Raw genomic sequence first — 137,663 nt, 5'->3', positions numbered from 1 at the left:
TATAATCTTGACATATCAACATATATATGTCCATTAATGTAAAAGTTGGGGCATTTTGTAGGTTGTGGGAATCATTATCATTTTGGAACGGGGGGGGGGGGGCGATTAGTGACTATAGTACTTGATTCCCATATTTGCTTGTGTCTATCTAATGATGAAAAAGGTGGTACCTAATCATACTTTGAACAAGAGCTGAGAGACAGAGCTAAGTTAAGTTACCCACTCCTTAAGTACACAGAGCCAGCTGGTTGAATTACCCTTGGCCTATTGTAATGGAGACCACAAAAGCCTTTTCCAATCTCAGATGTTAAATAGCAGTGTAGACATAAAACTGGAAAGAGTTTTCTCTGTTGGACTTCTGGACCTATCATATCACCTGAGATAAAATGTGGACTCTTTCCAGTACACCTAACAAATATTCCGCTGAAGCTGTTCCTTGTGCAAACACAGCATTATTGTGTGATTTTTCCATGTACTGGCAACAGCAGTGATATTTTTGGTGAGGAGCTTGGTACGTTAGCACAGCAAGTCAAGTACTTTCCAGCAGGGGCTGGTAAACCAATGGAACAGCAAAACTTGAAAATAAATATGCATCAGCTTTGTAGTGAAGATCAGATCTTCCTTGTAGTATCCAACTTTCCAGCAATGGACATCCCTCTGGCAAGACATTAGCAAGACTCACTCGCAAATTTGATTGACACCAGTTTAAAATTTGAGGGGGCTAAAAGCTGCAAATTGATCAAGGGATTGTACCTGATCATTTGCAGCATGTTTAGGCTAAAGAGGTGCTGGAAAGTACACAAGATAACCATTTGGCTTGACCCAGAGACAACACTACTGCTTAAACAACCAACGCCTTTGGCATGTACCACCCAACTGTTTGTTCTCAATCAACTTACAGAGGCTACCAATGCAGCTTTCCATAATCAAATGACGTTGAAGTTATCACAAAATCACACACAGGAATGGGCAGTGGTTATTTTGTGCTCTGATTGTGGAACCATCATATCAGCAGAGATATCGACTGGACTTGGTCCAGCTCCACAAACGTTCCATATTTTAATGTTCCTTTGGTAAATATGGCATTTTTATATAAATATATACAGTGCATTAGAGAAATACTTCATTACCCATTTCTATCTCAAGTGATACTGACAAGACAAGCACCATGAAGTTCTTGGTGAGGACAATAAGCTTTATTATTAAACCAAGTCTTCCCAGTAGAAAGCTGTTAAAAGAATAACTTTCCTACATTTTCTTCTTTCAGATTGTAGCTGCCCTGCTGGGAGTTTCTCTGACTCTGTCTCTCGCAAATGATGTAAGTAAATATTTACCTGCATTTTATTGCATGAGTAAGAGGCTTCCACAAAATATTGGTCTACAGGAATGCAAGTCTTTAAAATACATGAGAAGGAAAAAGGAAATTATTATTTTGTAGACTTAATTATAGGACCAAGGCACTGTAGGACTCCTATAACCATACAATCTGTATCATTAGATGCTTAAATTGTGGCAGATTAATTGGGACAAGGGTGTTCTTTTGTGGGGATACTTACAGTACATTGCTGAAATGCATTGGCACCATAAAATTTGATCAGAATGTGAAGATTCCTTGAGGACCATCCTTGGGGATGGGGGACCGGTGCAGTAGCCTTTGGCACTATTTTGAACGGTAAATCCAATTGGCCATTATCCTTCTGTACATATTCTGGTAACAACAACATTAAACTTAATTGGTCCTATTTCCCCTAATGCCGTCCTGAATGTATTGTTTTATGGCTAGTTCTGGGACTGGTTTTTGGGTAGAGAGGGACATTTGCTCTGAGCCCCCAATAGGGAATTAGTAGGAAAAGAACACAAACCTGCAGACCTGACATAAAAAGTGGACATCTGATTGGCTGCTATGGAGTGATAGACCTGGAGCAAACTTTAAAACATGACATTATGATCAAATTTCACAATCCCATCATTTTGTAAAATGGTTTCTCTGTCTTGTTTTACTTTTCTTTATGTTTTTATTTCTTCTATGAATGTTTTTCAGAACATCAACATCAATAACTCTGGAAATGATGGAGGCAGTGTTTCTCAGAATGTCAATATCAACAATGCAAACAACATAGCCACCATTAACAATCTAAATGGATGGAATTCTTGGGATTCCATTTGTGATTATGGCAGAGTAAGTAGAGTTCTGGACATACTTGCATCTTTACATGTATTTGTTTCCAAATGCATTGCCAACACATGGTATGCAGTGCTTTATAGTCTTTCACTGCCTCAGTGGAACTTGCACTGTAAGAGGAAGAACATAGAAGAACATAGAAACTCCTTGCAAATGGTGCCGAAGCTGTAATGAAATACAGATGAAATGAGATACATATCTGCAAACAAGCAGTGCTACCCACTGAGCCAACATGCTGCCCATAGTTACTATTTTAGGCTTCAATGATTGTAAATTTTTCCAGTGGTTGTCACTGGACTCATATCATGTCTTATATGCAGCACAAATTAGCATGTATTGCCATACTACTGCAGCCTTTACAAACACAAAAAGACCTAAGTTTCCCAGCAAACTTGTTAATTTCTGACCTTATCTCTGGTTCCTAGTCAGTCCCGCTCCCAAAAAAATGACATCACTTCCGGGTTGCAGCAATGTTCGGCGGGTGAGGGTAGGGTTTGGGAAGCACTTCTTTAGATGTTTGGGTATGGAGAGACATCATAGTCAATGTGGGTGTGCAGGTCTGGGTTAGATTGCAGATACATGGGTGCGGCTTGGGTGCAAGTCTACAAAAACAGACCTGTGCTATGTTTTATTTTTTTAACTAAGAGCATCAATCTTGGTTTCATTTCTACATTTATTTTTTCCTATTGTTTAGATAGAGATGGTGCGGCCTTGAAAGTTATTTCAACCCTCCTTAATCTAACAATTTAGACTACAGCAGATTTGCATAGACGTAGATGCCAATGAATGTTATACATTCCTTAATATCCTACATTAGACAATTATATGCAACAGGCCTACCAAGGTAAATCATATGGTTAGACTTAACATGCCCTTATTGCAAAAGTAGAACGTTATAAAGACTTGAACCAAAACTTAATGCAGAGTATAAATAAAACCCTATGAGTCAGATACTTCAACAATCCATTCTCTTCTCTTACAGGGATTTGCAGCAACTCGCCTGTTTCAAAAGAAAATATGTGTGGTCACCAAAATCAACAAGGATTCCTTCCCCAGCCTGACCCAGCTGAGTGCTATTGGCAAGGATAAAAAGGTAAGTAATGAAATTCAACAGTTTTTTTTATTGTTGCTGAGTGCATTAGCAATAACAACTCAATTAAATGGAACGATAATCTCAATCCCAATATCAGATCTTAATTCCTTTTGGGGTCTATTAATTCATAAAATTACATATTAAAAAATATTTTGTTCATTTGCTTTGGCTTTTCATCACAACCACACAATAGTTAGAGCCATATGTTGTAGTTTGCTACAATATTACACATGGGCAGAATTAGCACTCAGTAATCTAACACATTAAAAAATGGAAAGGGAATGGAAAGTACTAGGAAAACACTCCACAATTCTAGCACAATAACATCCGAACCACTTTTTTCCAACATTTTTTCCCTAAACATTGTGTACACATATAAACACAACATGATCCTATCCCTTCTATTTCTTCTAGAGGCCATCCACCACCAACCTGAGGACCTATACAGTCAACCAGAAAGCCATTGACAACATTGGGGAATATGGGCAGCACATTGAATCTCTATGCAAAGGACTCCCAACGTACACTGGTCAGGAGATGCCAGGTGAGTAAACTTCATTCATAATTCTCCCAGTAGAGAGAAGAAAAGTTGTATAGCTTTGTATGAGCTTTAAAAGATAGAAAGATAGACTTACCAATCAAAGTTTAGCACCAGTTATTCAAAACTGGGTAGTCAGTGTATTCCATGTGGGTCAACTTAAATCATTTTCTTTCATTCCTCCTGTAATATTTTTAGAATGTTACTTTGAATAAACAAATATGGGTAAAACTATACAATAAAGCAGTAAATAAAGGAGTGCAGATCTGCAATAACATGTTGTAATTCCTAAATACATGTATCAGCACCAAAAAGCTGTACAGGTATTGGACCCATTATCTGGAAACGCATTATCTGGAAAGTTCCAAATTATAGAAAGGCCATCTCCCATAGACTCCATTTTAATCAAATAATTCACATTTTTAAAAATGATTTCCCTTTTCTCTGTAATAATAAAACAGTACCTTGTACTTGATCCCAACTAAGATATAATTACCCCTTATTGGGGGCAGAACAGCCCTATTGGGTTTATTTAATGGTTAAATGATTCCCTTTTCTCTGTAATAATAAAACAGTACCTGTACTTGATCCCAACTAAGATATAATTACCCCTTATTGGGGCAGAACAGCCCTATTGGGTTTATTTAATGGTTAAATGATTCCCTTTTCTCTGTAATAATAAAACAGTACCTGTACTTGATCCCAACTAAGATATAATTAATCCTTATTGGATGCAAAACAATCCTATTGGGTTTATTTAATGTTTGAATAATTGTTTTAGTAGACTTAAGCTAAGAAATCTGAATTACGGATAGACCCCTTATCCGGAAAACTCCAGATCCCGAGCATTCTGGATAATGGGTCCCATACCTTTATATGCCTTTTTCTGCAGCAAATTTTGTTGCCTGTTTCGCAAAAAAATCTGCCACTTGGGAAGCGTGAAAATTCACTGTGAATCCATGCCTAGCGAATTATTTCACCCATCACTATTACTGATAGATAATGATATAGTATTGCTTCTTTACTAAAATCCTATATGTATGGACATTATATTTTTACAGTTATGGAGGAAGGCTTTGCCCTATGCCACACATCCAGCATCATCACAATTTTGGGGATTAGTTTCTGTTTTTAAACGAAGGAGACCACTTCATGGTCAGACAACATCTTCTCTGGAATCTCCTTTATGTGGATCCCTCCTCTCTCATGCTTAATAAAAAAGACTTGTTCATTACAAACATGTTTTGTCTCTTTTTCTTTTTAAAAAACAACTAAGAGAAGAGTTAATAAGATATGGGAAGGCAGTAAAGTGTCATTTGGCCAGTTTACAATAATGTTTAAATTGAAGAGGCATTTTTGAAGCTGACAGACCAGACAGGGCTAATTTAGAATATAAGGTGCAAAAGTGCAAAATGACAGCCAAGGTGCACTTTGGAGGTGCACACATAAGAAAGCTAAAATATAGTCTGTTCAGAGATGTCCCATGTTGTTTGTGCCTATGCTAATAGAAAAGAGAGACCCCCCCCCAAAGATGACCTCATTAAGGATCATTAAGGATCACAGTAGTTATCGTGGCTGCTCAGGGGTCCTAGGCACTGGCTGTACGGAGTTTGTATGTTCTCCCCGTGTTGGTGTGGGTTTCCCCTAGGGAGGCATTGAAAACAGGATTTGGTTTGGGATTCGTCCAAGATTCATCCTTTTTCAGCAAGATCAGATTTAACCGAATTCACATTCCCTAGCCAAACCGAATCCAAATCCTTAAAATCACATGACTTTTCATCACATAAACACAGAAGTTGAAAATGTTTCGCTGCACGCTACACACTCCGTTCCCTTTAACCCCTTCATAACCTAATTTGTACATGCAAATTAGAATTTGGATTTGGTTCAGTATTCAGCCAAATCTTTCATGAAGGATTTGGGGTTTGGCCGGATCCCAAAAACTATGCATTTGGTGCATTCTTAGTTTCCTCAGGGTGCAGTATCTCTTTCATGTTCCATAAACATATTAATGTTAATTTACTTTTGATGAAATTGGCCCCAGTGTGCATGTTGTATGAATGTGATATGGAAATTATACTGTAAAGTAATATATCAGTAGAGCTACAGAAATGCAAGATAATGATAATTATTTGCCATTTTGCTTGGACCACTTCTTATACTGCATACACAATTAAGAGTCCCTGTGGCTTGGCCTATAGGTTTCAAGCCTCACCAATGCTCAGGTATTGGACTGGGGGGAGGGCAAATTAACCATTTCTAGAAAGAGAAGATATCCATCAGACAAACTCTAGGCAGTTTGTGGTGTGAGAAAACAATATGGGTTGAATTAGGCAGATACAGTCCTTAAGAAAATAAGTAATGGGGCAGGGGAACAATATTATAACATAGAGACAATGTGAATTACAAATGTTCACACTTGGGTATACATTTAGAAAATGACTGTAAATCTAAACAGCAGCTTATTCTTTCTTTGATTTGTATGTTATGTATTCTATATATTAAGCAGTAGAGGGCAGTGGGTGGAAAGATATTACAATGTAATTAAATTATGCACATCATTTTTTAACTTTACATAAAGCCATGTAGATCCAAACATGCCCTTTTGTGAATAAAGGCAAAGGTGGTTCTATTGACTTTTCCCATTGATTTTCAACTCTTTGGATACTTACCCTCTGGGTCAGAATGTGACTTATCTACTTGTGAGTCACAAACTAACTGTTTTACTAGAAGTAGTACACAGGTGCCTATGGAGGTAGATAAGAATGAGGGCTAACATTGCAGCTAGTAAAGAATAATCTGCATGGGGACTCCCTGTAAGTACTCACCTTTTATTATCTCATTTACTGCAGTTCCCCCCCTATATAAACAATAGAGCAGCCAGTACTGTAATAATACTGAAGTATTGACACAAAGAAATTTCCAAATACTGTATATACTCGAGTATAAGCCTAGTTTTTCAGCACCAAAAATGTGCTGAAAGAGTCACCCTCGGCTTATACTCAAGTCGGGTGCCATGGGTCCCTCTAGACTAGCACCCTCTCTCCTTTGTGTGCAAATTAGGCCACCTGCAACCAGACCCTCCAGTGCCCTGGCCTAGGCTCCCACTAGCAATACTTATTTCCCCTTACATCCCTCCGGGACTGGGCCTGCTGCCAGTTTGCCAGTTTGCATGTGCAATGAGCGTGGGGTAGTACTCATATTGTTTTTGTTGACCCTATTCTCCGTCTACAGAGCTAGTTTACTGTTTTTCTTTGAAATAAATATTGAAAAACAAATACCCCACTGATGCCTCAATTTATGTAATTGTATTGGTATTTATTTTGATTATTAAAACTTAGCAGTAGCTGCTGCATTTCCCACCCTAGGCTTATACTTGAGTCAATAAGTTTTTCCAGTTTTCTTAGGTAAAATTAGGTACCTCGGCTTATATTTGGATCGGCTTATACTCGAGTATATACGGTATTCAGAAAAATATTCAAATGCAGGATGGGGGGGGGGGGGATGAGTTGAAAGAGCAGAAATTAGAAAATGAAAACATTGAAAGGTTCTTCATGTGTAGGTTGGTAGAGAGATGGATAGTGGGTATAATAGAGCAAGATGGAGACAGTAGGGCAACATGAGTATTAAGGGAAGTTATGCAGTACTTTGACCAGTTCTTCCTTTATATGTTCATGCAACTACTCTGTAACTACTAATATCTTTATAGTTTATAGTAGGGGGCACATTATTCCCCAAATTTTGTTGCCCAAACTATGGCCTTTCAGTTATTTTAGTGGTACAATGCCTGGAGTTGTCAACAAAAGTTGAAGGGTCAAATGATGGACTACTGTATATACATAGTAGAGTGTTTTTCCCCCACTATAACAATTAAACATAGCCCTGGTACAGGTTCTTATATGTCCTTATGCCTAATAAATTATTGCTGAATAACAGAACTATCTGATGGACAATAGTGCCTGTAGGTTCATAATGTATGAGCCTTTACCTGTTGATTCCTGGATGGTTCCTTGGATACAATTCGTGCTGCTTGCCCGTAAGGAATTAGGATTTCTCGCCCCTGCACGAGTGGACTGTAACCTCTGGAATTCATTTTAGAGAGGGTTAAACTTCACCCCATCAGGATATTCTTGCAAAAGAGTATATGAATGATTGTTACTGGTCACATTTAATGGGCAATCTTGAAAAGTACCACCACGTGGGGTCAGAAATGCTTTGACATGATAGGAAAGGTTATGAGTCACCCAAAGGGCAACTCCAAAGTGTTTACAAAGCAAGTATTATAGCCAATATTGCTTAGGTTCTCCAGCTTTCCTAACATCCATCTGTGTTTAATTGCAGCTGGAATTGTATTTATTTAAAAATAAAGGGAAATCAACAAATAACATTATTCCTTTAAACACCCTGAAGAGAGAAGAATCTCATCCCATAATTTGGATGCAGTCTGCTGGAAAGACCAAGAGGTTTCTACATCTTGGATAACCCAACTCAGTATGTTCTTGGCACACAATCACTCAGTTACTACATCCCAAATAAATATAACCAGGTTAGTGCATGTCCCAAGCGACATGGTTCCAAAGGCTACTCGGTCTGTATATATACAGTTTTTAGGCAAAATTGTCAAAAGATATAATTTCATTGAAAAATCTTATATAACTTAGTGACTTGTCTATTAATGTAGCTGTATCACTAGGCCATCCCAGGGTAAGCAATCACTTTGCTGGAAAGTTACCCATGCCAATCATGTTTGTTTATTTATGGCATAATGGATCACTTGGACAAGGCTCCATCTACTGAATTGTATCTGCATGGAGACCAAAGAGTATGTACAAAGTAATAACGGTTGCTATTGTGACCAAATATAATGGTGAAAGCTATTAATCCCCAAGCCAATCATGGGGAAATCCTCCCAATGTGAAAATTAAATGCTTTGGATTTATCCAAAATTAAGGAATACATTTCTAAACACAAAACAAACTCTCTGGTTGGGTTCCCTGCGGGGGCCTCTGTAGGATGAATGATAGCAATTTTATCTCTAAGTGAATTATTATTCCTGTTATATGAAGAGGGCTTTCACGTTATATTCAGATTTTATCTGCATAAGTGTAATGAATCACCTCCCCATGGCTTTCCAAAGAAACTATACCTCCATACATGAATAATACGGCCCAGATGTAGTATTGCATTTTATATTATCATAAATCTGAAACCTATTACTTGTGACCGATGAGCTCAGATATTTCAAGACACAGGAAATCTGATAGTAAGTTTTTGGATTAAACCCAAATATGTAGCAACCATATAATAACCACTACTTCCTGGGCCAAACTTTGGTGCTGCACCACCTAAATGAGTGGCTCGGAGCTTTGGGCTAGAGGCCAAGCCTGGTAGTCAGTTAGGGACAGATCTGGGCAGAATGCCTATTTGTTCTTCTACATACACATCTTGGAGGTCAATTACAGTTATATTTGGGAAGAGCATCAACACTGAAGAAATTCTTGGCTGATTCAGCAATGCTTTCGTATGTTTGTTACCTTGTAATGAACAATCAATAGAACAAGTTCGCAGTAGCTCATTAAACCATAGCAACCTGCTGAAAACTGATTAAAGCTACTGACTGGTTACTAGAAGTTATCACACTGGAGTTGATTGAGAATTATTTATGGTAAGCCAATTATGGTCAATTAAAATGGATGTAAAGCTCATTTCACACATTTATAGTACCCACTATTCATGTCATTTCTGCATTGGATGAAAATGAAGGGGCTAAAGCAAATCAGAGTTTTGGAGTTCTGGAGGAATGGGATCATTAATTACAATTGTTTATATTATATCAAGTGCTCATTATAGTATACAGTTGTGTCTATAATTCCTACAATTACATAACTTGGCTTTTACGTGTGCATAATAGTCTTTTAAACAGAGAAGCTGCCCCCTATTGATTCCACCAGTATTACCAAGAGTATAATCCCCCCCCTGTATTCTGTAGGCTATTGGATTCCAAGTGGAGCATAGAGCAAAGAAAGTAAAGAGAAGACTGAGTAAAGAAAAGCTTCTCCATGACTGACTAAGAAATCACTCCACCCTCTTGGCATAGAGTCGGGTATAAGATGTAAATGAATAAATGTTTGTTACCTTATCAGTGTAGAGAGTTATGTTGCAGTTGAAATTGCATCAAAGCACCAGTAAATAAAGAGAAGCAACTGCCTGCCACCCATGTCTCAGTAGTGTCCTGCTGATGGCTATACCTTTGGGCACTTTTTCAGAACATGTCATATACAGGATTATACACGGAGGAAGAGCAGGAAGTTTATTCTATATGCAAGTATTAAACACAACTGGAATAGCAGGGCTAATGTTTCCTTACTGTTTTCTCTTATTATTGTCTTCTGTGCTATGTTTATAGTTTCTTTGCTGTTCTGTGAGCTTTGGTTTGTGTGTAATGAATGTATTCCCTTTTGTTTGGGCTTATTTTAATCTTTTATTGCGCAAGCACTATTGCCTGGAAGACTGCGGTTTGGTTGGACCGTGTCATTTTAAATAATGAATAAACAAAGGGATTCCCAGGAAGGAATCAGTGTGTTTCTCTGAAGCTTCTGTGGGATCTTTAAATGAATGAAAAACTGTTTTTATGTGGATTATCTGCCTAATTAGTTAAATTCTTACCAGGATTTGTGGTCTCTGGTTTGAAACCTCAAATGAACTTTAAGTTAAACATTGTGCAGGAAGTTCTGTCAGTAACATAAGTGTTGCATGATTCTAAGGGTTAAGAAGCATTAAAAAAAACACAAATGGTGGGACTATATGAGGTAGGAACCAAAACCTTGTACTTCTTGAACAGCAGTAAGCATCTGGTGTCAGGATAGGGTTCCACCTTCCGACTGGTGCAAGTCTGGAGAGGGGGGCAGGCGGTGACATCACAGGGTAGGGTGACGTTGAGGGTGGGGACAAGGTTATCATGGCTGCATCAGGCTACTAGAGTCCTGCCCAGCCTCCCTAATTTTGAAAACCGGGCAGGCAGTTTTGACCTTCAGAAAGCCTGCCTGTCCGGGTCAAAACCGGGCAGGTAGCAACCATATGTTAGGATGAGTATTTATGGGCTTGTTAGTGCCACTCAAAGCATTATGGGGTTTTACATGTATGTTAATCCCAGCAGCTGTTTCAGAAATTTACTTATTTGAGATGCAGGTGGGTTTTTCCTTTGGAATTTGAGTAACATGGGATCTGAAATTCTTGGTGGTAAGTCTCTGGCATATGCCCGGCTGGGCCTGCTTGGTGGGACAAGTGAAGCGAGGGTGGGGATGGGGTAAACGGAGTACAAAAAAAGAACTAGATTTGCTACAGTTACAATGGGTTGTAAGGGTGGGTTGACTGGTCCACAGCTACTTCACCACAAAGAGGTTTGCTGTTTTGAGTAAAGATAGGGGAGGGCATCTCTGGCATGGCATGTCTAGAGCAAACTGGCGATAAACATCTCTTCTTGGAGTCACCAGAATTGTATGACTATGTTCTGTTCCATGTGGTAGAACAAATAGACAGATTGTTGGGGGGGCCTTGGTACCACTGAAAAAAGGGTAAGGGGGGGTCGTCCTAAGAAAAAGACTGAAGAGAGGTATATTAAACATGCAACATTCTGTATTCGGAAATTCATGGAAAACGGTGTAAGAAGAATGGGTTTTAGAGAACCAACCTGAATTTACTGTTGGCTATGTATTGATTTCTAGGTATGTACCAAAGCTAAATGATTGTATTAAATGTTTGTTCAGGAATGCAGAAGCGTGACTGGTGAAATGGCTGAGCTTAGATAAATGGCACTGGATGAGCAATATGATACCACTGGTATTGATGAAGCATGGTTGAATGTCACATGACTGGAAGGAAATACTGATGGCTGCAGGTTAGGTTATAAGGGTAAAGAGAAAAATGAGGGTGTTTTAAGTGTGATTTGAAGCCCACGAATTAGTGGAATGTGGGCATTGGGCTTAAGGCCGATGTGCAGAAGACAAAGATACAGGGAAATTCCCTTGAAGCATTAGATACAGACAAAAATAGCAGTGCTTGGTCTCAATCAGCATTTATCTCAATCAGCATTTAAATGGGTCCCAACATTGGTCACCACTTCTAGGAACCTTCATTGATTTACTGCCACTAAGTTTGGAATTCCTAACCAGCTGAATGAGGATTCAGTGACCACTGGCGGGTAAATATCCACCTATGTAGTTTACAAAGGGATGAAGCACACCAAATTGTCAGCCATGCCTTTCAACACATTTATTTGCAGAAAATAAGTGTCACAAGCTTTCGGGGGTTTCCCCTTTCTTCAGGTGCAAAGGGGGTAACTCCTGAAAGCATGTGCCACTTATTTTCTGCAAATAAATGTGTTGAAAGGCATGGCTGACAATTTGTTGTGCTTCTTCCCTTTGCAAAGTACATGGAGTGGCTTGGGAGTGGCCGGGGAATTGAACGCCATTTGGAGATACATGAGAAGAATTTTTATATTGTTAAATATCTACCCATGCATCATTAAATATAAACAAATCCTCCCAATGACCCTATATGTAGGGCAGGCAGTCTGCTACAGGGAGAATCTGGGGACTTTTAAAAGCAAAGAAACGTAGATCATATGGTCTGAGGGAGGAATGTAATATAAACTGATAAATGAATCTCAAGAGCTTAATCAACCCCATACTGTTAAACTTATAAAAAGCAAAGTCAATTGGAAGCATACCCATTGTAAAACCCTGAACTAGAACCAAAGTGGAAGATTTAAAAAGCAGATAAACGTAAAATATTAAAACCACAATTTAACATGCACTTAGTTATTTTTTAGGAACAGCAGATGTTTATACATTTTGGACCGCAACCAGTCACCCGTATTGTTCACTATAAACATCAACAGAAGTCCTGTTGCTATTATACACGTCAGCTAATTTACTTGAAATTATATGTAGTGAAGCAGTTGATATTGGATCTGCTATACTGGGGCTCATTTACAAATACAAGCGCAACTGTACAATGTTATTAGCAAACATACATGCTCCTTGGCAACTTGGCACCCTATGAGCCTGCTCTGGTCAATTGCATGCAATCGCTCGAATGGAATCCTGGTCCTTCTGACAATCCCAGGGTTCCCTAAGTGGCTTGTTCCCATACTTGCAACTGACTAGCTCCATGTGAATGGGACACTAGTACCTTTTGGTTTGGTTTAAGAGACCCTACTACGGACATGTGTCAAAGCCACACTAATTTGTTCTGTACTGTACTTGGTTACTTTGTGGGGCCCACAATGACACTGGAGTTCTGCAGTGTAGGTAAAGAACATTGAGACGTGCATCTGAAAATGATACTTTGCGCTGTGTCTGTAAATAAATTTTACTGGAGGTCATTTCTGATCTTGCATAACTACCCCTCTATGGTATCTATATCTATATCAGGGATCCTCAACCTTTTATACCCATGAGTCACATTTAAATGGAAAAAGTGTTGGGGAACAACACAAGCATGGAAAAAGTTCCTGGGGGTGCAAATAAGAGCTATAATTGGCTATTTGGTAGCCCCTATGTGGCCCTTGGAAGGCTCTGTTTGGCTTTACACTGGGTTTTATGCAACCAAAACTTGTCCCCAAGCCAGAAATTCAAAAATAAGTACCTGCTTTGAGGCCACTGGGAGCAACATCCAAGGGGTTGGGGAGCAACATGTTGCTCTTGTTGGGGATCACTGCTCTATGGGCAGAGGTCTGGGGCCTAATTATTTGGCATGGTTCCTTCATTCTAAGTAATGCCTAAACAATGTAAGGTGGGTCACCCAGAAACAAGGGGACCACAATATCTTGTTATTGCAACTATGGGATTCCTTATCCAGAATCCTATTATCCAGAAAGCTCCAAATTACATGAAAGCCATGTTAAGCAAATTATTCAAATTTTTTAAAATTATTTGTTTTAACTGTACCTTGTATTTGGCGGTAACTAAGCTGCATGAATCCATGCAGCGGGGGATCCATATTGTTATGATGAGGGTGATTAGACAGAATAAATGGACCTGAAAATAATATTATGATATAGCTGCATACTACCATCATACACTAATATACAGACATTATGGGTCAGTTTTTCACCATCAGTTGGTTTTCGTATGTATTCGTTTGTACAGGTGGTAGGCAGAATAATAGAAATCCAGCAACTATACAATGTAGAACCAGAATTAATGCATTTATTGTATGTGTAAAGTGGATTTGTAACAGAAAAATGGCAGAATTGTCTAGACTGCACAGATTAATGTCCATTGGTGCCCATTTGCCTTACAAGATACACGCAAGTTCAATGGCTGTGTGGGGTGCAGACAGGTGCAATGTTTAGGGGTAAACCGTAGCCTCCCTTGGTCAACACCAAATGAAGAGAATTTATAGATTTGGCAGATAAGGTTTTTCAAGCCTTCCATCTACTATCTCTGGAAGCTATTTAACTCAGGGGTTGATGTTCCCATTATTCTTCGACCCAAGAATACCATCCACAAAATGGTATGAATGTATTCCTGGGTCGGACACAAATATATTACCGGTACTTAATAATTCGTTTTTTCAGGGTTTCTAAAACCACAAAATGAGCATGTTGATAAATCTGCCGCTATGACCCATGAAATCTAAGACCATTTGGTGAAACCTTGCAAACAGGGAAACAAATATAAATTATAATTGTATAGTGTTTTGCATATCAGTAAAATGTGTAGAATTTCTGTAAAAACTTGCAGTCACACTGCCCCCCGACCCCAATTTATTTTTATTTAAAAAAAAAAAAGCCAGGAAGTGGTTGATAAATGATAAAGTGCTAGGATCTAACAGGGAATAACAGCCTATGCAGGAGATCCCTTTGCAAATCAATGGATATTATAATATAACAGGCAAGCAATATGTGTTGATTTGACAAATAGGTTTATTGCTTTAAAATAATTTTTTTCTACAAAATGATAAAATCATAAATCATATCAATACATAATGTAGAACAAAATGAGATAACAAATAACTTATTTATGGGACCAGTTTAGCCAGGCACAGCTACAGAGCGGTTTCTTTACTTTCTGGGCCGTTCCTCCCTAACATCATTTTTCTTAATGATTCCTCCATTCTCTTTAATCAAACCCTGACTCTGTGTGTGCACTTTCCACCCAGGTGCTGTTGACATTTCGTACACAATTCCTACTGGAATGAGAAAAATTGAGTTAAGAGTCATGAAATTGGGAACAATAAACCAATCCTGTTTTGCAAATACGTAGCATACAGTAGCAGAATATTTCTTATCTCCGGGCCTGCGTCCTTATCTTCTGGCTGAAACATATAAATGAGCACAGCAAGATGCCATAGTCCAGATTCCTCCAGCTCCTCTTGGTTTAATATCAGCAAGTATGGCTTCAATGGTAAGTACTTTGCATTCTGACCTTCCCTCGTGGGGTTCTAGATATAAATGTGCCACTCATGTGATAGCATAAGCCTAAGAGAGGAATAATAGGGGGAAGGACCTGAAAAGATGTATTGCAAAAACTGCTGGCATTGCTCCAACATCTCTGCAAGTAAAGATATTGCCCAAGGCCCAATTGAATCCCTTGATATAATGGTGTAGCCCATGTTCTTTCTTGCTTGGGGGGTGCAACTGCGCTGAGTCCATTAATAATACCATTCATTGTGTGATTTTGACCTGGAGAAGGTCAACAGAAGAAACCTGAACCTTCTGGATCTCATCCTTATCTTTTTTAAAAAATTCTGTATATATAACCAAGTGTAAATGTCATTTTCTCAATATGTTAAATAAAAGATATGCAAAATAAATCTGTTTTTCTTGCAGATTCTACTTGTGGCTTTTTTGGGAATTTTCGTTACTACTCTGCGTGCAGACGAGGTAAGAGGCTATTATCAATTTACTTTGACAACTTTACTTTTGGCCCTTTCAAAACAAGAAGCTTTCATATAAAATGTATTACTATTTTAAAGAAGCACTAAATATATTCGGTTGGGTTTTAATATATCAGACAGACCTCTAGCTGCCGACCTGACCTCAGGAGCCACCAGCTGGGCCATAGATCATAATATTTTTAGGGCCACAAACCCTGGGTAATTTAATCTGCTTTCCATACATATAAATAAACATTGAATGCATAAACATGTATAATAAATAAATAAAAATATTTCTTATTAAGTTTTTGAGAAAGGCTGTGGATACGGCCGAAACATTAGATTGACGTGGATTCACAATAAAGGTATATTTTATTTATTCACTAAGTCCTGTGAGTCTGGCATCTGTTCTATTTTTGTATTATTAAGTTTTAATATATCAGATAAACCTCTAGTTTCAAACCTAAACCACAGGAGCCACCAGTAGGCCTATTGATCATAATACTTTTTAGGGTCACAAACTGTGGTTAATTCAGTCTGTATTCTATACATATACTTAAGCACTGAGTACATAAACATTATTGCTATATAAAAAAGATACCTGTTGATAATCTTCAATACTTCATTTGTACAATTCCTAGTCGAAGAAAAAACTTAAACCATTGGGCAGAAAAGTCTAAAATTTCAATGGCACTAACATAGCAATAATATATAACAAACATATTCAGGGATGGCTTGGCCCATGGATTTAGTCAGCATTATGTTGACCTCTGTGGTGGTTTCTGTGGTTGATCATCCAATATCAAAAAGCCACCAAAGTCAGTCAATGAGGTCCTTCTTAAATTCCATCACCAAGACATAAAATAAATGTGTGTGAGTTTAGCAATACATGGAAAAGACAAACGAAGGAACAGATTTCTAAGCGCTGATCTTTTGCTTGCAGGCATACCAGTACTACGAAAGAGGCTGCAATGGGGAGACCGTGTACCACACTGTTAATATCAATGAGCAGGTCAAGGTTGTAGTGTTCAATATTTACTCGGGAAAGCAGATGTCTAACGCAGTCTTTGATTATAGGCAGGTAAGTGCATTCTTAAAAAGTTTAAAATCAAATGAACATATTAGTGTGAGTAAAATATCAACAACAATTAGAGGTTCTGATGAAGCAAGATATGGTACATCACATTTAATGTAAACATGTGAACTGCTTTATGCTCCTTTGTCAGTTATGACTTGTAATTAGAGATGTAGTGAACTGTTCGCCGGCGAACTAATTCGTGCGAACATCGGGTGTTCGCTAGTTCGCAAGTTTGCGACCTTTCCGCGTATGTTCGCAATTTGGGTTCGCGTGGCGTTTTTCCGCTGTGTTTTTCTCGGCCTAAAAACGCCACACAAGCCACACATGGCGTTTTTCAGCAAATCCCGTTTCCATGGTGCTAATAGTGCGAAATAGCAAAAAATGCCGCGTATTTCCGCTAGGTCTGCCAGCTGCCTTTGCGGTTTTACGCAACGCTGTGTCAACAAAGTATTTTTCAGAGAAATTTTTGCCCTTGATCCCCCTCCTGCATGCCACTGTCTAGGTCGTGGCACCCTTTAAACAACTTTAAAATCAGTTTTCTGGCCAGAAATGGCTTTTCTAGGTTTTAAAGTTCGCCTTCCCATTGAAGTCTATGGGGTTCGCAAAGTTTTTTTTGAGGTTCGCTACATCCCTACTTGTAATGAGCCTATTGAAACAGATAAATCAGTCAGATTAAAGTACCTGTATAAGGTCTCAACAACGGATTCATATATGTGTAACCTTCTTATGATGTTAGGGGAACCCTGATTAAATGATGGACTGTCATTTGATTAAATATCAATTAGTATAACTTGGAAAATACAGACTAAATGATCTAATCTAATGTGTTTAATCTGTAATAATGGGAAAATACTTTGCTTATATGTGATATGCCCACTTGAGGTATGAAAAAATAAAAATGCAGAATTTCTGTTCTATAGATTCTAATAGAGGTTAACTTGTAGTTTGTTATATAATGCTCTATTCTTAGCTTTTCAATTGGTCTTCATTTTTTATTTTCTATAGTTTTTGAATTATGTGCCTTCTTTTTTGACTCTCTTTATTATTTTTTATTGTTATCCTCCTATTTAGACCCTTATCTATTCATATAGCTGTCTTTCTTTTAAACCACTGCTGATTGCTAGGGTAAATTGGATCCTAGCCACCAGATAGCTGCTGAAATTCCAAACTGGAGAGCTGCTCAACAAAAAGCCCAATAAGTCAAAAAACCCAAATAATATCAAATGAAGACCAGTAGTCTCAGAATAGCATTCTCTACATCATAATAAAAGTTTTAAACATGAATAACCCCTTTTAACAGAAAATCTGTGATAAATTTTATTTTCCTAGAATATAATTGCCTACCACATGCCATACAGAGGGATCTGCATTGTCGCACATATGGATATTGCCACCTTTCCTGGTCTTGGGATATTTCAGAGGTTCATCCAAAACAACAGGGTAACTATTTGCTTGCATGTGTATTTACTTATTCAGCAACTGATTGGCTGTATATGTATAAATACATACACAATACCACAATGTGTGTGCAGCACTTTGCTGGGCGTCAATCCCTTCCCAGGGGCAGAGTCTATACAAAAGAAAGCAGCCACCTTCAGTAACACAAAAGTCACTGGTATTGAAATTGATAAACACAGCATAAAAACATGTGACATTTTAGGACTCCTGTCCCTTTATCAAACATGATGTACACAATTTTCATTACATGCACTTTATACCCACAAGTCCCCTTGTCCCCACCTGTTACTCCACCCATTACTGTAACAAAACATCATATTAAAGATATACAATAAAATCCAATCACATGGCCAAACAAAGCTGTATACATTATAATCACAATTCATTCCCCAGGGTTTCAGTATCTCTTGAGCATCAATCCAATATGCTTCACAAAAAATAAACCTCTCTATTACTACTAGGATAGATTCTATTATTGACAATCCCAATTGGGAGGCATTATGCCCTGTTGGCTTAAATTATATGGAACTGGCAATTTCCCTACCTTATTTCTAACTATGAAATAATGCTGGAAGATAAGAGCCCTGATTGGCTGTATTGCCTCTGCTATGTACATTAGTGCACAAGGAGATTTAATGTAATTGACTGCATAATTTATAAAACATGTATGTAACCTCTTATCTTATATATTTTACCCAAATGTTGGTGGCTAAATGTGGGGCCTTTTTATAATATTGCCAAACATGGGTACATTCCCTTTTTTTGATGCCAGTGTTGTCTGAGTTTCTCTTTATGTAGATCCAATATCTACTTTTACTAACATGCCACATATATTTTTTGGTCTCGTAAATGATGGCATGGGGGGCTGTTGACGTTCTGCTACTTGTGGATATCCATGATAAAACTCCCCAATGCCTGTTAAAAATATGTAAAATTCCCTTCATATAAGGATGGTAAGTATGAATGGAGAGAATCCTGGGTTCCTTTTCTGTATCTCTTTATCTTTCAATAAATCTTGTCTATTTATTTCCCTCACCTTCTGCATCTCAACATCCAGCTCCTGTTTTGGGAATCCTTTTGCTACAAATGTATTATATAAATGTATAAATACATATATACATGGCAAAAGAGAAACAAACCAGCATGGGTGATGGCAGAAATTTGGGTAAATGAGAAAACAGCATGATTGAAAGATCAAAAAAATATATTTATTGGTGATCAACGATTTCTCAAGGACAAACAACAAGCAGACAATGAAATAGACTACTCCACATAGCCCCTAGTGGTAACATTAGAGCCAAAACAGAAATAATATCCATAGTTACCAATAAGAAAACTCCAGTAGAACACAATCTCACATGCACAGGTACACTTCATTGTTCATATCAAGTAAAGAAAATTCCAAAATGAAATACAAAATGTTATGGTCATCAAAAAAATCACTTAATATGGGGAAAGAATTGTGGACAGAGAAGCATTTTTTTAAAGTGATGGAATCCATTAAACAGAATTCAAGATATCTGAAATGTTCCCAAATTGTGCGTAATAACATAAGGAAAATATAAATATTGATCCTACTTCCAAAGATAATGTTCTGGTTTTATCTGCCTACAGGAGAGGAAGGAGGACATATCCAGGCTTCTCAAACACTATGAAGTCACCAACCAACAGGTTACGGACCTATCCCAGTTTGGAAGTGCGGTTCAAGGGTTATGCTGGGGAATCCCCACCTACTGGGCTCGTGAAGACCCCAGTAAGTATATATGTATTACTAAGTCTATTTGATTACATGTCTAAGTCGACCAAGTGGAGCTTTTATAAGCATGACCTTTGTCATCATCAATAACGCTTTTCAATTATTAAGTAGTTTGTATTTAGTGTGTGCTCTCTGGCTTATCCATAGGCAGTACAGCAACATTCCAGTGTATTGAGCCTGGATGAGCTCAGTTTTGCTCCATTACCATTGCGTGCTGTGTCCCATCTGTATGCAATCCATTAACTTTTCCAAATGTTTGAGTCTCCTGTATCTGGTGCAAAATTTGGCACCAATTTGATAGAAAAGATTGTTGAATTTTGGGCAAATTTACTGTTGACCTTGGTCAGGTAAAAATACAATTTTTTGCTATAACCACTGAGTTAAACTTGATACTGCAGTTACATAGCTACTGGGACATGTACAAACAACCCCACAAGACATGTTAGTTTTTGTAATATTTCTGGGGGGCTAATATACTAACATACCTGTAGGTGTTAGGTAATATGAGGACCTACCAAGTCAATAATATATCTCTTAATCAAATGGATTTTTGCTTGAGAATTATGGCAGCTACTTCCTTGCCTTTGGCAGACTCCAGAGTTGTAAAGCAGGGATATCTCGAGAGGGCCTAAGGTGGCATTAAGAAGGAAGATATGTTGTAAGTGGAAGCAGGTTGTTTTGTAGAAAAATAAAAAACTCCCACTCTATTGCCAGCAGACCTGTTATATTGCATATGATATCTCTGATGAAAGCATTACCCAATGCAGAAGAGCTCTTAAAATGTTCAGCAACATTTACAAATCACTGATATGTATCAAATGATCAAACTTCTTGGATCTTTAACTGTCTCCTAAACTAATCAGCAGTCAATTAGAACCCTGTTGGAATTCATTAGGGATCCAAAATACAGATATCATGAAAGCTTTCCCTATTTCTATGGTATTGCATGTTTTCCAGATACCATGTTTCATTTCCTTGCACCATATTTACAGTATGTTCTTTCTTTCAGAGCCAAGAAGGGTGTTTGGAGCTGAAGGCTGCGCTGGCATTAAATTCCTCTTTATACATGTTGGACTGTGTGCAGGATTCCGTCTTTTCTAATACATTATGTCGGGCTTGTATTCATAGCATCATATTGGGAGTTACACTCTTCTTGTTTAATTTAGCCCACACCTACATAAAACATCAACACACTGGAGGCTTCTGTCCTATTTATTTGGTGTATTTACTAGCTAAATCATGTAGAACTGTTGAAGTAATAATACCGGGTTCTTGCTGCTGTATAAGGGCAACATCAGAAGAAGAAACAGTCACAAAGCCTAATGATAGACCTAAGCATTGTGGGAAAGAATAAGCAAGTTTATTAAGGGTTTCTCTTCTTTGAGGAATTGCTTGTTGGCCTATTGATTTACTAAACAATAAATATTCTGCTTTGCTTCTTATTCACCCTTGTGTTACTTTGATGGCTCCCATATGGTATGAATGACTTGTTTTGCACACATTTAATATTAACATCTTAGTCATTTCCTTTGTGTATGTAACAAATTAGGTACCAGTTCAGTTCTTTCATCAAGGTGTCCATTACCAGTACAGATTTATTTGGGTATTTATATATAGGGTATTTATATATATAGGGTATTTATATATACAAAACTCACTTTTGCCATAAATGTAAAGGTCTGACAGTCAGTGGCGTAACTAGATGTCACTGGGCCCCACAACAAATTCAATTTAGTGCCCCAAAACATTGGTAAGTTGACCTGTACTACCAAGGTATTTTGAAATTGCTCATTAATTAGGGACTTACTGGGCCCCCTACACTCCTGGGCCCCCCTGCAAGCACAGGGTCTGCTTCCTTTGTAGTTATACCCCTACAGACAAGGCTGAAGAGCATTCTCTATATTTTCAGTGCATTTAATGATGTTCCTTACTTTCATAATAGTGATTTATCTTATCTCTAGTGACACCCTGCCCTGTACCTTAGCAATGGAAAAATATAGAACTTGTACACTGGGAATCATTAAAATCATCAGCATTCACTTTTGCTCCTATAGACATCTTGCATTGTAACATGCTGTACTTAGTCCATACATACTTACAAACAGTATTTTAGGAGGGTCCCATGAAACTAATGGAAACTTTGAGGCTCTAAATCATTTAGATGAGTTCAGAGCTATTTAAGTTGAATGCGATGAATAAATAATGCATTTACTGGTGTATGTAAACATTGTTTACTATTATAGTTTAGACGGAGGAATTTCTTGCTTAAGTGCTTTATTTTTGTCCGCTCTTCGCTTTTCACCGTACAGTCATTTGGCCACATGTTAACTGCAGCAGTAAATGCTGTAGGTCTGAGTAGAAAGGCAAATGTATTCTCTAGTTCACTGCTGTCTGAGTTATCGGTATTCCAACACAATACATCAAAGGGGCCAGATCCAGTGAAAATAATAATGTCAGCTGTAGAAGCCTATAGAATCCAATTTCCCTGGAGAGCTGATGTACCCCCAGTTGGGCAGCCCTCTAGTTTATATTAGTATTATTGCTGATGGCATTAACTTGGCAGTTTAGCTAAGAGATAGGAGGATCACATTGCATGAGAATAAGAAGTTTAATTAATTACAAACAATTACATTTTTATAAAGGGACACTAGCATAACAAATGCATTGTTTTTTTTTTAAATAATTTAAATGTTTTACATAAGTTTAAAGAAAGTGCCAGTCAGGACATTCAGCAGAAGCTGTCTCAGCAAACTCCTGGAAGCTGCATGTAGCTTTAGATCCATCAAGAACAAGAAGACTTGAACTGTTGATTCACCAACAACACTGTCATAGTGGGCAATGAGTTGCTCACATAGCGTGCAAATGTGCACAGAAACACAAGAAAAAATATTCTGCTGGATTGTCAAGGAGCCTTTCAATGTAATACTTCTTGTCTCACAGCAGTGCACTACAGTTCCCAACTGGAGCAAAATGTGTCATGGAGCATCTTATATGGCACTAACCAAGGTCTGTTTTTGTTATTTTGCTCTTTTGAGCAAAACCATTAGGCTAGTATGTATTAACTAAAGTGTAAGGTGCTGTGCACTCCAGGATGTCTCTACCCACCATACAAATAAACATGTGTCTGGAATGGTGTCAAGGCCTTTATTAGGGTTTGGGGTCAGAACCAAGGAGGAAGCAGGGTTCTGAATGTCCAATACATTGTATCCAAGGGGTTAATCAAGTCACAGGTCAAATTCAGGCAAACGTTCATGGCGGGCAGCAAGCAGCATAGACTTTAGCAGGGCAGAGAGTCGAAATGGGTAGATCAAGTAGAAATAACAATATAGGCATTTAGGCACACACATGAGCTTTTTGAGAAAAGACCTATAATGGGGCATTGGACCCAGTTGCTAAGTGTCCCTGGGAAAATCCCACACCATCATAGTTAGATTACTGATGTTTTATACCCATTCATGACTCCAATCATTTTGTCACCATATTACAGTACATATATGGGGGAGTTGTAGGGAATTGCCGGGCAAGCTTTCAGCACCACCCAACCCACTAACTGTGACAGCCAAACAGTCGTACATTATATAGATTTATAGAGAGGGCTGAGATTAATAAAATCAAGAGCTAAAATGAGCAACAGATCCTGTTTTAAGCACATTGTGGTCTCACCCATCGTGTGTGTTTAATTCTGTTAATGACTAAAGCTTCATGAATAATATGATTTTCAGTGTGCTCTGGTGCATAAGCCTTAGAAAAGGGATACACCTTGATAAGGACAGAGATTAGACAAAGTCAATAGAAAATCCACATGGGAACATTCCAAATCACTGTGTAATTATCAACCACTTACCTTGCACTTTGCTTCATATTATTTTCAATAGCAATATTTAGTTATTTTCAGTAACTATTAGGCTTTGTAGCCTTATTATATTTTTCTTTTCCGTAAACAAAGTTTGAATCAGTGCGCAATACCATCATCCCTTTAAGTATATATATATATATATCTAAAAGAAGAAATAGAACGGCACTCACAGGAAATTTCAAACTGGAGACATCAAATGAAGTGAAAAAGTGAGGTCCTTTATTTAGTCCATTTTGGACCTCACTTTTTCACTTCATTTGATGTCTCCAGTTTGAAATTTCCTGTGAGTGCCGTTCTATTTCTTCTTATCTACACTTTGCTACTATGTTCAGGCACCCAGGTAGCGTCCTATACTTTTGGTGTGCAGCTTCTTAACCATCTGTATATATATATATATATATATATAGGCTTATTATTATGTGAAGGCCTGAGAATAACACTGAGACATTCAATTGCTATTTTTTTCATACTGAAATTTAAAAATGTAAGGGGAACAAGTTAGATTTAAATGGGGATTAAGGGTAAGAGATTTACTTGGTGAATTAAAGTTATGTAGCCCTTGTGACTTCTCCTATCCTGAGTTGAGAAGAACTGAGCATGCTCAGTAGCCAAGAGCCAAAGTAAATTTCTAAGGGAGGGGGCCAAGTGGGTTAGAGGAGGAGAAGGGATCCTAAGTGATTAAGGGGTTGCTGCAGCCTTAATATTAACCTTTAAACAACCAGGAAAAGGTACTTTTAAAATTATTAACACATTTATTTATTTTATTTATGATAAATAAAAATGTTGTTGATAAGTTTACTATGTGGACTGTCATTGCATATAAATAATTAACATTGTTTAGTCTCCCCAAACAAAAAAATCACCATCTGGCTATGGCAAGTGTTCAGTTGGGTTGAGGTCAGGGCTCTGTGCTGGCCAATCAGGTTCTTCCACTCCCATCCCAGCAAATTCATTCAGCAAAAGAACTAAAATGGGTCTAAATAAAGCTTTACTTCCATCTTACCTTTTAGGTGCTGTCCCTTATCCCATATGGTATGTATTGTTTTTTGGTATATGTGTGACCCACTGGGAAGGGAGAAAATACAATAATCAGGCAGCAAAGCAGAGCGTTAAAGAATTCATATGGTAGAAGAACTAGGTCTCGCTAGTACCAACTGCACCACTAAAATATTAGAAACTCATAATTCATATAGGAGCTTCAAGAATATGTGCCTCTATATGTAATAACAGGTACAAAATGTATACTAGGTTAGTAACCCACAGCAACCAGTCAGCAGACACTACTTACTGCTATAAGGTTTACAAGCAAACACCATGGTTACTAGACCTGGAGCTAATTTGCACCTATTACTACTTTACCTCCTATGGACATAAACATTTCCCAAAATCCCATTTACACTCAATTATATTTAAAAAAAAGATGTACAACATGTAATTCACATTTGATTGTGTGAGCCAGTGCCCCAACCTGCTCTACCTTTAATAACTGTTCTATTTTCTATAATCAAATACTCACTGTATATGCACATTCCACCCTTGCTCTGTTTGCATTTAGTTTCTTAAACAAACATTACTGTTGGGCTAAAAGTTTGTAAGACGAGAGTGATATAAAGGAAAACTATTAACCAAACCTATTTTGCAAACACGTATCACCCAGTGGCAGAGATTGGTGTAAAACAGTATTTCTTATCTCGGGGCTTGTGTTCTTATCTTTTGGAACATATAAATAAGGCAAAATCCCAGTACGCTCAGTATTTCCAGCCATGGGTGCGATGGTAAGTATATTCCCTTTTGGTCATTTGTTTTGTTTTTGTTGAATGTAAGGGGTCAGGGTATGAGCAGTGGTGGGCACAGCATATCTAGGCTGATAAAAAAGTGATACAAGTGGACCAGGTGAACAGAAAAAGCAAAAACCATAGATAGTTTGAGTTGGGCAGAAATGATGGTCCAAATACTTAAGAAAACACTGTATGAAACTGAATGCCTTTTGTATTCCACAGATCCTGCTTGTGGCCCTTCTGGGTGTTTTTATTCATCCTTTACTTGCAGATGAGGTAAGGTTGAGTCTTTTGCATCTCACACATTATTAGATTGTGAAAAAGCAGTGAAACTTAGGACCCTGTATACATATTTTTCCAGTTTTTCTTATTTCATGTCTGGTATATTTCTTTCTAAAAGTCAATAAAAGACACCCAGTATAAATAAAGCAACTGTAATAGAGTAGCCATGGGAATAATAGGCGTTTTGGCTTGATAAAAGTTTGCTGTCCATGTACCCACAATGATATCCCAGCTTTCTAGACCAGTGATCCCCAACCAGCGGCTTGTGAGCACCATATTGCTCTTCACCCCCTTTGATGTTGTGAATATGCGAAAAATCTGCGAATCGCATTTATTTTTAATTTTATTGGCTGCGGTTTTTTTTTGTTGCACACAACTTTTTATTTACACGACCATGCCTATTTTGCAGCGACCACACCTATTTTGCTGCAGCCATGACCATGTCCATTTTGATGCGACCACACCCTATTTCACACGCAGTGAATTTTTCCGCTGCAAATCTTGCTGGAGGTTTTGCGAAACAATTCGCCAATGGTAAAATGTAGAAATTCACTGCAAATCCATTCCTGGCAAAAAAATTCACACATCACTAGTTCCCATTTTTACATTTGGCTTGGAGGCAAGTTTTGGGAGCACAGAAATACAGTTTTACTCCAAGCAGAGCCTCCTGCAGGCCAGCAGTCCCCATGGGGCTACCAAAGTGCCAATTGCAGCCCTTATTTGGCATCACTAAAGAACCTTTTTGTGCTTGTGTGGCTCCAACACTTTATACATCTGAATGTAGCTCACAAGAAAAAAATGTTGGGGTTCCCTGCTCTACACCTTGCTCTCAACTCCCAGCACCAACACTACAGCTGAGGTTCAACAGGAGGCCATTTTGTTTGTAAAAACTACTTTGATTGCAACTGACAGTCTTATAAATCTGTCTATTGCAGTCATACCAATATGCCGAACAAGGATCCAATGGAGTAACTGTGTACCACACAGTTAACATTAACGAGCAGGTCAAGGTTGTCGTTTTTAACGTATACTCTGGCAAGCAGTCAGCAAATGCAGTCTTCGACTACAGCCAGGTAAGTGTCACCCCATCCCATGGCAAAGTACTACACACAGCTTGCAGCCCCCAACCTGTAATGATGAGGCCAATGCACCAACAAGCTGCATATTAAATGCATAAATTCTAAAAGTTTAATATTAAAATGGATGGCTAGTTGCTATTCTTCTTTCTACAGGTATGGGACCTGTTATCCAGACTGCTCGGGACAGTTCTGGATAAGGGGTCTTTCTGTAATTTTGATCATACTTTGTCTCAAAGAAAACATTTAAACATTTAATAAACCCAATAGGATTGTTTTGCCTCCAGTAAGGATTAATCTTAGTTGAGATAAAGTACTTTTTTACCATTACAGAGAAAAAGAAAATCATTTTTTGAAATTTGAATTTTGAATTTGGGAGACGGCCTTCCCGTAAATTGAATCTTTCTGGATAATGGGTTTCTGGATAAAGGATCCCATACTTGTATATGGTTAGGGTCAGTCATCATCCCTTGACTCTTAGGACATGGGCATGTGTCATAGTGGGCAGGGCTGTAGGCAGGGTTGTCCATAACCAGTGTTTGTTATTTTTACAGGATAATCCCAAAGTGCAGACCCCCCCATCCAAAAAACTGTGGCTTATCAAAACTGGGCAGGGGTTGGGTGGATCAGGGATGTGACTGTGTAACTAGTGAAATGATTGGCTAATTAGTATTATTGACTCTAATCAGTATTATTTACGCCCATGGGAGATTAGCATACAGAAATATACAGGTTACCCAGTTGGGTGAGGTTTGTTAAAAAGTGACCCATCAGCACATTTAGTCTTGTTTTGTTGGGGGTTGTGGGTTCCAAAAAATAGCTACTAAATGTAATAATGGCCATTAATGGTTACTGGGATGTCAATGCCACTTTATTATGTGAATGTCAAAATGTTTAAAGCAATATAATGACTGAGAAAATGTCTTGTTTCCTAGAACATAATCGCCTACCACATGCCTTACAGAGGGATCTGTGTCATCGCTCACATGGATATTGCCACCTTCCCGAGTCTGGGAATATTTAATAAGTTCATCCACACCAAGAGGGTAAATACCGCCAGTTACATGCTGTACATGATGTGCAGAAACTAGTTCTGTGTTATTGGTGTCTCTGTTACCCATAAGCCCAGCTGCTGCTAATATAATATACAGTACACCTCACTAACGCTGTACCTTTTAGATGGTGAAACTGGTCCTGTTTATAATATATAGACAGTTGCCTGCTAAAATCATGTCATTTTCCCACCATTCCAGGAGAGACAAAAGGAACTGAATAAGCTGCTAAAACACTATGAGATCAGCAACCAGCAAGTAGGAGATCTGTCCCAGTTTGGACGTGCTGTGGATGGACTATGCTGGGGAGTGCCAACTTACTGGGCTATTGAGAAATCTAGTAAGTATCGTAGATCTTACACCATTTTAGAAAATCTATCCTTTTTATATATGTTGGCCAACAATACTTTAGGTTAGACAAAAGGTTCTACGGGGATTATATAATAAATGGTTTTAAGTTTGCTACTTGTCTGGAAACCCATAGCAACCAATCAGCAAGTAGTATTTACTGGTCAGATGTTTAAAAAAAGACAGATATTATGTAACAGCAAAGCAGGGACAACCTTCTAGGTGTCTTGTACCATATAAATCTATACCAACATAGGTTTCTACTGTAGTGTTCTATATAAGTGTTCCGCAAGTGTTCAAAATATATCATAAAAGTGTTTTTTTCTTCCAGGGCCAAGAACCGGCTTTGGAGCTGATGGTTGTGCTGGAATACATTTCCTTTTCATACATGTTGGAATGTGTGCAGGTTTCCATCTTTTCTAATGCCTACAGCAAGACCATCATGACAAGGAGCAAATTTCCTGCAAGTACAGGCCACAGAATGTCAAAATCATATATTTTATTAACCGCACATTTAAACCAAAGATAAAAAATAACCTACAACATTTCTTTCTACTAAGGGACCCTGGGTAACTGAATATAAATCGAATGTGCTCTATGTTCTTATTACTATGTCTCCCTTATGGTCAGTCTGATCACATAGAGTAAAATAAACTTTGAGAATTGAAGAGGATTTTTTTGTTTGATTTTTCTTATAAACACTACCATGGCTGTGTATTAACTGAAACCAGTGACAGATTTAGGTTGCAGTCATCTGGTTATAGCGTTATAAGGTTTCAGTAAGAAGAACAGCCCCCATATAAAATAAAATGCACTTTGTCCAGTAGCAGTAACCCATAGCACAACCTATAACATGTTTGCTTTGAAACAGGTGACCAGTAAATGATACCTGCTGATTGGTTACTATAGGTTACTGCACCCTGGCAAATTTAGTATCTTTTTTTACATAACCCCCTAGGACTGTTATGGCCTTTTATGGCTTTCCTTAGCCTAGATCCAAATTAACCTAGAACTAAAGGGCTGATACACTAGGTAACAGGGTTTCTTGAACCCTGGTTTGTGGAATTTAGTGAAAGAAATAACAACAACTAAATAACAACAAATACTCAACAACTAGATTTGAACAGTTAGAAAGCAAAGCATCTGATTGGCTGCTATGAACAACATCACTGGGGGTGTTTTACTCCACTTTTTACACAGCATGATAAATATACCCCTTAGGGGTAAAGCAAAGTATCTGATTGGCTGCTATGAGCAACATCACCGGTAATGTTTTGCTCCACTTTTTACACAACATGATACATACACCCCATGTGTATGTCTGAAAATAGGCGATAGTATGTAAGGTAGTGTTAGAAAAGACATTTAAAGTAGTTGCAGAAAATGTGATATTTCCTATATAGTTGCTATTGCTCCATACACCTGGATAAAGCAAACAGCAGTACAGTTTTACTTTATGGCAGGAATTCTGCACTGGAAATCATCCCCTTAAGAGAGGGTCTTCAGCAGAAAACATACAGATTCTCTTGGAAGCCAATCTAACAAGGTGTGACTATCTATAGGTACACAGCAGGAAGGAGGGGGTCTTTTATGGAATGTGCCTTGCAAAACATCAACCCTGCCATAAACCAAAAAAGAACTGCAGTTTTTATGTTTGAGAGGAAGCAGAGACAGTTATGTGAGTTCCACACAAATACACTCACTCGTGTAGGCACAAAAATGACATCACATGACATAAGATTAAAGAAAATCATGTTTTCCCACCAATTCATTTATCCTCATAGCCCTATATATTATTTCAGACACATGTAGACGTTCTTTGCTTTGACAACAGTATACATTGAAGGGGTGTTTTAGCCTATGGGATATAGTACATGGTTGTAAATATTATGCCCAAAGCTCTTCCATATGTTTAGCAGATGCTTCTTAAGAATAAAAATCCTAAAGAAAGCTCTTATTTACATAATGTTTTACACAGGGGTTTTATTACTAGCGGCGGATTTTATAGGAAGGGTACATTTCTCAACATTTTACGTACCAGATTAACACTTTAGGGCCCATAAATGTCCCCAGTGTATTGGAAGACATCTCAGTGTTGGTGAGAAGATCAGTTATTAATGACATCTCAGCTTCTATGACTTGGAATGAAACCACAATTCATGATATACAGTATATACCAAATGTCCCAACCATCTCTAAAGACAGCCGCTTGCCTGTGATTGATTGGATAGATATCAGTGACTTAGGCCATGTAAATGGGTAATCAAATAGCATTAACTTACACAGTTAGTCTAGAAGAGGTATTGGACAATCTAGCTGTTATCTAATTGGAAAAGTTGCCAAGAATTTAATCGTTAGTCCTGCTATTTTATAGTGATATAACCTGGTAGGAGGGAGATCAAATGATTTCCCTACTGACCACAATTGTTAAATTTTTATTTATCCCACAGCCACAGTCCCTTCCCAGAGGCTATTATCCCTCTGCTACTATAGGCACCATCTCTCCCTACTATACCTGCTATCCCACAGCCACAGTCCCTTCCCAGAGGCTATTATCCCCCCACTGCTACTATAGGCACCATCTCTCCCTACTATACCTGTTATCCCACAGCCGCAGTCCCTTCCCAGAGGCTATTATCCCTCTGCTACTATAGGCACCATCTCTCCCTACTATACCTGCTATCCCACAGCCACAGTCCCTTCCCAGAGGCTATTATCCCCCCACTGCTACTATAGGCACCATCTCTCCCTACTATACCTGTTATCCCACAGCCACAGTCCCTTCCCAGAGGCTATTATCCCCCCACTGCTACTATAGGCACCATCTCTCCCTACTATACCTGCTATCCCACAGCCACAGTCCCTTCCCAGAGGCTATTATCCCACTGCTACTATAGGCACCATCTCTCCCTACTATACCTGCTATCCCACAGCCACAGTCCCTTCCCAGAGGCTATTATCCCACTGCTACTATAGGCACCATCTCTCCCTACTATACCTACGATCCCACAGCCACAGTCCCTTCCCAGAGGCTATTATCCCCCCACTGCTACTATAGGCATCATCTCTCCCTACTATACCTGCTATCCCACAGCCCCAGCCCCTTCCCAGAGGCTATTATCCCACTGCTATAGGCACCATCTCTCCCTACTATACCTACTATCCCACAGCCACAGTCCCTTCCCAGAGGCTATTATCCCCACTGCTACTATAGGCACCATCTCTCCCTTCTATACCTGCTATCCCACAGCCACAGTCCCTTCCCAGAGGCTATTATCCCACTGCTACTATAGGCACAATCTCTCCCTACTATACCTGCTATCCCACAGCCACAGTCCCTTCCCAGAGGCTATTATCCCCCCACTGCTACTATAGGCACCATCTCTCCCTACTATACCTGCTATCCCACAGCCACAGTCCCTTCTCAGAGGCCATTATCCCCCCACTGCTACTATAGGCACCATCTCTCACTACTATACCTGCTATCCCACAGCCACAGTCCCTTCCCAGAGGCTATTATCCCACTGCTACTATAGGCACAATCTCTCCCTACTATACCTGCTATCCCACAGCCACAGTCCCTTCCCAGAGGCTATTATCCCCCCACTGCTACTATAGGCACCATCTCTCCCTACTATACCTGCTATCCCACAGCCACAGTCCCTTCTCAGAGGCCATTATCCCCCCACTGCTACTATAGGCACCATCTCTCACTACTATACCTGCTATCCCACAGCCACAGTCCCTTCCCAGAGGCTATTATCCCACTGCTACTATAGGCACCATCTCTCCCTACTATACCTGCTATCCCACAGCCACAGTCCCTTCCCAGAGGCTATTATCCCCCCACTGCTACTATAGGCACCATCTCTCCCTACTATACCTGCTATCCCACAGCCACAGACCCTTCCCAGAGGCTATTATCCCCCCACTGCTACTATAGGCACCATGTCTCTCTACTATACCTGCTATCCCACAGCCACAGTCCCTTCCCAGAGGCTATTATTCCCCCTGCAATAAATATAAAGTATATGCTGTGCAGTCACTGAATAGCTGCCTGTGAATTATTCCCCACACGATTTTGCTACCTACAACTGCTGTTCTCTTTGGGCCACACTATATCCAATGGAATTACACCGACAGCTCTGGAATCCCCCATATAATTTTCTTATTAACTGGTTTACCTGTGTGTCTTTGTCTCCAAAGAACCTGCAAATGGCAACAGTGCATGCCAAACAGTCCCAGCTGTGCAGGAGATACCATAACCAGCCAACGGAAAGGTTTAGGTAAACATCAAATACAGCAGGGGTCTTCTTTTTATGAATGTCCATTGGTTGCAGAACTACAGGCCTCAGCATCCCACAGGTGCTAGAATGTGTAGCCCAGCATCAGCTGAACAGCTCAGGGCTTGGGAATATTACACATACCAGAGATTCCTGTGCCTTAGGGGACTGTGCAGCACAGCGTTAGCCAGCACACCACTAGCCCCGTGTCTCTGCCTCTTCCTGGCCATATCTGAGATTTATTGTGTTGTTTTTCTCAAATGAAAGTTTCCTGTCTCTGGAACTAAGCATTGCACTGCCACTATGCCTGGGCTGGAATTCATATATGCTTTGAAGTAGGGTGTTTAAAGGATAACGTCTGTGTTCCAGCCATGATGGATTAACCTCTACTTGACATTTGGACTTGCAACCTTTTAATACATATACTAAATAAGGGTGTTAGGTTCTTCTTTGCATATTTGCGATTCATCTGGTTTTGGATTTTTAGTCTAAAAAATACAATTTTCATATCATTTTGTTGAAATGATGAAATGTTGAAAAGCAAATGGTTTTAGCAGAACTGAATTAGAACCCATGAAGAGTCATTATTCAGCACGAGGAGTCATTATTTGTTCAAAATGTATGGATTGGGCTCATCTTTACTGCAGACATACATAGAATAATGGGAAAGCCTGATATACGAGCCTCTGGACTAGAACCCTAATGGGCCACTATCCCACTTATCCGACTGCACCTCTTGCTAGGAAGGAAAACAACTCATAAAATTCTCTAGCTGCAATACCTTTGAGTAAGCAATTCCTGCCCCTCCTCTCTAGGTGGTATTAAATCACTTAGCTTGTTCAGCTTTTATATACAGTATAGGGATAATTTATGACCACAGTTGCACACTTGCACAAAAAAACCCATTCATTAAAGGTTCTATTGTCAAAATGTGCTCCTTGCACAATGTATAGTTGCACTCGGTGCCACCAAATCCTTCCTGCCTCCCATTCCGAAACCAGTGCTGTTGCACGTACACAAAGGAACCTCCACATCTGGACCAAATAGTAATTCTTGGGTTCCCTGAGTGCTGTGTGTCAATGAGTACAGAAAACTTGCACCTAAAGCACACATCACTTGAATTCCCAATTGGACTCCGACACAATTGTGACAAAGTTCAAGCACACTTGTATTAATGTTCTACAGGTGCATCAGGCACAAAACAATTTCCTCACACAAAACATCCCATTGCAACCATAAGAACGCTGGAATTCTGGGATAAGGACTGCATTACTGGAAGAACGCGCCAATTGCAAAATTCTAACACTATCTTTTTGGCACACCCGTCTGAGGATTACCATAAAACGTAAACTTTATTAGAACCTATTAAAACCAATATCTGAATTTAAAATACCGAAGAGGAACAGAAAGGAAACAAATAGAGTTAAAAATTAACTAATCCAATGCCTTATTATACTAGATCAGGGCTTTGCTTAAGGTTAATACAAGTGGTTGGTTGTTAACAAAACTTTTGGATAATGTTTCCAAATGTCTGTGAGGACTGGCTGAATCAAAGGAGGATCGAACAGTATTGCAACTGTTACTGCAAATTGCAAAAAAAAATTGCAAAATTCTCACTGCACTTGCATTAGTAAATGACCCCTTATATGCTTGTTTGTTTGTTAGAATGCGTGGCTTTAATCAAATAACCTCCATAATGTTCAACATTTCCTTGGTGCTCTCCCAAAATTGCCTGTGTTCTGTAAAAATGGTTTTCCCCAATGTGCAGAGAGGAACTGGGGCAGCGAAATCAGAAACCCCATTAGAGAGTTGCTCAGGAAGCAGGGGGAAGAAGAAAAAGCCAGGACAGTCCAAGAGGTGAATAATTTCCTTTTGTACAGTTTGGGGCAGAGAACAGAGCACCAGGGTATCTTGTCAAGGATCTATGAACGTCTCTGGCACCCAGAATAACCATGGTTGAGCGATGCACCCCATGCTCTGCCTTCATCCCATGTGAGGAGTGAATGTGAGGAGGAAATGAGTAGAAGAGAAAAACAACTGAAGGATTTGTGAAGGGTGTGGGTAAATAAATGTAATGTGTAAAATATAGGGGTGAGGAAAATGGAATGTTTGGAGCTACAAACACATAGGAGCAACATATGCTGCCAGTAATACCATGAGGCCCTTCTGGAAATCTCTACATTAAAAATTACTAATCACATTTCTATTCAGTCCCATATCATGTAATTGGGGCAAAACTATCATGAGTCTTAACATATGCCCCATGACTGCAGAAACAAAAATGCCTGTAGTGGATCCCACATTATGGGAGGAGTAGTTCAGTAGCAAGAAAAGGGAAATGTACAGACTTAAATATCTAACTATAGCTAAATACCCTACTCTGTCCTTTATTGTTTTATTAACCTGCGGTCCCTACCAGGGACCCAGCCTTCCCAACCCTGTGTTAGAGCCTGCATTCTGCTCTCTCCCCACAAGATGTCAGGATTTATACTGTTATTTCTTTGTTGGGGGGGGAGTAAAAAAATAAAAACTTAGACAAAGCAAGTTTTTAGGAATAACTTTTCATCCCATTAAAGAGAGCACAGCAGTGGCTCCTTCCAGCGGCATGCTAATGTGATGCAAAACTCCCAACAACAAGAGAAAGAATGTGCAGAGTGGAACTGGGGCAGTGAAATCAGAAACCCCAGCAGAGAGTTGCTCAGGAAGCAGAGGAAAGAAGAAGAAGCCAGGACAGTCATAGAGGCGAATAATTCCCTTTGTACAGTTTGGGGCAGAGAATAGAGCACGGGGGTATCTTGTCAAGGATCTGTAAACATCTCCGGCACTTGGAATAACCATGGCTGAGCGGTGCACCCCATGCTCTGCCTTCATCCCATTGCTCCTCACATCATTGCTTTTCCTTTGTGATGCACAGAGCACTCCAGGACAAGGTGGCAGCCATTCGTGCTATGGAGGTTTTGACCTTTACTTTGTATTGGACAAGTAAGTGTGGATTTACCCTTTAATGCACTAATCCCTTTAACAGCTAATAATGCATTTGCCAGCTGGCTGCAATGCAAAAATCCAAATGCAAAAATTTGCAGTAGATAGTGATCTCTATATCCTATTTGCAAGTGGTTTATGAGAAGCTATCCATTAACTGCTTAGTAACACATACAAATAAATACAGCTGCTTATTTAAATCTCTGCAGCAGTTGTTTCCGTCCTACACATGGAAAATGTTTTCTTTGAAGCAGAAGCCCTAATTTTAATAGGCGAGCAGTGGGCCAGCTTAACCTTTTGAGTTCCAGACCAGTTAAATCAGCGAGAAGGCCATCGGCAGCCTAAGGCTGAATGATAGCAATCATGGAAAATGCGTGTCATTTTCATCTCTGTATCTGACACGTTGATATATGGTTTGCGCCTCTCAGATACTGGCTTCATGTCAGCATCTCTCACAGTTCGAAAGATTATTAGGACTAAGAATTTAGTTTAAACAGCGTTTAAGTAAAGTGGTTCATATGAGTTTAGGAGATGATGGAATGAAGGTCATTATCTCAGCCAGGCTATTACTTAATATTGCAACAGCTTTCTTCTTCTGCTGCGGTGCTCACTGTGCTTCTGAAAAAGTCATTTAAGGCAGTGAGGCTCAAGCCAACCCCCAGGGACCAACTAACAGCCCTGGATTTTATATCATCTTGAATAATGAAAGGTCTTTCTCCAACTCTATTACCCCCAACATCCCCTTTCCATAGGCATATCCATAGAGAATCGCCTGGGGTGAAACCTCTGCAGCCCCAAGTGAAGCTTTCTCTGTTGGTCTCATTATTTTAATTGTATATTAATATAATCTTATATATAGCACTGATGCATTTACAGAGGTCGCTCTTTATAACATTAGGGTTGGTTTTATCATGAAAGTGAAGCCACACAGACATGGGGAGAACATACAAGCCCTAGTTTGCTGCTTTTAAAAGGGTGATATTGGAAGGTGTCTGATTTCCATTTCATATTTCTTTAGATGTCTGATTTCCATCTCATATTTCATTAGAAGTTGTCTGTTTTTCATCTAATAGCTTGTCTTGCGGTATGCCATGGTATCCTTCATTCCATTGGCTATGGGGCTCCTGAGAATCAATTTGATTTAATGTACATTTATTTAACCAAATGCTGAGGGATACTATTGTAGTTCAGGAGCAACTGGAAGGAACACTTATATTAACCCAAGAATGTTGGGAATATGCCATCACCTTGAGTTGCCTTACCCAACACACACGCATAGACACTTAACAAGGAATGTGGTTATGGATCAGGGCAGCACTGAAGCTCCTTGCATATGTGGTTTTGTCAACCTTCATTGTAAATAAATAAACAGTATTTTGGTGGTGTCTGACCACGAAATGCAAGATCACCTCTACTTCAGTCCTTTCTATGATAGGTGTATGCTGTCTGATTGCACTCGGCACATAGCTCATGGCATGGAAAAAAATGGCTGAAGCAGCTGTTTTTCAGCTTCAGCTGAGTGTTAGCCGGGGCCTGCTGCTTCCCAGTATTGCAATGATTTGCCAGCTGTGCTCGTGGAGCATTTAACTGATTTTTTTTTCTCCCATAGCAGATTTAGCAGATACTTGAATATGCTCAGAGACTGCTAGTCTTCCTGTCTGGGACTCTTTTTGTCTCTGCTATTACCAACTTTGGCCGCCATAGAATAAGCATAAAGGGTGGTAAATTGGTTTTGGCAGCTTGTAGATTTAGAAAAAAATTACATTTTGTGCTTTGGCAAAATAGACACAAATATAAGACTTTTTACAGTGCCAATTTTATACAAGGAATACAGTATATGGCTTGCTCACTGATGGACACGACTAATGCCATGTAATGTATGGATGCGTCAGGGTCCCAGTAGAAATAAAAGGATATAGCTGGGTAAGCATGGGAGGGGAAGATCTGTTCTTTGTAATTGTGGGTTATACCAGGTTCAGAGGCATGGCAAACATGCATCTTTATGTACAGTGCCAGTCTTTATCTCATATACTTGGTGGTGAAGTCAGTTTTTTGCTGTTATATCATTGCTGATGCCATAAGCACTGACCTTTGTAGCCAGACCCTGAATCAGAGAGGCAAGCTAAAGTAGCTGGATGCCAACTGAAATAATATCACTATCATTGTTGTGCTTGCTTACATTCCTCCTTTTTCAATACAGAAGTGACACCTCTGTAGCAGATGTTTTCTCCTATGGGGATTCACTGTCACAGGTTGAACAGGAAATATAATAACTATATTCAGATGTACATAGGTGTAAGAGTAAAGTGATTGTCTTGCTGTCAATGTTGACTATTTGCTGCAGTACTCTGCCAACTGAATGTTGCTCCATCCTGATCAATATTTGAATGACTCTTCATAGATATTGACTGACAAAGGAGGTTCCCATACACTGCTAATTTCAATAATTTGCCAATTTAGTGGAGAAAATCAGAATCTACTACATGGTACTATACTACTGTATGCATGCATGAAGCCAACATTGTGAGTGTGTCCTGCCAATGAGGCTTCAGCTCTCCTTCTCACAGTGGCCCCTGGTTGGCCCTTTCATCATCAAATGATTAGTAATTTTATAGAACAGTAAAAACTGTAGTTTCTAGAATCAGCTGTTGAAAAAACTACATTTTACCTGGTATTTTCATGTTGTCCTATTCTGCCTCGTTCCAGCCTTTAACCTTAAATGTGCAGTGGTTTCCATTTTATTAGTTTTTTTTTTTAATTGTTTACCTTACCCTTACCTTTCCATCTTTCATTTTAAATTCCTACCTATTGGTAGAATCAGTGCCAAGCCAGGTGGGCACCCTAGGCAACCCTGACAGGGGAAGGTGAATTATCTATGGGCTGTTTGGGGGACAATGACCTGGACTAGGGGTGACAGAAGAGGTACATGCCTAGTGCCCCCCTCCCCCCCAATGTTGCATTCTAGGCTCATTACTTTATTGCTTACCCCTATGCACTTTAACCCATGGGTCACTGATGTTCTGTTGAACCAAAAGCCTGGTATTAGCAGTCAAAAAATGCAAATATCTCAGAGACATGTAATAATAGAAAATGAATGTAAATTTCCAAGAAAGTTTACATCAATTCTTTTTTTTTTTTACGGGATTAGATGACCTTTAAGCGATAGCAACTGGATACCTGTAGGAATATATGTTCCACAGTTACATTACATAAAAGACATGCACTGCATGTACTGACTGCTATCTTTGCAGTGGCTTTTTACCAATCAGTACTGCACACTCCCAATCACACATGCAGATATATAGCATAAAGGGAAAGGTTTTGCTAAACGAATATGCAGCCCCTTAATAAGTGACCCCAGGTGAGCCTGCCCTGACAGCACCTCAGAGCCAAATGTATTTTGGCAGGGAATACAGTTCTTTGTGTATCCTTTGGCTTGAACAAAAATACTTTTGGCACCTCAGTGAAACGCGTCGCAACAGCTGTTAACAGAAAAGACCGTACCTAACTCTACAAAGTATTCTGGTAATTTACAGAGAATGGATCCAAGATGTGAAATATAATCCTTTTCCAGTCCTGCTTATGTAGGTCCCTGTGCATTTGCTCATTGCTCCACACTGTTTTTGGAGGGCAACACACTGGTTTTAATGGGGCAGAGGAAAAAAAGTATTGTCTTGAATGGTTCCGTGTATCCGTGTGTGGTGGTACACTTATTAATTACTGGCAAGACCCCAAAGCGCAGATAATATTTAGCAGCTGGCTTCACAGATTTAAGTCTCAAATGTTTTTGAAGCCACTTATTGAATTAAATCCTGTGTGTTGACAAACTGCTATTGGCCGGGCTATATATTGGTGAGCATACTGTAAACTGTTGACTAATCAAGGAAGTTCAACTTAGTGCAAATATCAAGGAACAGCGACCCCAAGGCTTCTGGCATCTCTGGTGCTTAGAGAAATAATTATGGCACTTCAGCGAAACGCGTTGCTGCAGCTGTGATACCATGAATGCTTCTGCTGAATTTAAGTATTTATTTTATCCTTAGGTACAACTACTGTGTGCCACTATTTCACATAATTCCCTTAATCACTATGCCATCACCTAGAATTCTTGCTACACCCAAGAAATCCCTTTATTCTATTCCATATCTGGGCATTAATTGAAAAGATCAGCATAAACTGCCCTAATAAATGCCAGATGTGTATGCAAATGGGTGAGTGTATATATACATGCAGTAAGCTGTATATCTCAATGTAAGTGAATCAAACTGTAAATCAAAGGCAGGAATTCTCCTTGTTTCAGAGTTAAATCCATACAGTGATGAGGTCAGACCCTGGGAAGAGGCCAAGCCAAATACAGAATTATACCCCAGCTAATCACTGACATAAACCATTCAAGGCTTACTCCCGCCCTCTGACGTTAAGCACATCTCATCTGCTGCCCACTGGGCTTAGCAGTATTAAGTGGTCTCCACTGCAAGTTAACCTCTTAACTGCTGGATAAAAGAAGTCAACTAACAAAGCCAAAAGGAAACAGCCCTCCCTGCAATCTCTTTATCCCCCATCACTCCCACTTTAGGAATAGGGTTTACTGAATAGGTAACAACCATACCTGGAAAATGATCTGCTTTGCACACATATATTGACATTTACTGTATGTGTCAACATAAATACATTTTGTGTTGCACCCTTGGCTCAGTGTATGCCAGTTCAGAGACATTATTGGAATCAAATAGACAATGTGCCTGTATGTTACCCAACCACTCAGATTGTAAGCTCTACGGGGCAGGGACCTCCTTCCTACTGTGTCTCATACCACATGGCACTTATATACAGTATATATATACATATATGTATTTATTGTATTTATTTATTATATCACTCATCCTCCCTGTGTGTAATTTTGTATTCTGTAAGACTGTACAGCGCTGCGTACCCTTGTGGCGCTTTATAAATAAAGTTATACATACATACATACATACAATTACTATCTAGGACAGGAGAATGATCTTTTGAAATCATATGCATACTCAAAGCAAATAGGTAGCACACACTTAAATGCAGAATTCAACTATGGGTGCACATACACCAGGGTCATTTCACTCCTGGAACAATTTGTACTTGAATGGTTATAGGCAGCAATCCATTATATATTTAAAATCTATAACAACATAGGGTCCAAGCTATAACAATCTAGTGTCCAAAAATTCAAATTTACTTATTTGTTACATTTTGTGTCCATGTGTCATGCAATATGTCTGCAGTGTACAATTAAAAAGAATAAAACCCCATAAAAGAATAAAACACCATAATTTATCTAAAAACAGGAGATAAATCAAATTCATGTTCATACTTTTAGGAACAAGGTTCTCCAATTTGCAGATCCACCATGCTTCCCTGTATGGTAACTTTCCTATACTGTTCCCACCTCTTCTCAATTTTGGGACCATATCAATAATCTGAATTAATTGATGTATCACATGACCCTTTTCAACCAAATGCTTGGCTACAGGTTGATCCATTCTCTTACACTTAACCACTGATTTATGTTCCCTAATCCTATCTCTGGCCATTGAGTAACCAGTAAAAGTTACATAGTGAGTATCTACTAGCAAGAAGTTTAAAGCAACTGGATTTCCGCCTCCCACCCCAGTCGGTATCGTTTTAATCAAAAGTTGGCAGCCCTATTCACCATTCACCAGATGGAATGAAGTCCAGTTGCATTAGATTTATTTAATGAATGAGAATCCTCATAGCCTTACACAATAAGGTTACATAGTGTGCAAGGACAAGTTATATGGAGGTTTGGGTATCCATATTTAAATGAGAAGGAAAGGTAAACATTAAGTAAGCTTTATCAGAAAGGTCTATGTAAATACAGCCATAAGCACTCACAGAAACGCTGCACTGAGTCTTCTATCACTCAGATTGTAAGCTCTACGGGGCAGGGACCTCCTTCCTACTGTGTATCATACCACATGGCACTTATATATATATATATTTACTGTATTTATTTATTATATCACTTGTCCTCCCTGTGTGTAATTTTGTATTCTGTAAGACTGTACAGCGCTGCGTACCCTTGTGGCGCTTTATAAATAAAGTTATACATACATACATACATACATACATACAAAAGAAACACAGGATTTCTTGTCTCCTTTTTTGTGAACATGTTCTTCGGTACCAGACTTCCTCTCTTTTAGGGCTCCTTCAGGTTTGGGGCACAAGTCTGCTCAGTTCTCTCCTCTCTCCTCCTCCCATAAGAATGCATAAAAACTCACTCCCCCCTCCCTTAGGAATGTGTGATCTGAGCTTCCAACAGCTATACCTGCAGCAGGAAGCTACCAAGACCAAGCTAAAATGGCAGCTGCTTATCAGAGGGAGCTTCTAGGGCTCTTTACTCAGGTATGGTAAAGCTTTCTGCTGAATAAATATAGCATTCTAGGTGGCACTAATGTGGCAAATCTATTGGCAGGAAAAGGCCAAAAGGACTTTTCTTCTCCTTTAAATTCAAGAGAGACAATGTGCATGGTACACGATAAATTGTAGACAGTACTTGTTCTTTAAGAGGAGTACTCAGCTTGGGTTTACTTTTCCCAAGCCTAGAACTCCAAACTTGATGCTGTAACCATGTGAGGCAGACATTACCTTGATTTGAATATACAGCCTAAAGCTACAAGAATTTATTTTAATAGCAGTGACCTTCCACACCTCCCATGTCCCAAAGCTGGCTAAGAGTAGGCGGCTCCAGCTACTAACCCTGTGTTATTCATTTCCCTGATATTAGAAGCTTTTACCAGGTAAATGGTTAACAGTATATATTTTGAATAGAGCTTAATGGCGCATAGTGGCACATGGAGTTCAGACTTGGCTGAAGGAGTGCTGGTAGAGCATGAGATACATTGGACCCCTTTTGTCATGTGGGCCCTTGCTGTAATCGTGAAGGAAGGGTAAACACACAATGGTTCTTGCAACTATTGATTGACTATTGGTTTTCTGGATCTAACAAGATCACTGGTAGGACTGTTCAGAGGTGCAATCATCAGTTACTTCATAAATACTTCAAATAATATTGTTCGCTTAAGGATATTACACAGGCAACATCACAGAGGTAGTACATACTTATAGGTGAACTAGTCCCCAGCTCTAGAAGTGAAGCCTTATGTTCCTATACTAGCACATGACACCACAAGGTACTAACCCATCTGATCTTTTCATTTAAGCTTCTGGTATCTCTACTAACTACCCCTGTCTTTCACAAAGCAAGCTAGTACAGATATTTCTGGTTTCTGGAGCATGATTTCTCTTACTCAGGCCTATCTCCTCCTCCAGGAAGTGGGGTACAAAGAGACAGAGCACATGGTGACTTCTCCTTTTAAAACCTAGGGCAACGTGACACCCCTCGTCATCTACTGAACTACCAGGGAAACACTTTAACCTGAATAGGGAAACAGCTTCCCCTTCAAACTGTGAAACAGGACCAGTCCTTGACTGACTAAATCCTTATGGCAGGGATCCCCAACCTTTTTTACACACGCAGATGAAAGATGTGGAAAACCTTAGCCTTCCAAAAATGATTTGAGGCATCTGACCATAAGTTGGTATATAGCAGAAAAATGTAGATAAATTACAGATGACTATAATGCCTACGGAAGGTTTTAATATAGGTTTATACATGTTGTTGAATGGAGAAAAAGGTCATTTTCTATTTAAGCAGTAACACGGCAAGCTTCTGCTCTTATCCTACCCTATAATAACCAGTAGGCAGTTAGCTTTATGCACGTCTCAATCAGAATGATTAACAAGAGCATCGGATTAGTTACAGTCCTGAGGCATAACCATATGGCTAATTAGCAATAGATATATCATAGTTGTTCATGTTGGTATGAACCACCTGCCCTTGTGTAACTGTGTAACTGCTATAGACTATAGATTCTATATTTTTGCGTTCCATACCCCACTTTGGGGAAAATGCATAACCTAGAAACGCATGCTATTAGATGCAATGGCTTACAGCTACAGTGTTATGGGTTGTTATGTAACACTGGCTTATTTCATATGTTTTCCATAGCCTACAGCAAGTATTCCAGAAATATATCCAAATCTAAAAACCACCAAAGCAACTTTTAATCTATGAGGGAGTGTAGAAAGCCTGGATACAAATGCTTAGCATATCACGTTGATGAGGCAACACGTTTCATTAATAAATACAAGACTGAGGCCCTGGGTGTGACTGCAGAATAACAGCCAATGTAATTAATAGCCGATGGGGTCCACTGATGCAGGGCTCTTGGGAACAGCAGAGCTTGGCAATAAGCTCCCTATCTCAATGCTGAATTTAGATTAATAGGAGTCGTGATGCTTTATTATGCAATCTGACCTAAACTGCTAAATACATGCCACAGAAAATAAAAGTAACACAAGGAAACTGGCGAGAGAGTGCTCTTTTGCTTCCAGCTATGAATTCAGATGAGTAAGGAAAGAAAGCAGTGCAGTGGCTTTGAGCAGTCATCTTTATCCTGGGGCTCTCTATCTGCTGCTCAGCTAATATTCTCAGCTTCCCAGAGTTCAAACTCATTTTAGTGTTTTCAGCATTTACTAGGGATGCACCAAAACCATGGTTCAGGTCAGTACTTGTTGCAATTGCAAGTTGCAATTGCCCGGGGTCCATCATCGAACATTTCAACTGCTATAACTTTTGACTGAAGCATCCCATAGAAATAGCAGATCCCTCATTTTAAATAACTATTTATTTTAATCTTCTATTAGAACAAATTTTCTTATTAATTTTTTTTAATAAAATGGTATTTGTGATTATGGGTTAGTTGCTTGCAAAGCTGTTCTTCCAGAGCACCAGGGCCTGTCTTATTTAAGCTTGAGGGTAGTCAGTTTACAAATATCTTGGGGTAGCTGTTTGGGGCCCACCAATGAAATCTTTACTCTGGACCCACTGGTACCTTTAAACGGCTCTGAGTTTGTTTGAAACCTGTAATTTTTTATTTTAATTTTGTTCAGACAAAGTGAATCCAAACACCAAGTGGCAGACTTATCATAATGTGTGATTAGAGCTCCCCACAGAATTGAATTATTGATTAATATGTTTTCAGTTGGTCTTCATTTTTTCATGGTTTTCAAATGATTAGTCTTCCTTGTCTGCGCCTTTCTGGGTTGTAACTTAAATGCAATCTGTATGCAACTGGTTTTAACTTCCCATGTCTTCTTTTTTTATTATTTCTATTTTGTGTAACTGTCAGCCTTGGAATGTTGACTGCTATCTGGTTGGGTTTAATACCCTAGCAAGCAGGAAGTAATTTGGAATTTGAAATAAAAGATTGTCAGGCGACGATCCAAATAAAAAGAAAATCAAGAAAGAAAAAAGTATTGCAGTATTAATGAAGCCTCCAGACAGCATTTTTAATTGAATTATTGACAGAACAGGAAGGCAAATGATTCCATTGCCACAATTATAAAAATAAAGACCACCTAAAAAGTTGTTAAGGAAAGACCAATACAGTGGAACCTCAATTTTACATGCTCTGATTTTATTTGTGGTCCCACCACTATATAATGCATAGTGTATTTCCATGATTATACATTTTCCCAAATTTTACATCATTTTTTTTCTGGTTCCCTGGAAAACATAAAATGGTGGTTGCATTGTACATAAAACATTAGGGGGTTACATAATAAAAGGCATTACATTTGCCCAGGAGCTATAACCCATGGCTACCAATCAACAGGTGGCATTTACTGGACAGCTAATATCTAACTGTTTGCAAACTCAGTGCCATTAATTACATATGGTGGTTAAAGTTAACCCTTGATGGAGATCAGTATGTGCATCACTCAAATATGTGTCAGCAGTACCACAATACTCAATGAAGCAGCCAGTTGCTCTGAGCTTCTGACAGATGCCATAAATTATGTCTCAGGGGCTTGATTATCTTGGCCACCAAAAAAACCAAAGAGAAAAGGGTAGGTGAAACAGGGCCCCAGTGGATCATGTAATCACTGTATTGCCCCCATACACGTAACGATCCGCTCGCCTGGCGAGGTCGTCAAGCGAGCGGATCTTCTCCCGATATCCCCACCTACGGGTGGGCAATATTGGGGGAATTTAGGCTAATTATAGCTAATTCGGATAGTTCAAATTAGAACGATTGTTAAGGGAGCAAGTCGGGGACCGCATCAAGGAGCTGATGCGGTCCCCAATCCGACTAAATCTTTTAACCTGCCAGATCGATATCTGCTCAATTTCAAGCCAGATATTGGTCGGGCAGGCCAGCAATGGCTGCCCCTACACGGGCCGAATAGGGGCCGATATCGGCAGCTACCATCGGCCCGTGTATGGCCACCTTTAGAGTATGCTATTCTCTAGCTTCAGAGCATGGTTAGATGCCAAAGTATCCTTTGAGTTCTTATCATGCAATGTAGTGTCAAATTCATGTTAAACTGCTGTTTCCTTGAATGTGCTTAGGGCTTGTTTAGGGTAAGGCAGAATGGGAATTTGCCCTGGGCATTTTCTCCAGCACCTCTTGGGGGCAAAACATGCAGAATTAAAAGAAATATTGTATTATAAAACAATAGTGTAACAATTGTTTCGATGTTACGATATTGATTACGATGTAAACACACTACCATAGTCCATGGGAGCCTGTCAGGGTTGGACTGGGTTGGCAGGACACCGGAAGAAAATATGGTAGGCCCTGGCCCTCATGGGCCACACCTATCCAGGTTTGCCCCCACGCCCAGGGGCGAGGTTGGGAGAAAGGCCCTGGAGGTTGGAACAAGGGCCCTTGAAGGCGCAGCTCCAGTGAGCCTGTGATGCCCCAGTCTGATGAAACCTGTTACCTTAATAACATTGCTTTTGGACCTGGAAATGAATTAGAATTAAGATAAGAGTGGCCTAACGCATTTCGTGCCTATTAGGGCACTTACTCATAGGCTCTAATGGGGCCCCTGTAAACTCCAGAACCTACGCCTTTCTCCCTTGTTGTCATACCACTGCCCTACCTACCACTGCCCTACCATTCTATATAGATAGGAGGCAATATGAAGGCAGACATATTCTCTTGGGTCACAGTGTTTTTGATATACAGACAGACAGATAGAACAATCAGTGGATGGATATGGAGTGAGGGAGCTTGTCTGTACATTAAAACCTAATGTAAAGGATATATCTTTTACAGCAGATCTGGAAAATATTCACTGGATATTATAATCCTATTTCCATATTTCACACCATACTGAAATAATTACAGTGTCATGGTAACCAGATTCACGTCCATGTAAACCTCTGAGTGGGATTTTTTTCCCTTCTCATTTCTTTTGCATCTCCTGCAAATGCCTCCAGGAAGCTGGACGACTTGGAGCGTTGGAGGTGTGTTAGAAATTATCTGCGAGTCCAAACCAGCTGCTCAGGCAAGAAGCCAAACCATTTTGAGTGGATTGGCCCTGAGGATTTAACTGGGGATGAGCGGCTCCATTGCAAATACTGTATGCTATATAGGCAGAGGCAAAGGAAAATTCAATTGGGGTACAAATATGCCGTATTGGGTTTCCTGCTGGATACATCTGAGTAGACCCTGTAGAGCAGGGATGTCTCACTTGTGCTCCTACTGCTGCTGGGGGAGATATTGGAAATTATGGTTCACAGCATGTAGATGACCCCTGTTTGGGAAATACCATAACTGATCAATATACTGGGAGCCAAGCCATAGTTCAGAGCAGCTGGGGGAGCACAATTTTGACATCCTTTATGTACTGTAACATTATTTTATTTAACAAAATCCATCCAAACCACCTTTGCTCCATAAGGAAGCAGAACAAAAATCTGACTAAGACTTTCCAGTCAGTGTAGGGAAATCCATCATGACTCCAGATTCCTAATTTCTCTATATTTTCCCCAAAGGACTGTACATAGATGAGAACACAAACATCCTTTCAGTGCAGTTTATCTTTTATATTAAGATGAAAGTTTGTGGTTTTGTCGATTTATTTTGTGTTATATGTTTAGAACAGTATGACCAAACACAACCAGACTTCTTAGGGACCATCCTCTCATCCAGAAGGAGGAGGTCAACATCTGCATTTTGTTCACTAAAGATTAGTGATGAGCAAAAATGTTGTGCGACAAAAAAAATTGTCGCCCGCGACTATTCTTTTGTCGCGCGGCTATTGTTTCGTCGCACGCCTATTATTTCGTCGCCCGTGGCTATTATTCCTTTGCGCGGCTATTCTTTTTTGACGCCGGCGACAATTTTTGGACGTGCTGCGAATTTTTCCGTGGCAAATTTTTTCATCCATTTCGCAAAACAATACGCCAATGGCGAAATGCAGAAATTCGCCGCGAATCCATGCCTGGCGAAACATTTCGCCCATCACTACTAAAGATCTGTCTTCCCACCTACAAAGGCCCACCAACCTATCTGGCTTAAATATTTCAGCATTCTATTGAGCAAAGGTGGCCATTAATCAATTCAGTATACTGATCTAGCAGCTTATCAGCCCTTGTATGGGGGCCTCCAACGGTTTTCATACATAGGCAGAAAATTAGCCAGAAGTCGATCGGAGAGGTTTGATTTTCCATCGGGTCGAGGACCACATCAGCTCATTGTAGATGAGTGGATCTTATAACGTATAACTTCAGTCTCCTATCTGTTTATTTGCACCACATTATTGCCCTCTAGTTGCCCCCAAGCCCAGCAGTGTTGGGTACACTCCTACCTTTATGACAAAATATATTGGGGCATTCCATAGTAATGGAGCACTACTAAGGAGAGCAAATATTTTGCATTGCTTTTTAAATTAAAATTATATATTCTATTGATCTAAAAATATTATATCAAACTTCCAGGGCAACGCTGGGGACAATAAATGAATAATATATTCATCTCACATTTTTCTTGCTAAAGGACATTCTGGTAATTATTGCCAGAAGTTGTAACATGACTTTACTGAGACGCTGCTCTGTGCGGTGCTTTCTCTGTACTTGGAAATTAGAGCAGAGGAAAGTCAGCTATTCGTGAGGTCTTCTCAATGACCTGACCTGGACCTAGTTCTCTTACTCACTCCGACTATTAGATTGACTTCAGTTTGGTTTTTAACATTCCCAGCTGGTATTATAAACTTACCAACACTTTAGTGTAATTTATTTTAGGCACTTCAGTTATCATGACCCAGTTCACATATTTTGCTCAGAAATTAACCCAAGGGACCTTTCTCCAGTTCTGTAAAGCAGAAACATGGGAATTCTATACAAGTAACCTCATTCTAACACTGTGTCTGACTGTCCCTAGCCATATCTTTATTTCCCATCTACAGAGCTTAGCTGCTTAGGATCTGTCAACATTCTATAAAACAGTATGCCGTAAGATGTCTTGAGCAAGTTGTCCTTTGTATGAAGTCCAGATGCACATCACCAAGCTGCTCCGTTAAATGAGCAACATATGAGTGCTTTAAATATATACTTCCGACACTGTACATCAATCAGGGACTTTGATAATCCACAAACATGTAATCCTAACCACTTCAATGCAGGCCTACAATGAATTCCCTTGCAAGGCGGGCCAAGCTTGCCTCGCAGTAAAATAGTTAATCCATTTACTTTCCGGTGTTAAAGAAAAAGCAGCTCTGAAAAATGTAGACATTAACACTTCCTCCTGTGTGGTAGTGTACAGTAAAGGACATAAAGGGAAACGTATATGAAATATTAGCTAGTTAACTCAATTACTAATTTAATGCAGATCTATTGCTGTCATTCAGCACATCTGTGTGGCCATATGTACACAGAAAAGAAATCTAGGAAAGGGAATGATACTGCCGTCTGAGCCAAAGAGGACATTAGCCAGTGCTCCAATCTGGGAACATTATCAGATGCTACTCTATGAAATAATTTTACATGCAGCTTGATATTTTTTCTTGTTTTTCCCCTAAATGTGACTTTTTTATAATGGCTGAACCAGAAATGCCATCTAACACCATGTTATTAGGGTAGTAATAATCCAGGTTAGGTCTGGAGACAGGGTTGGCACCTTTCCATTGTCGGAAGCCCAAGAGGGGGGCAGGGGGGGTGATGTGATGTGGCAACTCTTAAGGCGGCTCTAAAGGCGGGGTTATGAAGTGTTGACTCTAAAGGCAACTCTAAAGGTGACCATACACACTTTTCCCGATATCCCCACCTACGGAATTAGAATGGCGAATATAGGTGCCTGTCGGTTCAGAGGCCGAGCTGATGCGGTTTCCTGATCCGACGAAAAATCACACCTGGCTGATAGTGCCCATACAGGGGCCGATAAGCTGCCGAAATGGTCTATGGAACCGATATTGGCAGCTAGAGTCGGCTTGTGTATGGCCACCTTAAAAGAGTCCTGGCCAGTTTCCCTAATTTGAAAAACCGGCAGGGAGTTTTGACCAGGACAGCCCTCATACAAAACCGGGCAGGTGGCAACCCTATCTGGAGGCCTAATTTCATGTTACTATTTAGTCAATTAGGTTTTACAGTCCAGGACTTGATAATTATCACCCTAATGACATGGGGTTAGTTGACATCTCTGGTTCAGCCATTTTAAAGGGGTCACATTTAAGCGTAAAAACAACATCAACGAGCAACTGAGCAGAGTTTTTCAGACTTCTTTGGTCCAAGTATTCCTTTCCAATGGTATCCAATACCCATTCCCAAGTTTCTCACTACTGGACTGTCTGCCATCCACTCTTTTGGGCCTCTTTAGGGTGCAGTTCCCCAGTTAGGAAACTCTTTCTTACAGAATCCACATCTTTAACTGGATATAAACTGTATGTTTCTATATAGAAATTACATGAAAAAAATGTTTCCAGGCAATTTAAGTCTATTATATAAAGTGCCTTTCAAGCTTGCAGTGTTCCATTTGTTGAAGCCAATAAAGAGGTCACAAATACTCCTACATTTATTTTTATTTTTCTTCAGGTATTCTAAATCTTCTGAATGAGCCAATAATATTCATATTTAACCGTTCTTGGCTGTAATTACTAGGCTTTGTGAAAATAATTCATACATATTATAAACGATTTTTCCTCCAGCAAGTGCAACTAATGGTTGGTTTTAGGAAGAGGTGAAGAGAGAGGCCTAACATTTGGCACCCCTCAGTGATTAAGCCTTTCCTTCTCTTTTAAAAACAAACATTTTATTGGTTGCTATGGGTTACTGCTCCTGGGCAAACTTGGTGCCTTTTATTACATACATCTTATGCTACACACCTTAGTAACAGCAGTATTGGAACTGGACAACAGACAGTTCATCTATTTAGTCCGCTTGGTTGTATTAAATGCTTTCCCAGCTGCTCTTGAGTTCCTTTACTGTGTCTCATATATTATGGTAGAAGGCTTTCCCATGGATGTTGGATTGATGTAGGACAGTTTTAAAGAAGTAATCAGGAACAGGGAGGGTTTCTATAAATAATGTGCACATAAAAATAATAATGTGGCATAAAAGAGCAAGTCTGCACATGGTTAAAGAAGAATAGATGAGATGGGAAGAAGATTAGGCAGGTTTGGAAATCCTACAAATTTAGGAGGTTTTACCACTGGGAACACAATCCTGGGAAAGTTTTGCCTGTGTTTTGAAAAACATTCAGAAAAACCTTTCTGTAAAACTGTTCTGAAATGATGGGACGTCTATTTGTGGTTTCAGATTTGAATAATTAGTCTGTACTGCATTCTACCCTTCTCAGTGACACGATTCTTTGCTTTCCTGGGTCAGTAGGATTTAAACAGGGTGAAATGAGGTGAAACTCAGGAAAAAAGTGAGCGGGAAACATAAAGGGGCTGATTTACTAATCCACAAATCTGAATGGGAAAAATTCGGATTGGAAATGAACATTTTGCGACTTGTTAGTATTTTTTGCGACTTTTTCGTTGCCATTACGACTTGCGCGAATTGTTGCGACTTTTTCGTAGCCGTTAAGATTTGTTCGTATATTGTCGCAACTTTTTCGTATTGAGCGCTCATAAACTGCGGGCAAAACTTTGCATGATTTTGGAAGCCTCCCATAGGACTCAATGGCACTCTGCGGCTCCAACCTGGCCCAAGGAAAGTCTCCCATGGGGCTCAATGGCACTCTGCAGCTCCAACCCGGCCCAAGGAAAGTCTCCCATAGGGCTCAATGGCACTCTGCAGCTCCAACCTGTCCCAAGGAAAGTCTCCCATAGGGCTCAATGGCACTCTGCAGCTCCAACCTGGCCCAAGGAAAGTCTCCCATAGGGCTCAATGGCACTCTGCAGCTCCAACCCGGCCCAAGGAAAGTCTCCCATAGGGCTCAATGGCACTCTGCAGCTCCAACCCGGCCCAAGGAAAGTCTCCCATAGGGCTCAATGGCACTCTGCAGCTCCAACCTGGCCCAAGGAAAGCCTCCCATAGGGCTCAATGGCACTCTGCAGCTCCAACCCGGCCCAAGGAAAGCCTCCCATAGGGCTCAATGGCACTCTGCAGCTCCAACCCGGCCCAAGGAAAGTCTCCCATAGGGCTCAATGGCACTCTGCAGCTCCAACCTGGCCCAAGGAAAGTCTCCCATAGGGCTCAATGGCACTCTGCAGCTCCAACCCGGCCCAAGGAAAGTCACGATACTGAAGCTTGAATGAATCCGAAACTTTCGTACTCGGCGCGATGGCTACGAAAAAGTTGCGAAATTCTCGCAAGTCGTAATGCTACGAAAAAGTCGCGACAATTTAAGAAAAAGTCGTAACGGCTACGAAAAAGTCGCGACAATTTACGAAAAAAACGCAAAATACCGATCATTATGTAAAAAACGCATTCGGACGCTTTTCGGACGTTCGTGTATTAGTAAATGTGCCCCAAAGGGTGTAAGTGGCTAGCATAGTATTGAGCATGCCTTACCTTATATTTATCAACATTAAATCTCATCAACACCAGTTCAGCAACATCCCTGCAGGGCTGACACATCTTGGATGAGTGCATTATTGCCACATGGTTTGGGGGATTTTCAGTTAAGCCATATGCCTCTTTTGACACCCTAATACATTTCAACAATGAAATGCAAGTAAAACAACCAAATACTGATTTTCTGGTTTTTACCTTTACAACTTTTTTGTAAGTGTTTTGTTGAACCAATGCCTGCTTGCTTTTTTGTAACATACATTACATGACATATCATTATGGTCTCTATTTCCCAAGTGTTTTATAACTTAAACATTTGTAATGTGTTTAGATTATAAGCTCTTCTGGGCAGGGCTCTCTTTACCTCTTGCATTGGTTTTGAATGTTTTGTTGTATATGTATGTTTTTCTTTGAATGTATATACCCACTTATGATAAAAATAATAATTAGGTTGTTAAAGATCACTAGATTCAATTTAGCACACATTCTGGTTTGGTTCTCCGCATTTTGCCATTGGCGAATAGTTTAGCGAAATGTTAGCAAAAATTTGACACGAAAAATTAGACGCGCATGAAAAAAATTTCTGTAGTTTTGCTAATCTTCCAGCTTATCGGGACAGATTCACTCATCACTATTAGGTGATAGCATGTTGCCATAGTGGGGGGCAAGCTGATTGTGTAATAAATGGCCTTGGTTCGAAAGACAACTCATTGGTTATTCTCATAAGGGGAGATTTATTAAGACATGAACGCTCCGAGCATATTTTTGTCGATTTTTCCGTGCTTGCGTGACTTTTTCGTACCCTTGCGAGAAAAATTCGGAAAGGTTCTGCCGCTGTTTACAATCGTTCAGTATGAAAATTTCGTGACTTCCGGATCGCCAATACGATATTATCGTGACTAATATGATTTTTTTCGTAAGCAATTACGTGATATTTGCGATCTTCAGAAATTATTGTATCCAATCCGAATTTTTCCCATTCGGTATTCGAACTCGTGTTTTAATGAATGGGCCCCATAGTCTGTGCAAAGAGATACCAAAAGCCTCTGCTAGCATAGAGGCTGCAATCTGGTATATGCTTAAATAAATAATAATGACTTTACAGTCATTTACTTGCAGCATTTTTAGAAAGATACATGTCCTTCTCTAGATGTAAAATTACACAGTGTTATCCTTGTAGATAAAGATATTTTAATCGATAGGAGTGTCTTTTGCTTTACTGCTGCTATTAATGATGGTAACAAACATGGAGGCAAACCTCTGTCAGTCTGTAGAGATGATTGGTAGACATAGAGGTAGATGAGAGACCCTATTTCTGCATAACAAAGGCAAATTCAAATATTTGCACACAAATTTATTCTCATAGTAAATGTAAGTGATGTGTTTCTAGGAAAATGATCCTTGTAAAAAATTCCTGATAGGAAATGAACTGAGGGCACTGAGGCAAGCTTGCATATGTAACAAATAAGTGCCCCACTGCTGAACAGAGCTGATCTATAAAACCATTTTATTCTCTTACCGGAAGAAGGTAATCTATGTTGAAACTTCCAGGCAGTCGGGAAGAACAGCGGGACACTACAGCCTTCAAAGTCAAACAGAAAGAAGTCAAATGTGCAAAGAACCAAAGATGAGCTTCTTATCTGGGCAAGTTTAAGTTGAGTGGATTGTACAGTTGGGGTTGGGAAGCTCCACCAATTGAAAAGTTACATACTGCAAAATAAATAAATACAAGGAGGAAGAGCGAAAGAAAACAACTTTGAAAGCCAGAAAAAAATGCTGAGTGAATGGAAGGTTCTGATGGGTGTGGCTAAGTAAATGAATTCAAGAACACTTGCTTTGGACAGATGGTTATCTTTAAAAGTACTGTAAAATAAGGATACAAATTCCATAAATATTTTCAAGCAGTTTAAAGGAGGTTTATAAGGAACATGTTTTAGTAGAGTTCTGCAAATGTCTCTTCAAAGTGTCCCCTATGTAGAAAAGGTATCTGACTAAGCGTCCTGTTTACTGTTTTGTGGGATTTCATATACTGGACACAATATTACACAGATTTCTGAGGGACATTAAGTGCTGTAAGATGCACAGAAAGGGCCCTAGGATTAATATAGATCTAAATAGGGTTGCAAATATAGAAACATATTTTACACTCCAAACTCGTAAACTCGTAAGTATACAAGCCCATATGGCCGTAAGTGTTTCATACTTGGCCATAGGCAGTAAGGATCCTTGAATACACACACAGGTTTTAAAAGCACTAATCCCACCTACCATAAAAGCTACCAATCAAAACCTCAATATATCAATGATGATATAACAAGAAGATGAGCCATCATTGATGGCATTGGTTTTGATTGGTCGTTTCTATGGTAGGTGGGATCAGTGCTTTTAAAACCTGTGTCTGTATTTAAGGATTTTGGGATGAAACACTTAAGGCAATATACTTGTGGGGTTTGTATATTTCTATAGGGAATTCTTGAACTCTTGGCTCATTGTGTATGTTTTTTGCAGGTTTGTTATCTGCATTTTTTACTAAATTTGCTGAAAAGGTGTGTTTTGCACAAAAAAGATCAATCATGTTGATACCATTCTAGATCCACAGACAGGGTGGCTATACGGGCCACAAAAAAGCACATTTATTAAGTAACATGGAGGCATTTTGCCTTGTGCTGTTACCCAGTGCAACCAATAAGCTTTGATTGGACTGGTGTTGTTTTGAATTCTGAAAACAAATATTATTATGAGTTACAGAATTGACCAAACCTTTCCCATGGATATTTAAAGGCCCCTCATGCCTCCATTTTCCCATTGTACTGTCTAAGGGCCATGTGTAATCAGTTGCTTTGTTTTCTCTACATACTGTAACAGTGTTGGTGATTCATGTAGCATTTTTGTAAGACTGTACAGCACTGCGTACCCTTGTGGCGCTTTATAAATAAAGTTATACATACATACATATATGTAACCCTGTGTAATAGCCCTGTAAAAGCTGCCATTGTTTTTTAAATTATTTTGCCTTGCTTATCTCTATCCATGGCACTGCTATTTTGTCATAATCCATGAAAAGATGCCAGAAGGCCCATCAAACCAAGGGCAAAGTCTGATGCATTTTGGGGGACATGACTAGTAAGACAAGGCTGTAATGAAAATCTTCCTAGTGGGAAACTATTTCCCCTATGCCTGATAGAAAAACACAACAACTATATGAATTTCTATTTATTGCCTATTAATGAACACAATTCTAAAAGAAAATTTGAGCAAAAATGATAGGACTTTGACTCAAGAAATCCTGGGTTAAGTTCCAGTGCAATTCTCCTTGTCCCTTACACACCCCAACTAAAGCCTTACTGTGTCCTAACCATTGTGTGGGTGGTGCTGCTAGCAATTAGTAGTTCTTTATAGGAAAAGGATGCTAAACTATAGCATGTGAGCTTTGCATGTGTGTGTGTTGCGTGACATACTGTAAGCTCCACTGGTGTAGGGGCCGATGTGAATGATAAACGCTCTCTGTAAAGCTCCACATAACAAATGTCAGCACTGTAAGAATAACGGATAACAAGTATAATCCATAATATTATTAATATACAGTATATTTAAACAAAATCAGCTTGGTTGCCATCACTTCCATTGTAGAATTGATTCCTCGCCGGAATTTACTGTCTTTTCTTCCATTTGCTCTGGCAGCGGGAGCAGGAGATCTGCTCAGTCAGCAGTTTGCAGCTGACAATATTTATGGCAATTCATTAAATCCACATGATGCATTTCAGCTAAACTTGGCCAGCAGAGCTGGAATAAACAGTGTACTGTTGAGGAAACAGAGGCCTGGGATTCATTGTCTAGCTGTGGTTCTGTGTCCTTAAAGGTTCTAATCTGTAAGGTCAGGCCGAGAGGGTGCTCTAGGTAAAGGGAAAACAAGGATATTGTTTTTATATGCAACTCTTTTGGTTTGGGTAAAGACCAAACATTTTAAGTACATGACGACAGATAGCAGTTGATATTGTACTTTTTTTCACCATTCTAGAATATGTTTTTTAGCAATGATTTAATCAAACAGGCAAGTCAGCAGGCCTGCGGTTCCCAATATTATGGCAGAGATCATCAAAGTGACTCCATGCGTGCTTACATGAATGATTTGATAGACATTTGGGAATATAGGAAGTTTTCTCATAAAATAGTAGCAATTTTAGCAACTGTGTTGGCTCCTTGAGTTGTGTTTTTATCAGCCAGACTTCTCAGTTTGTTGTTGGAAACTAGTCTTTAACATTCTGTGTAAGGGAATGGGATGAAAGTTCTCCCTGAGCCATATGTGCAGGCATATCTCCCATCCCATAAACCATTCTAAAATAAACAATATGCATGTATACCTCACATTACAGAGCAATATTTGCTATATATTGTAATAATGTCTATGATATCAGGTTAGTCAGATCTGCAGAGCAAAGACAAGAGATCCTCTGCACTCACCCATTATCAATATACATAGGGCATGAAGACATTCTGTGCATTAAGCTACCAAGAAATGCCCTCCTCTCCCCCAAAACAGGGATTGTTTGTCCATATATTGCAATATATTCAAGCTGACCAAGTACGTCAGTCACCCCTTGTCTGGCCAGTAATACACTAACTTTCATTTAGTTAAGTGATCCCCAACATTTTGCTCCCCAATTCCTTGGATGTTGTTCCCAGTGGCCTCAAAGCAGGTGCTTGTTTTTGAATTCTTGGCTTGGAGGCAACTTTTGGAGGCATAAAAACCAGATGAACTGCCAAACAGAGCCTCCTGCAGGCTGCCAGTCCACGTAGGGGATACTAAATAGCCAATAACAACGCTCATTTGTCACCCCCAGGAACATGTTTTATGCTTGTGTTGCTCCCCAAGTCTTTCTATATTTGAATGTGGCTCATGGGTAAAAAAAGTTTGTGGACCCCTGATCGGTTAATTAAGAATTCATTATATATTTTACACAGGACGAAGTTTTACCTGCAACTTCATTGCTTTCCAAGGTTAAGGGCCCTATCACACGGAGATGGGTGACTAATCTCCTCCAAATGCAATGTCGAGCCATGTGTCAAGAGACACATATGTTTTGCCAGAGGGAAGGCATTTGGAGAAGATTACTTGCCCGCGATAGAGGAGATTTGTTATGGGTGACTAATCTCCTTGTGTCTGAGCCCCCACTGGGATCACCTGACTGTAGCAGGAAAGGATAGGAGCTACAACATGGAGCCCCTGTATAAACTATAGCAAAAACGGGAAGTTGTGCTCAGCACTACATTGTTAACCATTAAAACCATATGCAATGAGGTTGTGACCGCAAAATTCATATAATCAAAGACAAGAGATTCTATGCACTCACCCATTATCAATATAAATAGGACATTATGGCGTTTTGTGCATTAAGCTACTATAATTGCCCTCGCCCTAAACAGGGATTGTCTGTCCATATACAGCAATATATTCACTGGCCAACTATGTCTAAGTGATCTGCAGAGCACAAATAATCCCTAGAAATAAACATAATGCACTCTTAGGAGCAGATTTATCAAATTTAGAAATATAGAAATCAGCCCACCACAGTACAATTCATTCATTCCTCTGGGGTTTTAAAGGGCAAATTTATCAATGGGTAAATGTTCAATATTTGATAAGTATGATTCTAAAACTCTCTAATAGAGAGCTGTGGATTTTTACTGTGGTGAGCATTGTCACATTGCTCCTTAGAGACCTAGAACTCCACCAAAAATGCATTTATAACTTCATTACCATAACAAACATTAATTGGAAATGAAGGAGGCTTCACTTGTTATGTATAATTTAATTTTTCTGTAAAAAACTATTCCCACAGAGATATGGGTGGATCCGAATAAGTACTCAGTTATGTAGTCTTAATTTTATGTGCATCAGATGCGCTGGTCCCAACATTTGTGCAACATTTGCGTAAATATTGTTCCCAGCCATTCCCACTTACAGCATGTAACACTGAGGGGTTGTATACTTGCTCATCCTCCTCCTCTTCTGCACTGAAATGTTATTGGCTTGAAGTGGAGATCAAGAAAAATGTTTAAGTTACAACCTATTCCTGTATGGAAGATATAAAACTGTTTACATCTATTTTGCCTGTCACTAAAATTACAATATCATGGACGATACTTCAAATGGGGAGACTTATTTTTATCTGGCTCAAGTTGGGGGTCAAAACCACTTTTGTAGATTCAAATGAGGATTCTACTAATTTTAGGAATTCTGTAATTGCGTTCTCATAAATAAATAAATAGTCCTAGATGGTTTCTTCAAGTATACACATTTTGGTGAGAAGATCCAGTATTCTATATTCACAGACTGGTGGAACGGCTGCTCTTGTGCCTTGTTCAATACTTTTTCTACCATCAATTATTTCCAGTGCCACAGGAAAGTTGACCTATGTGATATTTCTATCAATGCTATGCATTGCCACCATACCGTAGGGCAACGAATACTACAGAATGCGTGATATTTTCCATACAAACATTGTCAATGGTGGTAACTGGTTAAAGCACTTTGATACCATAACAGTACCATGAGAGACAATTTTTGATAAAAAAAGGTTTCCAGTGCAAAAATCTATAACACTCCAAAAATTCTTCATTCATATATCACCTAAAACATACCAGCCCCGCACTACTTGGCCTTACGCGTTTCATGCCCCTTTGGCACTTAATCATAGGCATAGACTATCTATGTTATACATTGGTGTGAGTTTGCAGTGGTTCCCTTTGATACTGGGGCCTTCGTTTGCACCCCTTTGTTTATACTTTGGAGCAAAAATATCCCTCAGCAATTCTTTCGTTTTGTACTAAAAACGTTTCCAGGACTTAATATTCTGTAAGTAACTATTATATTACTATGATGTTGGAGGTTTACGAGTGAACATATGTAGAGGCAGAATTTGGCATGTTGCATTTACATTTATTAATCATCAAGTAACTTTAAATAAATTCAGACGGCCAGATGTGGGCAAGACATTATTTCTCAAGCCATTCCTGTATATTATGTTATGAATTCAACAGGAGCCCTAAAGGACTATCAACAGTTCAGTTCCTGGAACCTCATGAAAACAAGATAACAAGATAAAAGTGTGCTTGTTAATACATACCTTCATTTAGGTAACCTAACCTTTAGGTGCCTGTGGAACTAAGAAACCGTGGTAATAGGAACAATGTGGAGAGGCTCACTGAATTAACATGGTGCTCCTAGGCGATAGCTGTGTTGCATGACTATAAAACTGTAATCATTCAACGTCTGGACAATATTTGAGTTACAGTATACTAACATACAATTTTGTGAATGTGTTTCCCCCAGATCTGGCAGCGTTCTCCACCACTGGAGTGAAATCTTTTACTTTGTTGAACATCTGGCTCAGAGATTCATTGGGTGTGTATACGGCTGTAATCAGCATTATATTGGGTTTAGGAAGGGTGTGAGAGAAGAGATGGAATATAGGGATTTATTTTATTGGCAAGTAGGGATGAACAGGCATGGGACCCAGTTAGAAAGCTACAGTGCTTGATGGTGGCAATGAAAGTGGTCTTACCATACTGATCATTTTTTTACTTGAGTGAGAACTTCCATATTATTTGACTCAGATTAGGTAGTCTGTGTCAGTTATACCAAGAATCACCCTTAATATGGAATATTTGGAACACATTGAATGTCCCTTATTTGTTGGTGTAACTAGATGTGCATCAGCCCCAGCATAGTCCCACAACAAAAATCCCACAAGTTTTTTAATTCCATCCCTTTTATGTGCCAATTTCCTTCAACCTCTAGTTGCAGAGCTTGATATGGGCTCATAGTAACATAATAGATGAGGTTGTAGAAGAAATGTGTCCATCAAGTTCAACCTTTTTGTCCTGCCTAACTATTAGTTGATCCAAAGGAAGCAGAAAAAAACTTATTGGGAAGCCTCTCCAATTCACCTCAGTTGGGAAAACCTCCTTTCGTATCCTAAAATAGAACCTCCTTTCTTCTTATTTGAATGGATGCCCATGTGTCTGCTGGAATAATGTGTAAGAGTATCAGAGCATTTATTGTATGGTCCCCTTGTATATTTAGACATCGTTATCATACACCCTTTAGCATCTCTTTTCCTGTATAAACAGACCAAACTTGACCACCCTATTCTCATTACCGAGGCCTTTGATTTCCCTTTAGACTCTCTTAATTTCATCAATACCCCTTTTAAGCACTGAAGGCCGAAACTGCATTGGATATTCTAGATGTGCCATTATGTCCAGATCCCCCTGGAAGGATGCTATATAGATAGAATTAATGGGTTGTCCTGGTTTTGTGCCATGGGTTTTTGTAGCAAATATTGATACATTGATTACAATGCAATGCCATAAGTCATTAATTAATAAATTGAATAAATATAGATCAAAGCACAGACATAAAGCTTGAAACTACATGAGAATTGGTTTTATATTGACACTGTTACACAATTAAAATACTTTATTTTTTTCATTTCAGTCCACAGCTTAGAATGTCTTTTATTGTCTTTTCAACAAGAGGATCCACATTAATGAGGTTGACAGAGGACAGGTAATTAGGTGATTTTGAAAGTAATTTGCAGGGGTTTTCTGTCATGTGATAACCTCGCCCCAGCCAGTATTTCTGTCGGACTGACAAATGGCTGACCATAGAGCAATTGTGTGAATATACATAGCCACACATCCCTTCCCCTACTATGATTAAACATTCTTAGAAGTAACTCAGACTTACCTTCTACAACCATCTCATTTGGCCCATCGCATCAGACTGACTCTTTGTACTCCCCCTGTTTTCTAAATACAGGTATGGGACCCATTATTCAGAATGCTCGGGACCAAGGGTATTCCAGATAATAATTCCAGAATAATATTCCAGATAATTTCCATAATTTGGGTCTCCATACCTTAAGTATACTAAAAAATCAATAAAATGTTAATTAAACCCAACATCATTCTTTTGTGTCCAAAAATGATTATTTATATCTTAGTTGGGATCAATTACAAGGTGCTGTTTTATTACTACAGAGAAAAAGAAAATTAGTTTTAAAATTCTGAATTATTTAATTAAAATGGGGTCTATGGGCAACGGGCTTTCCGTAATTTGGAGCTTTCTGGCTAACAGGTTTCCGGATAAGGGATCCCATACCTGTAGAAAGGAAAAACCTAATTAATAAATATAATATTCTGTTATACACAAATAAATTATAGGCAGGTATCCCATCATCTGAATACATTCAGCCAAATGATCATGGTGATTACAGCTGCCATATTACTTCCTATCTAGGTATCAGGGAGGTAGATAATGTAGGCAGAGGATCACTGTAGTCGTTGAATGAGAAACAGTAGATGGCTGTGTCCCAGAGGCAAAAAGAAAATAGAATTTAATTAGAAAAAGACTCACGGATCAGATGCAGAAGAGCAGTACTGGCACTTTAATTAAGAATAATGGGCCTGGGATATACATGCAGCTTATGCAGCTAATAGAAAAAGAAGAGCTTACACAGGCAAAATATATTATTTATTACCTTTTTTTCTTCCATATACTCACTGCTTTTATGCAACACTTATTTAAAATAAAAATAATGTCCTGCCACAAGTATGAGGAATCCAAGCTGAAGTTGGGCCCTACAAGGAGGTTTGCCCAGTGGCAGAAACTCTGTTACTCAACAGGCTGAGATGAACATGGGAAAACAGAAGATGCTGAGAGTTATTATATGTAGGAGTTATGATTTAGAGATGTCAGGACAAATCTAGAGAGATCCAACTTAAAGCCCTGCTCAGACATACCTTATCTGGCCAAATCCTCCAGTCATCCTATTACTAACAATGTAATAACAATATACACATGAGTATTGTTTTTAGTCTTACATCTTGTTATTCCCATGGCAGAGAGCAGATCAGACAGGGTCTAGAGGAGCTTCGCAAAGTCCTTCCCGGAGGAGACACTTACATGCATGAGGGCATCGAGAGGGTAAGTAACTGCTAAACTGCAAAAAAAACAAAAACTAAAACCTTAGTACATTGTTATAGATACAGCATGAAATATTTATTTTTGTTATTATATATCCTTATACAGTAGAACTCCGATTTTATGTTTCCCAGGGGGGCGGTGCAAAACAGAGTAAATTCCAGGAAATATAAAATCCAGGGGGGAACAAAATGCTGCTTGTGTGTATGAGCCTGTGAAAAAAATGGTGTCAATTCTGGGAAAATGCAAAATCCGGGTAAATAAAATCGGGGTTCTACTATATCTGTCTCTCCAGCTTGGTACTAGAACAACTACTATCAGCTTTAAGATTTTGCCGATAGAACAAGAAAAACAAATGTCTGATTGGTTGCTAGGGGTTCTGCAAAGGCATAAACCATTACCTATATTAGTAATTGATGGCTAGTGACCATATGTGAGAAAATGTATGATTTCCGCCTGTCCCTTTTCTCCTCCATTGTGGAATTTAAATAATTTTATATCATTACACGTCAAACACAGAAAAAATAATCATCAGATGTAATGCCTATAATATAACCTATATTACTGGGCTCATTTACAACTGCATTATTTCACACATTGGTACCTTCATTAAAGGTACTTGCATCCAAAGTCGCTACTTGCATTACTCTTCTAATACAGCCTGCATCTGACCCTAACCTGCCCATTCCTAGCTTGAAACCAGCTGGCCGAGCATGCCAGCCCTTGTTATATACCCACCCTTGTTATATACCCACCCTTGTCATATACCCACCCTTGTTATATACCCACCCTTGTTATATACCCACCCTTGTTATATACCCACCCCTCTCTGGGATCAATGGCGGGGAAGGGGCAGGCATGAGTATACAAATAAGCAATGGCCATCAGAAGGAGGTGGACAGAGTCCGCTGACATTAGTGGGGTGCAATACTACATCCCGCCTCTTCTTGAAGTGTGTCTATTGTGGGTAAAAAAAACCCACAGGGAATTGCTTCCAAAATTGCACTTTTCAAATTGCATTTGTAATCATAAATGAAAATAAAATAACCTTTAATTGGAATTATATTTAAACAGTGCTTCATTTCATTTACGACTCTCACCACAGCAGCCAGTAAAGTCAGAACAAAATCATAATGCTACTTAGTAGATAAGGGCCGTGCAGCCACATTAATGTGGTTTGCCTGCCTTTACTGGGAAGGTTTAGTATTTCATTTTGGAAGCAGTTCAAAGTGCAGACACTACTGAATGGATGGCTCTGGTATTGCTGTGCTTCTGTGGGGTTGGTTGCATTGCACATGATCCCTTACGGCAGAGAAAATCATCAGGTTCTTCTCAAGAACAAAAAGCCACTCAGCCACACTGACCAATGGCCCGCCGCTGTGTATAATTGTGTATAATTGTCAGCTAAACCTCAGAGCCATCTAATAACAACATCATTCCACATCAGGCCAAATACCCACTAATAATAATGCATTTATTTCTCACTCTCTTTTTCATTTTAGGCAAGTGAACAGATTTATCATGAAAGTATCAAAGGTAAAGTAGTCTGACAAGTTGTCCTTTTTACATTATAAGTAGCAACATGATAGCCATAGCTGCAATATGGAAGGGGTGTGTAATTATATTGCAGGTTGGTAAGACCTCATATATATTGATGTATAGTCCTGTGTGGGTCTAAAAATAGGAAAAAGGGGTTTAAATGAGTAAAACTTGCTATATATTTGGGCAACCCAAACCACTGCAGGAAGCGGTATTGATGCATCTGGCACACATGGTTTGTGTGTATCAGGTGATCAGTAAGAGCTGGCACATCTATATCTCTCTTCATTTCATATGCTTAACATAAATTTGTGCAGCGAATGTCCAGTATTAGACACAACTGTTGCAGCCCTGTGCCTCTTTCACTGCTACGCCCATCCAATCAAAATGAACAATGTAGCTACAGCTATACAGGGTAATAGCCTCCAATTTCCCAGCAAATTTGCAACAGTGGACAAACCATCTATTGTGTATATGCTGAATAATATAATTTATTACACAATCAAACAGAACAGCCATGATGCCATGAGTTACCATCTATGCTTATTAGTATCTCACATGACATACTGACACTTGGGTATTATGCAAAATAATTGCTTGGACTTATATGGGAGTTCCATGACCTGCCCCCTTGTGCATTATATATATAGTATATAATGATTTGGTATATTATTCCCTTTATTTATTAGAGGTGCCGAGTTGCTTCCTCTGCTTGAAATGCAATGGGGTTTTTTGCCTGCCTCTCTAGTATGCCATTAGAACAGGGTGCCCTCCTTTGCACTTTAAATTTAGCCACACTTGTTGTGCACTGATGTGCAATTGTGAAACCTCCTAGGAGACAGCACAAATAGTTGCACCAGATCCATATACAGAGCTCCCAGCAAAGCTGCAGAGAGAAGGGGCACGAGGGATGCTGCCAGCACTGCACACTGCACCCTTTTCCAGAATTTAACCTGGTTCAGGGTGCAAAAACAGCTCTAGAAGGACTGCATGGCACTCCAATGGCATTTTGTGCACTTAATGCTCCTGCTTTTGACCTTTGCTCATGGACTCTAAGGTGTTGAAGGTAATTGTTCTGGAATGTACATAAAGGTGAAGGTGTTAAATTATAGCAGGTAAAAATGTACCTACTTGTTTAATCATTTGCATTTGATGTGCCGCTGCACAATGCAAAGAATATGATCATGATTTAGAATGGAAAATTAAAACAGAAAAACATCTGTCACAAATATTTTCCTCAGCTGCTGCAATATGTTTAACTCTGCTGCCGTGCACTTTAAACAATGTGTCTATGACATACTTAATTGGGACCATAAAGGGAGATCTGCAAGAACTTAACATTCGCTAAATAGTTATTGCGTCAAAATCCTTGGAGCAATTACTAGAACTTTGCTTAGCACATTAATCCGAACTCATATATTCAATACAAATTTTGTTTCCTGACATGGTTTGGGCATTGATAACACTAAATAATACATGTTGTTTAGACAAAGTAAGTTATGTTTAACATAATAATTGCATTTGCTTATGTGCATGGGCAGAGGATTGTCTGGTGCAACCCTGTAATAGATATCTGTGATGGACATAGTATGGCTTTGTATCTGGATATTATCCGTAGTGTTTCATCTCTAGATAGATAAACAAGGGTTGGTTTTTAGTCCATCGCAAGCCTAAAAATATCTGTTTGTATATATAATACTTCTTCAAAGTTATCCAACATGTGGTTCTGCAAGGTCCAGCAATTGTTTAGAAAGGAAGATGACGTTGCACTTTCAAGGCTATCCTCTAGTTGGTTATACCAGCTTATTTAAAGGCCATGGAATGGTATCTGCATACAAGTATCTAGATCTTATTTGTTCTGCTTGCAGTGCTAGCTCCTGCCCAATAATAAAAAAATCTGAAATGAGAGTGGAATGATGATGGGGTTGGACCGGGACCTCAGAGTGCACTTGATATTGCAAGGGAGAAGCAGACTGAGAGCATAGCTCAGGTATCAGCCAAGAAGGAGGTAGAAACAGCCAAGAATTTACTGGAGTAACTTCTGCCAAGAAGCAAGAAAATACTCAGAAACCCCAACCAGCTCTCTGCTTAAACTAAAATTCATTTTATTAGCGCAAACAAACAATGCTGCACATATCTACGTTACCAAGAGATTTAGATTGCAAGCTCTGGCATCTTGGTTGCCAATAAAACCAGCTGTAGGTCAAGAAATCCCAGCTGCAACAGCTGAAATGTCACAGTGGTTAGTGAAGGTGTTGGGTTAGAGGAATGATGAGAGCCAATTAGGTACCTGTCAGAGACCTGCTTGCTGCATCGGGACACAAATACATATGCATTAGAAATAGCAAACATTTAGTAATCAAATGCAGGATATAGATGTCACAGCCAATTATATATCCCCAGGGTTGGACCTGCCAATTATTTAATCAGATTGCCCATGCATATAAACACAAACAAATAAAGATGTATAACTATGAAGATGTGTAACTATGAAGGCAGCATAGCAGCAGTGTGAAGAATAACCTCTAGGATGGATTGTATGTGTTGCCCTGGGCCAAACCAATATTTAAAGCGGGCCTATGTTCTACCTGGCACAAGTAGCTGTTCCATTCACAGACACAAGATCTGCACTGATCTTGGGAGAAATGACACCTGGCCAGGGATTTCTTTGGCATGGAATCCTAGTTACAGTATGTGCTAATTAACCACAGATGCCATTGCTGGGTTTTTATTACTAGAATACATTATTCATACCGAGCAAAGCATATGCTGCATTTTGTGTGGGCGTAATATATGCCCAGGAATAGAGGGGCAGAGGAATCAGTATTTTATATTTAAAGTCGCTGTTCATGAATATTACATTGTTGTAGGTTGTATTTTAAAGGTACTTGTCCTCCAGCAATGGCCTGAGCCTGTTAGAGGGTTTTCTATGTTAGGCATGCCCTTTTATAGAGGTCAGTGGTGCCAGGTGGGTTCCCAAATTTTGAAAGGGAGGAAATTACAGGATTCATTCACTTTGGATGCCACTTCCTGGAGTAGGTGAGTGGTGCTGAAGGCCCTGAGCATTTAATACCAACCTTTAGGTTAAAGGGTGAGCACTGATGTCACTTGGGGGTGGGGAAATGGGCATGCTAGGCAGGGGAATAGGTGGATGGGGCGGAGTATTGGCAAGAGGCGCAGGGAAATCAGCAGGACAGAGGCTGGCCTCTATATAAAAGGGGTTGATCTGCCTTGAATAAAGTCAAGGAAGAGAGGAATTATAGGTAGGGATGCTGCACTTAGAAATTTACTGGCAGATATATTCCTAGTAAATTTGTAATACCGGCACCGTCCCTAGCTGGCAACTTGGCAGCTAAGCCAGTCAAACACCAGCTGGGTTGTAGCTATCAGGCACAGGACAAGTAAGGGGAAACTTAGTAGTTTGACCTGAGCAGTAGAGGAATCCCATCTTGGTTTAATTAGGAATTAGGGTGACATCTCCTAGTCAGCTTGAGCTCTGTAACCATACAAAGACATGAGTGTCCAGGCCAAGTCTATAGGCTGTGGAACTCAGTCTATTCAGTCTATTCAGTCTATTAGATACAGTATCATTTCAGTGCTCAGTCAGTCAGTTCAGTGCTTTGACCAATGCCTGAGTATAAGAACCAGATGATGCTTTTCTCTGCAGGTTACAGGACAGCAAGTGTTATCATTGCCCTGACTGATGGCGAGCTGCATGAGGATCTCTTCTACTATGCGGAACGGGAGGTACCAGCAGCTTTCTTCTTTCCACGCTTACAATTTGCTATGTAGGACAGGAATTTTATTGACCAACAAAAATATAAATTAGAACTGAGTGAGTAAGCTAGTAATAATAATCATTTTCTGTATCCCTTTTCAAGCCTCTTTGTCTTTCAGGCCAACAGGTCCCGTGAGTTGGGAGCCCAGGTTTACTGTGTAGGTGTTAAAGATTTCAATGAGACGCAGGTATGTATTTATATATTATATCATTAAAACTGTGAATTCTGATTAGCAACGTGGCCTCTTTTCTGTGTGCTCCATTTACTTTTCCCGCAGAAGCTTTAAGTTTTCACTTTCAGCTTCAGTTCTGAAAGATGAAGATACTGTATGTGTGCCTTTAAACTTGAGCCTTGTGCTTGTAAAAAATAGTGTTTATTAAGGCCAAGTTCTGATGTTGCCATAAATATTTGAGTCTTATTCCCATCTTTGATAACGCTCCAAAGGCTCCAACCCTTTCTTGTTAACAGCAGTTCAGCTAAAGCAGGGGATTCTGGGTAGAAGCAAGTGATCCAAAGTTTGTTTCCCATCAGCTGAATAAATGTTTGTTTTAAAGACTCCGATAATGCTTCTTTTGATTCCAAAAGATATGACTTGAGCTTTATTGCTGCCATTGGAGACTGTTTATAATTATGGGAACACTTTGAATATATTTGTGCCTGTATGTTACCCAACCACTTAGTCTGTAAGCTCTATGGGGCAGGGACCTCCTTCCTACTGTGTCTCATACCACATGGCACTTATTCCCTTGTGCATATATATATTGTATTTATTTATTTATTATAACACTTGTCCTCCCTGTGTGTAATTCTGTATATTGTAAGATTGTACAGTGCTGCGTACCCTTGTGGCGCTTTATAAATAAAGTTATACATACATACATACATATATTAAAAAAAAGACATACCCCTTAAAGTCTACAGACTACAAACGTATTCACTTAAATCACCATCGCTTTCTTTCTTTTTCTGTCCTTGCTACCCGGGCCCATAGCTGGCACGAATCGCTGATAGCAAAGATCACGTCTTCCCAGTGAATGGAGGCTTTGAAGCCCTACAAGATATCATTGGCTCCGTGAGTATTTTGCTTCTTATAACAATGCCGGCTTTCTTGTTATTCTGATGATGAAAAGCTTTGGGGAAGGTTTGTTCTAGTATTTGTTTTGCATGGCTTAATGATTTCCATTATAGTTAGGGCATTATCAGTGGGGCTTAACTCCACCAAAGAAAAGCAACTTCACTTTAATACTGAAGTTATTGGAAAAGCATTAAAAAATATTGTTTCACTGACATGGGCATGTGGGGGCTACACTTATACCAAGCAGCGGCTGCCGTACACCTGCATCATTGGCTCCAGTTAAAAGCTTTGAGAAAGGGTTCAGTTAGTCCAGATGTCTTTCATTTCTCTTTATTCTGGCGTTCTGGATATGAGGCCGACAACCATGTCAGAACTGCTGGGCAAGAGTCAAAGTAGTTCAAAGAACTCTACAGACAGGAAGAGAAGAAGGAGAGGTTGGAAGCATTAGGGGTGATTAATATTTTCGAACACCAAGGACTATATATATTAATCACACTAATCCCACCTTCATCTAGAGCTGTGGTCCCCAAACTGTGGGGCTTGCCCCCCATAAAGGTGTTGGAGCTTTGCTTGGGTAGAATGTTGAGTCGAGTATAATGTGTATTTGCTGCCCTAGATACTCCTGGAAGCCAATCTTGGAGGACAGTTAGAGCAAGATTTGGCATTTCTATGATGTCCTAGATATCCTTGGAACTATCGCTAACATAGTTTTCCCCAGTTTGTAACCTTTTAATGAGCTAAAGGGGGCCCTTAGAAGGGGCACCTAAATCAAACAAGCTCAATAATTACCGAGAGTGATTAGTGTTTACCTAATGAAGTGTCAAGTAGGACAAATGATTTCCCTCTCTGAGTAATGAGCACTTCGTGCACAGACAGCACAGAGGTAGAGAAAGAAGCTATTTTATATAGGTAGGGAAAACAGGAGGCTTTCCTTCTCATCTGAAACTCCAGAGCCAAGTGGGTTAGGGTAGGTGCTGGGGGGGTATATGTAAAACAGAGTACATGTTAGTAGTTTCAAATAAAGCAAGAGGAACCATGTTTTATATTATTTATTTTAACATGTCTACTTTCTCCCCACAAGATTACATAAGCAGAAAATGCAAAAATATTGTGACTGCTTGCTGCTTGGTGAGCAAATTCCTGTAGGGATTCATAGGGTTAACTAGTCCCTATGGCTTTAAACCCTGCAGCTTCCTGGTTTGTGCTGTTACTGGGCAAAGACCCATGTATCAGTTTTGAGTTTCATATGTGTGATTATTGGTTAATAGGGAGACCACTCCCCTGGGACACAGATATAGTGTTTAGCAGTGGGGTGGGTCTGTCTCTTTGGCTGCCTGTGTTCTCAGGGGAAGGAGCCTGGAGGCAGAAGAACTAGGCCCCCAGTAAAGCCATGTGCCCCAGTGTGTAGTCACCCACTCTGGTGAAGTCGGGGACAGGGACCCCGTGAATGAGGAGCAGCTAGATAGCAAGTTTGTGGAGCACTTTCTAGGAAAGTGAGATAGTGAGGGAAGAGAGCACGAGCAGTTTGGCTCAGAGGAAAGTAGCTGTGGGAGTCCCTTCCAGACAGGCACTGTTGCCTTAGTGTAGGGCCACGGTTTAGACCTAGGAGGCAGGTAGTTTGAACCCTGATCCAAAGTTGCCGTGGGGCCTGAGGAGAGTGGTAGCCAGCTGGCTGTTTCAGAGAGTGGGCAACTGAACCGGTGGCACTGATCCTGCCCGGGCTCAAGGGGAGTTGGGGGGAGCGGGTGTGCACCCTCTCTGTGCTGTCCTCAGAGACTGCTATGCTAACTGATGTGTGAGTATATTGCATAACCCTGCAAATTGCTTGTTGCTGAAAATAAACCAGTTCTACTGTTCAACTGCAAGAACCTTCTGGCGTCCATTTGTTATTCTGCACTGCACACAGCTACAGTGGGTTGTAGTTGCACTACACCATAGCTCCGTTTGGTTACTTCCATATAGCGAAGGCCCATCCTGAAGGACTGAGTCGCGTGTACCCCCTGCTCTAGGCCTATCTAGTCGTGCTGTTGGCTTGGTTACAGCCAAGAAAGGGTTACATTCCCATGCAGATCCTGGCACGCCAATGGCATGTCAATAGCTAGGGCTTTTTATAAAGGAAAGGCAGGTCTCAGCACATTTCACTCTGGGAGGAGAGAAGGTGCAGCCCATAAAGTGAATTTTTACTTTCACTGTCGGATTAAATCAGCTCTGTGCTGCCGTGTTCTGGCTCTTCCCAAACATATGGCTAGAAAATGATTGTAATTAGCAAAAGCCTGCATCCTGAGTGCAACTATGGTTCTATGAAACACAGCGGTACAGGGGGGAGCATAATTCTACCTCATCATTTTGGGATTATGTAATAAAAGACACCAAGTTTGCCCAGGTGCAACCGATCAGCAGGCAGCATTTACTGGCCACCTGTTTAAAATAAAACATCTTATTGGCTGCTATAGGTTACTGCACCTGGGCAAACTTAGTGCCTTTTATTACATAACCCCAATGTGCCTTTTATTACCTATAGAGGTTGGTGCTTTAAAAAAATTCTGCCACAAGCAATACGGAAGCTTCCACATGCAAATGTTCCGATAAATAAGGGGTTGTTAATGAAGTGCAGGGCTTTTAATTAACATTTTGTATAATGTAGGCAATGATATTCTGAGACAATTTGCAGTTCGTTTTCATTTTTTTTATTATTTTTGGTTTTCACTTATTAAGCATTTTATTCAGCAGCTTTCAAGTCTGAAATTTCAGGAGTTATCTGGTTGCTAGGGTCTACCTTCAATTTTTTTGCACCCTCTCCTGCACTTTTCTGTATTACAACAGCCCTCTGCAATCCAAAGTTCACCTCAGACTTGCACCTGGAATTGTAGTAAATGGAATGTTCTATGCACACAAAAACGCTATGCTTAACGGTATTAGCCTAAAGGTGGTTATGTTTAATGGAGACTCTATTATTCATTTATTCAGCAGAGGGGAAGTTTGAGAGGAAGAGGGGTCTTATCAATTGGGGCCCCAAATTAAAAATAAATGTAAAATTATTACATAGAGAAGGCAGATCCTATAGATGTCCAGCAACTACAACTTGATTGCTAACAATAACATTTATTACCCCCATATGTAATAAAGGGTGCTAGGTTTGCTCAGGAGCAATAACCTATAGCAACCAAGAGTGAATAAGGGTGGGGTGCTGGATCTAGTTATCTGCACTGCATTACAGCTTTGACCTTGTGCCCACAATGAGTTAATGGTTAAACTATGATGGCTGGGAGTAGGCTGCATGTTAGTGCAATGTATGGGATATTGGCTAAAGAACAGGCATTTAACTGCTCAGGGGGTTACCCCTGATCTATACCTATCCTATAAAGATAGCTATTTATATAAATTTACAACAGATGATCTAAAATATTAACTGTTTTTTGCTGACAATGCAAAGATCTGCAGGGATAGTTATTCATGTCAGTGAGGATAAAACAATTATAGACGACTCTGAAATCACATTCTGACACCCAAAAGTGCAAAATAATACACTCAAATCTATGTATTAGTAACCCATGTTAGAGTTATGAGTTTAGCTAAAGATAATAGGGGACTTGGTTGATCCTTTATGAAAACATAAAAGGAGAAAGGTATTTCCTGTGACTCAATGTAAGGTTTCATTTATTATGGGGCTACAGTGGGCAATGGGTTCCCTGTATGGGCACTAAGACCAGATCTGTAGGAATAACAGAAATACTGTGCAGACCTACAAGGTTAGCCACATCTAGCACACACTCCCGGTGCTGCCCAACTGGTTACTGCACTTCTGTGCCTTCTGAGATATAGCCTGCCATGACTTGATGTGCTGGAAAAAGGCTGAATTGCGCACATCCTATAACAAACATATACTGCAAAATAATATTCACCCTGTTACTCTGTTATTATGTAATACACAGATCCTTAAGATGTCCTGCATTGAAATTCTAGCTGCAGAGCCTTCCAGCATATGTGCAGGAGGTAAGTCAATTAATAAAAAAACTGCATTGAAAGCTTGTTGACAGCAGTTCTCATAATTTTTATGGATAAACTTCATGCTCGCATCTTTCCTGGCACCCCTCAGCCTGCCTGCTTTCTTTCAGTTAGTGGTCTGAAATCCCTTTACTTTGTTTGGGTTATGATAGCCCACCTTGCGTTTGGACCACTGCTACTTGTGGCTGCAGTGAAATCTTTACTACTAACTCCTGATAGGGTTCATTTTATTTGACTAAGAAGTGGAATTCATACAATTTCAGAAAAGTTAATGATTATAGTTATACTTGTCTTGTCTTCGAGGGTATAAGAGCAATAATTGATCAGGCAGACAAGACCTACTGGTTCTGCTGAATTTGTTGGTATACAGGGGCTCAAGGAGTAAACTAATAGTGTTCAAGGTTTGGACCTATCTGGTCACACACACACATGTGTTGGCCAACAAGGGGTGGGGTTTTGGAAAATGACTTGTGGCCAGCGGTGGGGAAATGGGCCCAGACTAGGGATAGGTGACAGAAGAGGTATGTGCCACCACCCTCCCACCATTGCGCCCTAGGCACATGTCTACTAACCCTCCACATCTAATAACCCATAACAACCAACTACCATTTACTGTCATCCATTTGAAATCAATCGTCTTTTTGTACACTATGGGGCACATTTACTAATCCACGAATCCGAATACCGAACGGCAAAAATTCGTATTGGAAACGAAAATTTCTGAACTTTTTCGTCGCCATCAAGACTTTTTCGTGTTTTTGACGACTTTTCGTCGCAAATTTTTCATATTGAACGATCATAAACGCCGGGAAAACCTTTCTGACTTTGATCCTTCAGTGCATGTCTGCATGGGCTCGATCAGTGCACTTGCGCACGAAAGAACGTTCGTTGTGCAACGAACGTTCTTTCGTTCAATCAGAAAATTTCGGTAAGGTGACGAAAAATCGGGGAAAATACAAAAAAGTCGTGACGGCAACGAAAAAGTCGCAAAAATACCGATCATTACGAAAAAAACGCATTCAGACGCCTTCGTCTGTAAATGTGCCCCTATGGGTTAAAGTACCAGTTTAAGCTTTGTGCTTCTTATTCCATTTCTCCCATAGAACCCAATACCAGGAAGGCGGTAGCTAACTAATAGTCAGACATTTCTTAGTGTAAAATAAAACGTATATTCACCAGCCTGCCCTTCTATATACTTACCCACCAATGTTCTATTTGCTCTTCTCATATATTTCAGAATCTTTTCAAGTTGTAGTGAGGGGGAACGGCTTCCGATACGCCAGGAATGTGGATCGAGTGCTGTGCAGCTTCAAGATCAATGAGACTTCACCTCTCAGTAAGATTTTTCTGTTGCCATGATATTCTTGAGCTATGGAACCAGGCAAGATATTGGAAGAAGTTATGTCATCGGATGCAGGAATCATAAACATTTAAAAGATAATCTAAAAGATTATTAAAGGAGAAGGAAAGTCATTTTTTGCATTTTGCTGGCAATAGATTTTCCACATTAGTGCCACCTAGAACACTATATTTATCCTGCAGAAAGCTTTACCATACCTGAGTAAAGAGCCCTAGAAACTCCCTCCATTTGTTTAAGATAACAGCTGCCATTTTAGCTTGGTCTCGGTAGCTCCCTGCTGCAGCTCTAGCTGTTGATACCTCAGGTCACACGTTCTGATGGGAGGGGGAGTGAATTCTTATGAATTCTTATGGGAGGGGGGAGTAGAAGAAGGGAGGGAGGAGAGAGCTGCACAGACTAGGGCTAGGGAATGAAGGATTTTTCTGAGAGGGGAAGTCAGATACCAAAGTACATGTGTACACAAAAGAAGACAAGAAATCTTGTGTTTCTTTTGATAGAGGACTCAGTGCAGCTTTTCTGTGTGTGTGCATATGGCTTTCTGATAAAGCTTACTTAGTTTTTACATTTTTTCCCCTTTAAATGGATGTGAAACTGGATGTGCCCTTATTAATAGTGAAGAATTGCTGGTCACAGCACATGGGGGCTGCCATTTTATAGAACATATGGCTCTGTCACTGGGTGATGCAATCTTAGTCATGTATTTAACTGTGCTAATGATATTCATCTGCGAGTTTCTAAAAGAATCCTAACAACTTTGGGGGGGTGTATGTAATGGTTATCTTAGAACCCTTTAATATATCCAAGCTGGGGTGGATTCTCACGAGAAACAATGATATAATAGGAAGAGGTAGAAAATTAGAAAATGAAAAAACACACCTACTGGCAACAGAGAAAATGCTGAATTTCTGAGTATGCAAAACATAGCGTGTTACAGTATGGACTGTATAAATGAATGTAAAGTTGGTGTTTTGAGACCATGATTTGTTTTATGAAGGAATTTTCCTTCCCAGATACACCATCTCTCCCTACTATACCTGCTATCCCACAGCCACAGTCCCTTCCCAGAGGCTATTATCCCACTGCTACTATAGGCACCATCTCTCCCTACTATACCTGCTATCCCACAGCCCCAGCCCCTTCCCAGAGGCTATTATCCCCCCACTGCTACTATAGGCACCATATCTCCCTACTATACCTGCTATCCCACAGCCACAGTCCCTTCCCAGAGGCTATTATCCCACTGCTACTATAGGCACCATCTCTACCTACTATACCTGCTATCCCACAGCCACAGTCCCTTCCCAGAGGCTATTATCCCCCCACTGCTACTATAGGCACCATCTCTCCCTACTATACCTGCTATCCCACAGCCCCAGTCCCTTCCCAGAGGCTATTATCCCACTGCTACTATAGGCACCATCTCTCCCTACTATACCTGCTATCCCACAGCCACAGTCCCTTCCCAGAGGCTATTATCCCCCCACTGCTACTATAGGCACCATCTCTCCCTACTATACCTGCTATCCCACAGCCACAGTCCCTTCCCAGAGGCTATTATCCCCCCACTGCTACTATAGGCACCATCTCTCCCTACTATACCTGCTATCCCACAGCCCCAGTCCCTTCCCAGAGGCTATTATCCCCCCACTGCTACTATAGGCACCATCTCTCCCTACTATACCTGCTATCCCACAGCCCCAGTCCCTTCCCAGAGGCTATTACCCCACTGCTACTATAGGTACCATTTACTACCAACTACCAAACCATCAGAAATCATCAGTTCTGGGTATGGTACCCTTGTGGTTGCAGCCCTTGGACTTATTTCTTGAAGTAAATAACATAATTTTGCTCTTTGCTTTCCTTTCTTAACTGTGTTTTCATTTCCAGACAAGAAGCCTTTGGTAGTGGAGGATACATATTTACTTTGCCCTGCCCCAGTGCTGTATGAAGTTGGCATGTGAGTTCTGCCTTCAACTTTATTACAGTTTTATATTTGTTGAATATGCATAATAAACATAATAGAAAGACACTAGTAACACCAGCAAAAACTGTCAGGAGGTGAAAACCATCAAAACTGGCAGGGGGTAATGAGAGGTGTAGTTCTGCCAAAGATTGATTTATCACTAATAAACAGTACACTATACTTCTGTGTTCAACATTACAAGCCAACCATAAAGATGGGGGGGTTGTTGTTATGATGATGATGCAATGTAGGAAGGAATAAAAAAAATGTAGAGCTGCAGTAAGATACCCCTATTAGTAGCTACTAATGTCAGACTCCCTACCTGATCTGTGTTCCCCTGTGGCTGAAATGATTTCCTTCTGTGCAATGCATTAAGTCTGTTAAAGAGTTTAGGCAGTAGAGTTCCATGGTATGTTACTCAGGGAATATTGTTCTCCAGTTTCATACACAGTATGGCAAGTTATTATTTAAACTACAATTTAGGAAGGAGATTTGACTCTCCACCAGTCTGATGAAAAGAGTGAAGTAGATAGCCTGGGGTAAGGGGGCTTAGTGAAAGAGGATATGGCTGTACATACAGGCGTGTGTTGGCCGCTGACAGTGGGGTCAGTACCCAAGTGTAGGACCATGAGTGACAAAGGCTTAGGCCAACCTTCCTGGCATCACTATAATCTATATCACTATAATTATATCACTATAATTTCCCCTAAGAGCCTGCCAATGTGATTGCCCATAGTTAAAAATGGCAGCAAGTATCGTGATACAGGTATAGGACCCGTTATCTAAAATGCTCGGGACCAAGGGTATTCTGGATAAGGGGTCTTTCTGTAATTTGGATCTCCATACCTTAAGTCTACTAAAAAATCAATAAAACATTAATTAAATCCAACAGGATTGTTTTGCATCCAATAAGGATTATTTATATCTTAGTTGGGATCAATTACAAGGTACTGTTTTCTCTTCAGAGAAAAAGGAAATCAGTTTTAAAATTCTGAAATATTTGATTAAAATGGAGTCTATGGGAGACGGGCTTTTCGTAATTCAGAGCTTTCTGGATAACAGGTTTCCGGATAAGGGATCCCATACCTGTACTGAAGCATACTGAATGTGTTGTTAACTATTACACCTGTTGTAACACCCTCCTGTGTTAGTATATTGTCATCCTTTTCAGTAACTGCTTTATTTAATGGGACACTGACACTAATTGAATTCTTTTAGTAAACAAAAACATACCTAGCAATAGATATTTGAAATAAAAATCTGATGCTGATTAAGAAGCTGTGTTTTCTTGATACAATTGCCCGAGCAATAGTCAAACAGCAGCCAAGTCTTTCCTATCTGCATTCTTATGTCATAAACTCCTTCAGGAGATAGTTAAGGTGGCAGTGGTAACAATGCCAGGAAGGTTGGCTCAGCCATATGTGGAGACTTATAGCAGACCAGGAATATTTCCAGGTATATTAGCAGGACATTTACTTTGTACAAGACACATAGCAGTGATCTATTAGTACATATTATTAGGTTATTGGTTGGCAAACTCTAAATAGTATAAAAAAATAATGTGCGAAAAATGCAAAATCTTGGCGCCCTAGACATTTATGGGAATGGTGATAGGAAAATTGGATCTTTTAGGTTTCTTCTAGGTTTCAGTTGTCCGTAACCTTCTGTCCTTTTTTTCTAGGGAAGCAGCCCTGCAAGTCAGTATGAATGATGGTCTCAACTTTATCTCCAGCTCTGTCATTATAACCAGCACTCACTGTGTGAGTCTAAATACTTTTTGTAACACTGTTTACTAGAGAGAACCTTTGAGTAGATTCAATAAAATATGTTTGTGTTTTAAGTGACATCACTATTGGTATTATCTGATAAGTGATATCGCTATTGGTATTATCTGATAGCTGACATCACTATTGGTATTATGGAATAAGTGACATCACTACTGGTATTACCTAATAAGTGACATCACTATTAGTATTATATGATGTAACTTCACTGTTGGTATTATCTGGTAAGTGACATCACTATTGGTATTATCTGATAGGTGACGTCACTATTGGTATTATCGGATAAGTGACATCACTATATTTGTATTATCTGATGTGACTTCACTGTTGGTTTGACCCGATAAGTGACACCCCTATTGGTATTATCTGATTAGTGGCATCACTACAAGCACATGGGGCCAAACTGAAGATGGGGGAGGGAGGTAATGTGGGAACTCAGGAAGAGGAGGGACCTGCAGGTAGTGGGGAGACAAGGACCTGGACTAGGGGTAGGCAAAAGAAGTACCTTCTACCCCCTGTCCCCCTCACTGTTGTGCCCTAGGTATGTCTGCCTACCCCTAGTTCTGGCTCTGTTATTATCTGACAAGTGACGTCACTATTGGTATGATCTGATAAGTGAACAGACTTGTGGGTTATCCAACTTGGAAATCCAGAAGGAATCCAACAACCGGGAAAGTCTTACTAAATGTACTTAATGATAATACCAAATAGCTGCGTAAGTTCTTATGCATGCGTTGAACTGGCTCGGTTCCTCGGTGCATTAATCGGTGACAGCACTGCTACAAGTTATTATTCAGCCCCTGGCAAGAAGCTGCTTCAGCTGTGACTCTCATAGAAAGCCCGAGAGTCGTGTTTCTCTATTTTCCCTGTGAGAAAGAGTCGGTTATGTTATTTATCTATTCCTCAGGCACCAATTTTTAGTGCTACAGAGCTAAAACTCCTGGTTGAGAGCCAGCAGTGCATAAGCTGATACATGTGTCTTTTTGTTGAGCTTTCTGGATCTGACTAAGGCTGACCACATGGAATCATGTCTGTCTGACCCTTTGTGTCATTAAGATGGATGTGAAACTCTGTGCTGTTTGAGTTGTACAGTCCAAAAGCAACATTGGTCAAATGTATTTTCAGCCTAGAGTGGATCCCTGTGTATTTATTGAGACCAATCCACACTGGTCGCTAGGGTGATCACTGAGGTGCAATAGCATGGCTACTATTTAATCTTAGAGGAGAATGAAAGCCAAACTTTGATCATTGGGTTTTGGCACAGTTCATCCTCCCTTTACTTCACCCAACTGATCAGTCCACAGAAAGGTCTTGCCCCCACCCCCGTACCTGTATTTGTGTTGTGGCTTCCATGTCTGGCCAGTTGACTTCCTGTCCTCTGCTCTCTAGTAGCAATCACCAACCAGGAGCAAGCAAGCCACATATCAGCCTCCAGTGGGATGATCTGGATAGAATAATACATATCTATATTCTTTTGTACCCTGTAGGCAGATGGGACCATCCTCGCAATAGCTCTGCTCATCCTCTTCCTCCTGCTTCTCCTGGCCCTCATGTGGTGGTTCTGGCCCCTATGCTGCACTGTAGTAAGTATGAACAGAACCCATTATTCATTTTCCCAACCAATAACCATACAGCTGTTGAAAAAACTACAACTATTAGCTATAGGTTTGCCATTCTTTCCTTTAACCTGATAAACTTTAAACACATACTGACAACTCTTTGAAGCTGATACAGTCTCACAAACCTTAGACCCAGCTTATCTCTATGGGAGTGGGCCACAGTCTTTTTTCTTGGTCCATGCACACAAGCACTATGTATCAATTAACTAAGTACTTAAGATACAAGCTCTATAGCATTACAGGCTCCCCAGCAGAAAAAGAGAGGATGTAGCTATAGTATAATGGTGCAGTGCTCCCTAGCTTCTTGGCAAAGCATCAGACACACTCTCTGCTCTCAATGAAGCACACTGCTCTGCTTTCAATGCAGAACACACACAGCAACCATTTGAAGTTAAGGGTGGTTACCTCTTTCTAAATGCCAGGGATTGTTACTGCAGTGCCATTATGTTACATAGTTGCATAGTTAAGTTGGGTTGAAAAAAGACCAAAGTCCATCATGTTCAACCCTTCCAAGCAAACCCCAGTGTACATATATACACACACACTCTTACCAACTTATCTATAGACTCACATATATAAAGTATATATACCAACATCAGTACTAACTGTACATTTTAATATCACAATAGCCTTGGATACTATGCTTGTTCAAGAACTCATCCAGGCCCCTCTTATAGGCATTAACAGAATCTGCCATTACAACATCACTAGGAAGGGCATTCCCCAACCTCACTGCCCTCACTGTGAAAAACCACCTACGCTGCTTCTAATGGAAGCTCCGTTCCTCTAATCTAAAGGGGTGACCTCTGGTGCTCTGATATTTTTTATGGGAAAAAAGAACATCCCCTATCTGCCTATAATCCCTACCCTACCTTGGTCGCAGCCAGGTTGTGGCTAGAATCTGTTTGTTTTATTACCAGATATTGATAAGAGAGAGGCATGCATTGACCAAATTCATATCCCAAATTATTCACTAAAATTTCCATAGACAATGGGTATAAATGCTGTACGTATGCTGTACAGCTATAAACCAGAACCCTTATCCATTGTGAATTCCAAGATTGAAACCTCGGTTTATAGGAAAGCATGTGCAGGGAACTCATTGTTAAGGGCGGATTCTTGCCATCCTGGACATTTGTTTAAAGGTATTCCATTGGGGCAATTTATTCGGCTACGTCGAAACTGTAGCACTGATGCAACCTTTGTGGAACAGGCCATTCTGTTACGGAACAGATTCCTTGATCGGGGCTATACCCTTCGTTCCTTATTGTTGGCCTTTAAAGAAGCTTTATATCTTAAGAGATCAGACCTTCTCTGTAATAAAAAGAAGGCGAGTGTCACTATTGATAATAATAGTCGTGTCTTTAATGTTACAGACAATAAAAATAAAAATAAAAACAAAACAAATAATAGAGCAAAACATAGGAGTTTAAATGACCTGGATATTCATAACATCGACAGAAGCAATAGAGGGAATCAGGAGGCAAGACATATGTCGGTTACGAACGAGAGAAGCATTGAAAGAACAGTACCAATTTTTGTTACTAGCTTCAGTAATCAATTTTATCAAATTAAACATATAGTTAATAGTCTTATCCCAGTACTTTATAATGACCCAGATTTGGCCACACTATTAAAAGATGGATGTAGGACCGTAGCACGTAGGGCCCCAACTCTGGGAAATGTCCTCTCTCCAACCCTTTGGCGATCACAACCTGTAAAAAAGAAAAAGTCTTGGTTAGAGACAAGAGGAACATATATATGTGGTGCAAGAAAATGTATGACCTGCACCTATATTAAGCAATCTACCAGTTTTTGCAGTACAGTGACTGGAAAAACTTTTGACATTCCCTTTTATGCTAATTGTAATACACAGTTTGTCGTTTATCTTTTGACATATAATAACTGCCAGATACAATACGTAGGTTGTACTACCCGCCCGTTAAAAAACAGGATGCGGGAGCATATCAGGCATATTATTACTGGTCATGAAAAAAGCCCTGTAGCAAGACATTTTAAACATTGTTGCAACTCTAATGTTTCTAAGTTACAAATACAAGTGATTGACAGGGCTATATTAGATGAAAGAGACTCAGATAGACTTTCAAAGTTGCTACGTTTAGAAATGAAATGGATTTTTGTTCTTAACACTCGGGACCCGGTTGGTCTAAATTCTATTTTTGATGTTAGCTGCTACGTTTAACTAGTATTTAAGCCAAATCTTCAGTTTACCCTTAATTAGGATTAAATTATTGTAATGATCGTTTTTGGCCGAAATTTTAGCATGCATTTCTTATTCAAATTTCATACACATTTATATGTAGTGATCTCTCTTTTTTCCAAATACATATTTATTGATATTAATGAATGGCTGTATATTTATATATTTATTATTGATTTATATGCAATTGATTTGCCTTACATTATGTATATATACAATGAATTTTTAACCCATAAGTGGTTCTTAAATCAATACGAAGTCTGCTATAAGGAATCATGTCTGTGATTTATTTCTTATGTCTGTCTTTTTAAATGTTGCAAGAGGGCGGAGTTTTGATATACTTCACTTCCTTCTATGTCACAACACTTACTCTATTTAAAGCTTTTGGTAACTTTGAACATTTGCCTATGATTAAGTGCCTTGATAGGGCACGAAACGCGTTAGGCGTTCATTGTTTTAATAACATGAAGAAATAAATTTTTGGATTTTAGCAGTCTTCACGTGTCCGGAGTGCTTTACGTTCCATATGTTAACCTTATAAACCAGAACCCATTGCTCACTGCTGAAGGGTATAGAATTACATCTTCTCAGCAATATATAGAATTATACCCATGACACCACTCCTCATAGCATAGTTGACTCTACTGACACTTCCAAGACCAATTCAACTGCCAACATGGAGATAACGATCCAGTCCTGGCATGTTTTAGGATTTATACCATGTCACTGTAGTATTATCTTAAAAATGCCATGGATGGGATTATTGTCTCTCTGCTGATGCATAGAGGCCCTGGTGAGGCCCTGGTCTCCAAATCTGACTTTTTTGAAAACACATAAGCAGTGATATAATTCCAACTGCTGTAAAACCACATTGCTTGGCATCCCCCTGCAAAGCTACAACTGCCCCGGGAGGTCCATGTCTGCAACAGGGGCAGGGAAAAAGACGACTTATACCTGAAAAGTGTCTGGCAAAATGCTGAGGTGTTGCTATATAAACTGCCAGTAACATGTATGTACTGCATGAAATGATGCTCACACTCTGTATTTATTGTTTTTAGATTATAAAAGCCCCTCCGCCACCCCCAGAGGAAGACAGTGAGGTAGGAAAATTCTTCATTTTGTGGCCTTTTTCAATTCTGATGTGTCACATTTATTTCTTGGATCACAAAAACACCCCCCAAACCTTCATCTACAATTCCTAGGCTCACTGCTTCAAATGGTGTCAGATTTAATGCATGGAAATATATTTCTCTTTCATAGGAAAAGCAATTGGTATGTAAGCTCTGTAGGGAAGGGATATAGGGTTTCAGATGCTTAGCCATATTACTGCTCTAGGCCCTGTCTATCAAAAAGAGCAGGCTCACTAGACTTAAAGGCATGGTTCACCTTTAACTTTTAGTATGTTATAGAATGTCCTATTCCTAGCAACTTTGCGATTAGTCTCCCTTATTTATTTTTAGAATTATTGGATTATTTGCCTTCTTCTGCCTCTTTCCAGCTTTTATTGTTATTGTACTTTTTATTACTTATCTTCTTATTCAACCCCTCTCCTATTCATCTTCCAGTATCTCTTTTAAACAATCGCCTGATTGCTAGGGTAATACGACCCTAGCAACCAGATACCTGCTGAAATACCAAGAGAACTTCTAAACAAATATCAAAATAATACCAGTTTCATATTATGTTAGAATATCAATGTCTACATCATACTAAAAGTTAATTCAAAGGTGAACTACCCTTTAGGTTTAACTGCCTTATTCCTAAACACACTGGTTCTATAGGTTTTCAGACTTGGGTAGCTTTAGGATAAAACCAAAGTTGCATAGATCCTGGATGCCAAGGGTTAAAATGCTACAGTTATTTAGTTTATAACAATATGTACATGTTATGTAGCGGGTATCTTTTGCACGCGTAATGCTATTTCCATATGGCAAACCGACTGCATGTAATTTAATTGAGGTGAGAGTTTTTTTAGACGCATAAAGAAATCCAGATGATTGTTTGCTGCCCTTGGGGGGTTATATTGGAATGGCATAAAGGGGGCAGCGGGTGAAGCCATGTCCCGAGATGACTGAATATTCAGCATCTGGAGCACATTCCTTGTACGGTACGAACAGCCGAGGTGCTATAAGGACATTATTACAGTATTAGAGGATCCGTAACTGTACCTCCATACGTCTATAGTCACTCAAGAGATTTGTTCTGAGACAGTCTCCAGATTCTCCTCTTGTGGTTATAAGCCTGTCTTTTGCCAAGTACTCTCTGTGCCACCAGTAATGCTTTATCTCTGTGTCTAATAGCAGAACCCTGAATATGCCTGTAGCAGGTTTAATGTAATGACAGGGAGGGAGATAGATAGTGATAATAAATCCCTAAGGAGACAATAGGAACAAGTAGCCATCAGTACAACAATAATCTTATGGAACCTCAGCAAAGTGCTCACATGGTAACAACAAGTTATATAAGGTTACTCAGGCTTTTCTGCAGGCTTTGTGCCAGAGACAGACTTTTTTTAAATAGTTATTATCAAGACAAAGCAAGAGGCTATGATGTATTGCCCTAAACGGTCCTTTAAAAAAATGACTCCAACATGTACAGATAGATATTCTGAGAGGGTGAATGTGAAGAGTGACTTCTGGAACAGTCAAAGATTTGCCATTGAGCCATTGATTCATTTTTGTATATTTTCATGAGATAATGATCATGTTTCCATGATAGTTTCCCTTTAATGCCCAATATGTATTGCATGTTGACCCATGTGCTGACTCTTTACACTTTAGCTGTATGTTTGGGGCAATATCATAAGGCAACGCAGTGTAAGTTATTAGGACCTCCTCTGATGAAGCACCCAATGGTGTGAAACGTGAAAGGAGGGCAAAGTATGGGGACCATGTGGCACTGGGTTGCATCTGTTTGTCGTTTGTTATAGTATGGTTTGTTTTTTGAATTTTTGCAAATAATTAGAACCCATAAATATTTGCATGTTCCGCTGTTAAACTTGTTGTTTATCTATTTATATTTATTTATTCAGGACCTTATCTGTGAGATGTAAACATTAAATGGTCTCTCTCTCTGTCTATTTATTATTAGTGGGCCAATTTTATCTCATTCAGCGTGATGATGTCATATAGTGAAGTCTCTGAGCAGACTGGAGGCCATAAAAATCTTATGGAGGGCCCCTGGGCCTCATGTTGGACAGCCCTGTCATAAGTAATGATATGTAAAGTTACTTATGCTGTGGACTTGTTCTAATATAGGGTCATAAAACCTCAGTGACTTTGGATATTTTTATATTTTACAATATGGGGCACAATTTTCCTTAGCAATTAATAAAAATATCAGTTATTTATTAAAAATATTTTCACCCTTGAATAAATTCTCTTACTTTGGCCAGTTAAAGGACATCCCATACTTGGAAATAGTAGCATTCTGCACAATAAAAGTGTGAGTTTTTTCATGGCTCAGATGGCAAATGTATTCTTCAGAATGTTGGTGCCAAGCAGGAACCACACAGGCATTTGTATTATCCTCTCTGTAACTTGTGGGAATGGACCAATCCCACAAGGTTATAAACTCATTATGCTCATGAGAGGCCCTGGCACAGACCGTACTTTGGTAATGGGGACTGCAACTTTTTTGGGGGGTCTTGAAACCAGTTTATGTGGGGGTGTTGAGCTACTTGCCTTGAGGCTGATGCTGTAATTGAGTTTATATGAGTTTGTTTGCGAGTGTTTGTTTGGTTTTTGGTGTCCTTGAAGTTATTTTAGTCTCCTGCTGAGTATGGAGAAAAAAATGTTTTCATCTTAGAGGTGCTCCAAACAACAATAGCTCCAGCTGCCCTATATTCCAGCCATAAGGCTGCTTTCTAGTAGCAGATGCCGATGGCCAGCCGGTGTGCCAGTCGGTGTGCCAGATAGAATGTACATATTATACATAACATGCCATCCATTGGGCAAAACTGCCAGCAACTGTTACTAATTCCATAGCCCGTGTGTAACTGCCATTCAAACAAATATCTTTATATTTCCAACTGTTCTCTACTTTTCACAATGGGTATTAAATGGTTACCCAGGAGAGCTCAGTAAGTAATCAGATTTTTCCTATTATTATTTTAACTCATGATTGACTGCTCAGGGCTAATAATGAACTAAGTGAATGACTCTGCCCTTGTTTAATTATAACCCACATTGTTTGTTGGCAGAGATGAAGCATTTACTGGGAGCAGGGAATCCTTTATAACTTCAGCACAGCCCTACTCCCTGCTTCCTAGTTAAAATGCCTTTGTGTTTTTGTTTTTGTTCAAAGCTACATCTGCTGGATTTCATTATATTTATACCATGTATATAGCTGGGGGCAGGTTTACTTAGCACTGAATGCTGAATAAGCAGAAACCTGTTCAACATCCCTCCTAGACATGTTTTCCAGCTTGGTTTCAGATATTTTTATGATGATCCCAGGTAAGTTTGCATGCAGGGACAAGCAGGAGTAGCACAAGCTGCACACAATACAAATCTGTCTATAATTTTCTTACAGAAGTCATTAAAGGATTAAATAATATTTCCGCAATGAATGTTCTCCCACCCCTGAGTATACTCTAGCATTTGGATATATTTCACTTTTATAGACATAAATATGTGCAGCTGCTGTTTGTAGTAAGGGTGCAGCATGCTGACCCACCACTCCTCAACCGCATTTTAGCTCAGCTAGAAATGTGCCAAATCCATAATTTCACAAATAATTAAGATGAATGATGAACCAAATGACAAATCAAAATCTTCATATATCTGCATTATTTGATCAGGGTCCACCTTGAAGTTCCAACCTTTGGTCAGGGCCCATCTTGAAGCTCTAACCTATGGGCCTGCTTAGACCTAGAATGGGTATAGATACAGAAAAACATCTAAGATTTAAGGGGAAGGCTACAAAAGCCTGGGCCAGTGTGGATGGATTTTAGGAGCTGCCTGCTGGCCACATGTGAATTTGGACAGGAGATTTTGAGCTGTTTGCATCTCATGCCCATCCAGTTCCCAGTGGAGCATGTCGCAATGCAGTTGGGTCAGGAGGGGGTTGGGTACATGGTAGTTGTGAAGGGGGGGAGGTGTGAGTAAGTGTCCCTGCCTAGGGATGCACCACATTGAAATCCACCCTTGATTCCAAGAATATCTAGGACTACAAATCTATCTGATACAGTACAAATTCAGCTTTTAGGTCTGTCTAGGAGAGCAAATGGCCATAACGGTCTATCGGGTTAAGCTTCCCCTGCAACTGCTCCAAGTTCCCCCAGTTGTGCTAAACCTTGAAAAACAATGCTGGCATTGGTCAGAATCTAGAATCTAATCCTGAATTTGGTGCAATTCCCATATACTGACCCTTCAGTGGTTACAACCTCTTTATATACAAATGTTATATTCCATTTTTCATTCCTCCTCCTATATTAGTAAGAAGAACCATTTAGGTGCCCGAATGACTAAATAAAAATAAAAACATTAATTGGTTTCATCAACTTACATTCAGTTTCAGATTCTGGGAAAACACCTTAGTGGATAATATGATAGCAGATACAAAGTTTGCTCCAGTTCTTGTGGCCCATAGCATCCAATAAACAGGTAGCATGGACTGTCCTGTTCCCATAAAGCAAACTAGTGGCTATAGGTTAGTATAGGTTACCCCCCAATATATAAATATATATATATATTCATCCTTACTTTGTGGTAATGAGAGCCCAGACCACATTGGATGCAGAATTTTTGTTAAATACGTAGCAACGATATAGGGGTATAAGGTCACAAAAATATCAATAAAAACCCAGATGAGGACCCATGAAGTGCCCAGATGCCCCTATACTATTGTTATTGGATTGTTTGCTCCCTGAGCTGAGGGGCTGGGGCTGGTATACCTGGACCATTTGTACTACATGGTGAGTGTTTGTCCACTGTAGTTTCCTGTGCCTTGTTTGTTATTTTGATTTATGTATATAAAAGCCTTAGGCCTTAGTGTTACATTGCTAGTTGGCCAAATAAAAACACTTTTTCTCTTTACACATTACATCATTTACATCATTATAAAACCCATCTGTGCACAGTAATCACTAAAGGTGTATATGACTTTATAAAGGCCCACCAGACTGTGCTCATAACTATCATAGAAAATAAATAAAATTCTCAATTTGAATTCATTCCCAGGGAATAGCAGTCTGTAAGACAGATACAGCTATCGGCTATGTAATGTGCAGAATGCTGTGTGCCTCATACACACCCAAATCCCACATGGAGACAGTTTATTAATTTAGGAATTTCTGCACATAATTTGTATCTCTAACTCTCTAAAGGATAATTCTTAAGCCAAGTATCTGTCATAAATAAATATTCCCTCTTCTTTATGGCAACTTCAATATTTGTATCATTGAAGAAATGTCTCAGGACAATATAAACAGCTAAACACTAATTGTATTACAAGTCATGGGATGCAGCAGTATCTAATAGAATAAAGTATAAACAACTGGACTTTCTGAGTTTTCTGGAAATGTTTCACCACTCATCCAGAGTGTTAGGGAATTCCTGGACATTAGGTGTTGGCTGATACTCACAGATGTGTGAAAGTGTGATCCAGTCACAGTGGTACCATGATTCTCATTGAGGCAGTTATTAAAATTTTAACTTACGTGACTGGTGAATTGTTGTAAAACTGCCAGGGGACGGAAGTCATAACAGTATTGTACATTGCTGACAAGCAGTGTCTTAGTCCCCCCTCTTTTTAGGGATGGTTTTTCCAGTCTGGCATCAATGGCCTCATTCACACCTCTTTCTAGCCATCTGTCTTCTTGGTCCAAAATATGCACATTGCTGTCCTGTGAGGACAGTCCATTTTTCCTTTAGATGTAGATAGACTGCTGAGTCTTGTCCTGAGGAATTATCCCTCCTTTGTTTGGCTATTCTCTTACTCAGCGGTTGTTTAGTCTCCCCAATGTATAAATCTGTGCACTACACTGGACTGCATAGACCTTTTGGTTGTAAATATGCAGGAGAATAGTGAGGTCATGTCATAGGACAACATTGTCTTCAGCTTTACCTTATGCACTTTGTTGACAAAGTCCATGAAGTTCTGAATGTGGTGTATTGTGTTACAAACTAATGGGGGTAAAAAGCTGGTCAAGTATTTTGCAATGCTAAAAGTCACAGAGCTGATGCTACTAACAATTGGCTTCAGAGGGGCTCCTTCCTTGTGTATCTTAGGGAGTTCATATAGGCATTGAGTAGCTTCCCCTGGGTAGAGATGACAATACAATGTTATTAATGTGAATAGAATATTCTGTGACTGTGATGAAATTCACCACTGGGACATATTGTGGTGCCACAGCGAAGTTTGGTCCCTTCCTTCTCTGGCTCAATGAGTTCCCTCTCTGACAAGTTCTTTATCCACAAATTCTTGGTGTTCTGGGATGTCTAGTTCTCATCTTCCCATCTCCCTATTAATTTTTCTGTGGATGTTGCTGGTCCATGACAGTAAAATGGTAAACTTGTTGATTTGTCTCACCTTGCCCATGGCATGCTGTGCTAGCTGTGCTCGCTCTGTAAAACTGTAACAGGTAGTCGTACTGCCAGCTTCTGTAATAATACCTGTAAATATTTATTGCTGATGGTATTTGCGTCCCTGTTCCCAATACTATAACTATCTATATCCTGTATTGTGTGCTGCTAAATGATTCTGGCTTTGCCCCTTACTGCAAAACTATGTAATGTGCTATTGCATTATGGTGCTCTCTTGTATCTCTCCATCCCTGTGGAAGATGAACAATAAAAGCTGTCATTAGTTCTATGCTTAAAGTTGGCCACATGTACAGATTCTTTCTAAGGTTCATCAAATTTCCTGACCTCCTCTCTATCATCATTGCTGTATGGATATTCCCTAAAGAGCAACTTGGGTGGTAGAGGCCAAAACCAGAAATTCAAGGCTTTCTGTTTTGTACATCATTACCCTGAGGCCAGTGTGTTGGAGTGGTGCAATTAGCCCATTAATATGTGGCCAAATAAAACAAATACAAACTGTTATATTGCAGCACATCCAACAATACTTTACACAGTCCTTGTTGTGGTGCAGATCATCCTAGACAATAGGCACTCATCAGGTACAGCAACAAAGGAGGTTTTAATGGTCAGTAGTCACAAAAAAAGGGATAAGCTCCCTGCCTGCATAAAATATTGTGTATCTGCATTCTCCTTTTTTGTTTCCAAATTATACAGTTATCCAGTTAATCAGCATGAGGGTTGATAGTTGGTTATACAAAACTCGTGAGCCACAGTCAAATGTAAAAAGACTTGGAGAGCAACACAAGCACCATAAAAGTTCATGGAGGTGCCAAATAAGGGCTAAGATTGGCTATTAGGCAGCCTCTATGCACCCTATCAGCTTACAGGGGGCTTTATTTGGTAGGAAATCTTGTTTTTGTTCAACCAAAACTTGCCACCAAATCAGGAGTTTAAAAATAACTACCTGGTTTGGGGGCACTGAGAGCAACATCCAAGGGGTTGGTGAGCAACATGTTGCCCCCGAGCCACTGGTTGGGGAACACTGATCTACAATATGGAAACTACTAAAAATGTAGGGCTTTTTACATTTTTATCATTGTTTTCCTTATTTCTTTAGAAGGGGAAAATGAATGTGTATGAGCTTGTACCCATGAGAATGGACATACCAGTGCCTCTTCTTTTCCATTATATCTCTTGTACATACAATTCTACTCTGTCTCCCCCCCTCGCTGTTTTTCTATCTGCTCCTTCCCTTCTCCTCAGACACAGACAGAGCTTCTCACAACAGGAAATGCCAGAGCTGAAGAATCTTCCCCACAAGTCACAAGGATTGCAGCTTTCTACCTGACAATACAGCACATCCCGTGCTCTCCATTGCAGCTGTCTGTGTACTTTACATTGATGAAAAGCAAGGAGACATGATAGTCATTATTAGCAGGAATTGTAACCGGGGGCTACCTACCATGCCAGATGCACTGGAAGCCTATGTAGTTGCTACATTCCACTGTGGTACAATAATGACCAAAACATTCTTTAATGGTCTCTTAATACAAGCATTTTGGCTGCTGCCCAGTATTAATGTAAATTACATGTTTCTTTCCCAGTCTTGGTACATATGCCAGAAAGCTGTATGGGTCTGCACACCAGGTTAACTCTGGGCTAGTTTTAGAACATGGAACTTGGAGAAAAATAATGATAAATGAAAAAGGACATATGTTGTTCAACTATACCTAGGTTTGTCCAAACTGGCCCCTCTAGCTGTTGATCTACAAGTTCCAAAATTCCACCCACAGCTGAAGTTGCAGCTTAAAGGTGTAGTTAAGCTTAACCTAACTCTTAGTATGATATAGACAGTGATATTCTGAGACAATTTGCAATTGGTCTTTTTTAACATTTGTATGGTTTTTCAGTTAGCTTTCTGTTCAGCAGATTTCCAGTTTGGTATATTAGCAACTATCTGGTTGCTAGAGTCTTATTAACTCTATCAACCAGGCAGTGGGTTGAACCAGAGACTGGAAAATGAATAGAAAGGGACCTGCATAGAAAGATAATTAATAAAAGGTAACAATAACAATGAAACTGCAGCAACACAGAGCAATCGTTTTTGGCTGCCAGGAGAGCCAGGACACATAAATAGGAGATAGTTAAGGAAAGGTTTATATCCCCTTTAACCTTCCTCTCTTGGGGTCAGATTAAATCTGCAAGTCAGCCTTGCAACCCAAGCATTGAAGTAGAATAAAAGATTTCCCTTTAATCACTGTTGTCTATAATAGGAGATTCCAGTATATTAAAGTTAATGAAGTCATATAATAAACAGCTTTGGCTCACATTTTCTGTCCTTATCTATTGCTAAGGGATCGCTGGTCTAAACCCATAATGTGATACACATGACATCAAAGGCTTTTTATCATGTATAAAATGGCTTGATAAATATCTATCTCAGGATCCTGGATATACATGAAGTAATTGCATAAGAACCAATTATGCACTCACATTTCCTCTCCAGTGATTGTGTTATTAAACATGGCAATGGAGCCTTAATGAGCTCTGAGGTTTCAATCCACACCCTCTCCTCTTCCTAAACCATTCCTCCCATCTGTTCCTAATCAGCTAAGCCTCTTTTTCTTTTCCCTCTGTGATGGGATGTGGAAAACTTTTACTTTCCATTCTAAAAAAAAAAATGTAGTGCAAGCTATAATATTCAGGATTTTCCTCTCTGTACTGTAGGGACTCATTCTGAAAAGGTTTTCCCAGATTGCTTCAGTCACTGTCAGATGTTCATGAAAGCTGGAAATGGAAACGTCCAAAAGGCAATGTAATTCATTGTTTATATAAATAAGATAAAATGCCTGGTTAATAATATGTATCTGGTACTTTGAAGAACATTGATAGAAGCACATAATGTAACAAACTGGCACCTCTCCTGCATAAACTGGAAGGGTAGGCCTGGTGCTTAGGAAATTGCATGAGGTATTGGTTTAGCAGTAATGCAGGAGGTAGTAAAGCCATCAGTGCTATACGATTCAGGCCTGGCTGGGATTCAATATAGGCCCTGGCATTTTAAGTACACAGAGGGCCGAACAGCCCCCCACCAGCCCAATAAATAGTGAGTGTCTATGGCATCTTACAGCAGCCCCTCTGGCATTTGCCAGAACCCACAGATTGCCAGTCCGGCCCTAAAATGATTAAACATTAATTATGGCATAAACAAATGTTACTCTGCCCAGCTGAAAGCCATTTTAGGGCACCAAAATGTATTGGAGATGACATGTTCTGTAAACATTTAATTCAATGGTTTATTAGATGGCTCCTATTGCAGTCATAGGTTCCCAGTAGTTACGGAGTGTACATTCCCAGCTGTTATAAAAAATATTTCTAAACTGTAAAGCTTTTCAAGCCTTCAACAATCTTTGCTACTTAGTCCTTTGCCTTGTTTTCTGAAAAGACTTCTCTTCATTCTGTTGGCCTTTATTTACCCATTATAGCCTTCACTGTTATTTGTGCCGAAAGCCCTACAGTGACATTCTCATTGCTAAAGGCAAGAGCTACTTTTCAAAACTGTAAATGAATGAACCCCAGTTGGTGACCCCAAACTGCTAAGCACAAAGGTTACTACACAGATCACTATAAATGTAATCAACAACTGTACAGAAGATATCCACTCATGAGGGGTAAAGAAATAAAATACACTAAGTTTACCCACTTTGGGACTTTGTAACAGGTCTAGTAATCCATAGCAACCAATAAGATGCTTGCTTTCGACCGGTTGACCTGAAAATGCTATTCTTGGGCACTAAATTGTTACTTTTGCCTCAGGTAGTGTAGGCTATAGTTTTATGACTATCCCCCATATGTAATAAAAGGCACTAAGTTTGCCCAGGAGCATTAACCATCTCATTGGTTGCTATGGATTACTAGACCTGTTACAAACTTAAAAGATCCTAAAGTGGGTATGACAAATAAAATTGGAGACAAATGGCAGTCAGAGCCCTAACCACAAATTGCTGTTCAAGAGTCTAATAAATTCCTGCATTACCTTCCTGCATCAAACCAGTAAATGCGACATTCTGATTCTGGTTTCTGGAGATTACTAGACTTAGAGAAATTTGCATTCCTGTCATTGGCCTTGTGTATTGTAGGAGGACACGGTGAAAATTGCTAGAACAGGCATGCCTTGACCCTACGAGACCCCCAGATTGGGCCTCAGTGCACCAAATGTGCAATTCTAACCACTTCACAGACTAAGTGCCATGTTGTGGAGATTTTCAGCCGGCAGAGTTGGCCGAACTTGATGGCACTGTATATATATATTATTGACTGAAAAGGAAGCAAGCAGGACGTGGGTGCTATGTTACATACGTGGCATAGCCTTAAGAATCTGGAATACATGATGTTCATCTTTCCTTTATTCAGTACCATGGACAGCAGGCTAGTCTTGTGGTTGGGTTTTCAGTTGGGAGTTAATGATGGGTGCAATACATGGGTGTTGACAATTACCAACAGCGTACACTTTAAGGGTGAAGACACACAGAGCTACTAGTAGCATCTACTTTTCCATGGCTATTAAAAGCCAGAAAATACCCTGCCATAGTACCCTGACAGTGCAGATAATTGCCTTTGCTAAATTACATGTAAAGACTGTTATCAGTAAATAATCAGCATTGTCCATTTTAGTAGCCACGACAAGTAGCTGCTACTAGTAGCTCCATGTGTCTTCACCCTAAAGGCTTCTGCATTTGTTTTAGTCCATAATGTATTATAACAGTCAACAGTGAGATGTGGAGCACAAAGGGCTGTGAATCAACATTTTGTTAACAGCCCAGGCTGTTATTGCCCATTTTATGCCCAAAGGATTAGTGTTGGTGGGAACCTAAGGCAAGTCCTCCCTAAGCATCCTAAGAAAGGTTGGGGACCCCTGTTGTAGCTTATTGCCTAGTATTGAAGGGGTTCATTTACTCTTTTCCATTGGGAAATGGAACAGTAACCTGGCACTAGATGCAGTATGTCAAGCCCATGGCCTCCGCTAGCTGTGACCATTGGGGACCACTATGAAGTAAATGATTTTGATGATGGTACAAAATCTTTTTCAACATGGCATTAGAGTGAGAATTATTATTGTTCAGCCACAATTGCTAGAGGGTGCCCCTCACCATATGTATAACCCCTCCATCTATGACATGCTGTTGCCTGGGGTTAGGGTTGAAATAACCCCTCTGGTGCCAGTCTCCTCCTTGTCTGAACACTCAGCCTGGCCTATTCCCCCCCAGTGCCGCTGGTTAACAATCACTGTTGAGTTTAGTTGTAGACCTAGTTGATGTCTGGGTACAGCTATTGTGCAGCCCTGTCCAACATATATTATCCTATAGACAGATTTGCTGGACATCACACATGTATTTCTCGAAAAACATAGGTGTATTTATTTAAAAGAGGCACCCAAAAGACTTCTGCAGGGTAAATACATGTACTGCAACCCGACCAACCAAATCAGATTGTGGTCCAACCAGATTGCCCTCACAAACATCTTTTATTAAAAAGTGCATATCACTGGCCAAGTCCTCCACAGTTGCAGGCTGAAAGTTTTGAAGGTTGAAGAGAGCCCAAATGTCTTGGAGTGGGAAAAACTGATTTGGGGCTCATAAACTTGCTCAGATAAACAAAATTCTACATGTATAATATGTCTATTTTTTGTGCTGTAGAAATTGATTGGTGCTGGGTGGCTTAGCATCTCCAAGCCTTCATTAAAATCTTCTAAAGGTTCGGTGCTATATTAGGTACAAATGTCTGCACACTGTTATGATGGTCTTCTCCATCCTCTTCCTACACATGACTAAAGAAAGGCCTTCATGCACATCATTCTAGCTGAAGGAAACCTTGTACCCAGGACTTTTGCTATCTAAAACTATTGCTATCATGACTATTTGAATCAAATGTGTAGTTTTGGGAAAAGTCATTCATCCTTATGGCATGCTGCTGTTCTTCTGGGATTGATTTTGCGGCTTGGGAAACATATGGTTTTTGCTTATTTCAGTGTCCGGCACCTATGTTCTGTTTCTGCTTTTATATATGTTTGTTATGCACTGCTCTTTGATTTTTTTCCTGGGACAGAGGATTATATGGTGTGTATGTTGTACATGTGTTTAGTTGTTCTCTCTCTGCTCAGAAATGTAGATTTCTAGTGGAAATAATTATGTGGGCGGCATTTACAGCTTTCTTTATTCTTGTTTAGTTTTGCCTTTACAACCCATTCAGCTATTGAGTTATATCTTACTATTAAGCCCATGGTTGGCCCACTTTGAATCATTGCTGATTTACTGCTAAGCCTGTGACATGTGAATTATTAGTCCTTCACTGTTCCAAACATATTCCCATTTTAGGGCATACACAGTGCCATGACATTCATTCACTTCAGATAATCAGCCTTATACACCCAAAATGGGGCAAGGTGCAGACTGTGAAAAATAAACACAAAGAACTTTGTAACTTGCCCCAGTCTCTGCTGCATTTCATTCCATGCACTTCTAGAAGGCATGGGCAGTGGCAGGTACATGGGTGTCACATGGAATGCCATAGCATTTGTGATGTAAAGAAGAGGCAAGCTGGGGAGTGAGGGGAATTGCAAGGTGATAGGAGCCCTGTACTTGTGGCAGTTATAATATAGGGTTCCAAAGCACTTTGATCAACTGTGCTCTACATTTTGTGCTAAATTTTAATCAAGTGCAAAGTGCACAGTGCAGGTAGCATCTAACAATTGATACAAGTGTATTATTATTATTAACATTTATTTATAAAGCGCCAACATATTCCGCAGCGCTGTACAATAAGTGGGTTACATACAGAGTAACATATAAAGCAATCAATAACCGATACAAGAGGTGAAGAGGGCCCTGCCCAAAAGAGCTTGCAATCTACAAGGAGAAAGGGTTGAGACACAATGTGTGGAGGGTTGAGACACAATGTGTGGAGGTTTGAGACACAATGTGTGGAGGGTTGAGACACAAGGTGTGGGTGTATGTATGCTGTATATGGGCATAAAGGCTGCATTCCAGCACTTGCATCAGAACCATTAGAAAATGAGGGCAAATGTGTTTTTAAAAACCAGACAAGGTGTGCATAGTACCAACAAGAATGACCCTACCCCTGGGCCAGTATGTTAGTTCACTGTGACTTTGAAACCAAGTGATGTGGTTTATGGGCTCTGTTCATCTCAGGTGGGTTAAAACTCACAGGGTGTATTTTCCTTGGACTACATCTTCCCTTTGGTTCTGTTTGGGTAGGTGTTGAAAATAAGGTGGAAAATGTTGCATAGAAATATTTTTACAGTTTGTAAAATGTATATGTTGACAATATGCCAGAATATTCTCCATGTTACGGTTTTGCATTAATACATTGTTGAGAATTTTATGTCAGGAAAAAAAAACCAAAAAGAAATTATACCTCTCTAGGGTAGGTGAAATAGGAGCCCAACAGTGGCATAACTACTTTGCGCCGGGTCCCCCAGCAAAAATCTTTATAGGGGCCCAGCACAGAGAAGCAAACCCCACCCAGTCCCCTTCTCTACACCCACACTACAGCCATCCCATCACCTTCTTACCTATAAATCCCTCCTCCCCAGCTGCCCTCCTACCTGAGAGCTAGTGGGGAGCAGAGATTTATATGCAGCAATAGAGGATGCAGATCCCACTGTCTGAGCACCCTGCCCCCAGACCCCCCTGCGGAGTCTGCTTTCTGTATTGTTATGTCACTGGAGCCCCAGTTACCCTATTGTACTCCCCAAACTACCCTTTGCTCACTGCTTTGCACTCATAAATGAGCCCTGTAGACCTTTCCCGGGGAAAGGGCCAGGACAGAATGCTAGGAAATATCTGAGACAAATGCATGAATGGCAGTTTTTGTCATAATGGATGCATGGATGTCACAGTTTGAGGTCTATGTGTGCAATACATTTTGGTCCTGGGTGGGGGTTGTTCTGGGGAAACTGGGCAAATTATTCCAATCTAATCTGCCTTCTCTAGACTTCTTTAGAGAATTTTATAAATGTGTGAACAATTACTACAGCCAACTGAGGTATATTTTATTGGTGTATTTTTCCATACATTTATAAATAGTCCTCTTGGTTTTTGGCTGACTCCATAGGAAACGCTACCAGCAATATGGGTAATGTATTAATACTGACAAATGTCCACCCCCCATCCAGTAATGTGAAGTGTTTCAGACCATTCTGGGTTTGATGGAGCAGCACTGAAATGAGAAGGATATAAATATAATGTGCAATGTGCTTTCAGTTGTCTCTCCCAGCCAGAATATCTGGCTGCAAGCCTCACTGAGACCATACAAGGCAGCTGTAAGCACATATCGCTATTATGTATATAAAATATATTTTAGCATTTGCGGGACATTTTGGCTTATAGGGGAAACAAGCTGAAATGTAAAACACATTACCCAATACATTTCACGTGAGCCCCCATTACACAATACAATTCATGTGAGCTTGACTTTGAATAAGTGTGACTAGACTGTGAATTAAGCTGTCTTCCAACGAGCCAACTCATGAATGCATTCCATTATATGAAATAATTATTATTATTTATAATTATTCCTAATGTCATTACAACGATGTGCAGAGCTGCTGTCTGGTGAAACTGTGTTCCAATATGTAGCGGTATCTTTTGGCAGCCTTTTAGTGGTCATACCATTCCTATTAGTATGTGCCTTTCCCAGGGCAGCACTCTAGTGTCCCAAAGAGCGTGTCTGTCTGCAGAGGCAACCCCCCTTGTACGTAACAGTTCCTTACAGTGAATATATGTGTTTTACCCATAATCAGATTTGGCTGATTTATTAATTATGAAGCCTTCCAATAGCTGGAGTGCAATTACCTAAACTTGTGGCCTCCATGGCCACATGGAAACCTCTAGACTGGGAATAACCCCTTGGACTGGGTGTGTCCCCCCCCCCTCTTAATTTGGTCTTTCCTTTAGTTAGCAAGCCAGTTGGTGACTTAGAGTAAGTTTGACTACCTTTATAACATAAAATTACCTCCATAATAATACTTTGCCACAGGTTTGGTTGCATTCTTCATGAGTTACACTATCCTTTGGGTAATTTGGGATTGGATATAGCGATCAGTCTATAAAACTGGACAAAAAGGATGGGGCTTATCACTAATTATCTACAGGAGTAGGCATAGGGATCTAGAGAGAGTGAGGGAGGGTCTACCCTCCAGTCTACAAATTACCTACCAAATAGCAGATTACAGCCCTCTTTTGGTACCCCCAGGAATTTTTTTCATGTTTATACTGCTCCCCAACTCTTTTTACATTTGAATGTTGCTCACGGAGAATAAAAAGTTTGGATACCCCTGATTTAAAAGATTACTTCAAGGTGGAAAGATAAAGACAGCATTCTGTTGAGTCTGTGTGCCTTCCATGGAGTGAGTGCTCTAATTAATAGGGCAGCTATTCAATAAGTGAGACTACATTCTAGTAACTTTTTATGCTTTCAAGTAAATCCGACCTTCCTTCTCTCTCATATGGCTTTTTTCCAGAAATTAGGTAATCTTCTAGAAAGTTGATTTGTTTTCAAGTGAATCTTCTTTGGCAAAAGTTTTGTTATTTGAACCAGCGATTCTATGCAATTGTTGGGCTGATTGTGCAAGAGCCATCAAGAGGGATTTTATTAGATACCATTTCAGTACAGGGATTAAAGTGTTGTTTATTAGTAGAATGGAATGTGCTGTGGAAAACATTTAGGCATTTAGCAAGCCTTGAATGAAAACTCTGCCATATTTTTGTCCCATATGCAACCAAAAAGCATAGGTATTGTGAAATTATCCTTATGCATATATATATATATAGAGAGAGAGAGAGAGAGAGAGTGATATGTATCAGGGTAAACACTTCTAAGAGCATAATAAGTACATACAATTAATTATTATTATTATTAACATTTATTTATAAAGCGCCAACATATTCCGCAGCGCTGTACAATAAGTGAGTTTTGTACATTGGACATACAGAGTAACATATAAAGCAACCAATAACTGATACAAGAGGTGAGGAGAGCCCTGCCCAAAAGAGCTTACAATCTACAAGGAGAAAGGGTTGAGACACAAGGTGATTAAAATACATCTACTGTTTTCACACTTAGGAAGAAGAGGATGATGGCCTTCCCAAGAAAAAATGGCCCACTGTGGATGCATCTTACTATGGGGGGAGAGGAGTTGGAGGTATCAAGAGAATGGAGGTAAGGCAACTATAAATATTATTGGAAAATAACATTAGGATGCAAATATAACTAGTTGACATTTCAGCTAGCCTTCTGTCATCTAATCTACAACCCTCGGTGTGGGCCGCTATGCTGAATATGTATTCAGTGGCCCTTCAATATGTAATTGATTATAACCAAATTTGTACATAAATTTCTGTGAGCAAAGGGATAGCATTGCTTTAGTCTATTTTATGTGCTGTGTTGGTTCCCTGCCTTGTAAATGCCATAACAAAGTCTTGGCATCTTGGGAATGTTTCAGACATGTAATCTGAATCTTAATTGACTGAAACTTGGGAACCTGTAGAACCATAGAGAACTCAGAGTAGCTGTCTGGTTTTACAGAATGTGGAATGCTGTGTGATATAATGGTGCTTAGGCCAAATAAATCTCATGTTAACTGCTAAGCTATGAAAATAGGGATAATTATATAGGCTCTACTATATGGCATTTATTTGAGTAGATATGTGAAAATTATACTTAACAGTGTTCTAAATGTCAGAACCCAAGCTTTGAACAGATAAAATCCACTGACAGCTGCAAATTCTTCTGTCAACCACCATTTTTATGCTAAAATCAGGCATATTTTTAGCACCATTTTGGATCCAGTTCAATGTTTTTAAATCTCCTTTATCACAAAATGTTTGATAGTTCATTGATAGTTACATTCTACAAGGGTACCACTATCATAGAGAAACATATATGTTTTGTGGGTAAATGGCTGTTATTGATGTACTTTAGTCACCATGGTGGCTCCAAATCTCAGCCTTGATGACAATAATGGCTGATTGGCATCTGTTATTGTGGAGGTACCAAAGGGCTACAAAATGCAGTACATAAATTATTGTCTATTTGTAAGACTGAACAAACCAAGGATTTATGTTTATAAAAAGTAAAAATGGAAACTCTCATTCAAGATTATGCCAGCACCCTGGAAGGTGTGGCGGGAAACATGTTTCCTCTTAAGAATTTAGGCCAAGGGCATCCACATAGAAATGTCTTCAGTATTAAGGCTACTGCAGGAAATACTGTCTCTGACAAGACTCTATTAGGGTGAAGACACACAGAGCTACTAGTAGCAAATAACATAGACAATTGATAATTGTCTCTACGTGTTTTTTAGCAGAGGCAATTCTCATTATTGTCTATGGCAGGGTATTTTCTGGCGTTTAGTAGCCGTGACAAGTAGCTGCTACTAAGTAGCTCCATGTGTCTTCACTCTAAAAGAAGGCTGAAGCTCAGTCAGACCACGGAATAGTAGACAACTAAATATTAGTGGCAGATTTGTCAAAATGTTAGCTTAGAGCTTAATACATAAAACTTACCTATGTTTTATTCATTCCTATGGGATTTTTAGAAGTGTATCTATCAAATGGCAAATTCTAACTTTTACCCATTTATAATGGGTGAAAATTCCATAGGATTGAATAGAACGTGGGTGAGTTTTTATGTATTAAGCTCCAAACTCCCATTTAGATAAATCTGCTCCAAGACTCTGAAAAGAAAACAAACAAACGTTTGGATTCTTTATTTTTAATTCTAGGTTCGTTGGGGGGAGAGAGGTTCAACAGAAGAGGGAGCTAAGCTGGAGAAAGCCAAAAATGCTAAGGTGAAGATGCCAGAGCAAGAATTTGAGTTTCCATCACCGAAGATTCTCAACAACAACCTTCCTAAATCAAACTCTTCTCGAAAGTGGTACTCTCCAATTAAGGTGGGCATCTGTGTATATTCTGTCATAATTACTAATTATGTCCAGTGTAAACTGGGTCAAAGCTTGTGGGTAATTACTGAAATCTGTGCAATGGCCAAGTGATGCCAGACTTCCTTTTCCAAACTATGTTTTAACACCAGCAACACCGTCTACTGGGGATATCGCTGGGGTTAAAATGTGGCTTAAAAGAGTAACCCCCATATGTAATAAAAGGCACTAAGTTTGCCCAGGTGCAGTAACTCATAGCAACCAATAAGATGTTTGCAGTTAAACAGGTGACAAGTAAATGCTACTTACTGATTGGTTGCTAAAGGTTACTACTCCTGGGCAAACTTACTACCATTTTTACATAAACCCCTTAGACTGATATTACTTGGCCATAGTAGTACTGCTATTATATTGCAATGTGTTGTCTCTTGTCATATACAGACCCCACAATCATTAAGAAGAAGTGGATATAATAATTTTGTGAATATTTACTATAAATAATAAGAGATGCAACATCAAAGAACTATTCTTTCCTATCCAACAGCACCACCTTTTCCCTCAATCATAAGAATGTTTCCTCTTGACTAAAAAACAGAAAGGGTCCAGTAATCACTGTAATGCAGCAGAAATATATTTTTGATTCTCAAATACTTTCAGTACCATTTGACCTGTTTTTAACTAACAGTTTTTCCATAGGGTGCATCAGTGCCAACTAACTCATTTGCACCATGCAAAAAAAAAATGGCTAGAACTCAAGCTTCTCCTTTTCTCTCAGTTTTCCTTTTCACTGCAGAAGCCTGACTGTAATACAATGCAGATGTCATACAAAGAACTCAGTGAAGCCAATGGGCAGGCTGCAGGCCATGGAAATATCTTAAAAAGCCAATGGGCCTCTCATGGGACCCTACAGTTGTTGGAGACATGTGCATTGACAGTTTGGTGCTCCAGTGGTTCTTAGACAGTGAACTTTGTGTCATTAAACTAGCTTGTGCGATACATTAATATTTAGTATAGACATTCAGCAGCAACATATTGCTCACAGTAATATGTGTTCCAGTACTTATAGCAATCTTCAGCAGTCACAGGGCACAGCTTGAGATGCCTATAGATCCCACTCTTCAGTGTTCATCCCCTCAGCCTTACTTACCTGTTTTCATAGAGCATTTGCTTCAGATTTAACCCTAATAAAGTCCTCTGCCCTATCTCCACTGGGCATTATACCCCAGAACTGTGATGTTGGCCCCCTGGCAGTAGCACGTTCTGCACTAGCAATGTGGCCTCTTACTTTGACCTACTTCAATGCTGAAAAAGTTTTGCATGGGGTGGGTGGAGGGGGTGGCATTGGAGTTCTGCCTCAGACAGCAACAGCCCCAGAGATGCCACTAAGTCTAGCTTGAAAGTCAGTTAGGGTAAGATTTATGGGGGAAATTATTATTATTATTATCTTGAAACCATGGCTGATACGTGGGACTGACTAAAGGTTGGACCCTCTGAGAGGGACTTGAATTGTAAAAGTCTAATCACTGATATACTGTAGGCCTACACTACATACCCAATCCTCAGTGGCATAATCCGCTTATCCTGGAAAATTCCAAGTCTCACCCATTAAGTGATTGTTTTTTACTTTGATTATTGAAGGGATTTTGTCACAGGAAAACATGTTTTTTACAAAAAGCATCTGTTATTAGAGCTTCTCCAGCAGAATCCTGCATTGAAATCTGTTTTTCAAAAGAACAAACAAAATGTTTATATTTAATTTTGAAATTTGACATGGAGTTAGGCATATTCTTAGTTTCCCAGGTGCCACAGCCTGTGACCTGTGCTCTGATAAACTTCAGTCTCACTTTACTGCTGCGCTGCAAGTTGGAGTGATATCAAGCCCCTCCCTTTCCCCCCAGTAGACAATCAGCAGAACAGTGGGATGGTAACAAGGTAACAGCTCCCTGACATGTGCATTGCAAAAAATGCCCCACCTAGTGGTAGATATAGCACTGAATAGAAAAAATCAAAGTCCGGGTCACCCAATTCATGACTTCTACACTTACACTGAGTAGGAGAAACAACAGGTTACCTGAAAGCAGTTCTAATGTGTAGCGCTGGCTCCTTCTGAAAGCTTAGACTCAGGCACAATGCACTGAGATGGCGCCTACACACCAATTTTACAGCTACAAAATACATTTGTTGGTTCAAGAACAACATTTTAAATGGTAGAGTGAATTATTTTCAATCTGAACAGTGTAATATAGTAAAAAACAATATAAAAATCGTGACATTGAGCATGTGCAGTGTCCCTGACAGTTCTAACAGAATCCAAGATGAGGAGCTCCTGTAACAACTGAAAATTCCTATACCATTACTACTATAGAGATGCTGAAACTTTTAGCTAGTGCATTTATAGCCATATTTATTTTATTGGGTTTAGTTCTCCTTTAATTCAACTTTTTGCAGAAGCAAGACATTCTGTATTTAGAACGCATTCATTCTTACCATATGCCCACTTCATAAAAGCCAACCAAAAAATATCCTTTTCGTTTGTTCATTCTTGAAGACGGCCTTGATAAAATGCCCATGACAGCAATGAATCAGACCTCCAACATGCTGCCGTTTGATATGAACCACATGCTCATTTTTGTTGACATGAGCATAGCTTCTCCGGCTACAGCTTGGCAGTATATTCAGGATCATGTGAACCAGGAATTTGTTTTCTCTGCCTTGGAAACGTGAGCACAACATGTTATGGAGACTTTTTGGATGAGCACTACAGAGGAAATCATTGAACGTACCATCATTTTACAGAAACAGGAAATTCATATGTTGACAACAAGGATCTTCGGCAGTGGAAACTGTTCGTAACTTGGCGAGGTATCTTCGTCTATAAGGAATGGGTTTCAGTCATCTGACGCCAATGTAATTCAGCAGGATAAAGATTCTCCAGTCCCCTCATTTAGCCCTTATCATACTAACTGTAGCTTGAACAAATATACTTTCAACCAATATTAGAGGTGATGGCTGAATGTTTTTGAAGAGTTTCAAGGAGAAATATATGGTCAATGTCAGCCAACGATCTCACTTATATTGTTAATGTTTCCTGTATCGCATTTTAACTTAAACAAATCAAATAGTTTAACAACAACACATCTTTTATCTTTGCATTTACTCCATCCATTTCGCTCCCCTGAAACAAGAGTTCTTGGTGACATAATGAGCTCTGTATAATAAGTTTTTCCTTCCCCTCATTTCTGCTTGTCTAATACAGTGTATAACAGATATGGAGCACACTGACATAGTCTGTCAGTAAGATCCGCTCGCTTGGTAAGGTAGCCGAGTGAGTGGATCTTCTCCCGATATCCCCAACTACAAGTGGGCGATATTGGGGTAATTCAGTCATTTGGCCCTGGGGCCAAACTATTGAATTAGAACAGCAGGTATTGGCACCGTCGGTTGTGGTACCCAATCAATAAACCTGCCTGATTGAGATCTGGGAGATTTCAGCCCGTCGTTCATGCCCATGCACAGGCAAATAAGCTGCTGAATTGGCCTAAAGAGCCGATATCACCAGCTAAAATCGGCCCGTGTATGGCCACCTTTAGATGCAGTGAGTGTAAATTGCTTTTTTATTAATTTGCACTATTTATGTCAACTAATAAACAATACAATTAGCAATAGGTTTCCTTTTATCTAAATATATAGGCTGAACCTATATTTCTTCTTAATGTGTTCTATGTATTCTGTTAGTGTTGAACATAGGCAGGTGATGATGGATTTGGTACTTCGGATTTCCTTGGAATAGTAGCTTATTTCCTGTAATAGCAATAATAAGAAGATACTTGATACAGTAAAACTAAATCTGAAAGGGACTTTGGATGTTCCTTTTTATTCAGGTTATTTATAATAAATTCATCCCTCCCCAGAACTACTATTATCAGTGTTTATGTATTAGGGAAGGTGATAATAGTGCCGCCATTTTGGACATGAAACACATGAAGCCATTCCTTGCTATAGGTCAAACTAAAAGGTTTAGGCGGTTATATAATACAGGGCCGGAACTAGGGGTAGGCAGAAGAGGCAGCTGCCTAGGGCGCAAATACTGGGGGGCGCCAGGCAGGATCCTCTCCTGCCTACCCCTAGCTCCTTTTTCATTGCCCCCGACGCTTGTCAATACGCGGTGGGGGCAATGAACTATCTTGTAGCCACCGCCCCCCCCCCCCCTAGAACTGCGCATGCGTGCTGAAACGCGAGGGGGGGGGGCGGAAGGTGCAGGGGCGAGGTGGCCGACCCGGTTGCCTAGGGCGCCCGGTCGGCTTGGCCCGCCCCTGATATAATAAAAGGCACTAAGTTAGCCCAGGAGCAATAACCCATAGCAACCAATCAGCTGGTAGAATTTACTAGTCACCTGTTTAAAAGCAAACATCTTATCTGTTGCTATGGGTTACTGCTACTGGGCAAACATAGTGCCTTTAATTACATATTAGAGGGGGTTATAGGCAGATAGGGAGTGTTCTTTTTCCCCATAAAAACAATCAGCGCACCAGAGGTCACCCCTATAGATTAGAGGAAAGGAACTTCCATTTGAAGCAGCGTAGGTGGTTTTTCACGGTGAGGGCAGTGAGGTTATGGAATGCCCTTCCTAGTGATGTGGTAATGGCAGATTCTGTTAATGCCTATAGGAGGGGCCTGGATAACTTCTTGAACAAGTATAATATCCAAGGCTATTGTGATACTAATATCTACAGTTAGTATTACTGGTTGTATATATAGTTTATGTATGTGAGTGTATAGATAGGTAAGTATAAGTTTGAGTGTGCTGGGTTTACTTGGAAGGGTTGAACTTGATGGACTCTGGTCTTTTTTCAACCCTATGTAACTATGTAACATATGGGGGCAAGTATTTATAGTGGCTGTTGCCTTACTTTTTATCTTGGGCCCCCCCATTTTATGATTTCGGGTTATCTGAACCCAAGGCTGCTGGTTCAAGATGGCACACCTCACTTTCATATCAATTTAGGTAAGAGCCTACCCTATTATACATAAGGTTATACTGTTTGATTCCACAAATTGCCCTGAGCCTACCTGTGCCTGAAAGCAGCCCTGGAGCAGAGGTACAGTATGTATTTGAACCATAGATTCAGCCCAGGTCTATTGAGTGGATATATAATGTCTGATAAAGAGATGTAACTTTTTTAAAACTTGCCTTCTTAAAATATAAGGTAACTAGTAAACGTTATCAAGTTTTGTTTTTCTTTTCCTGAGCTATGGCTGCCACTGTGCAGGGCTGTAGTACTGTGTAGATAAAGCGCAATAACAAAGTCACAGCTTGTTCATCACATATGTTGCAAATCTGGACAGGACCTACAGAGCAGCTCTACTGTTAGTTTGGATGTCAAACAACCTAATGTTGTAAAATGATTTCCCTCTATAGTGTTCACATTTAGTTGCCAATTGGGAACTCTCTCAGTTTCAGCATCAAGGAAAATGTGGATAGCGCCAATGTGAATCTCAGGGCTGAGTATATTGCAATGCTGCTTCACATCTCCAGCCAGCAGCTATCTAAGGATGTAGTGAATTTATCTACAGGGTCACAGGCCGATAACATGGCTTCCACTGCTCCTACTTTTACAGTTACATTCATCCAAAAACTGTTGAATTCCAGCTTGTTCTGAGAGATCGTAGAATTCTATATCTCAATCCAGAAATGGTTGTAATAAAAGGGTTAATTCCCCGTAATACCCAGCAGGGACTTCATGGTACCAGAATTGTTTGGAAATTTTTCTTGACATTTGTTCTGCGGGATTGAAATGTTTTTTATTAAATTGAAGCAGATCCTACATCTTTATACTGGCACGGCTGTGCTTTTCTTAACTGGTCTAGTCCAGATGTCACGTTGTGTGCAGCAGTGTTGTGTAACCCTGTAACCTGCTAGATGTTTCCTTTGTGAATTTGTTGGTTTTGGTGCAGAATTTGAATTTCGATCTTGTCACTTGATTTTGATTTAGAGGTTTTTATCTGGGCAGAGGATTGAGCTTTTGTTGTTTCTTTTAGGGCAGAACTGGGATCCAGGTAGTATAAATATATAGTGCTTAGGCGTTGTTAGGGCACTGGGAATTCATATTTAGTGTGGCATGTTGTGGGCCCCAAATGTTACACCAGTACAGGGTCCTAGGGGTAAAAGTGGACTTTGTATGTAGCCCTGGTTCAGTATGTAGCCCTGGTTCAGTATGTAGCCCTAGTTCTGTATGTAGCCCTGGTTCTGTATATAGCCCTGGTTCTGTATGTAGCTCTGGTTCTGTATGTAGCTCTAGTTCTGTATGTAGCCCTGGTTCTGTATGTAGCCCTAGTTCTGTATGTAGCCCTGGTTCTGTATGTAGCCCTGGTTCTGTATGCAACCCTGGTTCTGTATGTAGCTCTAGTTCTGTATGTAGCCCTGGTTCTGTATGTAGCCCTGGTTCTGTATGTAGCCCTGGTTCTGTATGTAGCCCTGGTTCTGTATGTAGCCCTTGTTCTGTATGTAGCCCTGGTTCAGTATGCAGCCCTGGTTCTGTATGCAACCCTGGTTCTGTATGTAGCCCTGGTTCTGTATGTAGCCCTGGTTCAGTATGTAGCCCTGGCTCTGTATGCAACCCTGGTTCAGTATGTAGCCCTGGTTCTGTATGTAGCCCTGGTTCTGTATGTAGCCCTGGTTCTGTATGCAACCCTGGTTCAGTATGTAGCCCTGGTTCAGTATGTAGCCCTGGTTCTGTATGCAACCCTGGTTCAGTATGTAGCCCTGGTTCAGTATGTAGCCCTGGTTCTGTATGCAACCCTGGTTCTGTATGCAGCCCTGGTTCTGTATGTAGCTTTGGTTCTGTATGTAGCTTTGGTTCGGTATGCAGCCCTGGTTCTGTATATAGCCCTGGTTCTGTATGTAGCTTTGGTTCGGTATGCAGCCCTGGTTCTGTATGTAGCCCTGGTTCAGTATGTAGCCCTGGTTCTGTATGTAGCCCTGGTTCTGTATGTAACCCTGGTTCTGTATGCAGCCCTGGTTCTGTATGTAGCCCTGGTTCTGTATGTAGCCCTGGTTCTGTATGTAGCCCTGGTTCTGTATGTAGCCCTGGTTCTGTATGCAGCCCTGGTTCTGTATGCAGCCCTGGTTCTGTATGCAGCCCTGGTTCTGTATGCAGCCCTGGTTCTGTATGCAACCCTGGTTCAGTATGCAGCCCTGGTTCTGTATGCAGCCCTGGTTCTGTATGCAACCCTGGTTCAGTATGTAGCCCTGGTTCTGTATGTAGCCCTGGTTCTGTATGTAGCCCTGGTTCAGTATGTAGCCCTGGTTCTGTATGTAGCCCTGGTTCTGTATGTAGCCCTGGTTCAGTATGTAGCCCTGGTTCTGTATGTAGCCCTGGTTCTGTATGTAGCCCTGGTTCAGTATGTAGCCCTGGTTCTGTATGTAGCCCTGGTTCTGTATGTAGCCCTGGTTCTGTATGTAGCCCTGGTTCAGTATGTAGCCCTGGTTCTGTATGTAGCCCTGGTTCTGTATGTAGCCCTGGTTCTGTATGTAGCCCTGGTTCTGTATGTAGCCCTGGTTCAGTATGTAGCCCTGGTTCTGTATGTAGCCCTGGTTCTGTATGTAGCCCTGGTTCAGTATGTAGCCCTGGTTCTGTATGTAGCCCTGGTTCTGTATGTAGCCCTGGTTCAGTATGTAGCCCTGGTTCTGTATGTAGCCCTGGTTCTGTATGTAGCCCTGGTTCAGTATGTAGCCCTGGTTCTGTATGTAGCCCTGGTTCTGTATGTAGCCCTGGTTCAGTATGTAGCCCTGGTTCGGTATGCAGCCCTGGTTCTGTATGTAGCCCTGGTTCAGTATGTAGCCCTGGTTCAGTATGTAGCCCTGGTTCAGTATGTAGCCCTGGTTCTGTATGTAGCTCTGGTTCTGTATGTAGCCCTGGTTCTGTATGTAGCTTTGGGAATGTAGGGTTGCCATGGCTGACCCTTCTGCATGTGCACATAGGAATCTTTTAGCCCCCACCTAATGTAAGATTGTCACTAAAAGGTCAAGGTTTATTTGCTCAGTACCGATTGGTGAACACATAATCAGTATTAGAGTAGGACAGGGGGGTAGTTGGTCCTTATACTGAGGGAGCCCTTTGGCCTGAATGCCTTTGGTGAAAGTACAAATAACATAATATTCCATAATTCTATGTTAATATTTATCACATACAGAACTAATTTAGCTCATGTACATCTTCATATCTTTGTGCTTTTTGATTTGCAGGGAAAACTGGATGCATTGTGGGTCCTGTTAAGGAAAGGATACAGCCGAGTGTCTGTAATGCGCCCTCAGCCTGGAGACAAGGTAGTGTCACTCTTTAACTAATGAATAACTGGGGGCAGCCATGATGACTTTTCTATTTCATCCACAAAAACATGTCTGCCTTCCTGCTTATTTACTTTCTATTTATGAATAATGATAATGTCTATTCCAGACTGGCTTACCAGCTCCAAGCCATTCTATTGCTCTCGTACCAAGCTTCCCAAAAAGATGTCCATCAACTTATTGCCATTTCCTGTAGAACCAGTGCTGTTCAATATTTTCATGTTGTGGGCCAACTATCCACTACTGTGCATGTTTGGGGCTGGAATACAATAACATTTAAGTAAACAAGTTAAGGGAATGCCCTTGGAGGCCTAAATATGCCCAGCAGGTCTACAGTTGAAGAGAAAATAAAATGGGAACCATGTGCTATATGCAAAGATAACAAGCTACCGGCATTTATAGGCAGATGCAGTGGGGAACAAGTCACTTTTGTTTATCATTTCAAAGATCATTTGATCTTTGACACAATAAACCTGAGGGACTTGTTCCCCACTGCAACTGCTTTGAAGTGCCGGTAGCTTGTTATCTTTGCAGCAGGCTACTGTTATCCTTATGTGGTAACCATGTGCTCTATGCATGCTCAACGAGCCGATGCGGTCCCCAATCCGAATGAATCTTTTAACCTACCCGATAGATATCTGTCCAATTTCCGGCCTCCGTGGTGGAGGGCCGATAATGGAAGCTAATTTTGACCACTCCCCTTTTTAAAACCACACCCACTTGAAACCACACCCATGTTTTCGAATGACCATAGCCATATTAATGGTGGTAGTACAGCAAAACCCTGCCATACTCTGCCTTCCCTACCCTGCCTGTGTGTGCCATACTCTGCCTTCCCTACCCTGCCTGTGTGTGCCATACTCTGCCTTCCCTACCCTGCCTGTGTGTGCCATACTCTGCCTTCCCTACCCTGCCTGTGTGTGCCATACTCTGCCTGCCCTACCCTGCCTGTGTGTGCCATACTCTGCCTGCCCTACCCTGCCTGTGTGTGCCATACTCTGCCTGCCCTACCCTGCCTGTGTGTGCCATACTCTGCCTGCCCTATGCTTCCTGTGTGCCATACTCTGCCTTCCCTACCCTGCCTGTGTGTGCCATACTCTGCCTTCCCTACCCTGCCTGTGTGTGCCATACTCTGCCTTCCCTACCCTGCCTGTGTGTGCCATACTCTGCCTGCCCTATGCTGCCTGTGTGTGCCATACTCTGCCTGCCCTACCCTGCCTGTGTGTGCCATACTCTGCCTTCCCTACCCTGCCTGTGTGTGCCATACTCTGCCTGCCCTACCCTGCCTGTGTATGCCATACTCTGCCTTCCCTACCCTGCCTGTGTGTGCCATACTCTGCCTTCCCTACCCTGCCTGTGTATGCCATACTCTGCCTTCCCTACCCTGCCTGTGTGTGCCATACTCTGCCTGTCCTATGCTGCCTGTGTGTATGGCACATACAGGCAGCATAGGGCAAGCAGAGTATGGCACACACAGGCAGCCTACAGTGACGCAATGCTGGCACTGCTCCTACAGTCTGCACAATAACTATATATTAAAAAATGTTTTAATTGCAGTACCACCTCAGTATATGTTCTTTTTATAGTTTGCAGGGTTTATTTTTGGGTTTCTCCTACAATCTGTCTGAGGTGTGAACAGGTGAACAATGGGGGGTGATTACAGCCTGAGCCTGAGGTGTGAACACTGCAGGGGGTAGAACAATTAAAAGGTGTGAACAACACAGGGGATTACATTTTTAAAAAATACAGCCTGATTACAGCCTGAATCTGAGGTGTTAACCATGCAGGGGGCCAGTACTGATACCATTTAAAGCTTACACAAAGGTAAGCCATCAAAGCAGCCAGACAGGTGGGGGGCCACACAGAGGGCCGCCAGTTGGACAGCACTGGTCTAATGGAATGACTTCTATGAAACCAGTCGCTTGCACTGATTCTTTCTGTTTCTCAAAATTGATGAGATACCTAATACAGCTCTGGATCATTATCTATCTAAGCCCTCAGTGCCTGTGCATTAAACATGCTTGATCTACATCTCAACCAGTTTGTTTTATAAATAATGTGCTCTCTAGCAATAAGTCAAGGGGACTGTTGCAGGAGATGAGCAGCAGCTAATACCAATAGACAATACTCTCTGTTGTCCATACAAACAAGGGCAGCATCTCCTCACTCCAACTGTGCTGTTCATGTGTAAATCCAGGTTTAAAATTTATCTTAGGAACTCTATTATACATGTTACTATGCACATGTAACTGTGATACAAACATTTATGAACTGGTTTAACAAAACATTAGTACATACTTGCAGAGCTGTCGACCAACCCCATGGCATGAGTGAAATTATCATCCACTCCAGGCCTTTTTGAGACCTTATTTCATGTTATCGTTTAGTGTGAAATGGAGTTCAGGCCTAAAAAAAACAGGTTCTCTCATTATTATCTCCCTCATGACATGGGGTTGGTTGACAGCGCTATACTTGGTGGCCCAGAGGTGCAGAGGAACCAGTGGGATCCTGACTAATTGAAATCTGAATACATGTTTGTGGAACTGGTCATCTTCCAAAGGTTTGGGAGCCCATTAACTTCAAGATGCTCCGTTACTAGGGTTGTCAGTCACTAAACCAAAAAGGTGTATTTTAGGAAGTGGCTCTTACTATGCAAACTAGTGATCAACACTGGTATAATAATAAATATAGAGATGCTTTGTATATTAATCATGTTCCCCCTCAGTGGTTTGCTTAATAAACATGCTCTGCCTCAGTTAAAAAACATTTATTTATACAATTTCAATTGACATATTATGTATTTTATGTTCCAGTCAGTGCTGGAGGGGAATTTTCCTTTTTTCCCTGCACTATATCTGCTGTATTGTCAATGTGCCAGAATGCATCACGTCTGGGAGCTTCTGGCCAATGTTAACACTAATTGTAAATGCATGAGCAGCATGAAGGATGGGTCCAATCATATACTGAAATATCAATCATATTTCTATGGAAAGTGTCTGCCCCCCACCATGCTGAATTGTATTAACTATAGGATATTCTGTCCAAAGGCTACTCTAGATACAAATGAACTCAAAAGAACCCCATTGCAGACTACTGCACTTTGTCAGTGGGGGGATGCTGTTATTTTTCCCTGAATTTTGGTCATCAGGTCTCCCACTTGATCAAATTATTTCTGTATTTAGACTAATTAATCAAATGGTCTTTTTGAACCTTTTTTTGAAACTTCCCCCCCCCCCCTCTACTGTACTTGATGAAGGATGTCCTATCCTAAACATGTTGAGCCGACTGAAGAATCGGTAGATACTAATGAAGAGTCTCCTTTGTTTGGGGTTACTAAATCAGTAACCTAATCTGTGTTTTTTACAGTGAGTGTTTATAAACCATGTTAGAGCACATGGGAAAAGTCAAAGTTGTTTAGACAGCAACACAACCTGTGTGAAGTTTGTGTGAAGAGCTCACTGGTCCAGCTTGTTACTTAATATATTAATGCTTGCACACCCCTTGGCTAGAGCCATGCTGATGGTTGTTTGCATAGGCAGAGAGTACTGAAGATTTAGATTAGGCTTAGCCTCCCCAAAAAGAGACCAACTGCTATATATATATTTATATATAGTAATAAGTTATTTAGGGAAAGTCTTTTATGGGTAGGGTCCCCATACACCCTCTTCCCTTGGTTGCTTTCTATACCTTTATAAAAATTGGAAATTCATTTTTAATAGACTATGGGTAGTTGGAATGGAAATGTACATTCAGGACCCTGGACAGCAGGACTTATACTGAGGTCTTGCAGTACTTCTTTGTGGAGCTCCTCACTGTAGAGTCTACAGATTGGCAGTCAAAACAGAGTTCATTCCAAGAAACATCAATGAGAATGCCTATTCCTTTAGGGAATGCAGCTGCAAAACTTTGTATGAACCACAACAGCTTAGCAGATGTTCTAAATGTGCTTAATTCTGTGAAAAATCAGAAAACTGTTGGGGGTTTGTGAGAAATAAACAGGTACAACATATTATTTTTTGCATGAATATTGGTTGTGTACTTACCTAACTAAAAAGCATTTCAATCATCACATTATTCTATTCAGTAATCCTATTCATTATCTTTTAAGATGGGAGTCCTCTCTTAGGGGATGGGGGTCCTCTTTACCAGGTATTGTTGTGTTTGGTATCATGCAGCCTGGGCATTTCATGCTGTGCTCCACTTACTCCACAGCCTAATTAATAGCGCAGCATAAAATGTGTAGGTTGTACAAGCCTTGCAATATGTCAATAAAGTACCCTTTACTTATATTATACCTCTATGTTGGATTCTGTGAGTGCCTGCTGTACTCTAAAGCCCATGGCCCAGTCTCTTAACTTGGTGGTTTAAGTATAATTGCACTGAGATATGTCTCTAACCCATTACAGCTGACCCAAAAGGGCTAGTAAAGTAGTTGAGCCTTATACAGCGGTTGACCATTTAACTGATTGTAAAAGGCATATAACATAGTACCCAACATACTGTAAAGAAAGAGCTTTAAAGAAATGCCAGGTTCATTTCAGGTTTCATTAGTTTGCCAAGAATCCTAAATAAATGGGTACATGATGCACTGGAGACTTTTCTTGGATATTTGACAGCATCAGATGTTTGATTTTGCCCCACTCTGAAATCACTGTATCCTTCTCTGCTGTATGGAGCTGTAGCAATGCTTTTTTTTAACCTGGATTATTTGAATGGACTTGTTTCAGTTGGCTCCATACATGTCTTTCTCCTGCCTTAACAGCACTTACACTATTTTGTTATTGGCAAAAGGATATTCTTATCTGCCAGTTCTGACAGCAAGGGGGAGATTTATCGACATTTGAGTTTTTTTCACTATTCAAGTATTTTTTTTTTGTGCTAAAAATAATTAAATTTGAATTGTGTTTCAAAAACTTGAATATCTAGTATCTATTAAGTTCAAAACAATCCAAAAAAGTTCCTATAGAAGTTTCTATAGAGTTTTTTCTTTTTTTTGTTTGTACCCCAAACTTGATTTGAGTTTTTTATTCAAACAAGTTTGTCTTATTAATAAATACGTGAGCAGTCAATATAAGAGTTTATTCTATTTAGAAAATAAAAAACTCGAATTTACAAACTTGAGAATTGATAAACAAGCCCATAAGTCTTTCCAGTGTGGCACATTTAGACCTCATAGGAACTAAAGGTCTTGCCAAGACATGGCAAAGGTATGAAATTCTGGAACTTATTAGTGCAGTTTTATTTCTTCTCATCATTTGGGCCTCTATCTGTTAGATGGAACTGGGGTTTTGTCACAATTAGTAACCCAAAACCCAGAGAAATTGCCAAGGTTCCGGTCACAGCTCACACTTCTGCCTATAACAACCACCTTTAGCTTCAGGTGGAGCCCTCTGCTACTCGGGTGCAACCAGGTCTTAAAGTGAGAGGACCAGAGCAAAGGTTCTAAATGAGCAAGGGAAGCAGATCATTTGAAAAGGACTGAAGGAGCTTACTAGAGTCAGAGTCAGGCAGGCTGGGTCAAAACCAAAACAGTAGCACAGTACAAAATCAGGAACCAGAAGAGAAGTCAAACAGACAAGGGGTCAGTCCAGGTGGAGTTCACTCAAAGTCAGGATACAGGCAGGGGTCAGAACCAAATACACAGAATAGCAGCACACCCAGGAACTTTGCTAGAAAGACCTATAACAGGCCATGACTGAGTGCAGAGCAGATGGTATATAGGCAAGTTGATGGTTAACACAGAGCACCTGTGACCAGATTAACAACAGGTGAAACTAACCATAACTACATGTAAATACACGGGTACCATAGCAGGGAACCAGGCCCTTAGGCTGATGCCACACGTGGCGTTTTTACGCTGCGTATTTTCTAATTTTCTCAGCGGCTGAAAAACGCCCGATATCATCATCCATAGAAATAACTTGAAAAGACTTGAAGCAAACCACACAAAGCGTAAATACGGTAGAAAACGCCTTAGCATGGATTTTTCAAGCATTGGCCGAAATACGCCAGTATTTGCACAGCAAGCTATTCCTATGTATACACAAAGGCAGCTGCCAGACCTAGCTGAAATACGCGGCGTTTTTTACTATTTTGCACTATTAGCACCATGGAAACGGGATTTGCTACATCACCAGTACTAGGCTGAAAAACACCATAGTCAGGGGCTGTGTGGCTTGTGCGGCATTTTTAGGCTGAGAAAAAACGCAGCGTAAAAACGCCACTTGTGGCATCAGCCTTAGCTGTCTGCTTAAATGGAGCAGTGTTAAAAGATACCATGCAGCAATCTGCAGGTTACTGGTTTTATTCCAGGCAGGATGTTATAGGTTTACATTGTATTTTGCCTTTAAAGAAACAGTTCAGTGTAAAAATGAAACTGGGTAAAATGGACAGACTGCGCAAAATAAAAAATATTTGCACTATAGTTAGTTAGGCAAAAATGTAATCTATAAAGGATGGAGTGGGCAAATGTCTAACATAATAGCCAGAACTCTACCTGCTTTCAGCTCTGTAACCTCTTAGTTAGTGACTTTAGGGGGGGGGGCACATTGAACATAACTGTTCTGTTAGTTTGTGAGCTCATAGGTCAGATTCAAATGCAAACTAACTGACAGTTATGTCCCATGTGGCCCCCCTTAAGTCACTGACTAACAAAGAGGTTAGAAAGCTGAAAGCAATCTGGCTATTATGTTAGACATCTGTCCACTCCAGCCTTTATAGCAGTGATCCCCAAACAGTGGCTCGGGGGCAATATGTTGCTCACCAACCCCTTGGATGTTGCCCCCAAACCAAATAAAGCCCCCTGTAAGCTGATAGTGTGCATATAGGCTGCCTAATAGCCAATCACAGCCCTTATTTGGCTCCTCCATGAACTTTTATGGTGCTTGTGTTGCTCTCCAAGTCTTTTAACATTTGACTGTGGCTCACGGGTAAGAAAGGTTTGGGGACCCTGCTTTATAGATTATATTTTGCATAACTAGCTATATTTCAAATATTTTTCATTTTGTGCAGTCTGTCTATTTGACCTAGTTTCATTTTTACACTGAACTGTTCCTTTAAGTATTTAGTCTGACCCTTTCAAAGGCTAGTACTTTACTCTGACTGGATGAATCACATGACACTGCCTGTACCAACAAGACTCTAATTCACCTAAAAGATTTGTTGGTAAAACTTTGTTTTCCTACCAGAAAGCCCTGCAAGCAAACCAAACATATTGATTTCAAGTACTTTGGTACGGGCGCTACACTCTGGAGACATTTACTTTGTAATGATGGTGCTACACAAGCGTACTGGTAGCCTGTTTAACAATAAACAACCGTTGGTACTTAAAGAAATACTGTCATGAGAAAACACATTTTTTTCAAAACACATCAGTTAATAGAGCTTCTCCAGCAGAATCTTGCATTGTAATCTGTTTTTCAAAAACACAAACAGATTTTTATATGTTTAATTTTGAAATTTCATATGGGGCTAGCCATATTCTTCATTTCCCAGGGTGCCCCAGCCATGTGACCTGTGCTCTGATAAACTTCATTCACACTTTACTGCTGTGCTGCAAGTTGGAGTGATATCCCCCCCCCTCCCAGCAGCCGATCATCAGAACAATGGGAAGGGAGCAAGATAGCAGCTCCCAGTAGGTATCAGAATAGCACTCAATAGTAAGAAATCCAAGTCCGACTTGGGACTCCTCCAGTTACATGGGAGTAGGAGAAACAGGTTACCTGAAAGCAGTTCTAATGTGCGTCATTTTGTATTTCTCCGTTCCCAAGCTATTATGTATGGGCCATTACAATAAGTAGATTGAGGGTTTATCTGGCTACGTTCTGATATATGCAGCAAAGTCACTAATAGGGATTACGAAACTTCTGGCCCAGATCCAGGATTTCAAATATTTTTTCTTTGTTTGTGAGCTTAAGTTTGCAGCCTTTCTCCTGAAATTTAAACATGAGGTCATGGTTTTCATTTCTGTAGTTAGAACAAACATGTTTAATAGAGAATGTGTGGTGCTGAGAGACAAGGAACTTTGTGGCAAAGAAAATATTTATTGAAAGATTTTGCAAGGCTGTTTCACCCCGTGGTGCTCAGAGATACTCAACAACTTAGTTGGAAAAAAGGCTTCCTGATAAGTTTAGGGATTCTGAGAGAATTCTTTAAAATAATCTACTTTATTATATACTACAGGTATGGGACCTGTTATCCAGAATACCTGGGACCTGGGGTTTTCCGGATAAGGGATCTTTCTGTAATTTGCCTCCAATAAGGATTAGTTATATCTTAGCTGGGATCAAGTACAGGTACTGTTTTATTATTACAGAGAAAAGGGAATCATTTAACCATTAAATAAACCCAATAGGGCTGTTCTGCCCCCAATAAGGGGTAATTATATCTTAGTTGGGATCAAGTACAGGTACTGTTTTATTATTACAGAGAAAAGGGAATCATTTAACCATTAAATAAACCCAATAGGGCTGTTCTGCCCCCAATAAGGGGTAATTATATCTTAGTTGGGATCAAGTACAGGTACTGTTTTATTATTACAGAGAAAAAGGAAAGTTATTTCTTTATAATAGAGTCTATGGGAGATGGCCTTTCCGTAATTCGGAACTTTCTGGATAATGGGTTTCCGGATAAGGGGTCCGATACCTGTACTATTATTTTTGTTATCTTTCAAAAGATATTCCTGCCAGTAGCCCAAGCTACCCAAGCCCCAAAGGGAAATGAGTATACATGGCACCCAACTCAGACAGAGCTCAGGATTATCAGAAGCAGGGTGGCTTGGGCATCAGAAGGCATAAAAAGAATTTAAGTGTATTGATTTGGTTAATTGAAGTATAGTTGGTTATTTTGAAGAATTCTTTCAGAATCCCTAACTTATTTGGTTGCCCTTTCACCCTTTTAAAAGAAAACTATTGTGAAAATTAAAATCAAATATATTCTCATGGAAACATGAAACTTTCCATATATAATCATTTACTCTTCTTCATTCAGAAGTCTGGGTGAGATTTTTAATTCATCTTTTAGGGGCACTCCCTTTCCTAGCAGATGAGTTAGCAAATGAGCTAACGTAAATAACCGACTCCAGCTCAAACAAAATCTAACAAAATAACTGACTAACTGGCACAAATCCTGCATGTAGAGAGACAGGATTTTTGGCAGAGTTGTTTTTTTTAAGAGTCAGCTCTAATCAATTTGCTAGACAAAGGGTGCAGCCACCCCAAAGGATGTATTAGGGTGAAGACACACAGAGCTACTAGTAGCAGCTACTTGTCGGGGATACTAAAATAGACAATGCTGATCATTTACTGATAACTATCTTTTAGCAGCGGCAATTTTCAGTATTGCCTATGTTTAGGGCAATGGTACATGCGCGATGTTCCACAGTCGCCCGAAGTTGTCTTCAGAGGAAACTTCGGGTGACTGCGGGACATCACAGCAACACTTATGCCATCCCACTGGCGATTTACATTCTAGCCAGTGGGATGGCATTTTGGGGAGATTAGTCGCCTGCAACAACGAAGATTTGTCACGGGGCGACTAACCTCCCTGTGTATCACTACCCTTAGTAGCCATGAAAAAGTAGCTGCTACTAGTAGCTCTGTGTGTCTTCACCTTAAGACCTAGCTGTCAATCAAAATCGGACTCCACCTCCTGCATGAAAATAGAATAAATAGAGAAAGATTGCTGAGAGGGAGATAGTGAAGAATAGTTTGATTATGCCAAAACAATTACAAAAAAACCTTAATTGATTATATTTAGAAAGTTTCTTATTCAGTAAAATGAAGCTTTTGTTACATTTACATGATAGATCCCCTTTTACAACCATAAAACTGTTAATATTCCAAAATAAAAAGATGCACATTTAAAAAACACACATAATACAGAATAAAAGGCAATTGTGTAATGTCTTAGAATAACCTTGACAACATCATACTAAGAGTTAATGGAAAGGTGAGCAATAACTGATGCCATTTAGCTAACTTGGCCAAGTGCAGGGTCTGTTTGGTCTGTGTGACCCGTTTCCAGGGGGATAGAGAAGGTAAGCGCTAGCAGAGAAGCCGAGGGAACTGTAGGTCACTGCACGACCCATCTGTTTCCCATCAGCGCAGAATGTCAGAGCGGGTCACATGGGAATTCCTGCGGTATGCTAGCATGTTCAGAAGCCAGCCATTGCTCCTCGCCTCCACATTAATAGTTATTTTTACAGTATTTAAGCAACAGAGCGAGGCATGATCCAGGATACTCCTACATCAAAGGGGTTATTATTTCAAATTCAGTGTTTTTTAAACCCACTTGAAAAAGTTCATTTGATATTTTAAACCTGTTCTTGCCATTACTCAGATATTTAATTGCTGGCCATGCCTGCTTCTGTATGTGATTTCCCATCACAGTCGTGCCTTCTACTTCATTAATTAATCGGAAAACAGAGCTTTCATAGGTCTTTTTAGGTCAGTTACTGAGATTTTTAATGTTTCCTCCGTGTTAAAGGAAAACTAAAACTCACCAATGACAGTTTAGAGATGATAATCCGTACCTTTTGGATTCTTTACCAGTCCAAGGTCCCCACAAGCCCTTTAGCAGGGAAGCACATACTGTGCTGCTGAAACCTACTGAGCTTAGGGACCCACTCACGATATATAGGGGATAATGTATATGTATTAGAAGTTCCATCAGAGTGGCTTTTATACAGGTCATAGAACATAAAGGGGACTTGTAATATCTTAAACAGTTGGGATGGGATTTAAAATAGGCCCTGGCATTTCAAGTGCAGAGAAGCACAAACATCATCCCCAGCCCAATAAATAGTGACTGTCTATGGCATCTTACAGCAGTCCCTTTGGCATTTGCCAGAACCCACAGAATGCCAGTCTAGGCCTGGGTACATTATCCATTACAATCTATAGTCTAGTGTGACAGCATTTACAAGTGCTCTTATAACACTGGCAAAATACCCTGATATCAGAAGGGTGAATGTTATATCTGGGGGGCTGCAGGTACTTTGTTTCCTTAGATAGTGGATAATGGGTAGTAAAGAGTTAGGGGTGCTTGGGGTTGCACAGCAAGTAAGTGGAAAAAGATTAGGTTATTGAGGGAAGTCCTGCCATGTATACCATGTTTACTAACACAGAAGAAACCAGAGGAGCTGATGGTTGCAGAGTGCTGCATATATCAAAGGCAAATAAGTATTGCCATGGAGGTACATTACCCACCAAAAGGCTAGTGCTGCCTTACATATCCATATTAAGGGCCAGTGCAGCTATGGACACATTTTTGCACCACAGGCAAGTTTTTATCAGAGTAGGACAAAGTGCTCTCATAGTAGTGTTTGAGTTTTGGTGGGGATACTGCGCCCCTAGCGGCTCCACCTTTAGAACTGATCTGTGGTACAAAGGGGTGTGTAATCTGCTCTCCTCCCCAACCCACACACACACCCAACATATACACACACACACAATCACCCCCCCCACACACACCCAACATATACACACACACAATCACCCCACACACATACCCACAACCCCCACAAACACAACATCCCAACTATACTGGCTGCGTTACTGGCGCACAGCTGAATCGGTTCATATATACGATTTGCATTCACTTCCAGCTGAGTCTGATGACGTGCCGCTCTATTCCTTTGAACTGTGTAACTTCAAGTTTGCAGAGAAGCCCCCCCCCCAATAATGGCCTGCACCTTTCATCCTCCGCCAGCAGCTGCACCATTAGCATACGGCCAAATGGCCTCACTCTGCACCTTATTATTAGTAATATCTCACCATCTTTCCCCATTAGCTACAGTTAGAACTCCTGCAAGGAAGAATATGCATTTACAACGAACCTAAAGAGATATACCATGATCTGGATGAATGAAAATCTTCATAGTCCATAAGGGATAGTGTTGTGAAACTAAAAATAACTTTCTGAAAAAAGATACATAGAACTTAAAAGACAAGGAGAGGTCTAGTTAGAATGGCAGGCACCCCTCATTGAGATCAAACTGTTGTTTTTTTCCTGACTGGTGCTTGTTTTTGGGAAAAGCTTCACTAGCCCAGGGATCTTTCTAAAGAAGCACCGCACTTCTACCTTACCTCTCCCTTCCAGCCAGCCCTCTATGACTTAGACTTCATATGCACAACATAGTACATTGCCATAGGGCTTCTTTGCACCAAACATATTCAGCATCAAAAGTAAAAGAAAAAAAAGCTGAGAAGGAAGATCTCTTTAAAAAGACTTTTGAATGCTGTCCCTTTTTATCACCAGTTATTGGTTGCAGTGCCCTTCTGGGTCCAAAGCAGACACAACATAATGTCACAGGCTAAGAAAGGGATATCACTTTGTAACCATGGGTGGGAGTGGTACAAACCATGGGTGGGAGTGGTACAAACCATGGGTGGGAGTGGTACACTGGCAACTAGAGGGAGGAGCAAGGTGAGAATTTTGAAGCAAGTACAATGAAGTACCATGAAAGTTGTTTTATGTGCAACTGACAAATGTACTACTGGGTGTAAATGAGCCTTATAATGACCAAAATACCCAAAAGGCATTTCATATCTCCCCTAAACAGTTACAACTTTGTTTTAGTTTAGCCATCAAAAACCACAATGGGCCAATATAAAAATGTATTCACTTTCTAGGTCCCATCGTCTAGAACAAAATACCTCATTACTGCGGAAACATTACAGTAACTGCTCTTTCCAAGCCCTGTTAGTTCTGATGCAGTTTCCAGGGGGGACAGGCCAACGGGAAACCCTCTGGGGCATCACTGCAGAATGGTTGGGCTGGTGTTTTACTGTTGGCTGCTGCTCACCCATAAAGCAGGAGCCAGATGAAGCTGATGGAATCTTACAAGCAACAGTTGAGAGTGTCTCTGAGAAGATCCGTCCAGTTAGGTTCCCAAGTAAGCGTCTTCCTCCACAAAGGGAAACTGTTCACATATTGGACGACTATTTTGTTTCTCTCTTAGCATCCAGATTATTGAAAGGCCTTTGTATGTAGGCTCTCCTGAATCGACCTGTTCCGTCCATGCAATACTTAACCCTTAGATGAAATTAATTAAAATAGAAAATATTTAGTCTACCATTAATGCATTCATATATTTATTAAATGCTAACTCTGGCACAAAACAGAGTGGGGGGAAACAAAACCAGATGCATGAACAGCATGTTGTAACTTTCAGGGGAAACGTTATCCCATTTTATGAGCAGCTGCACTATGGTTTAGTAAAGGCTGTACAACTGCCAAGCTGAACTATAATTCAAGACAAGTGTTTAATGGAATCTTTACTTGGGTGGAAGAAATTGGTTTATTGTGGTCACCGACATATTCCTGGAATTTAACAATAACAGGTGCATGGAATGGCTCGCAAGATGCAGCGAAGAGTCTGCCGAATGTAATTATATATCATTTGAAGCTCGTTGTTCCCACTTGTTTGTGGCCATAAAAATGATGTGTGTTCACAGAACCCAAAAGAAAGCTGAGGTTTAGAAAGCTCAATGACCTGATCTATGAATTTATTCTATATTTTGTTATGTAACTAAAGCTATTAAACTAGAACTGCATAACCTCTGGCTCTTGGCTTCCAGTGAAAACACTTCTAGCAACTCGAATTCTCCTGGAATAGGAAGCATATTATCTGAATACAAGTCCACCACTGACAATGCTATACATTTAGAAAATACAAATAAAGAACTTTGAGGAGACAGCAGATAGCAGCCAATCAAAAAGCTGATTTCATTAGCCTAACTTGCACTTGACCAATCAAATGATGCACTGATTAGATTTGCAGCCCTTGCAATGGTTCCCTAACTGTGGAACTTGGGGGGCATTGAGCAGTTTCAGAAGGGGCTCAGACTGATGAGAAGTGGGGAGAATAGCTATTTGCCCTCCTACATACATGTTAAAGCCCAGCCTGAGGCTTATTTAGGGTGAGATTTGGGGTACATGTGTATATATGTATTTGTTAGATATTCTCCAAACTATGACTGAATGACCAATGCACCCATGTTTTCCTATATTTGTACTCATTTGATGAGCCCTAGCCAAAGGCTTAACCTTGAAGGGGATCCCTAGGCTAAGGTTGGACATTTACATGGAGCTCAAACTCAAAACATTTGACAACAACTGTTCTAATGTCCCATACTGCTCTTAAATTGTATAATAGGGCTGTTCTGCAACCATTTGGCTGTCTATAACAGCTTGAGACCTTATCTCCTGCCATAATAAAAAATACAAACCATGCTCTACAGCAGTGATCCCCAACCAGTGGCTCGGGGGCAACATGTTGTTCCCCAACCCCTTGGATGTTGCTCTCAGTGCCCCCAAACCAGGGAGTTATTTTCGAATTCCTGACTTGGAGGCAAGTTTTGGTTAAATAAAAACACGATTTACTACCAAATAAAGCCCCCTGTAAGCTGATAGTGTGCATAGAGGCCCCTAATAGCCAATCTTAGCCCCTATTAGGCACCTCCATGAACTCAGTGTCGATGCTTGTGTTGCTCTCCAAGTCTTTTTGCATTTGATTGTGGCTCACAAGTGAGAAAGGTTGGGGATCCCTGCTCTACAGGGTTCACGAATGAGTATGGCAGGATTATGCATCCATAAATCCCAATGTAATCCTTCAATCCAACAAGTAACTGCAATGAAATACAACGGATGACTCTTGCTCAAAAACTGATTCAAAGTAACCTCCTTTCTGCTTCTGTATGAAGTGTTATAGCATCCTGGAGCAGTATCCCTTGTTCATTGGGGATAAATGATGCACTGTTTGCTATTCTTTTAACTGCGTAGTTAAAGGTTTCAGAAAACATGGAATCATTCCTGGGTCGGTTTCCTGGCCAATGTCTCTATATGTCATAATGAAAATGTTATGTGTTGACAATGATGATTATGAAACAATAGCACTTTTATTACTCTTATGTTATAAACTTATGTTAGCCTGTCTGGATTTTATTTTGCCATGTACAAGAATAGTTAACCTCATTTGCCATGCAGCTACTATTAAATAGGGGTTCTTCAAGCCCCCGCTTGCATTCCTATTATATGTTTCTGTGGCATAACAGAAAGTGCTCAATTGCCATTTACAAGATAAACCTAAGCTCTCGGCCAACCAAAGAGTCATAAACTTTACTGCAGAGCGTTAATATCCTTATATGAACCTCAGCTGTCAGGTTTCCATGCTAAGAGCAGCCAAAATATCTGCTATATATTTCACATATTTTCAAATCTCAGTGCAATTTTTGGGCTCTGCTGAACCTCTATGCTCCAGCAGCTGGTTTAAGTGTGTCAAGCAGTTGTGTCATTCCTGGAAAGAAGTAAAGATCCTGACTTCTCTTGTGCTAACTCCTTCCCTCCCACAGAGAAGCGCAGACAAATGCATGAAATAGGTATTTGGCCCATAGTCACCTTAGAAATGCCCCATATGGTACATGTTGTTCTGCTGCTCACTTGGGCCACCCGTTGTAAAGAACCTATTTCCACCACATATTTTACCAAATACTAGAATTATTCATATCAATATATAAGTGCATATAGCTTTGTTTGATATGATTGTTAATTCATTTAATAAAATAGTTAAAAGTCTGCCTTGGGCCATTAAACCATAGTAACCAGTCAACAGTTAGCTTTTAGCGGTCTAATGAAGTAAGAATTCAGAAAGCTCCTATTTCGTTTTGGCAATTACATTCTGGCTGCTTTACTACTGAACTCTCACTTTACAGCGATCTAAAATGAATTATTTGATGTCGAAATAGCTACTTTTATTTGCACTAATCTATCTCTTTGTTCTTTCAGGGTCGATGCATAAATTTCACCAGAGAAAGCAAGCCTATGCCTCCAAGATACCCACTAAACAATGCACCACTTATATCAGCTCCCTGCAGCCCTATCTACTCACCTTCCCAGAGCCCCATCTATACGCCACCACCAGTTAACCTTCCCCCTCAACCCTTGCACTCTCCGCCTCCTACTCCTTCACCAACAAACTCTCTTCCACCTCCCCCACTAGGACCACCTCCAAATAGAGCACCGCCCCCTAGTAGACCCCCACCTCATCCTTCTATTTAGGATGCTCATTGCAGCTTTTTATCCCCAGTAGTGGGTGATAGAAAAGTACTTTAGTTTTGTCATTTGACTGCACGTGTAGATCTGCAGTTTTATGGAAGAGCTATTGACCAAAACCACTTTCTTAACTATATCTCCTCCATTGAGACTGTAAAAGACTAAGCTGTGGATTTATAAAAAAAATAAAACTTCCCACTTCCACGTGCTGCTTTATAGGTATATCTCAATGTCTGGTTAGCCGTGGAGTCAACCAACAGCTCTAGTTGACCACACTGCAACCCTAGAGCTCAAGTTCATCATGAAGCAAGCATGGAATTAGGAGCAAGTGTCCAATAACCCAAAATCGATTAACTATACATGAGAAATAAGCCAAAGGCCTGTTGAACCTTTGTTTTACACTAGTTTTGGAGTTTGGTCACTCAAAACTAGGCAAGTCACAAATCAAAGAAAAAAATGGACAATTGGCAGTGTGAACTTTGATGATGACCTTAGAAAGTTGAGCTCTATGTTTCAGAGGAGAATTATTCTTGAATCAAAATGACCAAGTCCTACACCTCCAACCAATGAAGAAGTACAAAGAAAGAAGCGATTATGGATTTAAACATTGTCAATGGTTAATCAGGAAAACCAAAAAGGAAGGTTCCACGGATCATGCCTATACAGTGTCATTTAAAAGGGAAATATTGAATGCTGACAATACCAATTATTATGGAAAGAGAAGAAATGGAACCTAGTATTTTTCAACAGCAGAAGGCTGGACCTTTGCTTCCAAACGGCTCTTGCAGAAACATAACGTAATGGCTAAGCTTCGAAAATGCTTCGCTGAACATTCTGAGTCCAAAATGGAAAATCAGATCTTGGTATAATCGATATCCATGTATGCATTTGCAATAAGTTTTAAACTAACCGCTATATTGAGCAGCACAGGGACTTTACAATGGCAACTCCTAAAATTCAACGGCTCAGCAGCACAGCTGGTTTGTCAAAGGCGATCTACCCCAGGGGTAACATTTACATATCATAGGCTGTTTAGCGAGGGACTAGCAGATTAAGAAGATTAATGACTTGATTTTGTTGCTTTTTTCTTGTTCTTCATATTCATGAATAAGTTGATTGCCTTTTACTTATAATCAGGGGAATTTTCAGAGAAAAAAAAAGCAGCCTTGCTGACAAACATTGATTAAATGCAATGGAAAACAATTATCCTTTCTTTCTGCTAATGACCAAGCAAAATATTATGTAATAACAGGTTTATGATTTTGTAAGTTACAAATCAGCTACCCTTTCCTGTGTATATTCTAACGAGCACTATGAATAAGAGAGGAAATGTAAAGGGGTTAGTTATTTCCTATTGCCCCCAACTGAAAGAAACATGAATGAAGGCCTGAGTGGTCTCTAAATGATGGTGCTGTCATGGGAAGAAGAATGCCTTGTTGAGAGGGAAAGCCATAGTGGGAAGCCCATATGTTGTGCAGATGGGTATAAACAATACCAATGTAAGCATTAGCCAAGCTCCACTTTACTTGCCATAGCTAGACATGTGCGCTCATAGCCTTATTAGTGCCTGATGTATATATTCATTTGTGTTGCTTGCTTGTAGTACATTAAGAACTTGTTCAGCCTTCAGTATGAACACAGCAGATGTAAATTATTTTACCTTTGAAGTATCACTAGATCAAGCAGTGCTTGTCATATTGAACTGTGTCATACATGGGGCTATCTGTTAATACAAAGTATCCATATAAAAGCAAACCACATGATTGGTCTGACGAACGTCTGATTTACGCCATGGATGGAAAGTTGCGGGAAGCAAGCTCTGATCAATAGTACTTTGACTTAGAACTGGACAGTAAGAGACAAGCCCAACCATATCTAGTAACCAATATGGCTGCCGTCTACTTTCTAGTGAATTTTAGTTGCAGCCTTTATTATTTATTATTTTACTACCCTTTTGAAAAAAAGAAGTGTTGCAGCACTTCCAGTTTCCATAAATTTTACAAAATGAACTGTTGCCAGCTTTGTTAGAGTCAAAATGGAGCAGAGTTGCACCATATTTATAGGCCAAACTGTATAGGCTGCACAATAAGAATAGCAATGACAAGGTAAGAAGAAATGTAGAAATATTCATGACATGCTCTGCCTTACTGCACTTGTACCATGTGTAACTGGTCACTTTCTGAGAAACAGAACAAATGAGTAAGGCTAGTCACATGGTGTCTGTCCATTTGGCTCATTGGCTGAGGGTGGGTCAGTGTATGGCTGTCTTAATAACATATACGCTAAGAGAAAAAGAATCCATAGATCATACTGTACATCCCCTGTAAATAAACGATTGGCTTGTTGTCCCCCGGTGCAAGATTTACTGTATAGTATGATAAAAAGGCAAATCAAGTTAATACTTTTCATAAAATACACATAAGTATGGCCACCAACAGGATCCTAATGTATACATTTAAGGCCATATTTATTATAGTGTAAGCCAACATCACCGGTTATGTCGCCCATAGCAACCAATCAGATCTTTGCTTTTGTTTTCTAACTTGTAGATGACCATTTATATCTAATTGTTGAATGGTTGCTATGGGCAACATTACCAGTGATGTGGTTAACACACTGCAATAAATATGCACATTAGTGCACACTGGTTAGAGGACCGTCAAACTAGGTGGGGCTAAACAAAGCAATGGCGGCTGGATATTGTCCTTCTTTATATGGCCATGGAAACCATTATAGGTCCAGTCTTTAGTCAGGCCTCTATTAACTCATAATTAAGTACAGATATAGGAAAATATCAGATTATCAGTAATTCAGACAAAGATTCATAAATATTTGGGACAGTAAATACATATTTACTTTATATCTCACTCTAACGTCAAATGGGGCATTCAGTTGAATCTAGGAAAGCAAATTTCTATTCACCCCAGTCTCACCCTAACTGGCCTTAGGCTGAGCCCCAAACCCCGGCTCCATGCCCCTTACCTCCCACCCCCCACTGAGGCACCCCACAGTTTGGGAACCACTGCTGTAACCTACCGTTGGGTCACCCACCACTTTTACTCCCAGATGTGGAATTCAGTGTGAAGAGCAGTTTGGGTTTAAAAAGTGTAAAGAGCAGGTTGGGTAATACACATTGACTGAGAATATTGTCAATACAGACCCATGTCAGTGTGTATAATATAAAAGTGTCTATAAAAGCAGGCTATGCATACTAACGAGAAACCACATGTGTACCCTGCACAGATAGAAGGCCAAATGGGGGGAGTTACTATAATGTGCCCTAGTATGGCAGAAGTTATAGTAAGTGGTAACTATAGATGAGGTATCCATATGCAAAGCCCCAAAATAGGTAAAAATAAGAAGGGTTTATCCCATATAATGACTAATTGGTATTGCACATTCCTCTGAGAAACGTTTATCAGTGTTATCCAACAATTTAATTTTATGCCATTGGTATAAAAAAGATACATTTGTCATTTAATACATATTTTTGTTGAATTTAGGTTTTTCCTCAACATTTTTTTGTTTTGGAATCCCTTCATTCGAGTCTCATTTAACCTTAGAACAATATGATAATTCTGTAAATGCTAACCAGTTCCAGAAGGCGTGTTGTTATTCGGGTATAATGTGCTCCTTTTGTTAGCATTTGTTGTTATAAGCCTCTGTTTTACCAGATTATGTTATTGTACTAGAGAAAGCATATAAGGTTTCATGTTATTCTGAAGTCAGCATTCTATACAAGGAGAAAAACAGATCTGGTAATTATCTACTGATGCCAAATGTAACTGACAGTAGGATATTATTCCTTGTTCTTTTGCTTTGTTATAATGCTGAATTGATCAGGAAGATTGAAAGGAGATTTCCCTATGGACCTATAAAGTGGACTTCATTGGGGAGGAGTTAGGATGATACAGAATGTTTAGGACATACGTTCCTGTACTGCCCACCCGTGAGGGACAACATGGGGAAGATCAGACTTAGATCAGTTCTGGGTCCAATAGCCCAAAATGACACAAGAAAATGTATTAGTAACCCCAAACATCAATAGAAATCTAATTATCCAGTTGACTCACATTAATTCCAAGCTTAATGTCCCTCTCTAATACTATAAAACACGGTGTTTAAAGTGGCCAAGTATGTAAATATGGAGTTGCTTTTTGTTCAAAGGTCCATTAGAAAACAGTTAGCAATCAGCTTTCTCAAGTTAGACATCATCTTATTCAAGACTTACTGGGTTTAAATATCAGTGGGCCCCCAAATCTAACTAGCCAAATGCCTAACATTAATGACAATCTCAGTGGCTCTCCTATACTTCCAAAGAACAATGAGAGTGTTACAAAGATGGCCTTGTTCAGCAATCATAGCTCCACCAGGAACCCAGTTAGTAATCTAGGGCCAGTTAGATAGCATCTTATTCAGGACTCAGCGGACCGACACTTGGGTCCCTTAATTGTCCTAGGCAAATGGCCTACATTAATTATATTATTAATATAATATTAATTATAACATCAGATTGCTGTACTGTAGTCAGACATTAGTGGGTCTTCTAATCTACCTAGTTGACATACAGTAATGACAATCTTAATGGCTCTCCTCCTTCCCATGGATGCGTTTCCAAGAATCACAGCTCCATCATATACCTAATTAATAAATTAGGGTACTCTTGCTGAATTGTTCTATTACGCCAAAGGGCACCTGAAACCCTTTAACTACTATGACTGCTCTTCTCCTGAGTAAACTATGTGGCCAGGGCATATAGAAAATGAAGCATCAGAGTGGAGACAATAGGATGAAAAAGTGTAAGGCCATTAAAAATAGGTGTGGAGGTGGAAATAGAGAGTGAAAAAATTAAGATCATAAATATGGAGGAGTAGCTATGGAACAAGGAGCAATAAAATGTTTAAATGTCCCCCTGGAGTGAATTAGAGTTTATTTGAATGTTTATTTGTTGCCTTAGATATTCCTGAATCTATCACCAAAGGCTCAGTAACTGCCATGCATTTCTGGTGTTCTGTGGCAGTGACAACTGTGCCCATTGTGTTTGCCCTGCATATAGCTGTAGTAAGTGTCTGTCCTGGTTCTGGATTTAAGGTAGCACACAATTTAGAAGCATGCTATCCATTTCAGACACAGTGGGCTTGCCTTGGGTTCCCAATACAGATAGCACTGGTACAGTTGCTTATGGTAAATTGAATCCTTGATTTTATTTATGCTGAAACATAACAGTCCAGAAAGAAGAAAGCAGGTGATATAAGGGACAGGGCCATAAGGTATCAAGGCAAAATCGAATATGGGCAAGGATTTGATGGGTAGAGCAGGGTTATAGAGTAGCTGGCACAGATAGAGAAGGAACTATTATAGGGTATAGGGGCAGATCAGGGGAAAAACAGCTAGGGGTTACACACTGTAACACTGGCCCCAGCATTGGCTGTATTTTATCGGCTAGGTTGGTGAAATACCAGCAAAGTTGCAACTTATTTGTAATAAATCTAGTAGGTGATTAGATGCTATGGGTAAGTTGCTATAGTTTAGAATCACTTCTATATTAGTAACCCAGTCCCAACATGTCTTTGCTGCCTTGGAAACCATGAGTCAGTGCAAAAATGTGTATAATTAGGCTGCTTTCTAACAATAAACCTGAAAAAACACATATGAAATAACGAGTGTGTAATTAAACAACTACATTAACTGTTTTGTGAGCAATATGAGATCCTTATCATCTTCCTTACAGTAATATCTATTGCTTTGCCTTGCAGTTGGTGGATTTTTATCATTGCAGACTTGCCATTTAGAATGCAGGCTGTCTTGTTGGGCAATCACTTGTAGATGTGGCCAATAGTCACCTAAAGCCAAATGTGTCTTTTTTTCTTCTTTACAATGTTCCAGTTCTTTCCATTATGATCCCCCATGATAATTCAGACTTAGATCCCTTGGAATTGCTGTCCGGTTCTTTTATAAAACCAATATACTTTATCTAAAACATGGCGACTAATTTAAGAATGATATTATTCATGACCTGTTAAGCCCTTTATTCAGTTGACTTCAATTTTGCTAGTCGGCAACTTTGCTAAATAGTCTGTATAATCATGCATATCATAAACCTTTGCACCAGTGCAGTAACCCCTAGCAACCCAGCAAAAATTCCAGCTGTCAGAATGAAAAGAAATGTCCGGTTGCTATGGGCCACTGCACTGGGACGATGTTGCAGCTTTGTGTGTAAAAGAGGGTCAATCTTTTTGTCAGCTCCACCTACATAATATATTTTATTTAAAAAACACAACCCCACCCCTGAGTCTCGTACCCACCCACATAGTAATACAGCCATATAGCACATAAGAATCATAACTCATCTGTAAATTAGTGCTATAGACAGTACTCAGTCATATCGCACATTATGCTTTGCACTGTCACTTGTGTCCCTGGTTGCTAAAAAAATTTGAACCCTAGTAACCAGATAACTGCTGAAATTCCAAACTGGAGCATTGCTGAACCAAAAGCAAAATAATTAAAAAACCACAAATAATAAAAAATGAAGACCAATTGCAAAATGTCTCAGAATATTACTTAGTATTTAGCTAAATGTAAATGTTTTGCTCAATGAAAACAACGTTACGGCATGTGCTTTGCTCCGGGGCCGCTCATCTGCCAATATTATCACTCTGGAAAGGAATGGGCTGGAAACCCAAATACACTTACAGACTCCATATAATCTGTTGACCAGATCCACATCCTACAGGAACAGCTGTAATCCTATGGGGGTAACAAAATATCTGGGGCAAAATTGGATCCAGTCTAGCAGCAGAAAGCAACCAATCAGCACCTAGAATTTGCCTTTTGAAATTAACATCTGGTTGGCTGACATGGCCTACTGGATGCAAACGTTGGGCTTTCTATTACATTACCACCTAAGTTCTGTACTGCGTCATCCGTTTATTTGTGTCACATGGTAAAATGATGTCATTGTAATTTTTTTTTTTTCTAATAAAAAAATTCAACCAGTATTTCTTGTGTGAATTTATCAGGTTCTGAAATAGCCTTTGAAAATATCAAGAGTAGTTTTTTTTTATCATATTTAAAAGGTTCCTGATCTACAGAGGTCTCTTTAAAACCCCTGTAGGTGCAGGGGCGGAGTAATGCCTAGGCATCCCTAGACTATAGCCCATTGCTATCAGGGGCCCATTGTACTAATAATTATTACTAATAGTTAACATTTTGAAAGTTAATTTTTGTATATTTGTATAATTGTTGGAAGTGGAAGTAACCTGTGGAAAGTGTCACCTAGGGGCCTCACATGTCATTACTTCGCCACTGTGTAGGTGGCAGCATATCTCCCAGCATGCCAACTGGCCAAACTGGCATCATGAGACATGCCCTTGCTTTGTACTACATACAAGAGCAGCATAGAACACTGTCATGTATTAGTGGAAGCCAAAAGCATTGAACATGAGAAGCAGCTGGTCTTCTAGTTTGTACCTTATGATGAATTAACAAGTCCAGCCTAGGGAGCAGCTAGAACCCTAATGCTACCTGCAGTACCTCACTGGTCCTCTTGAGGGAAAATAAACTATACACATTCTGTATAACAGCTGAAGACTGTTGAGTGATGGAGGGAGCAGCAGTCCAATTACAGCTGAAAGGCTGCAGCACTTCCCCAACCCTTTTTAACTGTGAGACACATTTTAATGTAAAGAGTTGGGGAGCAACACAAGCATGAAAAATGTTCCTGAGGGTGCCAAATAATGGCTGTGATTGGCTATTTGGGAGCCCATGAGTGGACTGGTAGCCTACAGGAGATCCTCTGCACTCACAGAATGTCTTAATGCCCTATATATATATATATATATATATATATATATTTTGATAATAGGTGAGTGCAGGGAATCTCTTGTTGTCTATATGTATTTTGTGGTCACAACCTCATTGCATCCTTGCCCAATGGTTTAAAATGTAGTGGTTGAGCACAACTTGGTGGTTGGGTCCTGCTGCTTTAGAGCCTCAGCCTTTTTTCAATGCCTGTGGTTCCTAAGAGACCCGAGGCACTGGCACATTGCACGATCTATGGATACAAATGTGGCCAAGTTGGCCAGCTTGCATTATTACGATATACCCAAGGACACCATATTAAGCATTTGTGCTTTGAGGTTCCAGATAGAAAGACTTAAATACAAAAATTATATGAGGGGCACAACATGTGAGATCTAGGCCAAATGTCCCATATGTTTAAGTCTATTTGTGGCCCTGGCACATAGTCTTATTAAATCACAGGCATTTTTATTTAGTGTTTTTCACACATTTTTGTTTTTTCAGTTCAAGCTTTCCACCTTGAGGTGCAGCATTTTAATTGCCTTCCCAGCTCATAATAAGGTCACAGTTATATGTAAATGCTGCTGTAAGAACCATTCCGCCATAGATCCCAGAATATGCAGAGTTTACCCTATATGTAATGCTCAGTGACCTTCAGGCAGGACTTCCAGGAGTATCGAAGAGAGAAAATCTTACACAAAGGCGAATCCTAAGCTGGCTATACACATAAGGATTTTTCTTTACTTATGATCCAACAATTATCGTAAGGTTAGTGTGCACCAAAAGACCGTACATCAAGCGATATTTCATCCAATATCGACCAGAAAATTGATTGGACAGGCTTGAAAACGTAACCCTATCCTCACCGCTTCTGGCACTTTTGACAGTGTTACACTCCACGTGTGGCACTTACCTGATGGCACGGGACAAACCTGAATCACTCCGCAGTGGTATTGGGAGAGACTGGGTACCTGGTACTTATTAGCGCAGTGCCTCCACCTAGTGGGATCCGGGAGTGCACCTACGGGTGGCCCCTCTAGGAACAATAATAATGCACACACAGTACTTGATAAACAAAATAACTTTTATCTGAAATAAAGGGGAAACTAATACACATAACACTCCTATCAAGTGGCAATAAGGGCCTTACTAACTATCTTTGCCAGCGCAAGCTATCTCACTAACTATGTAAAGTCCTTTAGCTCAGTCCAAAGGAAACAGTTTATATACTTTAAATCTTCAAGCGCTCCTTTATTACTTTCACTTTAATGATACTCACTCCAGGGATCTCTTTGGGCGATTCACACAGAACCTTCAGGCGAGTCCAGCACCTACTGACATGCAGTGAGACTACCAGCCCCTTTAGGTACTCAGATGGGATCCCCTGCAGGTATTTGTTCCTCCAGTCAGGACTCCTCACAGGATCTCCAGGTACAGGATCTGCCTTCCCTGTACCAGCCTGTTCTAAAAGACAGCTTCTTCTTGTGCTGCTCCTCTCTCTGAGCCCACGTGCAGCTTCTGGAGCTCTGGAACTTTCTTTCTCCTCCCCCTGACTTCCTCTGCCAGTAGCATCTAAGGTGTGTCAGGTGACCAACTGCATGGCAGCACTGCCACTTGTCTCAATAGACTAGAGCAGGGGTCCCCAACTTTTTTAACCTGTGAGTCACATTCAAATGTAAAAAGACACAAGCATGAGAACAGTTCCTGGGGGCAATGTCGGACTGGGACTCCAGGGGCCCACCAGGAAACCTTAGACCATGGACCCACTCTCCAAACTTTTTCATCCACTTCTTTCCTGATTTTTTTATATTTACATTCTATAATCTATTCTTCTATACAGTATATTTAGTTTCTTTGTTCCCACAGAAAAATAAGAAATGGCCATGAATTAGGACAAATGGCTAGAAGCAGGAGGGCCGGGAATTTTCCTGGTATCCCTGTGGGCCAGCCCGACACTGCCTGGGGGTGCCAAATATGAGGTGTGATTGGCTAGGCAATATATGGACTGGCAGCCTATAGGAGAATCTGTTTGACTTTACACCTGGTATTTATGGAACCAAAACTTGCCTCAAGCCAGGAATTAAAAAATAAGCAACATTTTTGAGGCCACTGGGAGCAACATCCAAGGGGTCGAGGAGCAACATGTTGCCCCTGAGCCACTGGTTGGAGATCACTGGACTAGAGTAAAGTACTGCTGCTGTAATGAATGGGACTGTTTGCAGGAATGACCCCTTGCTGTATTACAGACCCACCCGGTTGCTGGGTAGCGTATGTAAAGTCATGCATAGTGATTTGCAAAACATTGAAAAAATGTGCACAATGGCGAAAAATTTGCAAAATGTGAAAATGATGCGCATCAAAAGAAATTGGCACGCACATAAAAAATGCAGCTCACAACAATTCTTATAACAATATTTTGCACAAAAATCCACCCATGGCGAAACACGCAAATTCACAGAGAATCCATGCCTGATGAAAAATTTCTCTCATCACTAGTCATGTATGTATTAGGTGGGTACTTCCTCCCAGCTATAACAGGACAGTCAGTTAGACTGTATTTCCAAAATACAAACAGCAGCAGATTTTTGTGCTTTTGGCCCCCTGCCACTGCCCATAACTTGCAAAGGCAACCCACCATTGTGCCGAACCCTACCACTCACCTATGTGCCAGGACTGGGGACCCATTTTTTCTCCTGGTGCCCAGCTGAGCCAATCCTACCAGGGAATAATGGCCTGAATTTTCTGACCCCTCTCTGCAGATTTACAATAGAGCACAAAGTGGCTCCACAATACACAGTTTGGGAACGTGCAGATGTGGCTGAACTTTACATTGTGAATTTGTGGAACACCAGAAAAAGCAGTTACAAAGTTGCACGGAGGCTGTAATTCGGTTAAATAATGCACCACCCCCACTGTGTAACACATAGTATGTGAGCAGTAAAACAGCACATTCAGTCAGATTCATTTCTACAGTAAATGACAAAGCGCAAGCTGCGCAGGCACAAAGGAGGAGCTGGGGCTCAGGCTTTCTGAGCGGAAAGTCTTTTCCATTCTTCCTTGGAATCTTTCTCGGCAGAATTCCCTCAGGCACTGAGGCTCCAACAATAACTCTTGCACTGGCATTGCTTATACCATCTGCATTTAACCCTATCCCTCATATTAACCATATTAGTCCTGCTGTCTATTTGAAAAATGTGCAAAAAGTTAAAAGTTTTGTACATTTCAGTTATTGTATTGAAGAACATTGCTTAACTATTAAAGCTGATAGATTTGTGGCATCACAAGGCAACATGGCAAAACTTGCTACAACATTTTTTACAGACTAAACCTGGGGGACAAATGGGGCTCTGCTGACTTGAAATTTTTAAGACCAGTAAAATATTAATTCAAACTGACATCAATAAGCAGCCGTCACATACCTTTCTAGTTATGCTATCACTGTGTTCATCTCCCATTCCTATATGTTACTCGCATTGATATCTCTAATCTTGGCCAGGCTTACAGCCATCACATGAGTAGCCGTGTGCTCTACATTATATTCCAAAGGAAATAAAGAAAACATACCACATTGTATTCCTGCTACTGCATTAATATGTATTCCTTTTGTAGAGCTGATTTTTGATTGTATTCCACAGGAAATAATGAGCTAAAAATGTTGAACTATGACTCTCCATTGTCAGTCGAGGCAATCACATTGTATTCCTGAAAAATCAGGCTGTTCATTGTATTTCTTGCATTCCAATAGGAATAATAAAAAAAATGCTACCACATTGTATTACTGGTAGAGCGTATATTTATTCCTTTTGAAATTATGGACTTTGCAATAAATTTCACATTTCCCAGTATCCAGTGTGTATTGCTGGGCTTTGGGGCTGTGAATTATACTTCTTTCAGAGCTAGAGGCATCCTCCACGAAAATAACCAAAGCATTAACGAAAGAAATAAGAGAGCTAGGACAACGTACGGATCTCCTTGAACAAAAAATGGATGATGCAATTACGGTCCTAGATGGTCATGAACTGGAAATAAATACAATGAAAAGACAAATAACAGATCTTCAGAAAAAGTTAGAGGACCAGGAAAACCGTTCAAGAAGGGACAACATCCGCATTAGGGGCCTCCCAGAA

General features: G+C 40.1%; 4 protein-coding genes across 4 annotated transcripts; all 4 read left to right on the top strand.

The window, feature by feature from the left end:
• The first annotated feature begins 1,086 nt into the window (after window positions 1-1,086).
• Window positions 1,087-5,051, top strand: gkn1 (gastrokine 1). Its single transcript, XM_002935304.4, has 6 exons — window positions 1,087-1,180; window positions 1,268-1,318; window positions 2,042-2,179; window positions 3,165-3,275; window positions 3,690-3,819; window positions 4,875-5,051. The coding sequence occupies exons 1-6, from the start codon at window positions 1,169-1,171 to the stop codon at window positions 4,946-4,948; spliced, it is 516 nt and encodes a 171-aa protein (XP_002935350.1). The 5' UTR covers window positions 1,087-1,168; the 3' UTR covers window positions 4,949-5,051.
• A 9,945-nt stretch (window positions 5,052-14,996) lies between these two features.
• On the top strand, window positions 14,997-21,430 carry LOC100486730 (gastrokine-3). Its single transcript, XM_002935309.3, has 6 exons — window positions 14,997-15,224; window positions 15,650-15,703; window positions 16,640-16,777; window positions 18,104-18,214; window positions 19,847-19,985; window positions 20,998-21,430. The coding sequence occupies exons 1-6, from the start codon at window positions 15,213-15,215 to the stop codon at window positions 21,087-21,089; spliced, it is 546 nt and encodes a 181-aa protein (XP_002935355.1). The 5' UTR covers window positions 14,997-15,212; the 3' UTR covers window positions 21,090-21,430.
• Window positions 21,431-25,580: 4,150 nt separating this feature from the next.
• On the top strand, window positions 25,581-29,053 carry LOC100486572 (gastrokine-1). Its single transcript, XM_002935308.2, has 6 exons — window positions 25,581-25,619; window positions 25,845-25,898; window positions 26,840-26,977; window positions 27,916-28,026; window positions 28,234-28,372; window positions 28,712-29,053. The coding sequence occupies exons 1-6, from the start codon at window positions 25,608-25,610 to the stop codon at window positions 28,801-28,803; spliced, it is 546 nt and encodes a 181-aa protein (XP_002935354.1). The 5' UTR covers window positions 25,581-25,607; the 3' UTR covers window positions 28,804-29,053.
• A 6,168-nt stretch (window positions 29,054-35,221) lies between these two features.
• antxr1 (ANTXR cell adhesion molecule 1) lies at window positions 35,222-127,502 on the top strand. Its single transcript, XM_002935307.5, has 18 exons — window positions 35,222-35,645; window positions 59,849-59,920; window positions 61,016-61,087; window positions 62,425-62,506; window positions 64,006-64,039; window positions 67,710-67,789; window positions 67,940-68,008; window positions 68,813-68,893; window positions 72,829-72,889; window positions 74,139-74,237; window positions 76,149-76,218; window positions 77,906-77,984; window positions 79,496-79,591; window positions 82,907-82,948; window positions 99,518-99,613; window positions 101,178-101,345; window positions 109,579-109,659; window positions 125,467-127,502. Exons 1-18 carry the CDS (start codon window positions 35,500-35,502, stop codon window positions 125,737-125,739), a joined length of 1,701 nt encoding a protein of 566 aa, XP_002935353.2. The 5' UTR covers window positions 35,222-35,499; the 3' UTR covers window positions 125,740-127,502.
• The last annotated feature ends 10,161 nt before the right edge of the window (window positions 127,503-137,663 follow it).

The sequence above is a fragment of the Xenopus tropicalis genome, chromosome 3, assembly GCF_000004195.4.
Source record: "Xenopus tropicalis strain Nigerian chromosome 3, UCB_Xtro_10.0, whole genome shotgun sequence".
NCBI lineage: Eukaryota > Metazoa > Chordata > Amphibia > Anura > Pipidae > Xenopus > Xenopus tropicalis.
The sequence above is the reverse complement of the archived record's forward strand: the minus strand, read 5'-3'. Positions and strand labels throughout refer to the sequence as shown.

What these genes read in the sequence shown, in the direction of transcription:
- LOC100486572 (XM_002935308.2), top strand. An exon ending in ATCCTTTACTTGCAGATGAG is followed by an intron (nt 25,899 to 26,839) that starts GTAAGGTTGAGT and finishes TGTCTATTGCAG; the next exon opens with TCATACCAATATGCCGAACA. An exon ending in CTGGGCTATTGAGAAATCTA is followed by an intron (nt 28,373 to 28,711) that starts GTAAGTATCGTA and finishes TTTTTCTTCCAG; the next exon opens with GGCCAAGAACCGGCTTTGGA.
- gkn1 (XM_002935304.4), top strand. An exon ending in CCATTTGTGATTATGGCAGA is followed by an intron (nt 2,180 to 3,164) that starts GTAAGTAGAGTT and finishes CTTCTCTTACAG; the next exon opens with GGATTTGCAGCAACTCGCCT. An exon ending in CACTGGTCAGGAGATGCCAG is followed by an intron (nt 3,820 to 4,874) that starts GTGAGTAAACTT and finishes ATATTTTTACAG; the next exon opens with TTATGGAGGAAGGCTTTGCC.
- antxr1 (XM_002935307.5), top strand. Translation starts at nt 35,500, where the DNA reads ATGGCTGAGCGGTGCACCCCATGCTCTGCCTTCATCCCATTGCTCCTC. An exon ending in AAGATTTCAATGAGACGCAG is followed by an intron (nt 68,009 to 68,812) that starts GTATGTATTTAT and finishes CCGGGCCCATAG; the next exon opens with CTGGCACGAATCGCTGATAG. An exon ending in GTGCTGTATGAAGTTGGCAT is followed by an intron (nt 76,219 to 77,905) that starts GTGAGTTCTGCC and finishes CTTTTTTTCTAG; the next exon opens with GGAAGCAGCCCTGCAAGTCA.
- LOC100486730 (XM_002935309.3), top strand. An exon ending in CTACTCTGCGTGCAGACGAG is followed by an intron (nt 15,704 to 16,639) that starts GTAAGAGGCTAT and finishes TTTTGCTTGCAG; the next exon opens with GCATACCAGTACTACGAAAG. An exon ending in GGTTCATCCAAAACAACAGG is followed by an intron (nt 18,215 to 19,846) that starts GTAACTATTTGC and finishes ATCTGCCTACAG; the next exon opens with GAGAGGAAGGAGGACATATC.